This window comes from Hyperolius riggenbachi, chromosome 2 (assembly GCF_040937935.1).
Source record: "Hyperolius riggenbachi isolate aHypRig1 chromosome 2, aHypRig1.pri, whole genome shotgun sequence".
Taxonomy (NCBI): domain Eukaryota; kingdom Metazoa; phylum Chordata; class Amphibia; order Anura; family Hyperoliidae; genus Hyperolius; species Hyperolius riggenbachi.
The window spans coordinates 121432542-121576720 of NC_090647.1; the positions used below are offsets into that span (position 1 = coordinate 121432542).

Sequence of the window (144179 nt, forward strand, 5' to 3'; positions counted from 1 at the left end):
CTTGAAACTTTTAAGGAAGGAAGCACTGATTACAGAGCAGCTAATTAGGAAATGAATGAACGCAGGGAAGTTGGTCTATGTTTATGCTTTAACCATTAGTCAATGTTAACCCCTTCACTGCTGAAGAATATGCGTGCATTGTATTACATCTAATTATTTTTTCTCCAGCTTAGCCCTTCAAGAAGAATTAACAAGAATGGCATGGTTATTTAGCTGAGTGTTGCTCAAGTATGTACCAGTTTATAAATTATACTTGATAGTTCATTTGGTTTTTGACACACAAATGACAGATTTGCCTTAAAGGAAACCAGAGACAAAATATATTCAAAATGTTAAACATACCTGGGGCTTCCTCCAGCCCCATCCGTACGCATCGCTCTCACGCCGCCGTCCTCAGTCTTCTCTGTCTTCTGTACCGGGTCCCGTAAGTTCAGCCAGCCGTGGCCAGTCTATGCATGCACAGTGTGCTCTCTCTGTCTTTCTCCAGTGGTGAATAGTAATGTGCCTGCGCAGTACTATTCTCAAAACGTAGAGAGATAGAGGGAGCACACTGCGCTTTCTCAGACTAGCCGCGACTGGCCAAAGTTGCGGGACCCGGTACAGAAGATGGAGAAGGCTGAGGACGGTGGCGTGGGAGCGATTCATGCGGATGGGGCTGGAGGAAGCCCCAGGTATGTATAACATTTTGAATATAGTTTGTCTCTGGTACACTTTACCGTCTCTATAGGTTGCTAATACTCCCTAGCCTTAATAAAAATTCTTCCAACAATCCTTTGGATGTTTAAAATATTTAAAAATCATTGATCAGATATACTTTTTGCTTTATAACGTTGATTTGCAAGAAGAATCTGTTCCAGAAACCTGCTTGCAATCCAAAGCACTCTTCCCACCCATCAGGCTCGCCTCTTCCTTCAACACCTTTAAACGAGCCCTCAAAACGCACCTCTTCAAGATCACCCTCCCCCCCATAATTTCCATTCTGGGCACATCCAGGAGCAGAACTATGAATCATGCCCCCCCCCCCCCAGCAAACCTTTGATGGGGCCCCCAAATATTCACACCCTTTGCCTTGCTAACCCCTTGTGACCCTCATAGTCTGGGGGCCCATATTGCAAGGGTCATACAACAAGTGTAGACATCGTAATTTCCACACACATAACAAGTGTAGCCACAAAAAAAACCAGATCTGAAGAATGGAAAACTTTATCAGAGGGAATGAAGTAGTAGTTGGGCCCCCTTACAGCTCTGCCCCCCCCTGCAGTTGCAGGGGCTACTCCCCTGTAGTTACACCCCTATATACACCCCATACCTATTGTGTCCCTACCACATCCCTTTAGATTGCAAGCCTCTGACAGGGTCCTTCCGGCAGTGTGTCCAGCTTGGTCATGCAACACCATCATCGGATACCCCTCCTGCAGACTGACTCGGACTTGAACTATGTGGTCTCTAAGACTTAAACTGTGAAATATGTTGGCGCTTTATAAATACAATAAATAATAATAATTAAATCAGAGTGAATTTCCCCACAAGAAATAAGGGAAACTCAGATGATTCATACCACAATCCAAAGACATTTACAGGGAAAAAAATATTTAATACAAAGTGCTGTACTGTATACAGTAAACATGCATACAGTAAAACAAATGAACCTGCACTTTCCTTTAGAAAAGAATTGTGGCTGGTGTGAAGGAGACAAGAGGATGAGGGTTAATATTTAGGAGGACTTTTACTATTAATCTCTGTGGCGGTATAATTATTTCTGGATTTAAGAGTCTAAAAGCGGTGGCCAGGGGTGTAACTAGGATCCACCAGGCCCCCCTGCAGAAATTCTGACGGGCCCCCTATCCTCCCGGGTGCCCGCTTAGGACCGTTTTGGGGGTCTGAAGGGGTCGCAGTATGAGGGGAAAGCCTTGGTCACACATCGGCGGGGAGGGGGGGCGGCACATCGGCGGGGAGGGGGGGCGGCCCCCCTCCCCTCGGCTCTCCCCTCTGCGCTCCCCTCCAGCATCAATAAGTGACTGTGCAGGCGGCTGGCAGCGAGCAGGAACACACCTTCCTGCATTCCACCGCGGATGTTCCTCACTCTAGTGTCTGACGCTACTTCCTGTACTTCCAGGAAGTACCGTCAGACACTAGAGTGAGGTACATCCACGGTGGAATGCAGGAAGGTATGTGTATCTGCCGCTGCCTGCCGCCTGCACAGTCATTTATTGATGCTGGAGAGGAGCGCAGAGGGTAGAGCCCGAGGTGAGGGAGGGGCGGGGAAGTTACGCCCCTGAGCGGTACAATTTTTTCAAAAGCTTTTAGAACCTAAAAACAGGAAAAAGTCATACCGCAGTGAGATCTGTGGAAGCCCTGCAAGTTACTCACCTCCCATGGATCCAGTGCTTTAATTCTCCCTCCACTCTCTGGGTGGTGCGTCTACGCCTAGGTGAGATCACCTTCTGTCATCATGTGACAAACGACGATCTCACCCAAGGGATCACGAGCCTTCAAACCGGAAGAAGAATGGCTGCCAGCACCTGGGTCCCGGGAGAGGTGAGTTAGAAATGCCACCACACTGCAATGTATCTCCATACCTCCTGGTAGCTACCCTGAGTCAGGCTCGGGATTACCAGGGCCGGATTTCTGCAAAGGCCACAAAGGTCACGACCTAGGGCGGAAAAAAATCAGAAGGATAAAAGGACGGCAGGACCTGAGAGAGATAAGAGGCTGCATGTCAAAATAAATCATTTCTCCTGCTCCAAAGCGCCCCGGCTTTGCTGCACACACACAGTCAGAATTCCAGAGCTCCGTGTATTTTCCTTACTTCGTGGTGTGCGATGAGACAGTGCTATCTACTGAACATACACGCTTCAGTTTATTGCCAGGGGTGAGAGAAACATGGATCACAATGTAGACAATTTCTGATCCAGTAAAAGTAAACATTTTAACAGAATTATTTCCACTTTACAACTCAAGCTGGGCTAAACAATGTATTGCTGGTCAGATTCTGTTAATGACTTGAGCCATTTCTTCTCCTCTCTCCCCCTGGATTGTAAATCTTAAACAGATAAGGGTTTTTTTTTCCTTAGAGAGATTTATGGCAGCCCCTTCTAAGCTAAATCTTAACCCCTTGCTGGCTCATTTTAAAGGCAGCAGTAGTCTAGTATGAGATAGACAACTTCTCTATAATTATAATTACAAATGTACTGTTGTATACTTTTGTATTGTTACATTCTGTTTTGTATACCAAAAGTAATAACATACACTAAAAATTAAAAAAAAATATATTTGTACCGTGTTGGCAAACAGTAAAAAAACACCTGTGAAAGAATCAGTACAATAAATACTATAAAATAAATGCAACAGATCTGTGATTACAGAAGAGCAGAGAGGGAGATGAATGCCGCTCTGCTACTTCATGCTTGGTACACACCATGCAATTTGCCATCAGATAGATGGGTTCAAATTGATTATTTCTGACAGGTCTAATCTGATTTCTGATCATTTTTCTAATCGACTTTGTATAAGTGATCGGAAAATCGATTCAACCCATCTATCTGGTGCGTACCAGGCATTAGGGACTCACTGCTCTAACAGGAAAAACAATCATTCATCATTTTTCAGAGAGAAAACATTCATAGGTATCCTGCAAACAAGTGATTGTTAAGGCTCATACACATATCAGACTATAGTCTTTGGAAAAAGAAAGATCACAGTCCAATCTTACCACCCTTCATGTAGTATGAGAGCCATACCTTCACAGTCTTTTCTATGGAGCTGAACTCCCCATCACAAAAAATCTTTGCAAGATTCTGCACACACAGATGCTGTACAGACACAAAAGATCAGTATCTGCAAAAGATCTGTTCCTGCCACAGATCCGTTCCTGCAAATTGCATTCATAGTCTATGAGATCTGCAGATCATCATACACACCTTGTTTAACTGACATTCATCTGCAGATCAGACAATCATCTGCAGATCTGAAAATCCATCCTGGTGGATCGGATCTGCAGATGAATGTCTGTTAAACAAGGTGTGTATGATGATCTGCAGATATCATAGACTATGAATGCATTTTGCAGGAACAGATCTTTTGCAGATACTGATCTTTTGAATGTGTACAGCATCTTTGTGTGCAGCATCTTGCAAAGATTTCTGTCTGATGGGGAGTTCAGCTCCATAGAATAGACTGTGTAGGTATGGCTCTCATACTACATGGAAGGGGGTAAAATTGGTCTGTGATCTTTCATTTTCCTAAAGGCTCATACACACATCAGACCACAGTCTTTGGAAAATGAAAGATCACAGACCAATTTTACCCCCTTCCATGGAGTCCGAGAGCCATACCTACACAGTCTATTCTATGGAGCTGAACTCCCCATCAGATAAAAATCTTTGCAAGATGCTGAACACGTTCAAAAGATCAATATCTGCAAAAGATCTGTTCCTGCAAAAGATCCGTTCCTGCAAAATGCATTCATAGTCTATGATATCTGCAGATCCTCATACACACCTTGTTTAACAGACAATTATCTGCAGATCAGACAATCATCTGCAGATCTGAAGATCCATCCTGGTGGCTCTGATCTGCAGATGAATGTCTGTTAAACAAGGTGTGTATGATGATCTGCATATATCATAGACTATGAATGCATTTTGCAGGAACGGATCTTTTGCAGGAACAGATCTTTTGCAGATACTGATCTGTTGCATGTGTACAGCATCTTTGTGTGCAGCATCTTGCAAAGATTTCTGTCTGATGAGGAATTCAGCTCCATAGAATAGACTGTGTAGGTATGGCTCTCATACTACATGGAAGGGGGTAAAATTGGTCTGTGATCCTTCATTTTCCAAAGACTATGGTCTGATGTGTGTATGCACCCTGAGTGTGTGTGTGTGTGGGGGGGGGGGGGGGGGCGGTTGGTGATACCGGGCCTAGGGCACTGGGAAGTCCAAATCCGGCCCTGGGGATTACCACTCCTGGCTTCTTTATTGCACCTGAAGCCTGACTCGGGGTTAGGCCTAGAAGGTTAAAGACAGAATCATTATTGCTCTCTGCTGGCTAAGATTTGTTGCCTGAATCTTTTTCTTTTTATGTGGCTTTAATAAGGAACTTATCCAATGACAGTTGCTTTTGCCTCCTTTTGAGGATTTCACAGAAATGTGACATTGAATAGTCACTGCACTTATATTAAGTACAAATAATAGGTACAATCCTGCAGCATCAAAGAAGAGAAGACCCATCAACTTAGTTGTGATGACGTGACGCACATATACCGTATGCTCTGTGCTTGTATATCAAGACATTGCTTGCTTATCAAGTCAACATTTCAGAAACATTTGTTTTTCTTGCAAAGCGCTTGCAAACCAAGTTACTTGCAATCAAAGGTTTTACTGTGTATGAATTTGTATTTGATAACATTCTAAACCGGGGCAGAAATGCTTTATATGTGAGATTGTTTTTGCTGAAACGCCACCCCAGTATGGTTACTTCATTAATCAAACAGTACTGAAGCCTGTTAGCAGCAGCCCTTGGGGAGAATGTTCCGCTGGTGGAGAATCTGTGGTGTAGATCTCTAAATGCATCCCATTAACTATTCCATCTTCTCTCTGCATCTGGAAGAACTGAGATGTGCTCATGGGTTTGCAGCCGTAGCGATGTGCTGTCTAAGCCCAGCCTACTATAACATCATTAAGGCTAAGTGGCAGCCACAATTTGTAAATTAAAACACAGGCTTTGAAACTGTGAATCACTTAATACACATGTTGCTTGTATTTGCTTTGCTATTTGCTTTGCATTAAAATATACTGTAAGCTCTTGGAGGCAGGGTGCTAGATTTCTTAGTGTGTTGTTATTGGTGAATACACAGTGATGTAGCAATAGGAGGTGCAGAGGTCGCGACTGCATCGGGCCCTTGGGCCAGAGGGGACGAAGGGGCCCTCCCTCAAGCACAATATTAGCTCTTTATTGGTCCTGTGCTGGTAATAACCACTTCTATAGATGGTTTAAAAGTAGTAACCTTGGCAGGTTTTGGTGCACCATATCAGTTGTTATGTATAGAGTGCTTAGGGGACGCATGTAAAACTTGCATCAGGGCCCATGGCTCCATAGCTACACCACCAGGGCCAGTTTAAGCAACAATGGGGCCCCAGGGCAAAATAAAACCTGCCCCCCCACCCCCCGACATATACCCCGGAACAAAAATCGGCATTAGGGGACCTTTTTTGCAGCTGGTATAGTCAGGGTGTGAAGTCCCAATCGGTCGGAGCTCCACATTCTGGCTATCCCAGCCTGCATGGGGGACAAGGGGTTAAAAAGTTTCAGGAGGGGGGACCCACATAATTTAAAAAAAAAAAATTCCCACACTCTAAACATAAAAAAAAATTGGGAAAATAGAAAAAAATGCCAGGGATCTTCATACAGACATATTGCGGCTGTATAGCGATCCCTGGCCAAAGTGCTGCGGCTGCGTATAGACCCCCTGGAAACCTAGTCAGGAAATTTATTGCGCTTTCGTTTGATGCATGTAAAATTACACTACTGTTAGGTTTGCTACTAAAAGTGACATTTACCGCATTTAAAAGTATACTTTTTTCCTTCGAAACTTTAAAATCGATTTTCTCAAAGACTATAAGGTCTTTTTGAAAAATTGTTTTTTCCTCTTATTCCTAATGATCCCCTTAACATATCCTCCAAATTTAGGGTTTCTAGCATTTAAGGTGGATTTGCTATCAACCATTTTTTAAGGTTTTTAAATGTGTATTTTTTTTGCTTTGAAACTTTAACCCTTTCTGGACCAGCACCCTCTGCCCCCTTAAGGACCAGAGGGTGCTGGTCCCGTAAATCGCCGCTTCCCGACGAATCGCCGCAATAATCCGCCGCTCCCGACGAACACGCCGCTCTGTCCCCGCCGCAGGCTGCTCTCTCTGCCGTCGCTATGATCGCGCTGTGCTTTCATTGGCTCCTGACCCTGTCACTCCATGTAAGCCAATGAGAGCGGCTTACATGAATGACAGGGCCAGGAGCCAATGAAAACTGCTCCTGCCCGGCTCACAGTGCTCTGCCGTCATAGAGGCGGCAGGGCAGCAACGAGCGGCGGGGGCAGAGCGGACCGAGCGGCGGAGACGGGCAGGGGCGCGCGGTCAATGAAACGTAGAGTTTACGTCCGGTCAGGACCGCAGCGCCCCCTGCCCGACGTAGATTCGCACTCACTCGGTCCGCAGGTAGTTAAAATCGATTTTCTCAAAAACTATAAGGCCGATTTGAATTTTTGTTTTCCTCTTGTAGCCACTGGGGGCCCCTACAAGCTATGGGGCCCTGGGGCAGCTGCCTCCTCTGCCTCTATGGTAGCGCCGGCCCTGTACACCACTGTGAATACTGTACATCTCGCTATCTCACCTATGTTCACAACTGTGTGTTTTCTACACATTTGCTGTTTCTTTATAAACTTTATATTGTTATTGCATGTGTCATATTTGGTTGTGCATGGCCATTGAACACGACAGCTCTATACGACTAATAACATTCCACACAAGATGATTACATTAGGTTTTTAGAATAATTTCTAAGGTTTTTGGTTTTAGATATTTTCAGCATAGCCATCTCATATCCTTGCATGTTTATGCATTTCCCTGGAGGAGAAAGCATTTGCGGAGCAAGACACACACAAGCAGGTACCGTAATTGAGCTATTTTGCTTTTGCACGTATTTGGTCAGTTTTACACAGATTATTCATATTTAGCAATGGACAAGCTATTAGCAGATCTCAACCAGGTGTTCCTACTGCTCATTTATTTATTCATATGTCAGTTGTTTCTTGGTGCTTATCAGGGCTGACATAACTGTATGTGGTTTTGCTGTGACTGTGAGACTTATTGATTGTATTCATTATACACCAGAATATATTGTTACCCTTACCCCCATGTGCTGATTGCTTTTAACTGTTTTTATGCATTTTCCCCAATAAAGTATATATTATTTTGAATTACATTTCAGTATTAGGTTATACTTATTGCTGTTGTCCGATATGGATGTCTTTTTCTCATGATATCTCTTATCTCCACATGCAGCGTGTCGCAGCGGGCTGTGTTTACCTATGTAGTGTCAGTCTCGCCGCTCCCTCCACCTCCTGCATAGCTCCGGTCCCCGCCCGCGTCCCTTCCCTCCCCGCTGATTGGAGGGAAGGGACGCGGGCGGGGACCGGAGCTATGCAGGAGGCGGGGGGAGCGGCAAGAGTGACTTTACATAGGTAAATACAGCTCGCTGCATGTGGACAGCGCGGCTGTGATTTATGGGGGCTTAGCAGAGCGCAGGGGTAACTTAGGGGGGATTGAGATAGCAACAGAGGCTGTATCTATCAGTAGCACATGTGGGTGTACTGACACTGTGTGTTAAGGAGGATCACGGAGGTTAATACAGTTGGTGGAGGAAATCGACTGAAGTTGTGTATACCAGATTACGCTATGTACCCTCCTGTCTTTTGTGTTTGAGCTGCATACAGGTAGAAGCACAAGCCTTGGGCCAAACTTTGTGCTGTTGAACGCATTTTTGCTGATATTTAATTCTATCAGCCACTCAACATCGGTGAGAGTATAATTTACCACTATCGCTGACCAGGCGTCCACTTTTGCCCGGACAGGTCCACTTTTTCAGACCTGTCCGGGCCGTCCTACTGGGTTTTTTAAATGTCCGGGGCCGGGGTTCACCCCATTTTTTCCCCCCTCATCCCCGGGGCCCAACTCCGATCCCCCCTCCCTCACCTCGGGGGTCCCCTCCTATTATGAGCGGCGGGAGAACGGCATATACAGCAGGCTCCGGTGGGATAATCAGACGCTAGATGTCCAGCTGCCTCCCGGGCTACGCTGTCTCCTCTGTATGCTGCTCGCAATGCTTCCGGATTTATTGCGAGCAGCATACAGAGGAGACAGCGTAGCCCGGGAGGCAGCTGGACATCTAGCATCTGATTACCCCGCCGGAGCCTGCTGTATATGCCGCACCTCCGCCGCTCATAAAAGGAGGGGGGACACCCAGGTAGGCAGGGAGGATAGGAGTCAGGCCCCTACCCCACTAAACTACCCGTCTACCTACCCTCCCACCCGGCTACCTAACTGTCTACCCTCCCACCCGGCTGCCTAACTGCCTACCCTCCCACCCGGCTGCCTAACTGCCTACCCTCCCACCCGGATACCTAACTGCCTACCCTGCCACCCAGCTACCTAACTGCCTACCCTGCCACCCAGCTACCTATCTGCCTACCCTGCCACCCAGCTACCTATCTGCCTACCCTGCTACCTAACTGCCTACCCGTCTACCTATCTGCCTACCCTGCCACCCAGCTACCTATCAGCCTACGCTGCTACCTAACTGCCTACCCGGCTACCTATCATCCTACCCTCCCAGCCGTCTGCCTACCCTGCCACCCAGCTACCTAACTGCCCACCTGGCTACCTAAATGCCTACCCTCTTACCCGTCTACCTATCTGCCTACCCTGCCACCCAGCTACCTATCTGCCTACCCTGCTACCTAACTGCCTACCCGTCTACCTATCTGCCTACCCTGCCACCCAGCTACCTATCTGCTTACCCTGCTACCTAACTGCCTACCTGGCTACCTATCGTCCTACCCTCCCACCCGTCTACCTATCTGCCTACCCTGCCACCCAGCTACCTAACTGCCCACCTGGCTACCTATCTGCCTACCCTCCCACCTGTTTACCTATCTGCCTACCCTCCCACCCGTCTACCTATCTGCCTACCCTCCCACCTGTCTACCAACTGCCCACCCGGCTTCCTATCTGCCTACCCTCCCACCCGGCTACCTAACTGCCTACCCAGTGCAGTGCCTGCCCTGCAAATAGCGTGCCAGCCTGCCCAACCACCCTCCCTCCAGGTAATTAATGTTAGCCCACTATAGACCTGGCTACATATACTGCATTTTGTGGGGAAATCTGGTGACAATCTGATTGCATTGTGTGGGGAAATCTGGCGACAATCTGATTGCATTTTGTGGGGAAATCTGGCAACAATCTAATTGCATTTTGTGGGGAAATCTGCCGACAATCTAATTGCATTTTGTGGGGAAATCTGCTGCCAATAAGATTGTATTTGGGGGGAAATGTGCTGCCAATAAGATTGCATTTGTGGGGAAATGTGCTGCCAATCTCATTGCATTTGTGGGGGAATCTTCTGCCAATATTTGTGGGGGAATCTGCTGCCAATAAGATTGTATTTGGGGGGAAATCTGCTTCCAATCTCATAGCATTTGTGGGGAAATCTGCTGCCAATCTCATAGCATTTGTGAGGAAATCTGCTGCCAATCTCATAGCATTTGTGGGGAAATCTGCTGCCAATCTCATTGCATTTGTGGGGAAATCTGCTGCCAATCTCTTTGCATTTGTGGGGAAATATGCCAATCTGATTGCATTTTTGGGGAAATATGCTGCCAATCTGATTCCATTTGTGGGGAAATATGCTGCCAATCTCATTGCATTTGTAGAGAAATATGCTGTCAATCTGATTCCATTTGTGGGGAAAACTGTTGCCAATCTCATTGCATTTTGTGAGGAAATCTTCTGCGAATCTGATTGCATTTTGTGGCCGGCCCTCCACCATGTGGTCTGGAAAAAAAACGGCCCTCCATGCCCGCGAAGTTGGACAGCACCCTGCTAAGGTCTTGTATATTTCGCCCCACCCATGACCAAGCTTACATGCTGTTGTGATCGTCCTCTTTTCTGGAAATCAAAATATGGTCACCCTAGCCTAGGAGTTATCTATTATTATCATTGCTCCACTGCACCTTTAGGTCCAGCTTTCATTCCACAAAAAAAGTTCAGTTTAGCGGAATGAAATGGAATGGATCCCAATGGATCCTATGCAAAGCAATAGGATATGTTCACATCAGTCCGTTCATAACATCTGGTCGATCCGTTCCAGAAAATGGAATGGAATGTATAGGCGTCTGCAATAATTACGGATTGACAGATCCATTCCGGTAACAGAAAACATGGGTGAAAACTGATGCCCAATGTTAGAAATGGATCTGTTTGAAACTGAAAAAGGATTTTTACTGGATCAGATTTTTATCTATGCAACGTGTACCCAGCCTTAAAGAGGAACTCCAGTGAAAATAATATAATAAAAAAATGCTTCAATTTTTCAGTAATTATGTAAAAATGATTTAGTCAGTGTTTGGCCATTGAAAAATCTTTCCTCTCCCTGATTTACATTCTGACATTTATCACATGGGGACATTTTTACTGCTGGCAGGTGATGTCAGTGGAAGGAGATGCTACTTGCTTTTTTTTGGCAGTTGGAAACAGCTGTAAACCGCTGTTATTTCCCACAATGCAACAAGGCTCAATTGGTCCTGACATCACACTGTGGGAGGGGTTTCACCACAATATCAGCCATACAGAGCCCCCTGATGATCTGCTTGAGAAAAGGAAGAGATTTCTCGTGGGAAAAGGGGTATCAGCTACTGATTGGGATGAAGTTCATTTCTTGGTTACGGTTTCTCTTTAAGGCCTATACACACACACTCAACTAATGTATTTTTAAACATCTGACAAACAAGTTACAGATTTTGCCGGAACGTTCAAGCGACGAGTCGTTCGCAAAAATCCGACGTGTGTATGGGCCTTTAGATTACTTGTGCAAAAATGCAGCCAAACGACATGATGAGTGACTGGTATCAGGCCACGTGTGTACAATGTCATTTGAATTACATTGTTCTACTGAATGTGGACATGTCACGCGTACTGTTGTTTCCTCTGGCACACACAGTATTTAGACGGTGAGATACCCTAACTCAGTGATGGTTAACCTTGGCACTCCAGCTGTGGTGGAACTACAAGTCCCATGACGCATTGCAATACTCTGACAGCTCTAAGCATAGCTCAGGGAGGCAGAGGCATGATGGGATTTGTAGTATTGTCACAGCTGCAGTGCCAAGGTTAGCCATCACTGCCCTAACTCTTATTTTAAACGTGAGTATTACATGATTTTTTTTCATAGAGACTGTGGGCACCATTATCGGAACACCATTTAATTTTTAGTAGAGGCATGGATATATTCATGGTGCTATTTTTTTTTTTGCCAGGAATTGTATCTTCGGTATTGTTTGTGGTTTTAGAGTCTGTTAATCATTTTTTTTAAGTATAGGTTTTTTTTTTCTATTATCTTGCTATTTTGTGGCAGTGCAACCATTTAAACAGAACTTAGTTTGTTTTTGTTGACACTATGAATTTATGGTTCCGGTCAGTGCTCTAGAAGTTGGTGCTGTTTTTTGTAATGTATAACTAATATAGCTGCAGCTGCTCACAGAGGGCCTGATTTCGGAACATTTAGGCTACTTACACACCAAGATGTTGCATTTTAGGGGACGTTATGGTCGCATAACGTGCCCCTAACGCAACGTATGGTGGTGTTGAAGTTGGACGTCAGATTGAGGTGCGTTATGCAGCTCTCAAAGCAGCCGCTCCAGGTTAGTGATAGGAAGTCCGGATCTTTTTAAGGATTCGGATCATTTGAATCGGATCATTGAAAAGATCCGAATCATTTAAATCATTTTACTAGGGAAGCAGACTGGGTGAAATGATTAGCAGGACAGGACTTTCCCTGCACTGTACATTCTGTATGTTCCTGTTTCTTCCAGACAGACATCCACTGTGAACCGAAACTTTCATTGTGATGATCCGGATGATTCCACTCACAAAAAAGATCCGGGTCAAATGAACGATTCGTTCATGATCCGGACAACACTACAGTCCTACCATGAGTCTCTGCAGTGCAGTGAATATTAATTAGCCATGTGGCTGGCGCGGAGGAGGAGGAGGGGAGACCTCCTCCTCCAACATTACTGAGCATGTGCAAGCAGTCTAACGCTGCTTAGCCCAGTATAACGTGCAGCATGCAGCACTTTACTATGTAACGCAACGTGGGCACTGTGAACAGCACATTGATTTTACAGTGCTGTGAGTTAGGCTGCGTTACTGGCTGCTGTAACGTGGGACTTTAACGTCCCACTGTGAAACCAGCCTTATAGTGCGCTGATAATGCACATAAGTCCCCTTCCACACTATAAACCGTCCATTGTAGTGCAATTCTTCTGCAACTGCACAGCTCGCGAAAAGTCGTTAGCGATGAGTTACAACCATACAGTGAGTTACAACCATACAAGATGGGACCCACCGCACTGCATTCAATGTGATAGCCTCATAGGACTATCACTACTTCTGCGATGGGACGCAGCATTTTTGTGTCATTGTGAGCAGTTTGAAAGGGCCCTTAACCCATCAGCAGCTTCAATAGAGTTATCTCATTTGAGATACATGCACTGCTTTTGATCTCAGTCGAATTTGTTGTGCTGTAAATTCTTGGAATGCTTTGATGTCTCTTTGCTAGCAGAAATTATAGAAACTGAAAGTCCTTGTTATTTTCTCACACTGCCCCCTCGTGGCAAGTGGCCAAAAATACACATTACAGCTGTACTAATTAGAAACAAGGAAATGTAACAAGTAAGAAAAAAAAACATGCAAAAATAAATTGGCCTGGAACACTTGCAAACCTCTATATAAATTGGCTGCCAAAGGGTTAATATTAGTGCTATTTACAGAAATTGCGTAATGCGCAATTTGCAAATAGCTTTAGTATATTTTACAAACAACATATGAATTGACTATATTACGTGTGGCATTGATTGGCTTTATGTAGTTACTATGGGTGACAAAACATTCCTTACATAAACCACTTATGCTGGTTGCGCAATCCATATAACACGTACATGTTCGTGAATCAGGCCAAGTGAGAGTGTATTAAGTTAAAGGGTATATGGGGTATGTGACTCCATCAGAAGGATCTCTACATGTATAACATCATAGTCAAGCTAACTGTGAAGGTGTCACTTGCAGATGTTGAGCAGCCTGTGCATGTTCCCCTTCATACGTTCCTTGGTGTTTCTATACTTGTTACCTTCTTGAGTGATGTTAGGCAGATATTATGCAAGGCAGCGTGGGTTAACAGCCTGGTATTTCCTGGCCCAAATGCTTGTCTGTCTTCCCTTTCACAAGTCGCTCTCTACAGGAGAGGCCTGCAAATTGAGCAACCAAAGTTAACAGCAAACCGCCAGCAATTGCTTCCTTCCTGAGATGAAACGCAGAGCAGCCCCTATTATTAACTTTTTCTCCTTCCAAACCTGGTTGTGTTTATTTAAAGTGGTTTGAAAAGCCTCCAGCAAATCAGATGGGGGTGGGGGACAAGTATGAATACGTACCAGTGGGGTTATTCATGAAGCCGCCACGGTCATGGCACAAATGCGTCCCAATTAAGGGGGTTTTTTTTCCAGTGATGTGAGTAACCCCTTGTGTCCTTCACCTCACACAACGTTGGCTACACACATAGATGTGTACGCATTGAGTATGCTTTTTAAAACCTTCCTCTTTATGATCCAGGGTGGCTTTAAAAGGAAGCAGTAATTGATGTGAATTTGTAATGTGTACCTTCTGTATGGGAAACTTTATCAGTCTAGGCCTACTTTGTCTCTTGTTGTTTAATTGTACTGTACTTTCTGACTTAGGTACAAGAGTCTGACAAGAAAAGGTAAAGTTTAAATATAAGGCAAATGTCCGTTGTTATGGTTTGTTGCACAATTGTAAAAAATTAAACTAATGAGATCAACAATATATATTCATACTTCTAAATAAGTTTTTCCTAGAATCCCACAGTTTTATTTTGTGTTTAAAACCTAGAAACATACGTTTAATTTTCTTATTGTCTCAGCTGAATGATACAATCTTTTAATATTCCACTTCTCCCATCTTGAACATTTTTTTATCTATGCCCTTCACTCAGAAGTCTTTCTCTGCCATGCAAGGGTTTTATGGCTTTTAATTAGTTATCAGTGAGCGTTATGCTAAATGTTTTTCCAGTAAGGAAATAGTTACTTACATTCATGAGTTCTTACTCCATTCAGTGACAAAATAGGAAAAAGGAACACAGCCTAATTCTGTATAGGTTTGAGACTGTACATACATCATGTCACATGTCAGCTCAGGTATCCTTTAAAATGTGATCTGATATGGTTGTCAAAGCCATGTTTGCCTGCTGGTCCCAGATTACAGCTCTAGCATCCTTTTGAGTCAATTCTTCCACCCTCCAGCAGGTAGATGTCACTGTTAGATACAGGCTAATGATTTAAAATAACAGAAAGCTTATTTCTCAACAGCAACCACTAGTGGTCAAAACTTTCTAATCCTTCTTTACGATCACCCACATCCTCCTAGTACTTACCATTTTCCGCTGTACGTGGGGTCATGATTGATCGCTGTGTGCTGGGCAGCGGGCATCTGGTAGGGTCTCTATAAGGAGACAACCTGGCATCAGTAGGAAGAGAGGAGCACCCCTATTGAACACGTGGCAGTGTAATCACATTATTATGTGGCAAAGCGAAATAGCCTCACACCATGTCAGATCCAACCAGTGGTGGTGCAGGCAGCCATAAGCCCAACGCACCCTCACAATGTTTATATTATGTGGTGCAGTGCCATGGTGTTGTTGGTGATCAAAGTGTTGGATTTAGTCAGATACTTTGATCTTAAGGGGCTGACGCCCTACCGGAGTAGATTCAGCAATGGCGCCCCTTAGAGGCTGCCCTGTTTTCCTGTGTCCGACATTGGAGAGGAATTGAGAAATGCCATTGTCAGTCATAGACAGTCTGACACAGGGTTGGAAAGGGTTAATACCACTGCCAGCAGCTGTAGGCCTTGGAGCTTCAAAGTTCCAGATGCAGTTGAATAACTTTTGGATCTTCACTGAGTTCAGTGAAGCAGCTGGGAGTGCCGCATCCAACTTGGGCTGTGCTAAGTGCTGCCAGGAGCAGATGGTTCTCAGAAGCTTTCAGATGCCCAGGCACATGTCTCTTTAAACATTGCTTAGAAGCAGTCTGCTTTCATACTGAATGTAATACCGCACTAATGAATCATTCTCTCTAAACTACATTTCTTCTGATGTTAATGACAGCATAGTAATCAATGCAATCTCTGGGGCAAACCACTCAGCATATGAGGAAAAAGTGCATATTTAGAGGCTGCCTTTAGTAAAATGTGCATGTGGAAATGATGAGCAGTTTCGGGGATAGAGACAGCTAAAATCGAGTGAATGTAAAGCAAGTTAAAGGACAACTGAAGTGAGAGGGACATGGAGGCTGTCATATTTATTTCGTTTCAAGCAATCCCAGTTGCCTGGCAGCCCTGCTGACCCTCTGTCTCTAATACTATCAGCCATAGATCCTGAACAAGTATAATGCAGATTAGTTGTTTGTGACATTATTGTCAGATCTGCCAAGATTAGCTGCATGCTTGTTTCTGGGGTTATTCACATACTGCTGCAGCGAAATAGATCAGCAGGGCTGCTAGGCAACAGGTATTATTTAAAAGGAAATAGATATGGCAGCATCCATATACCTCTCACTTCAGTTGTCCTTTAAGGCTATTTTTTATGGGTAAGTGAGAAATCCCATCATAATAAAGAGAAGAGGGTGAAATGAGAAGAGTTAGCTGCTATAGAAGTCAGAATATGCATATTAATCCAGCAGCCTATACAGAGAGTCCCCGGTTTATATAGGACTCGAGATACAACGTTTCAGAGATACAAACAAAGTTGTCTTCATGTACAGATTATAAAATACTGCTTTTTTTGTGCAGCTCTGTATCCCTGTGATGTAGATTCTATGCTGTGGCTTTCCGTGGTCGATCCCTACTCGCATGAGACAGCCAAGCTTCCTCCTCTGGGTAAGGAGGCAGTGTCAATGTCTCCTTACCAGGTAATCACTGTGAGCTAATCAAAGTGATCATGGATAGCAAAATGAAAAAAAGGGGGCCAGAGCCTGCCATCCTTAGTGGCAATTAGTTAAAGAGGACCTTCAGAGTAAATAAGAAAAATTCGGCAACATGCAAGTAAAAGAAAGTTATATTTACTTGAGAAGCCGTCCCGAAGTCCCTGCATCACCCAACTTCCGGCACCTGGCTCCGCCTCCTCTCTCTCCCTGGAGACAACCGCTAAGCTGTAAATAGCTTGGCGTTTTTCTCCGGCGAGAGAGAGGAGGCGGGGCCAGGCGCCAGAAGTCAGGTGATTCAGAGACCTTGGGACAGCATCGCCGGGACAAGGTTTCTCGGGTAAATATAACTTTCTTTTACTTGCAGGGTGCCGGATTTGCTTATTTACTCTGGAAGTCCTCTTTAAACTTAATCCTATAATCACTTGGCAACATTACTACACCATCTGCAGCATTTTATACTAAGGGCAGTGAAGTGAATATGTCTCATGTACACTGCTCACAATTCACCTGTACAAATAGCGCGCAATGTGACAGGAGAAATGGATGAGCTGAGTAATAAAATCTTCTTAGGTTAATTTGACTTTTATGAATCAGCTCCTTCGTTAACTCCACATTCAGCCCCTGCTCAGCAGTTTTGCTGGCTGTCACCTCTGTATATTTGCCTTTCATGAGTTAAGAAGAAAATGACTGTACAGCCCCCGCGTGGAAATAAACAGTGTGGTGAATGCAGTGCTTTCAGTCAGGCATACACAGTGTCATTTTTCTAGAGAATATGAGTTGCATAAGTTCAGGAAATGCATGCACTACAAGGCAATCTCTGATAAAATACCTGACAATCTACAAACACAGTGTGTTTATTTGTATTGTATTTCTAGTACAATACTGCAGTTGATATGCTCCCCCAGCTGGAGCAGCCTGCAGTGTGTTGCCAGAGAGCCTGTCAGCAGCACATCCAAGCAAAACAAACTATGTGAGATAGATGTATCAAGCTTCGGAACTACGCTTTTCTTCATACACTGTGTATTATAGCCTCAATTTACTGCATTCTTCATACTGTGTCCTGTCAGGATAATACAACTCCCTTTCCAGCCTCTCAGTCTATCAGACAACAGTCACAGCCAGGCAGCTGTTCTTATGTAGACAGCAGGAAACAAAGCAAGCGCTCACCAATATGGGCCGCATCTGAATGACTCACCACCTCATATGCACCGCTTAAATAGCTCAAATACACACTCAGCAATCAGACAGATGCAAAACATATGCAAAACTAAACTAAATACTTACCATGCAAAACAGGATAGCACAATGGGTGCTGCTAGCCTGGTAGTTACAGAACTGTGGATACAAAATATAGGTAAAAGGCTGCGCATCCCTGACCCAATACTGTACAATTGAATGGTTAATCGCTGTGGCGCACACCGCCCCCCCTGGACTAAAATGTACGCCCGCATCCAAACAATGCAATACTGGTCTATGGAGAAATTTTAGCTTCCATCATAGTTTTGCATGCAAAAATATAGATATACTGGACATCTGCACCAACGTTGAGGTAAATCTCCAGAGCAGATGTCCTAACACTAAACTGACCTAAGTTAAAAGCAAATGTCTTTACCCTGGCAGCTGCTATGCTAAAATGTGTAACTTACATTCAATACAGACAGCAGGAAACAAAGCAAGCGCTCACCAATATGGGCCGCATCTGAATGACTCACCACCTCATATGCACCGCTTAAATAGCTCAAATACACACTCAGCAATCAGACAGATGCAAAACATATGCAAAACTAAACTAAATACTTACCATGCAAAACAGGATAGCACAATGGGTGCTGCTAGCCTGGTAGTTACAGAACTGTGGATACAAAATATAGGTAAAAGGCTGCGCATCCCTGACCCAATACTGTACAATTGAATGCTAAAATTTCTCCATAGACCAGTATTGCATTGTTTGGATGCGGGCGTACATTTTAGTCCAGGGGGGGCGGTGTGCGCCACAGCGATTAACCATTCAATTGTACAGTATTGGGTCAGGGATGCGCAGCCTTTTACCTATATTTTGTTCTTATGTAGACACCAGGGCCTGAGCACACTGCACTTCATACAGCAATGCAGGTGGTCATGTGATATACACAGACACATGGCACCTGCATTGCTCTCCTCTGCAGTGCTGTTCCCTTTAGGCAGGGAACACACTTGACTGTTTTCGTACGCGTTTTCTGCACAGAAAAACTGAGAACTCATGTTAATCAATGTGCTAGTACACACTTAGGGCCTGATTCACAAAGCGGTGCTAACAGTTAGCACCCTGGTGAAAAGCCCTTTATCATGCCTAAACTCAGTTTAGGCATGATAAGTTTAGGGGCCTGATTCACAAAGCGGTGCTAACAGTTAGCACCGTGGTGAAAAGCCCTTTATCACGCCTAAACTCTGTTTAGGCATGATAAGTTTAGGTGTGATAAGTTTAGGTGTGATAAGTTTAGGCATGATAAGTTTAGGTGTGATAAGTTTTTAGGCGTGATAAGTTTAAGCACCAAGTGGGTTAGCACCGCAGTGCACAGCTGATCAAAAGTTTTGCGCTAGCAAAGTCTGGTGCACTTCGCATAGAGTTTAATGGCGCTGCTTTGCGTGCGGGACTTTGCGCGCGTAATAAACTTATCTAAACTTAGCATGCCTAAACTTATCACACCTAAACTTATCATGCCTAAACTTATCATGCCTAAACTTATCATGCCTAAACTGAGTTTAGGCATGATAAAAATGGTTATCACGCCTAAAGTCTTTAACTGGGTTATCACCGCTTTGTGAATCGAGCCCTTAGTGTGCAGAAAAAGTATGCAGAAAAACGCGCGCGGAAAACTGAAAGTCAAGTGTGTTCCCTGCCTCATGCTAAATGAGACAGTCCGGGCACTGGTCTTCTCTCCTACAGAGCCCAGCAGCTTTGCAGCATCCTCGTACAGCTTCCCAGCGTGTCACCTGACCTGCTGACCTGCATCTGACATGTCGGAGCTGTGCACGGAGGACGCCGCAAAGCTGCTGGGAGCTATAGGAGAGAAGAACGGCACCCGGATGGTTCATAAGTGCTCTTTCACACCAGAGCCCTTTTTCAGCGCTTCAACGCAAAGTCGAAACTTTGCGTTGACCAAGGTAAAATGAAAGTCCATAGACTTTAATTTTACCTTTCACACCCGACGCTGCGTTTCGATGCACCCAGGAGCATTTTATCATCGGGAATTGGCGTTTTCCCCTTGGGTTAATTAATTACTACCGCCGCTATTCAGCGTCGCACCACAGATTCCCAACAACACGCTGCAGCCTATTGAACGCGTGCAGGAGACTATTCAACGTGTGCAAGAACCGTCTCCTGCACGCGTTGTCTAATGTGAAAGAGCCCTAAGTGCTTTGCACACTCCCTGCCTGTCATCCGGGGGTAGGTTAGTGTTATATTTAATGCCGGTTGCTTGACTTCTCAAGGCACGGCAAAAACACATATCCAGTATCAAGCAATCCCTGCCTGTGCCAGATAAATGAGACTCTACTGTACATGGCAACTAGCCAATTGACTATCATTAGCATGTTTTCTAAAGCACATTTTCTTACGGAAAAAACGCAGAGAAAACACATATGGCCTTGCTGAAATCCAGCCAAGCAAGCAGCAGTATGTTTAAGCACTTACCACCTGTCATTGTTCTTGAACACGTTACAGCTCAATTTCAGTGAAACCGTGAAAATGTACACAACAATTTATTCCAATTTATTTTATGTGACTTACCGTAATAATGTTGGTGTCACTTATGCATATTAAAGGAACAGTACACTGAGCAATAATGTACATGAACCCATAGCAACCAATCACAAATCAGCTTTCTTTATTGGAGTAAAATAAGTTGATATAAAATGATTTTGGATTACAGTGCACCACTTGTACTGCGTTATACAGGTATTTTAAAAGTATATTTCTTTTTACAATTTATACACTGCTCTGCAGTGTAGTTCAGCTCATTTACACTAGGGTCCTTTACTCTTCAACTGAGGAATGGAGAAGTTTGCTTATCATTCAGATGAGATGACTGTCTGAGGCCTCTTATTCACAGACGTGGTACTTTTGTTGCAGTTTTAATTGTACATTTGCAATAGTGGGGTCATGGAAAGCTTCCCTCTAGTGTGCTCAGTGATTCCCACAGACATAAGCTCTCAGCTCTGCTGAGCATTGTGTAGCATCCTTTGGGGAGGAATGGTGAGAAAGGAGCAGGAGGCTCCCCTCTGCAGGGAATAGGACAAATTGCCTAAAATCCAATACAGCTGATTACCATGCCTCTGAGCAGGGATGACTGCAGAGGATGGAGGCGCCTGTATAGAGATCAGACTGTTTGGTGACTGAAGTCTGTACAAGACTTAAACTGGAATGCCGGAATTACAGTATTTGCATTAACAGGTCCTTTACTCCCTTTAATATTTATATACTGTTAATACTGTTGTAGGGATAAAATACAAAATGTTTTTTCCATGGGGTCTGAAACGAAATCATGGCTCAACTTCACCTGCTCCAAACCCTTTGGCCACGTTCACAGTGGTACGTTGCAGTGCGGTGTCAACAGCCGCTTTGTAACACAGTACACCGCACTGCACCACGGTGCAGTGGGAGCGTTGCTGTGTAATGTGTTGCGGCATCGCAATGCACAGCATGCAGTGCCTTACTACTAAGTGTGTGCTTTAGCAGTGAAAGCGAAGCATACGTTTGTCGCTGTCCCGATCCATCACAGGGAACGCAACGCAATGGCCACTGCGAATGTGGCCTGGGAGAAAACGAAACACATTGTACTAGAACATGGACACTGCATAATATATTAACAAGGAATAAAATAAATGGAATGCGTATGAATGATTCAGCAGGCAGTCACAGGTCATAACTGGTTAGTATTTTACTATCAGTATTGTTCAACAGCACATAAGTATGGGTTGGTTAGGGATTAAGCCTCATACATTGGTATGCTAGACAGGGAAGGATTAGCGTGAAGCAAGACAAAAAATGTAGCTTTCCCTACCCGCCATGTGGCTTCTTTGGTAAGGTAAAATTGGGAATGGGGTAAGAAAAAGTGTCATCCAGACCCCAGAACACCCACCAGGATCTAGGCATCTGCTTAAGCTGCCTTAGTTGATACTGATAATGACCACCTCTGCAGAGAATCTGCAAGGTGTATAGTGGCCCCCAATGTGCCCAGATTGGTGGATCGGTTTAGCTGTGCACCGGCTAAGAGCATCGTTCTCCCTACTCACACCACCCCCCGTGTGATGTCACTCCCACGCCACTCCGGTGGCCCTCCCTCCCTTTCCCTGCATAGCAACAGAATGCGTTGCTAGCCTGCAAGCGTTGACTCTGCAATAGCCTCCGAGGGAGCGGGTCTCAGTCCCAGATGGGCAACATGGCTCCTACATGTGTATGAGGCTTCAGAGTTTGTATTGGATTATTTATCTAGGCATTCTCATTAAATACTTTTCACAAATGCCAATAAATTCTCTCAGGGTTTTATGCCTATGTATCTTCTCACTGCTGATGGCCTTGCCTGAGAACTCCACAAGATTCAGGTTTATATAACGTTCCTTTTAACATTGACAAGTTTAGCATGAATAGGTGAGAAGTAGAAAGAAAAGGATTAAGATGAAATGGGGCTAGCACCAGGCCCCTAGACCAGGCATGGGCAAACTTGACCCTCCAGCTGTTGAGGAACTGTCAGAAGTCTGACAGCCACAGTCATTAATCATAAAGGCAAATGCATTGTGGGATTTGTAGTTCCTTAACAGCTGGAGGGCCAAGTTTGCCCATGGCTGCCCTAGACTCTCTCCAGGCCCTAGGCAACTGCCTAGATTTGCTTTGTGGATGATCCGAATAGTTTATTCATTTTTATAGCTTTGAAAGACACTTAGATAAAAAACATTCTTAAACTTTAATGATCCATGCACTTACAGGTTCTTATTCACTGTGCTACTCACCACAAACATAATTACAGTTTATTGTCCATTAACAATTAGCTGGTTCACTGTAAAAAGCAAATGAAGCAGAGAAGAGCAATAATATTAATTTCCAATATCTTATTCCTATCTCATTCATCATCTTTTTTGTTTGTTTGTTTTTTTAAGTAGATATTGCAGTAAGAAACATGCAATGAAATCTATATTTAATATTGTGTTTTGTACCATTATACATACATAGTACCCCCAGACCCCTATATCCTTGATGAGACCTGGACTGATGAAGGGTTTCATTTCTTTGGCGCAGGGTAAGTGGTCAGATTTTCAGAAAACACTGAAGCTTGGCTTAAAATGTACATTCTTCAATTCATAAAGTAACATATGCAGGGAAGCTAAGGATACATGATAAGCAAAGACCATGACATCTGCAAAGCTTGGAGAAGAGTAGGAAAGCAGTTGTTTTTCCTCCGATGCTGTAGGATTATCGTTATTTTCACTTTCCAGGTTAACTTTGAAGAGAAGGGCCATCATTTATTTGGTTTCCCAATTTTCCTGAATAAATAATTTCCACAGGGTTTCTTTACAAGTGGTTTAGCGTCCCCAGTTGATTTTTACATTCTCAGGGTGAAATGCTGCTCAGCTGTGTCATTTTACCAGCCGAAGATCCAAGGATGTAACGTAATGCAATTCATAGGTCCTTAGGAGAAGCATTATCCGGTTTCCATGACAGCAGCATCCTGTCAAAGAATTATTATAAAATCCTCTACCTGTTAGAGAAGTCGACAAGTTTGAGCCATCAAAGAGAGCAGCTGACCATTTCATCTTCCTTTTTATGGCTGTTCTTGACATACCTGTTTGGAAAAAAAAAAAAAAAAGATGAACATACCCATTCCTGGAATTACTTTGTTTTTTCTTAATAAAAGATCCTAACATATGGATCACAGAGATCACATTCAGTCATTTTTTATTTATTTAGTTAATAAAAACCAATATTTGTATACCTACTCAATAAAAAAATTAAATATCACAAACAAAAATGCACTTTTACTTTAGAGCTCCCCCTACTGCACTAACTGGCAAATCTTGTAAATACAAGGAAGACCTCCATAGGATGGGCTCACAGAGAACAGGGCATACAAACATACAGCCTGGAAATTTTGATTTTGTAGTATTAGTAATAGACATTTATGGCCTCTCTGCCTGTGTTCATCACAGCAGGTAACAAGCAGTGCACTAACCAGAGTGTAATACCCTGGAGTATGATCTCTCCGATCCCCAGAGCCCTCAGCAACTCCCTGCTCCCCACAGCAAAGTTCAGCAGCTAGAAGCGTGGATGGGTAAGTATGACTTGCCCCTCTTTCCTATGGTGATCAGCTCTCTCCTCTTCTCACTTGTACTGCCGGCCTCTTGTGTCGGCATTTATCGGGTCCTGGCTTGATTTCATCAGCACACAGATCCGGTAAATACTGACACTAGAGGCTGGCGGTACTAGTGTGAGAAGGAGTGGACCTCAGCAACAGGGAGTAGTAGGAATGTCTCAGCACCCTAGAGAAAAAGACAAAGAAGTCAAAAAAGGCTCCTTTTGCTAATTGGCTATTTGCAATTGGCACTGTTATTGGTCTGAGGAAGTGGGCTTAGACCCGTGAAACGCATTGCCTGTGCTAAATAAATATTTCTTTGTCTATACAAAGGTCTCGTCATTGTGGTAAGCCACCTAATTTTTTTTTGTTTTTATCTTGTTTTGAATCCAATTTTATTCACACTGCTCAGCAACAAAAAGTTGGGGGTGACTATTAGACTACCAATGATGGGGGGGGGGGGGTAAAACTAGACTACCAGGGAATTATAAAAGGGTAAAGGGCTACCACTAGACTACCAGGAAATGCTTAAAAGGGATGGGGATCACTAGAGTACCAGGGACTACCTTAAAGTAGAATGGGTGGACCACTAGACCCTTCAAAAAATATATGAAGGGTGGGAACCACTAGACCCTAGAAAATATAAGAGTAAGGGGGGGAACCACTAGTTCACCAGGACAAGCTGTAACAAAAGGAGGTGAATCATTACTTTAGCAATACCATTAAGCCACATCTTAATATTATTTATTTATTGTATTTATAAAGAGCCAACATATTACGCAGCGCTGGACATTAGTTTAGGTTACAGACAATATTTAGGGGTGACATACAGCAATAAGACAATACAGGAATACAAAAAAAAACAGATCACACAGCACAGTATGAGTATGAGGTAATGCTTAGTCAGTCACTGGATGGAGCATGGAGATTAGGCAAGTTAGGTTCACTCAGATGCATAGCATGGGTGCACAGTAATGGAGGTGCATGATCAGGTAGGACACAAAAGGAGGAGGACCCTGCCCAAAGGCTTACAATCTAGAGGGAGAGGTAGGGACACGAAAAGTAGGGGGCCAGAGTTCAGCTGTGGGTTTAGAGCACTTGTGAGGGATGGTAGGCTACAGTGAAAAGGTGAGTTTTGAGGGCCTTCTTGAAGATGTTGAAGGAGGGGGCTGCCCTAATGGGTGGAGGTAGGAAGTTCCATAGTGTTGGAGCAGCTCTTGAGGAGTCCTGGAAGCGTGCATGGGACTGGTTGATGAGGGGGGCTGTCAGGCAAAGTTCATTCGAGGAGCGAAGTGAGCGGCTAGGTGTGTACCTCTGAGTAAGATCGGAAATGTAGGTTGGACAGGTTTTGTGGACAGATTTGTAGGTCAGACACAGTATCTTGAATCTGATTCTGGACTGGATAGGAAGCCAGTGGAGGGATTCATGGAGGGGAGCCGCCCTGGTGGAGCGATGGGAGGAGTGGATAATTCTGGCTGCCGCATTCATGATGGACTGCAGTGGGGCTGTCCGGGTCACAGAGAGACCAGACAGAAGGGCATTGTAGTAGTCAAGGCGGGAAATTATGAGGGCATGGATGAGGAGTTTGGTGGTGGCAGAGGTCAGGAAAGCTTATAGCCCACCCACTTTTGAAACCACACCCACATAAAGCAACCAATTACGCTATCTATAGATTTTTCATTCCCTTTGTTTACTTTTAGACATGATTTGATTTTCATAGCAGTACTAGGAAGAAAAATCTACATAATGCAGGAAAATATACTGTACCTTTACATTGTAGCAGCAACTAAATGTAAGTTATATGTTAAAGTGGATGAATAGCCAAATTAAATTAATGTTTAATTTCTTCAGTGGCACTTTTTATTTGAAAATAATAATGGGTGAAAAAAAGAGAAATTGTATATTTTGTAAATTTTTTATTCTTTAAAATGCATAGGAAATGAAATAATCCCTGGGATGAAAAAGCACCCATTGAAAGTCAAGTTAGTCATGAAAAGAAAACTGATTTATCTCAAGTTTGACTGGATTTACTGCATGTTAGTTTCAGGTGGTCGATTCAGACACTACTGATACATAAAAGATCAACAGGAAGCCATGCAACTGGTATTGTTTAACCACCCTGGCGTTCTGATTAAATCGCCAGGGTGGCTGCGGGAGGGTTTTTTTTAAATAAAAAAAAAACTATTTCATGCAGCCAACTGAAAGTTGGCTGCATGAAAGCCCACTAGAGGGCGCTCCGGAGGCGTTCTTCCGATCGCCTCCGGCGCCTAGAATAAACAAGGAAGGCCGCAATGAGCGGCCTTCCTTGTTTTGCTTACATCGTCGCCATAGCGACGAGCGGAGTGACGTCATCGACGTCAGCCGACGTCCTGACGTCAGCCGCCTCCGATCCAGCCCTTAGCGCTGGCCGGAACTTTTTGTTCCGGCTACGCTGGGCTCAGGCGGCTGGGGGGACCCTCTTTCGCCGCTGCTCGCGGCGGATCGCCGCAGAGCGGCGGCGATCAGGCAGCACACGCGGCTGGCAAAGTGCCGGCTGCGTGTGCTGCTTTTTATTTGATGAAAATCGGCCCAGCAGGGCCTGAGCGGCAGCCTCCGGCGGTGTTGGACGAGCTGAGCTCGTCCAGACCGCTCAGGTGGTTAAGAGGATATAAATATGGCAGCCTCCATATCCGTCTACCTTCAGCTGTCCTTTAAATAAGGGTATATCTTAAACGTCTAAACTGCCCTAGTCGACAAGGGAAAAACAGATCTAGGTGTGAAGTGGTTACGTTTGTAATAAAACTATAATTTTTATATATTTTTCTTTGGAGCTGAATGCAATAACTAATAAAACAAATATGGTGGAAAACACCAAACATTCTAGTCAAGGGAAACTTGGATTCCTTCATAGAAAAAGCTCATTTTTTAATGAAATTATTCTTATGTACTGCAATTTTCATGTCTCTATAGTAAAACAAAGGTCATGTTTATCCTGCTTTCAGTATCACCCCATTTTGGCAGAAGCTATAATATATGCAGGGTGTCTAACACACAGAGAAGATTTGGCTTGTTTTGCTGTTGAGAAGGAAGATAAATAACCTTTAATAAAAGTATCCTGGATGGATAGCAGAGGAGGCCAAGAAACAATAGTGGTGTTGCTTACAAGTAGTATTTATTTTTTGTATACTTTTATGGCAGCTGTGCAGATGATTAGTGGACCAGGAGACTGGATGTTTCTGTAATTATCTGTATTTGTACTACTTTAGTCTTAACCTGCTGAGCGGTCTGGACGAGCTCAGCTCGTCCAACACCGCCAGAGGCTGCCGCTCAGGCCCTGCTGGGCCGATTTTTGTCAAATAAAAAGCAGCACACGCAGCCGGCACTTTGCCAGCCGCGTGTGCTGCCTGATCGCCGCCGCTCTGCGGCGATCCGCCGCGAGCAGCGGCGAAAGAGGGTCCCCCCAGCCGCCTGAGCCCAGCGTAGCCGGAACAAAAAGTTCCGGCCAGCGCTAAGGGCTGGATCGGAGGCGGCTGACGTCAGGACGTCGGCTGACGTCGATGACGTCACTCCACTCGTCGCTATGGCGACGATGTAAGCAAAACAAGGAAGGCCGCTCATTGCGGCCTTCCTTGTTTATTCTGGGCGCCGGAGGCGATCGGAAGAACGCCTCCGGAGCGCCCTCTAGTGGGCTTTCATGCAGCCAACTTTCAGTTGGCTGCATGAAATAGTTTTTTTTTAATTTAAAAAAAACCCTCCCGCAGCCACCCTGGCGATTTAATCAGAACGCCAGGGTGGTTAACATCAATGGCAATTTCTGCTTAAAGTCCAGGGTTTCAGTTTCCAGAATAATTAGCACATCTGTTCTGCTTTCCCCACACAGGCTAAATAATGCACACCTGGCATAATTACTTAAATCCAAATACCTTTTCACCTCAGGTTTTCAAAAACAGTGTAAACTAATGTTATGAGGATGCCCTTGTTGTTTTAGCATTGGACAGCTGAGAATGTGACCCCTTTCCTCCTCCGTCACTCCACTGACTTTTTCCTGTGTGGTGTAAGACTCTTTTACCTTTAGCTGCTATAAGGTTACATGCTTGCAAGTCTGTCCACATTCAACCTTGCAGGGATTTTCGAATTAGTGACCAATTGGTTAAGCCTCCTACACACACCTGAATTTAGTCGGCCAGGCGGCGGATAACGACCGCCTTAACCACTTGATGACTCAGCCTTTACCCCCCCCCCCCTTCCTTAAGGACCAGCGTGTTTTTTTATGATCTGTGCTAGGTGGGCTCTGCAGCCCCCAGCACAGATCAGGTTGCAGGCAGAGCGATCAAATCGCCCCCCCTTTTTCCCCCCTATGGGGATGATGTGCAGGGGGGTCTGATCGCTCCTGCTTGCCTGGGTGTTGCGGGGGGGGGGGCACCTCAAAGCCCCCCTCCATGGCAAAATTCCCCCCTCCCTCTCTTCCCTCTCACCCCTGGTGATCGGGGCTGCACAGGATGCTATCCGTCCTGTGCAGTCTGTGACAGGCTGTCATCTGTCACATGGCGGCGATCCCCGGCCGCTGATTGGCCGGGGATCGCCGATCTGCCTTACGGCGCTGCTGTGGCAGCAGCGCCATTCAATGTAAACAAAGGAGGCAAACGTCTCCTGCATTTACATTTAGTCTGCGAGCCGCGATCAGCGGCTCGCAGGATATTCACGGAAACCCGTTCCGTGATCTAACAGGAAACGGCCGCTTGCGCGAGCGGCCTTTCCTGATTAATTAGGGAGGCACCTGGCGACGCAGATGTGCGTCACTGGTCCTCCAGCTACCACTTTGCCGCCGCACGGTATGAGTGTGCGGTCGGCAAGTGGTTAAAAGGCAATCAGGTGTGTATATAGTACCTGTCGACCCCTGACACCCAACCCGCAAGTGATCCGCCAGATGGATCTGCTCAACCTCAGTGACGCCGAGCCCCACACCGATCTATTGTTTTCTGTCGCTCCCCTGCCCGCTGCATTACACCATGCATGCGCCGCTTGTTGCCTCCCCCCCCCCCGCATAGCAACACAATGCGTCGTCAACTACACAGCTGACATGCGTTTGTGCAGTCCAGCCCAGCGACGTCACCCAAGGAATTAGGTGCTGATCCCCAATGGGTGACATGCGTTGGCAGTGTGTACGAGCCCTAAGTGGAAAAAAGACACTGTACACACACATACAATCACTTTTTCAACTGATCCTTCATTGTCAAAAACAGTGGCATAGCTAAGGAGTTTTTGGGCACCTGTGCAAGTTTTACATTGGGCCCCACAAGCATTCTATGCATAACAATTTACAGTATATGGCGCAACAAAATCTGCCAAGGACAAACACAGTATGATAGAGCTGTAAGCAGAGAACGGGGCAGTTATTCATGATTAACATTACCAGCATAGCACTATTGAAGAGCTAATACTGTGGTTGAGGCCTAGTGGGCCACTCTGGTCCAAGGGCCCTGGTGTGTAACCTCTGCATCCCCTATTGCTATGCCACTGGTCAGCAAGTTATAGGCTCTTGTATATATCAATCAGTCAGCTGTGCATGAATATGGTGCAAGATCTGCAAAACTGTCCCAAACTACAAATACTGTACGCATAGTTAAAAGAACTCTATCTAGTAGTATATAGCTGCCTAACATCATTTAGCCAACAGGCATGCCGGATCGCTAAACAACAGCCAAGGACAATCACTTCTGCTCAGTTGATGATCTGTTCATTTCGACTTATTTGTTGATCAGGAGCATATATTGCCTGTGTTCCAGGCCTAAATCCACCAATAAAGCTATTCATGTGCAGGCCAGGATAGTTCAGCCCTATTTCTAAGGATATTGTTACAGACAAATTAGATAAGGGGGGAGGAGTTTTCTTTGGCCTGCTTATATTAAAAGCTATAGAAAAACTAATTAGTGTCAGAGATACATTTCTACAGTCAGTTTCAGATCAGTTTGCAGGCTGATCAACCTTCAGTTTTGATAAATAAATATAATTTTATTGAACCGGAGGAAAATTGGTGCAACATGTCCACCCGACTGATGCTATGACCGATTTCTGGCCAAAATCATTTGAAACGATGGATCAGACATGTTGGAAAATCTTGGTCTCAAGTGCTTGATCAGGTTGGGTGCGTTATGATAACAACATTTGATATTGCGATGACCGGCGTACCCGACGGACCCTCGGCCAGTGTACCTCCAAGTTTATAGTGTCCCCCGGTTCCTGTGTGCAGTGTTTTAAAGTCTTACCACTCCGCTGGCACGATTCCTGGCCTCCTCTGCCATCACTGCTACGTCTGCCTTTGCTGCGACCGCCTGTACCATGTGGCATCACTTCTGGTGCCACATAGTACAGGCCCACGTGGTAAAGGCGGACACAGGTGGTGACGGCGGTGGGGAGGCCAGGAATTGAGGTGAGAATTGAGCATCAGGGGGTCATTTTTATACTTGGGGGCCTGCCAGGCAGTGCAGTGGATGTCAGGCAACAGATCCCTCTCTGATCAGATTAAATCAGTGAGAGATCTGTCTCATATTCTGTATGGGCACTTTTAAAGACAACAACACATTGCATGATTCACAAAGCTTTTCTCCTGTTTTCATGTTTTCACCTTATCTATGTTACATTTTAAGCTCCCAAAGAGCAAATATAATATAATATAATTAACCTTTTGGGGATCGCATAATGTAAATCCTACGCTGCACTTGTGGCTGCCTAAGGCTCAACACACACCATACAATCTTGGTTGTTCAATCTTACCACTTTCATGTAGTATAAGAGCTTATCCAATAATTAATTCAAAGTATTTTCAATCTGTTGGCCCTTATACTACATAGATTTGGTAAATCTGTACAACCAAGATTGTATGGTGTGTGTTGAGCTTTAGCCTGATGCGGCGTAGGATTTACGTCACCTGCCATTTCCGCTCCAGGCGCGATCGTGCGCACCCGAAAGGGAAGATTAAGCTGTCATATGACAGATGACATCTCCCCTCAGTGATCAGGAGCCATTGGCGGATCGTAGTGATCACTGTTGGCAGCGACGGTCTGAGGGGAAGAAGAGGACAGGGACTCACCCTCCTGACGTTCCCCCGGCGATCGTCTCTCCCCTCCGCTCTGGCCAGCATCCCCACCCACTCTGCGTTAAGTGTCGGGTCCCAGCTTAATGACGTCATCAAGCCGCGACTTGGAACTTAGCGACAGAGCGGAGGGGGCTAGAGCTGATCATCGCTGGAGCCTGGGAAGTGAGTAAAGGCTGCTGGCAATACTGGGGACACCTGGCCACACTGGGGACACCATTCTCAGCTAGCCATGCTAGGGATCCAGCTGACTTCCTCTCATAGTGACTGTATAAGTAGGGGTTAACAGTCACTTCTAAACATATGTGGGTGGGAAGCAAGGCTTGTAAACAGAGAAGATTCATCAAAAAGAAATGTCTGTTTATTACAAAGTTCCCAAAGCAATGTCAATGACCCTTTCAACATTTTGGCAAGCTTTGAGAGTATTGTAATAGTGCTTGGAAACATGTGCTGCAAAGGCTCACTCACCAACAATAAGAATTTAACAAGAAGAGTCAGATAAATTGTGACCTGTCGAAATAAGGGAGGGGGTCATTCCATGCAGAGAAGAAAACTGCATCCTGCACCAACAACAATGAGATCTTCATGCATACATTTGCATTGCTAAGTTAAGACCCTCTCTAACTGTTCAGTTTGGCAACTTTACTAGCATGATGTCATATGGCCTGTAAAACTACATAAATGCATCAAGATTGATCATGGTGTTAGGTTATCGATATAAAGATACGTAATTACGATAACATTGGCTGCAGGATGAAGGCATTCCTATCAGCCCTGGGGTATGATCCGTCTAGCTTCGATCAATAGCAGCTCCCTACAACTATATACTGTAGAATACCACAAAAATATCCATCGCTTTGTTATGGCAATGCAATCTTCCTCTTGCCTTTGATGGTCAGCAGTTTAAAGGACAACTATGGAGACTGCCATATTTATTTCCTTTTAAACAATACCAGTTGCATGGCAGCCCTGCTGATCTACTTGACTGCAGTAGTGTCTGAATAACACCAGAAACCAGCATGCAGCTAATTTTATGAGGTCTGACAATAATGTCAGAAACACCTGATCTGCTGCATGCTTGTTCAGGGATTATGGCTATAAGTATTATAGGCAGAGGATCAGCAGGGCTTTTAGGCAACTGGTATTGCTTAAAATGAAATAAATATGCCAGCCTCCATATCCCTCTTGCTTCAGTTGTCCTTTAAAGGATACCCGAACTGAAATGTGACATAATGAGATAGACATGTATATGTACAGTGCCTAGCACACAAATAACTATGCTGTGTTCCTTTTTTTCTTTCTCTGCCTGAAAGAGTTAAATATAAGGTATGCAAGTGGCTGACTCAGTCCTGACTCAAACAGGAAATGACTACAGTGTGACCCTCACTGATAAGAAATTCCAACTATAAAACACTTTCCTAGCAGAAAATGGCTTCTGAGAGCAAGAAAGAGGTAAAAAAGGGGAATTTCTTATCAGTGAGGGTCACACTGTAGTCACTTCCTGTCTGAGTCAGGACTGAGTCAGCCACTTAAATACCTGATATTTAACTCTTTCAGGCAGAGAAAGAAAAAAAGGAACACAGCATAGTTATTTGTGTGCTAGGCACTGTACATATACATGTATATCTCATTATGTCACATTTCAGTTCGGGTATCCTTTAAGTTAAAGTGAAATTACAGTCATGCATAAAATACAATAAACATTTGTTCCCTGTTGTTATCCTGTTTATTCAAGAAGGGAAAAAATCAGAACCAGGAAACTATAGACCTGTATGCTTAACATCATTTTTTCATCTGTTTGAAGGTATCCTAAGGGATGCTTTACAAAATTGTGTAGCGCAAAATAATTGTATTTCTGTTCGACAGCAAGATTTTACTAAAGACGGATCCTGTCTCACAAACATGCTCAGCTTTTATGAAGTTATGAATGAAAATTTAGATCTTGGGAAAGCAATAGATGTAGTATACTTGGACTTTGCATAGGCTTTTGACACTGTTCCCCACAATAGCCTGGTGCAGAAGCTGAGGATACAGGGACTAGGAGAAAATGTATGTGTGTGGAGAGAGAACTGGCTAAGGGATAGAAGGTGAAGAGTGGTGGTAAACAGAACATACTTAAAATGTGACACTGTTAGCAGTGGGGTACCACAACAGTCAGTATTTGGTCCAATTCTTTTCAATGTATTTATGTGTGTGGATAGAGAACTGGTTAAGGGATAGAAGGTAAAGAGAGGTGGTAAACAGAACATACTTAAAATGTGACAGTGGGGTACCACAAGGATCAGTATTTGGTCCAATTCTTTTCAATGTATTTATTAATTATTAGTAGTAATTATTATTATTAGTAGACAGAATACAGAGTAATGTAACCATCCTTGCAGATAATACAAAATTATGCAGAATTATCAACACTAAGACAGAAAGTGACATATTACAATTATGCTAAAAATGCGGGAAAGGAGAGGTGTTGTGGTCACACACAATGGCACTTACTCTTACAATTTCTCCTAGGAGATAATTTTTATCTTCTATATAAAACGACTTTTCCGCACTCTGCAATTGGAAATGTACCCAAAAAAAGTATTCTCGAAATGATAGGCTAGGCAGTGATGGGTGTTATGTTGAAATGGGACTTGCGTATCATTCAGTGCCAAGTTGCAGCGTATTCTAAGTTGGTAGTGACCAAAAGATTCTAGTGACAGTCAGGTAGCGATTGTGAGCAAGTTGGCGCTGGGCCTCTTGAATGACACAGTCGTGTGTATCTCCAATACTGATTGCCTGATGAAGCGGGCTCTTGACCCGTGTAACGCATTGCATGCCTGGAGAGTTTATAATAAATTTTATTATTATTAATGTATAACGACTCATTGGCTGGTCATTATACACCTGAGGGTGGTAACCACCGACCCCCCTCCTTTTAAACGGATTTTAACCACTTCAGGACCACAGTCTTTTCGCCCCTTAAGGACCAGAGCCTTTTTCTCCATTCAGACCACTGCAGCTTTCACGGTTTAATGCTCGGTCATACAACCTACCACCTAAATGAATTTTACCTCCTTTTCTTGTCACTAATACAGCTTTCTTTTGATGCTATTTGATTGCTCCTGCGAGTTTTACTTTTTATTATATTCATCAAAAAAGACATGAATTTTGGCAAAAAAATGATTTTTTTAACTTTCTGTGCTGACATTTTTCAAATAAAGTAAAATTTCTGTATACATGCAGCGCGAAAAATGTGGACAAACATGTTTTTGATAAAAAAAAAACCATTCAGTGTATATTTATTGGTTTAGGTAAAAGTTATAGCGTTTACAAACTATGGTGCCAAAAGTGAATTTTCCCATTTTCAAGCATCTCTGACTTTTCTGCGCACCTGTCAGGTTTCATGAGGGGCTAAAATTCCAGGATAGTACAAATACCCCCCAAATGACCCCATTTTGGAAAGAAGACATCCCAAAGTATTCAGTGAGAGGCATGGTGAGTTCATAGAAGATTTTATTTTTTGTCACAAGTTAGCGGAAAATGACACTTTCTGACAAAAAAAAGAAAAAAAAAAAGTTTCCATTTCTTCTAACTTGCAACAAAAAAAAATGAAATCTGCCACGGACTCACTATGCTCCTCTCTGAATACCTTGAAGTGTCTACTTTCCAAAATGGGGTCATTTGTGGGGTGTGTTCACTGTCCTGGCATTTTGGGGGGTGCCTAATTGTAAGCACCCCTGTAAAGCCTAAAGATGCTCATTGGACTTTTGGCCCCTTAGCGCAGTTAGGCTGCAAAAAAGTGCCACACATGTGGTATTGCCGTACTCAGGAGAAGTAGTATAATGTGTTTTGGGGTGTATTTTTACACATACCCATGCTGGGTGGGAGAAATATCTCCATAAATGACAATTGTTTTATTTTTTTTACACACAATTGTCTATTTATAGAGATATTTCTGCCACTCAGCATGGGTATGTGGAAAAATACACCCCAAAACACATTATACTACTTCTCCTGAGTACGGCGATACCACATGTGTGGCACTTTTTTGCACCCTAACTGCGCTAAGGGGCCCAAAGTTCAATGAGTACCTTTAGGATTTCACAGGTCATTTTGAGAAATTTCGTTTCAAGACTACTCCTCGCGGTTTAGGGCCCCTAAAATGCCAGGACAGTATAGGAACCCCACAAATTACCCCATTTTAGAAAGAAGACACCCCAAGGTATTCCGTTAGGAGGATGGTGAGTTCATAGAAGATTTTTTTTTTTTGTCACAAGTTAGCGGAAATTGATTTTAATTGTTTTTTTTCACAAAGTGTCATTTTCCGCTAACTTATGACAAAAAATAAAATCTTCTATGAACTCACCATACTCCTAACGGAATACCTTGGGGTGTCTTCTTTCTAAAATGGGGTCATTTGTGGGGTTCCTATACTGCCCTGGCATTTTAGGGGCCCTAAACCGTGAGGAGTAGTCTTGAAACCAAATGTCGCAAAATGACCTGTGAAATCCTAAAGGTACTCATTGGACTTTGGGCCTCTTAGCGCACTTAGGGTGCAAAAAAGTGCCACACATGTGGTACCGCCGTACTCAGGAGAAGTAGTATAATGTGTTTTGGGGTGTATTTTTACACATACCCATGCTGGGTGGGAGAAATATCTCTGTAAATGACAATTGTTTGATTTTTTTTTACACACAATTGTCCTTTTACAGAGAGATTTCTCCCACCCAGCATGGGTATGTGTAAAAATACACCCCAAAACACAATATACTACTTCTTCTGAGTACGGCGATACCACATGTGTGACACTTTTTTGCAACCTAGGTGCGCTAAGGGGCCTAACGTCCTATTCACAGGTCATTTTGAGGCCTTTGGATTCTAGACTACTGCTCACGGTTTAGGGCCCCTTAAATGCCAGGGCAGTATAGGAACCCCACAAGTGACCCCATTTTAGAAAGAAGACACCCCAAGGTATTCTGTTTGGAGTATGGTGAGTTCATAGAAGATTTTTTTTTTGTCACAAGTTAGCGGAAAATGACACTTTGTGAAAAAAAAAACAATACATATCAATTTCCGCTAACTTGTGACAAAAAATAAAATCTTCTATGAACTCATCATACACCTAACAGAATACCTTGGGGTGTCTTCTTTCTAAAATGGGGTCACTTGTGGGGTTCCTATACTGCCCTGGCATTTTACGGGCCCAAAACTGTGAGTAGTCTGGAAACCAAATTTCTCAAAATGACTGATCAGGGGTATAAGCATCTGCAAATTTTGATGACAGGTGGTCTATGAGGGGGCAAATTTTGTGGAACCGGTCATAAGCAGGGTGGCCTCTTAGATGACAGGATGTTTTGGGCCTGATCTGATGGATAGGAGTGCTAGGGGGTGACAGGAGGTGATTGATGGGTGTCTCAGGGGGCGGTTAGAGGGGAAAATAGATGCAATCAATGCACTGGGGAGGTGATCGGAAGGGGGTCTGAGGGGGACCTGAGGGTTTGGCCGAGTGATCAGGAGCCCACACGGGGCAAATTAGGGCCTGATCTGATGGGTAGGTGTGCTAGGGGGTGACAGGAGGTGATTGATGGGTGTCTCAAGGTGTGATTAGAGGGGGGAAATAGATGCAAGCAATGCACTAGCGAGGTGATCAGGGCTGGGGTCTGAGGACGTTCTGAGGTGTGGGCGGGTGATTGGGTGCCCGCAAGGGGCAGATTAGGGTCTAATCTGATGGGTAACCGTGACAGGTGGTGATAGGGGGTGATTGATGGGTAATTAGTGGGTGTTTAGAGGAGAGAAGAGATGTAAACACTGCACTTGGGAGGTGATCTGATGTCGGATCTGCGGGCGATCTATTGGTGTGGGTGGGTGATCAGATTGCCCGCAAGGGGCAGGTTAGGGGTTGATTGATGGGTGGCAGTGACAGGGGGTGATTGATGGGTGGCAGTGACAGGGGGTGATTGATAGGTGATTGACAGGTGATCAGTGGGTTATTACAGGGAATAACAGATGTAAATATTGCACTGGCGAATTGATAAAGGGGGGTCTGAGGGCAATCTGAGCGTGTGGGCGGGTGATTGGGTGCCCGCAAGGGGTAGATTAGGGTCTAATCTGATGGGTAACAGTGACAGGTGGTGATAGGGGGTGATTGATAGGTGATTGATGGGTAATTAGTGGGTGTTTAGAGGAGAGAATAGATGTAAACAATGGATTTGGGAGGTGATCTGATGTCGGATCTGCGGGCGATCTATTGGTGTGGGTGGGTGATCAGATTGCCCGCAAGGGGCAGGTTAGGGGCTGATTGATGGGTAGCAGAGACAGGGGGTGATTGACTGGTGATTGACGGGTGATTGACGGGTGATTGACAGGTGATCAGGGGGGATAGATGCATACAGTACACGGGGGGAGGGGTCTGGGGGGGGGGTCTGGGGAGAATCTCAGGGGTGGGGGGGTGATCAGGAGGGGGCAGTGGGCAGGGGGGGGATAAAAAAAAAATAGCGTTGACAGATAGTGACAGGGAGTGATTGATGGGTGATTAGGGGGGTGACTGGGTGCAAACAGTGGTCTGGGGGGTGGGCAGGGGGGGGTCTGAGGGGTGCTGTGGGCGATCAGGGGGCAGGGGGGGGAAATCAGTGTGCTTGGGTGCAGACTAGGGTGGCTGCAGCCTGCCCTGGTGGTCCCTCGGACACTGGGACCACCAGGGCAGGAGGCAGCCAGTATAATAGGCTTTGTATACATTACAAAGCCTATTATACTATTTCCATGCGGCGATCCGGGTGCTAGTAACCCGCCGGCGCTTCCGAACGGCCGGCGGGTTACTACGAGCGGTGGGCGGAGCCAGTCCCCGGCGGCTGATCGCGTCACGAATGACGCGATCGCCGCATAGCCACCCACGCAGCCGCCCCCGCCGATGGGCGTATTGCGGTCGTTTGGGCCCGGACTTTGCCGCCGCCCATCGGCTGGGGGCGGTCCTCAAGTGGTTAAATCATTTTATTCTAAATTGGCGCCTCTGTTACTATCGGTTATCTAGTAATACATAGTGAGTGAAGGGTAGTAAGCAGTGCGTAACAAACAAGTAAAAGGTGCTAAGTTTTAGTCAATGCCAGATAGTAGTAGGTGCCAAGTATCTCTGGCTGCCAAGTTGCAGTAGGTGCTTAGTACTAGTGGGTGTCAAGTTTCACTCAATGTCAAGTTCCAATGGGATCTAAGTTTCACTGGAAGCATAGCTGCAGCAGGGTCCAATGAGCATTAGGTGCTAAAAAAATAGTGGGCCCCAAGTAGCACTGTGTATTAAGCTGCAGTGGGTGCAAAGTTGCAATGGGTGACAAGTTGCAGTGAGTGGCAAGTTGCAATTGGTGTAAAGTTTTATTGGGTGTCAAATTGCAGTGGGTGTCAAGTTGCAGTGGCTTTTATGTTACAGGGGTTGCCAAGCTGCAGTTAAGAAAAACAAAAATTTGCTTTCCTAAAACAGAAAGAATTTGCGATAATTCAGGTTGGAGTGAGCTCGAGATGTCTCCCAGAGCACCACTGCTGAATATATGCAAATTAACCATTGTACCCTTAGAAGCTAAACACACCTCCAGAACCGCTGGAATGCAATGATGTGTCAGCTTGTTAAATTGTACAGAGCCATAATAATCCAACATGCATACAGACTGTTTCAGATTGTTTGATCCTCATCAGTGCATGGCATGGCTTGCTGGATAGTCTGTACCTCTCGGTTTACAAGCCCTACTCCATAGAGCCAAATTAATCCATGCCATGCACTGATGAGGATCAAACAATCCGAAACAGTCTGTATGCATGTTGGATTATTATGGCTCTGTACAATTTAACAAGCTGACACATCATTGCATTCCAGCGGTTCTGGAGGTGTGTTTAGCTTCTAAGGGTACAATGGTTAATTTGCATATATTCAGCAGTGGTGCTCTGAGAGACATCTCGAGCTCACTCCAACCTGAATTATCGCAAATTCTTTCTGTTTTAGGAAAGCAAATTTTTGTTTTTCTTAACATCTTAGTAAGGGGGCTTTTAGGACCATTGTAGTCCCTTACACACTCCAATGAGTTCTGGGTCACCATGAGCTTGCTGGTTAGTCTGTACCTCTCGGTTTACAAGCCCTACTCCATAGAGCCAAATTAATCCATGCCATGCACTGATGAGGATCAAACAATCCGAAACAGTCTGTATGCATGTTGGATTATTATGGCTCTGTACAATTTAACAAGCTGACACATCCTTGCATTCCAGCGGTTCTGGAGGTGTGTTTAGCTTCTAAGGGTACAATGGTTAATTTGCATATATTCAGCAGTGGTGCTCTGGGAGACATCTCGAGCTCACTCCAACCTGAATTATCGCAAATTCTTTCTGTTTTAGGAAAGCAAATTTTTCTTTTTCTTAACATCTTAGTAAGGGGGCTTTTAGGACCATTGTAGTCCCTTACACACTCCAATGAGTTCTGGGTCACCATGAGCTTGCTGGTTAGTCTGTACCTCTCGGTTTACAAGCCCTACTCCATAGAGCCAAATTAATCCATGCCATGCACTGATGAGGATCAAACAACCCGAAACAGTCTGTATGCATGTTGGATTATTATGGCTCTGTACAATTTAACAAGCTGACACATCATTGCATTCCAGCGGTTCTAGAGGTGTGTTTAGCTTCTAAGGGTACAATGGTTAATTTGCATATATTCAGCAGTGGTGCTCTGGGAGACATCTCGAGCTCACTCCAACCTGAATTATCGCAAATTCTTTCTGTTTTAGGAAAGCAAATTTTTGTTTTTCTTAACATCTTAGTAAGGGGGCTTTTAGGACCATTGTAGTCCCTTACACACTCCAATGAGTTCTGGGTCACCATGAGCTTGCTGGTTAGTCTGTACCAAGCTGCAGTTGGGGCACAGTTGTAGTGGGTACTAAGCTGCAGTGGGTGCTAAGTTGCAGTGGATGCAGCAGTGCTGATGGGTTAACAGTCCTAGATGCAGATGCAGAGGAGAGCAAAAGAGGGCAAGTTCTCTTCTTCAGCTCCTCCTTCCACCTGTTGGTCTACTCCTTTTAATGGCAACCTGCTTCTGATTGCAAGGAGTGAGGCTTCTTCACAGAGCCATGTCACACCCTCCTCTCTGCTGCAAACCAATCACATAGCCTGTTTACAGTGCACTGTAGTGCAGCAGGAAACTTGGCCTGGAGAGCCCTGGTCTCCTGCATCTCAAAGGGTACAAGACACAAGAGGAGGGGAACCAAATCACACCTCTTACATCTGGTGGAGCCTCAGGCAAGGGCCTGTTTATAACTCACTGTAAACAGCCCATGCAGCCACACCCACACCCATTACTTCTCATATTCACGTGTCCAGGTGTCTGAATTACAATTTTTATTTGTCTTTATACAATAAATCTTTAGATAGCAGTCAGGAAACTATCCTGCTGTACCGAGCTACCTCCAGTCTTGGGTGGTAATCTTTTGTATATGCTATAAAGTATATGAAGTAAATCAAATGTCAAATTCTGTGTATAGAAAAGACGTGAAAGAACTGTTGCCAAAAATTACAATTCAACCATCAAGCATTGCTTCTGTTACATCATGCATGAGGCGGGACCTCAAAACCATTGTAATTTAAATGAAAAACAGATACAATGACTTTACATGCAGTAGGTCATTTGCAGTTTTAAATTTCAAATTAATGAAAATCAACGTTTGAAATGTTTTCTTTTGCCCTTAAATAATGTATGAGAAATGAAACAACTGGTGGACTGTTATGTAATGATTAAAGGAAACCTATAATGAGAGGGGTATGGAGGCTGCCATCTTCATTCATTTTGTTTGTTTATTTGTTTTCTAAAATAAATGTGAAGGCAAAAAAAAGTTACATACTTACCTACGGACAGGGAAGGTGCTGGATCCTATAGAGCTTTCCCTGTCTTTTCTTGCTCAACTTGTTCCAGCGTTGGTCACCCCTGTTTTGTGTACTTGACTAATTGGCATGCCCAGTACAAAGCCACCAATGTTTAGAAACGCTCGGGTACACCATTGCTTCGGATGCCTCCCGAGGTGGCAAATTAAACGGGGGTGATGGCTCTGAAACGAGGGGTACAAGTGAAGACAGGGAAGGTGCTATAGGATTCAGAGCCTTCCCTGACCCTAGGTAAGTATCTAACTTTTTTTTTTGCCTTTACATTTACTTTTATGCAATTTGCCTGGTTGTCAGAATGATCCCCTTCCCATGCAGCTTCTGAAACTTGGGATAAGTATGCAGATGTGGTGTTCTGACATCACTCATTATATATCTGTCTGTCTGCATGCTTGTTCCAGTTTATGGGCATAGCAATCACCGCTGCAACTTCTGCTATCACATGGGGGCCCAAAGTGCAGCCAATTAGCAAAAAAAAACAAAAAACTCCCTGTTTATTTACAAAAACCGTGTGCAGGAGTATGTGTATTTTTTTCCTGCTTTCAGATGCTGCTTACAAGTAGAACACTCTCTGCTGCCACTTACCAGCTCCCGATTATGTGACCTGCATGGGGACCAAGGGGACCCCATGCTACAATTTTTTCAGGGGAGCCCTATCAAGTCTAGTTACTCCCCTGTTCCAGTTAATCAGATACTGCTGAAACACACTGAAGCCAAGAGTTATGCATGACAGCTAAGTAACTGGCATGTGTTAAAATGAACTAAAGATGATGGCCTCTATATTTTATTACAGAAAATCCCATTTGGAAAATTTTGCAACATAGTGCTATTGTCTACTATCCAGTTATAACAGATTAACAGACTATTTAGATGTCAGGAAAGGGATTTAACTTAAAAAAAATCCCACAGTGACTCACCTTGCCAGCAGTGAAGATACCGGCATCTCTGATAAACTTAAAGTGGATCCGAGATGAAAAACTAACTATAAGAAATAACTTGTCTATATAGCTGATCTAAAGTTTAGATACTGTAAATACTCGAATACAAGTCGACCTCGTGTATAAGTCGACTCCAATATTTAATCCTCTTAAGCTGGAATTGTTTATTGACTCAAGTATAAGTCTACCCAGCAAAGTTAATGGCTGCACTTGGGGCTCAGGAGGGGCTAATTACTGCACTGCATACAGTATTGCAGCCATTAACCCCACCTGTCCCTTAAAGGACTTACGAGCTGAAATTAAAAAAAAAAGTTAATTACCTTAGTGCACTATTAGAGCTCTGTGTAGACGATCTGTGCCTCCCTTGTAGTTTCCAGACCCTCTGTTATCTTAATCCTTTTATCATTACAGGCCCCGACCCAGCCCAGGGTCGCCTTATCTCTGGGCTCTACAATCGCCGCTTTAAAATCCCTCTGCCTGCTTAGCTCAAAGAGACGGCTGGCTTGACGTGAAATCAGTCATGTGGGCGGTCATGTGGTGACGCCCACATGATTTATGACTCAGTGTACGGAGTGACGATGGGCTGCGATCCTACGCAGCAACGTCTCTTTGAGCTAAGCAGGCAGAGGGATTTTAAAGCAGCGATTGTAGTGCACAGAGATAAGGCGACCCTGGGCTGGGTCGGGGCCTGTAATGATAAGAGGATTAAGATAACAGAGGGTCTGGAAACTACAAGGGAGGCACAGATCGTCTACACAGAGCTCTAATAGTGCACTAAGGTAATTAACTTTTTTTTTTTATTTTAGCTCGTAAGTCCTTTAAGTGCAGCCAATACCTTCCTCCAGGGCCCCAAGTGCTGAAATGATTCCCTTTTATGCTGCCCAGTATTTCCCCCCTGCCCCTTTCCTTGATAATTGTTGTGGCCAGTAGCCAGGACTTTCAGATCAATTTTTTCTTGGCATTTCTTTTCCTGGGTAAATTGCTGCAAATGGGAGTGTCACTATTAGTACACACATTAGTCTGTGATCAGTGTCGACCCCTATACTTTTATGAAGCGAATCAGACCTAAATTTCTAGACTTATACTTGAGTATATACAGTAGTTTACACAGCAAATCTAGCTGCAAACAGCTTCAACATTTTATAATTATTTATTCCTGTGATACAATAAGAGCAGCCATTTTATGTTTGTCCCATTACACACAAGCAAGCATCTCCAGCCCTCAGCCTGTGAAAACTTAACTCCCCTCCTTCCCTCTGCCTCTTAAATTTCTGGCTAGTAACACCTCCTCCTCCTGTCCAGACTGAGCTCCCATAAGCCCTTGCTACATGGATCTCAAAGTGCCAAGGCACTGGAGAAGCTGTGGTCGAGGCTTGTTTAGTTTATAGGGAATTATAGTATTAACAAAAACAAAAAAAGTATTTGGCTTGAGGAATGCCCAATAAACTATATGAAAGGAACACAATTATGCAATGAGTAAAAGTTTATCTTGGATCCTCTTTAATGTAAATCAGGGTGACGTAAGATTTTTCAATGGTCAAACACAAAACAAAGACTTTATAAATTAGTACAAAATAGACAATTTTATTAATTGTTACATACAGTAAAGTTCCTCTTTAAAGTGTACCTGTTGGGAAAAAAGTGCTAAAAATTAGATACCTCTGTATAATCCTGAGGCATCCCCCATCCCCTTTGAACTCACTGTTTCAGGCGTTTCAAAATTACGTGTTTGCTTCACGGTTAGGCAAAACCAGCCTTGCACAACCAAAGCAGCAGGGTCACGGGAATGCTATTCCTCATGCAGTGCGCATATCTCCAGTCTATGACATCCTTACCAAACATGCCCATGACTGTGCATTGCTCATCAACTATCTGCTCACATTAATGGTTACTGCAGGGAATACTCTTTTATAACTATGTACTGTATTTAATATGAAACATCTTTCTTTACACAGCGCTGCAGGCACTGTGACTCCTTTTAATAAAGCTCAATTGTACAGTGACCACTGAATGTAATGTCACCATGGGACAGTCTTTGGCACACTCAGCACTGTATACACTCCGAAGCTCCACCCAGCAGTGGCGGCGCTGCCCCGGGGCACACTGGGGCACTGCCCTCCCCTCCCCCGGGAATCATTGGGCCCCTAACTCAGTAACATACAGTTAACTGTTTCCAGGCTCCAGCTGCATACAGTGAACAGGATAGGGTCTGTAAAAAAACTCTCCATGTCAACATGAGTCTATGTAGGCATTAAGTAAACCAAGGGTCTTATCTATTTGCCACAAATGCCTCACAATCCTTGAATTATCCTTTGTAATCATTGTAACTGGATGACACTTAAATTTGTAAAAAAAAAAAAAAAAAAAAAAAAAAAAATCTCTTTACTACCTTCTAATTGTATACTCTAACATTGTCAGTCAACAGGAGTCTGAAGAAGGGTCACTGTTTTTCTTTTAAATTAGCCAATAAATGGTATTATCCTTATTCCAAAATTCCTGCCTGTACCATATAAGCTCTAGTCTGCAGCAATGCTTAGCTACTAAGATAAGGAATTACACACACAGTGTATCCCTCCTGCTTCTTCCCTCTCCCCTGAGTCAACAGATACAGGATAGGGTCTGGAATGATTTGTCTGTGATCTTTCTACACAGGAGCAGCTTATTAGAAAGTAAGGCTTAAAGCATGCCAACTAGTCAAGTATATCTGTAGGTAATGTTTCTTCAATAATAGCACCATCATTTGGGCAATCTGCTCTGTTCAGCCTTTGTGCCCCCCAAAAAAATTTGAAGCTGGAGCTGACACTGCCACCCAGTATATAATAAAGAGAGGACCAGCACCGCTCAGATGTATTTCTCCGCTACATCTGAGCGGTGCCGGTCCACTCTTTGTTTTTGGACTTGGTACTCCCCAGGAGGCACTGGGGTTTTTGGACCAGGGCACGCTCCAACAGTTGGCCAATCGGTGCTGCCTTCCATTTGCAATACCCAGTATATAATAGACATTACCACTACAGAGTGTAAACAAATGGACAGAGCCAGCAGCAAAGGACAGAACACAAACTGCTGTTGTAACATAGAGCAGCAGCTATTCATACAAAGACAAACGCACATGAATTCATAGCAAATATTTATAAAAGGAGAACACAGTGAATTTTACAGTACACATAGCTCACATTCACACAAATGATGACACGCAATAATATAATTATTAGCTCACAAAGCTCTCATTAGCACAATCTCCAACACACACTGATACACACACTGTAGCTGTACACTGATACACACACTGTAGCTGTTATTCTCATACATATTAAAATAGCCAGTTCATATAACACAGCAGCACACAACAACAGAGTACTTGAAAATTAAACTAACAAAAAAGCATAGACACGTAATTGATTAATCATTCCAATCTCCAGCAATAACACTGCAGTGTGTTAATAATACTACCAAGTTTTTAGCATACGCTTTCAACAAGCAAACAGCACCAGAGCAAGCAACAGTGGCTACTAATTAATAAATAAAGGGAAAAATAATCAATAAACATGCATTTTCTCCATATAACTTATTTACAGTTTACATGCACACGCACTGTGCACAAACACAGGAAATCAGAACTTGATCACCGACATCATCGCACTTCTGTTTTTCACAGTTTACTGTACTTCTGCCACCATCTGGAATCATCATAAGTTCCTATTCACACTATATGTAATCCAGCCACGTGCATTGCTATGGTAACACGATATACCCTGTGCGTTACCACAGCAATGCGAGTTAAACCAGTAACGCACGTGGCATTAATGGGTTATTGGCCGGTGTGCCCCCTGTGCTAGTAACGATAAAATTGCCATGCACTTCCTGCGCATGGTAAGTCCCCTTACCGGACTTTGAGGCATCAGGCCCTTTATGTGCTATTTAAAAGTCATTAAAAAAATTTGGGAGACTTAGATAGGCAAGAGTGGAGTGAGGTTCCTTTACCCATAACAGATGTCAGCCAAGGCAGAGCAGCAGGATGTACATCACACCACTCGCATTGCAGCATCTTCCAACCATTAAGAGGGAAGTGCTAATTCTTTCATTTAAAAAAAAAATTGTGAATGGACTTCAGCAAAACTGGGGTCATTTTCAATAAGATGCCCAGAGTTTTAATTTGTAATGTATAAAACTTTGCAAGGAAGGAGGAAACTTATCTCCCAGAGAGAGAAAGTAATGGATTAGGCAAAAATATGTGCTGCCTGTCTAGCAGGGCCAAGCCTGCTTCATCAAGTACCGTATACAAAATACATAGCCTATAAATCTGTGATAGGAAACATTTTGGGAATGGAATTTTCCTAGAATGGGACTGAGAATCAAGAGACAAGCCTAGAAAATTCCCTCCTTGATCCTGTAGACTGGTTGTCTTCCTACTCACAAACAGAATCTTGTGAGTAGATTCACATATTGGCCCTTATTCAACTCACAACTCAAAACGTATCAATAAAATGCCTTTTAAGCCAGTGGCAAGCAATAAAATATTAATTTTGTACATTTCACCTACTTTTTGGTACTTTTTAAATTGCAGAGTGCTGAAAAGTTATTGTAAACAAAACATGAAAAAATATTTCCTAGGAGAAAACTTAGTAGAAAAATTAAACTGAATTAGGGCCAATATATCTACATCCCAACAAACTCAGAGGCCCGTACGCAATTCACGTTTTCTCTTTATTCTTTCTTTCTTTCTTCTTGAGTTTTCTCCAAGTGATATTTTCACACCTTAGAAATCAAATACCCTTTAAGCCACTAGCAAGCAAAAAATACTCAAAATAATTTTGACAGTAATTTTCACCTGCTTTTTTTCATATGGCCCTGAATGTCTTACACTTGGACCGGCTTTCCTATTTGTCTTCCCCTCAGACCCTTTTTATCTCTCTTCAGCTTCCATCCAGACACAGCCATATACTAAAAGTGCAGTATATGTATTAGGAAATCAGTCACGCTACACCTATACATTGATGTCTGTGCAGTGCTGACTCGGTAGAAATGATGGAGCAAATGCTGCGCCTGAAGCAAAGGAGAAAATCAAAAAAGACATCTTCAAGGGGTCATCAAAGGTAAGATGCCTCTTCTACGATTTCAAAGGGAACAAAAGCTTCTCTGCCACAATGCATTATTAAGATCTTGCCAGCAACGTCTGCCCAGCAGTTCATCCAGGTATTTAAGTTACGCTGGACCTATAAATTGCCACGGGAGATCTGAGCACTGTTTACTGTAATTGCGAGCTTGCTCTCACCTCCACTTTGTAGGATTCTGCCCAGCTGAATTTGCTTAAAATGTTAGAGTTTGATCACATTATATTTTAGTTCAAAACAGATGGCATGAAAAGGAATCCATCCAAGAGGAGGGAGAAATATAAACCCCCACCGCCCCATTCTTAAAAGGGATTCTGCTCATAAAGAGAGAGAAGTATGGAAGTAATTGAGGACCCAGATTAGCTCGCCTTTCATCTTCCAAAACATCCTGTCCCTAGAGATGAAATAGTGAGTGAGGATGATGGGAGCTTCACACACTGGAAATAGCGCCGTGGCACCATTTTACGGCAGTGATTCCTTGGACAGTGCAGTGGGATCCCAACTGTACTGCCAGAACATAGCATGAGGTATGTTTATTATCATTATTATTTTTTTAATCCTGGTAACATTTATCACAATGAATACGATGTGACGGGTCCAAAAACAAAAATGTAGCAGTTGCGTGAAATAAGGTTCAAGGAAAAAAAAACAGCTGCTAGCTAGTGCTGAATACCAACCTTGTAGTCCGTAAAATGATGTCAGCTCTGGATCCGCTTTACTTAGATTAACCAGTTTTGTGGTTATTAAAGCTGGACTCCAGGGTTGCAGTTCAAAATCCCTGGCTGGATATTGTACTGATAAAGGGCTCCGCCTCTGACATTGGAGACCAGGCCCTTCTTATTCAGTAAACCATTACCCATTCAGTAAGGAGTCCTTAGGCAAGACTCCCTAACTCTGCAGGGTGGCCTATTGAACACACACGCTGTTAGTGGCTGCAGCTCTCAAACGCTTTGAGTTCTAAAGGACAAAAGCGCTATACAAATGTTAGAATTATTAACCACTTGAGGACTATAGGCTCCCCCCCCCCCCCCCCCTATTAACCAGCTTATTTCTTTACAATTTAGGCCACTGCAGCTTTAAGGGCTCGCTGCAGGGCCATACAACCAAGCACACAAATGATTCACCCCCCTTTTCTGCCGACCAACAGAGCTTTCTGTTGGTGGGCTCTGATCCCTGCCGGCATGTTTGATTGTTTTTTTGTTAATTTATTTATTTTATAATACATTTTACTATCTTTTAATTATTTTTATATCCCTCCCCCCGCCAGCCAATCACAGCGATCAGCTCTCATAGGTATCAGCCTATGACAGCCGATCGCTTCTGTGCCTCCCAGGGGGACATCCATGTCACACGGCTGTCCCCAGATCGCAGCACTGTACAGTGTAAAACAGACGGTTTCGCCGTCTAACAGTCTCCAAGCAGCGATCGCCGCTCCGTCATTCAAGCAGACATGCGTGCGCATCTCCTGCAAAACCCGCCCCAGGACTTCACGCCAATTGGTGTTGAGCGGTCCTGGGGCTGCCGCTGCATTTACGCCAATCAGCATGGATCGGTCGGCAAGTAGTTAAAAATATATGTAACATGCACATCAGAGAGTGTGCCTTTTCCAGAAGGTTTAGGTATGTGGTTATAGGGTGACATCCCAGTCTGAAAACACATTACTAAACTAAGTGTAGACCACCATATCCAGAAGCCCCTGTATTACACAAAACCTTCTGCCTCTATGCAACATATACTGTACCGGAAACACTGGTTCTTTCATTACCATCTTTATTTATTAAAAACAAATTAGGATTAGCCTTTAATGCAATAGAACTGAAAAGGCGAGCACTGGGCCTGAATTAGTAACCCATTGGCAAGTGTGTGGACATCATCAGTGATCAGCTAAGACAGTGGAAACATGAGGTTCACAAGGTTTATTAGAAAGGATACTACAGGCTGCGGTTACCATTCATCACCATTAGGACGGTCCTCTTAATTGCAATCAGGGATTCTTCTTAGACTGGGTTCACAGTGGGACATTGCATTGCGTTCCCTGTATAACAGGAACACAATGCAGTGCAATACCATACCTCAACCCGTTATACCGCATTGCTACCTCCGCACTGTGAAGGGGTGCATTGCAGTGTGGTAAGCCGCATTACAAAGCAGGCGTTACAACGCAACGCAATGCACCACTGTGAAGAGGGACTTCATATTTTCATCATCATCAACAGGATTTTTTTCTTTTCTGTAAACAGCCTAACTTTTTGCACCTTTTTGAAACTTTTTTTTACAGTTTTATATAAAATTGATCATAAAGAGTTTTTCCATTTCTTATGAAGCATTAAATAATTACTTTTTTTATATATTTCTTTAAACAATTTTCAAAATTTGTAATAATAATCATCATCATTATCTCAAACTTTTGTTATGAAATAAAAATTACATGTATTATTATATATTATATATTTCTTTAAAAATAATAAAAAGCTGCTACACTTTCAAACACAAAAAAGAGTAAATGTAATTACTTTTGTGTAAAATTATTTCTAGTGCATTCTTGTGAACCAGAATAAATAAGGCAAAATGAAAATGTAATTAATTATGTGACATGATTTTGCCCCTCTAACGGCATATTAGGCCCTTTAGATTGAAAACAGGAGGAAAGATTGACATAAATATTAACATTAAAAAAATGCATGCATAGAACTAACTGTGGTGACACGGGGCCCTTATTCAATAAAAAATTCTCCCAAGTTTTCTCACAAGTGCCCTGAGTTTTCTCCAAGGAGACAGTTTTGCATTTTATGTAAAAAAATACTTTTTTTTGTAGATTAGAAGCAAAAACACATCATAAGACATCATGCTTACGTTAGCTAGTAGGCATTTTATTTTTAGGAAAAATGGGGAAGAAAATTAGTCTGGACAAGCATAGTGCTTGACATTGCTTGAAAAAGTGCATATGTATTGTTTACTTCTATGTATAGTACATTTTATATTTACATACATAATTGAATAAATAGATTTTTTTTATTTACATATTCAAACATGTGAGAACTAAGGAAAAAAATAACATTTTACTGACAAAATTTTTTTTAAACCGTAAACAAAAAAATCTGTTGTGTAATTTTGTAATCGATTTATAAAAAAGGAAAAATACATATGTATGGTCTAAAAAATAAAAAGTAATAATACATTTTGGGAAGCATTTCTCCTTCCTTTAGGCTGGTTTCACATTTGTGTAGAGTGCGGTTGTCCTGTGGCAGGAGAGCCTGGAGCAGGACGATCGCACAGCACAATTGCCCCATGCATATTACCCTGCTGCTGTGCCTACAGGGTAATATGTATAGCACCACCCCCACAGTGATGTTCCCTTTTGATGCTGGGTACACACTATGAGATTTTCTGGCCGATTTACTGTCAGATCGATTATTTCCAACATGTCCGATTTGCTTTCTGATCGATTTCCGAGCATTTTCCAATCGATTTTCGCTAACTTTAATAGGAAATCGGTAGGAAAATGCTCGGAAATCGATTAGAAAAAAAAATCAGACATGTTGGAAATAATCGATCTGACAGTAAATCGGCCAGAAAATCTCATAGTGTGTACCCAGCATAAGGCTAATTGTCCCAGGCCTTGTAAGGTTTTTTGCCTTCCCCTGGATCAACTGGGATATGTGCGGGTTCAGGATGGTGGGCTATTTTTTTCCACTTCTGATTGACCTTGATGGACTATGTAGATTTGTGGGTTTTTTAACCAAACTAACTGTTACTATGGTACTCCCTGCTGAACAGCAATTACGTTGCTGGATTACCGTCGCTCGGTGCATGCACGTAGATGCCCAAAACTTTGCATTTACTGCCCATTTGAACCAGCCTTAAAGAGAATCTAAAGCGAGAATAAATCTTGCTGCTTCTCTTATATATAGCAGGGGCATGTTTGCCCCTGCTAAAACGCCACTATACCGCCGCTGAACGGGGGTCCCTTACCCCCCAAATCCCCCCCTGCAAAATCCACAACCAACTTGGTCGTGGATTTTGCTGCTGCTGGAGGCAGAGCTAATGGCTGTAGCTCTGCCTCTCAGCGCGTCTATCAGGCGGCGGATCTCTGCCTCTCCCCGCCCCTCTCAATGAAGGAAGACTAAGAGGAGAGGGGCGGGGAGAGGCGGCGATCAGCGCTGACAGACGCGCTGAGAGGCAGGGCTATAGCCGTTAGCCCTGCCTCACCAGGAAGTGATCCCCACGCTGCACGGAGGGGATTTGGGGGGTAAGGAACCCCCGTTCAGCGGCGGTATAGCAGCGTTTTAGCAGGGGCAAACATGCCCCTGCTATATATAAGAGAATCAGCGAGATTTATTCTCGTTTCAGATTATCTTTAAATGAAGGTGAACAGGTCTGGAGGGGTGGGGAGGGGGAGTTAAGACAAAGGAAGGTATGAATAACTGTATAGTAAGTAATGAATTGGGAGAGTTTTTGCTTTTCACACAGCCAGCCATATTCTATACAATATTTTCATATTAAATATTACAATATGTCTAATTAACCACTTGACCAGTACAGGTGGTATTCCCTTATGGATCAGAGCAATTTTCACATTTTAGCACTCCTCCCATTCATTCACAAATAACTTTATCACTGTTTATCACACCAAAATGATCTATATATATATTTTTTTTTTGCTTCCTTTGTGTGGTACTTTTTGATAAGAATTATTTTATTCTGTATGCATTTTAACAGGAGTAATAACATAAAAATTTATAAAAATTATTATATCTCCGTTTTCAGCCATTATAGTTTTAAATTAAATAAGCTCCTGTGGATAAAACCCACACATTTTATTTACCCATTTGTGCCAGCTATTACAATGTTTAATTTATGTACCTAGTATAATGTATGGCGATAATATTTTATTTGGAAATCAAGGTGTATTTTTCTCAGTTTTGTTCATTTGCACTATATCACTAATTACAAGCCCTTATTTGCAAAAATTACAGTAATATACCCTTATGACATACATAATTAAAAAAGTTAAATCCCTAAGGTAACTATTTAAACTATTTACGTATTTTTTTAAAGGTCACTTTTTTAACAAATGATCTATTTTGCTAACTATGGAGAGGGGGTGAAGTAAGGGGTTAATCAGTATACTAACGGCTGTGACGAGAATGCACGCGGGAGCGCACACAAGCACGGGTGGCTAGCGATTGTGGCAAGGCACCTATATGTACAGTATGCCCTTGGAGCTAAGGTGAAGTCTCAAGGGGTGTAGATATATTGACGCCGGCACAAGAAGAGGTTAAAATCTATGGAAAAATTAAAGTCTTTTCGATAGATTTATGTGATTATTTTACTTATTGAACAATGATTAGGAAAAGCCATGTTTGCCTTGTTTGAATGAGGCAGGAACCTAGGGGTCAGATCTTGCAGATGATATCACTATGTAGATTTGTACTGCATTGAACAGCACATGCATGTAGTGATAGTGGTCATTCCACATATGCCTATTGTATTGTTTTGTTTGCTTTTCCAATTCCCCTTCTAAAAAGAAATTGTGAGTTCTCCATAGGCATCATGAGTGCATGCAACTAATGGGAACTGAGCAGGTGCTCTAATTTGCTCTACCAACCAGCCTCCCCCATACATTACCTGGGCCTAGATTTCATAAGATCTGCCAAGCTGCTGGAAAGAACTTGGAACAAGCATGCATTTATATTGACTTATACGTTGCCTTAAAAAGATCCAACAAGAATTTTACCAGCATGGAAATGATTGTTCTATTAGTATTAGAGGTACATTTTTTTTCCTAACCTCTACGTCTGTTGGGCTGGAAGTTCCAACTTAAAGAGAAACCGTAACTAACCAAGAATTGATCTTCATCCAAATAAGTAGCAGTAGGGTATTGTACCGTCTTAGCCATCAGTAAAAGCAAGAAGTTTTAAATCAGGATGATACCATCCAAATAAGTATTTGACACCCCCTTTCCCATGAGAAATCTATTCCTTTTCTTAAACGGATCATCAGGGGGCTCTGTATGGCTGATATTGTGGTGAAACCCCTCCCACAGTGTGATGCCAGTGCCTTACAGCAGTGAGGTACTGACATCACACTGTGGGAGCCTTGTTGCATTGTGGGAAATAACAGCTGTTTCCACCTGCCAAAAAAGCAAGCAGCATCTCCTTCCAGTGACATCGCCTACCAGCAGTAAAAATTTCACCATGTAATAAATGTCAGAATGTAAATCAGGGAGAAGAAAACTTTCACAATGGACAAACACTAGACTAAATCATTGATACATAATTATTGTAAAAAATAAGCACTTTTTTAATACATTTTTTCACTGGAGTTCCTCTTTAAGTTTGTCTATTGTGCCATCTGCATGAAAGTGATCAAATTCTTCTTTATAATTTTCTCCTTAGTCTAAGACTATGGTTGAGCTCATGTAATTGTATGTCACTTTTGCTTCCTGTTCTCACTAAGACAGAAACCTGCTATCATATATGTTCATGACAAGCCAATCAAAGACTTAATTATCCGTCACATGCTCTTCCATGTCCATTACCACAGGTGTTTGCATTGATGGACAGCATGGTGGCGTAGTGGTTAGCTCTCTAACCTGGCATCACTGGGTCCCTGGATTGAATCCCAGTCAGGGCACTATCTGCATGGCGCTTGTTCTCCCCTGTATCTGTGTGGGTTTCCTGTGGGCACTCTGGTTTCCTCCCACATCCCAAAAACATACAGGTAAGTTAATTGGTTCCCCTCCAAAAGAAATTGGCCCTAGACGACATACATACACTACATGATACATACGTAGACAAATGACTATGGTAGGGATTAGATCGTGAGCCCCTCTGAGGGACAGCTTAATGCGCAGCAGAGGGTGATGTGTATACAGTTGATCCTCTGGGCATCGGAAGTGTCAGACACGTCTTCAGCTTCTCTTGGGTTTCAGCAACATCAGCAATTTCCCAAAGACCCAGACAGGAAAAATACCGACTAACAGCTTGTACAATTAGCTAGCTGACTTGGGGGTTGATTCACTTTGTTGGACAATATCCCCGCACTTTGGCCCAATAGGCTGCCTGTCAAGTGACAGGCAGCCTATTGGGCCAATCAGGATCTCATCCTACAAAGTAACTGGACCTGACAGGATCCATGGTGAAACAATTGGAGCGGCCATTAGTTTTGGGGGAAGCGTGAGTAAGTTAGTAGTGCATGATACAGAAGTAGCGTACCTACCTTGAAAATTTTACTTGCGCTGCTATGCTAAGCTGTGCTGCTTGAGCAGTGTAGCTTAGTGAATCAACCCCTACTGATTTGTATGTGAGCCAGATGTAGCCATCAAAAGAGCCACATCTGGCTCCCAAGCCATAGGTTCCCTACCCCTGGCCTAGAGGTTCCATAATGTCCTACGTGCGCTCATCTTCCCTGTAGCAAAAGATATTTTGTTGACATCATCATCAGGGTCATGTGAATTTGCCTTATAAGCATCCTTTTGTAATACATGAAGCTTAGACATGCAGTATATTATTATGTACTGTAATACAACACTGCAGCAGACACAATACAGGCAAACCACCTTGCAAATTGCCTTTGCTTCTCTGTTTTTGAATCCTTATCCAATAATCTGCTGCATAATCCTAACAGTAAAATCTTTGTTTCTATTGTGGTTTCTGTAAATGCTGCTTTATGATTCACGATGATTACTAAATTGTTGCAGTGATTGATGTGTTCCTTCCTCTGTTTTAAGCCTAGAACCAAATCCGGGCAGTTTATATCCTGTGTAACTTGCACAACTGGAGCTAGATCTGCGTGGGACATTAACCATGACCTATGAAGAATGCATAAGGATGAAACAGGAAATATAGAGCCTTCAGAAATGGCATTTCAGGCGTCCGACACAATCTGTGTAGAAGATTGTACGGTCCGTCTTCTACTTACAAAAACAGGTTTTGTTTCGGAAGATTGTTTGTAAGTTGAATTTTTGTTTGTAAGTTGAGTCCTTTGTTAAACATGGTGAAGTGTGGATTAATGATTTACTTTCGAACAACACTGGATTTGGACTTATAGTATAAACTGTGTTTTTGTGTTGTTTTTCAACATGTTTTAAACTACTTATAGAAGTTCATAGAATACTATAACATTTAACAACAAAAAATATGTACCAGTAATAAAAAAAACAGTATTGTATATTTTGTATATAAAGACAACTTTGTTTGTATCTCTGAAACGTTGTAACTCTAGTGGTTTGTAAGTAAAGAACTTTCTCATGAATTCAATAAATTACAAAAAAAAATTAATGTAATGAATGATCTTTTCATTTGAAGTCTACATTTGGTAAAGGTTTGCTCTGACCTAATCCCTTCCTGCATTAACTACTAGAAACTTTCTCTGATATCAACTGCAATCATTCAGGTTCAACCTACCATAAATAAATATTTGAAAGTAAGACACATCCCTGTCAGTTTGAGTTTATTTATTCTCCTGACCTAGAGAACAGTTGAGCACCCAGGTGATTCAGCAAGTTATGGCTCAAGTGGGCAATATTACCGAATCAGCTAAAAATAGCACTAATAGATTTGGGCGCGGCTATATTTCTAATGTTAATTATCGTTTTTGTAAATTTACACTCAATTTTGCATATGTTTGGGCGCAAGTGCCTAAAATCGATATTTTGCGTACATCGATAAAGTAAACTCGGTAATATTCGTAATTTTGTTGTGGAATCGATAATAACGGTAATTTAAAGTTTATGATGATATATCAGAACGAATATCATAACGCTAAATAAAGAAAAACGATGTGAGTCATAACGATAACTTAAAAAGTCTATTGGTGTTATAACGGTATAACGGGGGTGGTTAGGGTTAGGCACCACCAGGGGGTGGTTAGGGTTAGACACTACCAGGGGAGTTTTAAGGTTAGGCACCACCAGGGGGGTGGTTAGGGTTAGGCACCACTAGGGGGGTCTAGGGGTTAGGGATAGGTACAGGGAGGGTTCTGTGTCAGAGTAGGGTTAGGTATACTTAGGGTTAGCCAACACCATGGGGAGTTAGGGTTAGGCACCACCATAGGGGAGGTTAGGGTTAGGCACCACCAAGGGAGGGTTCTGTGTGAGAGTAGGGTTAGGTTAAGCTGTGTTGTTGAATTACATTACGATATTTATTAACATTATTATGTTTTCATTTTCAACTCACATCTGTTTTAAAACTGTAATAATAATAATCAGAATTATCGATTTTACATTACAAATACCGTTAAATTACCGTTATTTTAAAATTACGATATTTTTCTTTTCCCGATATATCGCGCCTAAATTTGACCACGACTTTTTTAAATGTGAGCAATATTACAGTTCAACAGTGTGCTGACCAGGAAGCTGTCATGGGGTCATTACCATTTTTAAAATGGAGGACGAGAATTCCATTGATCACAGTGGACAAACAGGACACAGGAGAGGAGAAAGAGATCGATGAGTAAACAATGTGGGAGGTAAGTATGACCTGTTTATGTTTATTTTCATTTTCAGTTCAGGTTTACTTTAAATGTTTTGTATGATCAGTATACTGTTGAGAAAATGCTTTTTTTTTTTTTTTTTTTTAAGTATAGCCGTGGTTGAGAATAGAACCAGACCATCATGTATACAAACTCACAAGTTTTGTTTTATTTTTTAGTTTCTTCCTGTTTTATGAGCAGACCACTATGTAAAGCAGGCAGACTGATAATAAAAATAACCATAATTTTGGCTACAGCTTTGTAAGACCTTGGTGAAACGAATGGCGTAGGTATGTAACAGTCAGACTGCATCAACTCTGATCGCCTGCATTTTCTGGTTGTCAAAAATTTTCAAGACTTTTTTTGGTATAAAAGGCCTCATGCCTCTATAGATATGGCAGATATGTTGTTTTGTATAATTGCCAAGATAAGGAACCTCTGGAAGTTCTTTGTAAACTGTTCTTTTTATACTTAGCCAGCCTCACATGTGTTTCTTTTTCAAAGCAATTGGAGCTGAAAACAGAAGCAGATAAAAACGGAACAATAGCTGAGCTGTTGCCCATGGCAACCAATCAGACTGCTTGTACCACTGAAAGATGAAACCTGATGAGTTGCTATCACTCGACTGTTTCAATTTTGTAACTCTAATTTCTACTAATATATATTAAAGTGCTAAGCCTCATGCACAAGCTTATTAAATCTGTTTTGTTTCATGCATAGATCTCATACTACATCATAGTATTGTCCTTTATACGAGCCTAGAGATAAAAAGCTCAAGCCAACCTGTTGTATTGCTCTCTGTTGTATTTGCTGTATACATGTTCATCAGATCACCACTCAGTTGTCTCTTTCCAAGCTAAATACTGTAAGTCCAGTTTGCCCAACCTTTCTTGGTAAGTAATCCCATCCCTTTATAGCCAAGGATGCCTTTCTATGCAAGGAAAGCATCCAAGCCCTCTTAAATTAAAATGCAGATACAGTAAAACCTTGGATTGAGAATAATTTGGTTTAAGTGTGCTTTGGCAATACAAGCAAACATTTTTGTGAAATTTTGACTTGCTATACAAGCAATGTCTTGATATACAAACAAAAAAAAAGTATACACGTCATCACAGCTGAGCTGATAGTTCTTCTCTGTTTGGCGCTACAGGATTGTACTTAATTGAACTTAATCTGAGTGTAGAGACTATATAGTTACATAGTTATTTGGGTTGAAAAAAAGACAAACGTCCATCAATTTCAACCAGAAAGTAAAGTACACCACCAGCCTGCTCCCTCACATATCCCTGTTGATCCAGAGGAAGGCGAAAAACCCTTACAAGGCATTGTCCAATTAGCCCCAAAAGGGAAAATAATTCCTTCCTGACTCCAGGTGACAATCAGATAATATCCCTGGATCAACACCACCAGACATTACCTAGTAAGTATAGCCATGGATGTGTTTCAATGCAAGGAAAGCATCTAAGCCCCCTTTAAACGCAGATATAGAATTTGCCATAACTACTTCCTGTGGCAATGCATTCCACATTTTAATCACTCTGACTGTTTGGGATAGCAACAGAGGCTGGGCTGTATAGGCAGATCCAGCCTCTGTATGCAGATAACATTCTTTAAACACACCTTGTGTTCTCTTTAAGAACCCTTTCCTAAATAAATGGCTAAAACGTTTTTCCTCCATGAGCAGATCATGTCCCCTAGTACTTTGCAAAAGCCTAGGGGCAAAAAGCTCATCTGCCAAGCTTTTATATTGCCCTGAAAACGTATTTATACATGTTAATTAGATCTCCTCTAAGGCGTCTTTTCTCCAGACTAAATAAACCCAGTTTATCTAACCTCTCTTGGTAAGTGAAACCTTCCATCCCTCGTATCAATTGTGTTACTTGTCTCTGCATCTGCTCTAAAACTGCACTATCTTTCCTTTAATGTGGTGTCCGGAACTGAATTCCATATTCCAGATTTGGCCTTACTAGAGAGTTAAACATGGGTAATATTATGCTAGAATCCCGAGTTTTTATTTCCCTTTTAATGCATCCCAAAATTGTATTTGCTTTAGCTGCAGCGGCTTGGCATTGAATACGATTATTTAACTTGTTGTCGATGAGTACTCCTAAGTCCTTCTCCAAGTTTGATGTCCCCATCTGTATCATGTTTATTTTGTATGGTGCTAGACCATTGGTATGACCAAAATGCATGACTTTACATTTTTCAACATTTAATTTTATCTGCCATTTATGTGCCCATATAGCCATCCTATCCAGATCCTGTTGCAATATGTCACTATCCTCCTGAGAGTTGATGATTCTGATTTTGCATCATCTGCAAAAATAGCAACATTGCTTTCTACCTCATCTACTAGGTCATTAATGAATACATTTAAGAGCACTGTATCCAGCACTGACCCCTGTGGGACCCCACTGCTAACAGTCACCCATTTTGAATAAGATCCATTGACCACAACTCTTTGTTTTCTGTCCATTACCCATGCACACAGACTCTTCCCCAGTCCTTGCATCCTCAACTTTTGCATCAGACTTTTGTGGGGAACAGTGTGCATAGTCCAAGTATATCACAGCTACAGCATTCCCAATATCCACATTAGCGTTCACTACCTCATAAAACCTGAGCATGTTAGTCAAACAGAACCTGTCCTTAGTACACCTATACTGATGCTGAGAAATAAGTTTATTTTCTGCTATGAAGCCTTGTATAGTATCTCTTAGTAACTCCTCAAATAGTTTGCACACAACTGACATTAAGCCTTCAGGTCTATAATTTCCCGGATCTGATTTTTTGCCCTTCTTAAATAATGGGAAAACGTGGGCTGTATGCCAATCTATTGGAACTCTGCCAGTTGAAAGAGAGTCACAAGGGCAAAAAATCTGATCCAGGAAATTATAGACCTGTAAGTTTAACATCAGTTGTATGCAAACTATTTGAGGGGTTACAAAGAGATACTATACATGACTTCATAGTAGAAAATAATCTTATTTCTCAGCATCAACATGGGTTTACTAAAGACAGGTCCTGTTTGACTAACATGCTCAGCTTTTATGAGGTAGTGAATGCTAATATGGATATTGGGAATGCTGTAGATGTGATATACTTGGACTTTGCAAAGGCCTTCGACACTGTTCCCCACAAAAGTCTGGTGCAAAAGTTGAGGATGCAAGGACTGGGGAAGAGTCTGTGTTCATGGATAGGGAACTGGCTAATGGACAGAAAACAAAGAGTTGTGGTCAATGGATCGTACTCAAAATGGGAGACTGTTAGCAGTGGGGTCCCACAGGGGTCTGTTCTGGGTCCAGTGCTTTTCAATTTATTTATTAATGACCTAGTAGATGCAGTAGTGAGCAATGTTGCTATTTTTGCAGATGATACAAAATTGTGCAGAATCATCAACTCTCAGGAAGATAGTGTCATATTGCAACAGGATCTGGATAGGATGGCTATATGGGCACATACATGGCAGATGAAATTCAATGTTGACAAATGTAAGGTCATGCATTTTGGACGTACTAATGGTCTAGCACCATACAAAATAAATGGGATACAGTTGGGGACATCAAACTTGGAGAAGGACTTAGGAGTACTCATTGACAACAAGTTAAATAATCGTACTCAATGCCAAGCAGCTGCAGCTAAAGCTAACAAAATTTTGGGATGCATTAAAAGGGAAATAAAAACTCGAGATGCTAGCATAATATTGCCCCTGTTTAACTCTCTAGTAAGGCCACATCTGGAATATGGAATTCAGTTCTGGGCACCACATTACAAAAAAGATATTGCAGTTTTAGAGCAGGTGCAGAGACGAGCAACAAAATTGATGCGTGGGATGGAAGGTCTCACTTATCGAGAAAGGTTAGATAAACTGGGTTTATTTAGTCTAGAGAAAAGACGCCTTAGAGGGGATCTAATTAACATGTATAAATACATCAGAGGGCAATATAATACCTTGGCGGATGAGCTTTTTGTCCCTAGGCCTTCTCAAAGGACTAGAGGACATGATCTGCGCATGGAGGAAAAACGTTTTAGCCATTTATTTAGGAAAGGGTTCTTTACAGTTAGAGTGATTAAGATGTGGAATGCATTGCCACAGGAAGTCGTTATGGCAAACTCTATACCTGCATTTAAAGGGGGCTTAGATGCTTTCCTTGCGTTGAAAGACATCCATGGCTACAATTGCTAGGTAATGCCTAATGATGTTGATCCAGGGATTTTATCTGATTGCCATCTGGAGTCGGGAAGGAATTTTTCCCTTTAGGGGCTAATTGGACCATGCCTTGTAAGGGTTTTTTTCGCCTTCCTCTGGATCAACAGGGATATGTGAGGGAGCGGGCTGGTGTTGTACTTTATACTGGTTGAACTCGATGGACGTATGTCTTTTTTCAACCAAAATAACTATGTAACTATGTAACAAAAGAAAAAATAAAGGGGTTTATTGATAACTGAGCTTAATTCCCTTAGGACCCGAGGATGTATGCCATCCGGGCCAGGTGTCTTGTCTATTTTTAGTTTATTTAGTCTTGCCTTCACTTCATCCGGCGTTAAGTATTTAATATTACAATTGGTAGATTGAGACCCATGCACAGTCACATTTCCATGAAATCCTCAAAAGTAACTGTCAATGGATACGTTCCTTGTTAAAGCCTTACAAAAAAAAAAGGTTGGTGCGAGCCAACAGATGGCAATGATTCTGTTAGTTACAGTAAACGTCTTGTTTACATTTTTATTTTATACTATTTTACTATAACTGTTTTTGGATTGTGGAACAAATCAACTGGGTTTCCATTAATCCTTATGGGGAAATTCGCTTTGATATACTGTAAGAGTGCTTTGGATTACAAGCATGTTTCCGGAACAAATTATGCTCACAAACCAAGGTTCCACTGTACATAATTTGCTATAAGCTACTTCCTGAGGTAAGACATTTTTAGATTTTAACCACTCTTACTGTGAAGGACCTCTCTCTAAATATATGGCAAAAACGAGTTCCTCCATACTCAGATCATGTCTCCCTGTCAGTTACTCTAGGGCAGGGGTCTCAAACTCAATTTACCTGGGGGCCGCAGGAGGCAAAGTCAGGATGAGGCTGGGCTGCATAAGGAATTTCACAATCGCGGCACATCGCCGCCTCTGCCCGCCCCTCTCACTCTTCACAGAGAGGGGCGGGGAGAGGCGGCGATCCGTGCTGCGATTGACATCAGGAGGGGCAGAGCTGAAGCTGAAAGCTCTGCCCCTTCCAGGAAATTCCGGCAAATTGCCCCCCGGGTGATTTGGGGGCTCTGCAGCCCTCGTTTAGTGGCGGGGATGCGGTGGATTACTTGGGAGCACTGAAGCGAACTATAAGGAAGCTTTTGCCGGCGAGGGCCACAAAATATTGTATCGAGGGCCGCAAATGGCCCGCGGGCCGCGAGTTTGAGACCCCTGCTCTAGGGACAAAACACGAATCTGCCAAGTTTTTGTATTGCCCTGTGATGCATTTATACATGTTAATCAGTTCCCCTCTCAGTTGCCTTTTTACCAAGCTAAATAAGCCCAGTCTTCCAACCTTTCTTGGTGAAGGCCTGAACCCATCACACTATTTTTTTAGTGATAAGCAATCGTTTCCACAATCTCACGATGTGGGTACAAACGCCGCAATCACACAAACGCTGTTTAGCAACATGCTGTGATAACGATCATCACAACAGATCGGATCATTAAGATCCTTGACTACTCTGCGCAATCTGCAATCGCTTGACTTCCCGTTCGTGCCCATCGTGTGCCATCGTGTGACGTTGCGTGTACCCACTGGCTGGAAGATGGACCATGGAGCGTTCGTCATCAGGGGGACATCCCTGGATCCATCTTCTTTTATGTGGTGGTGAGTATTTAGCTTAAGTGAGATCTTCCATCCATCTGATTAATTTACTTGCCTGTCTTTGTATCTGTTCTAGTACGCCAATGCCCTTCTTATAGTGCAGTGCCCAAAACTGTATCCCATACTCCAGATGTGGCCTCACATGTGATTTATACAGAGGGAGTAGTATACTAGCATATCATGATTTTCCTTCTAATTACTTTATACGCACCCCAGGATTGTACTTACTGCTTGGCATTACATACGGTTGCTTAACTTGCTACCAGCCATTTTTCTCAAGTCCTTCTCCAAGTCTGATGTTTCCAGCTGTATGCCATTTACAACAGATCCTGTTGTAAAATATCACTTTCCTGCTTAGTTTTGATCATTCTGCATAATTTTGTATCATCTTCAAGCAGCAGATAATTATATGAGACAGTGTAAAAAGCTTTTGCAAAGTCCAAGTGTACTACATTTATTGCTGTCCCAAAATCTAAATTGACATTCACCACTTCATAAAGACTGAGCATATTTGTCAGATAAGACCTGTCTTTACTAAACCCATGAAAATTCTGCAAGACTTTGTAGAACCTTTTGCAGCTATTGGAACATTTTGTGGAAACAATGTAGAGAGAAAAGCTGAAACACCTGACCTCGAAGTAAACATGGAGATAACATAATTTCTACCTCCTGGGGAAAAAACTATGATTGAGCAACCAGGAAGACACTGACCTGACTGAGACAAGGAGTCAGCAAGTGCAGATACAGCATGCAAATGTAGCACTTGCCAGAAGATCACCAAAATGTCAGTGTGGTGAGTTGCAGACCATGGATACGCTACAGGTGTTTTTGTGGCTACACATGTTAAAGGTGTGAAGATCATTATGTCCTCATTTGTTTTAAGATGGTCTCCCATGCTGTGAGGGTTACCAAGGAGAGCAAGAGTACGGTTGTGAGCAGTAAGGGGGCCCAATCAAAATTTTGCTGGAGTCCCTGTGATATGTAGTTACGCCACTGGCTGTGGCAAATAAAATTGCAGCTGATAGATGGTGGTATAACATGACAGAAGAAGAATGTGTAAAAGCTCTTTGCATTACCTTTACCTATTTGGCTAATAATTTACCTTTATTTCTGGTCCTAGTGGATAAAATACATATTTAAATAGTATAGAGAGAAGAATCAGGAGAAATAGCAATTTTTCGGCAATACATACTAGGCCCAAGTCAGAACCTTGGCTTTTTATTCCAACACATTCTTTTAAGCACAATAAAAATCTTGTTTCTTTACAAGAGAAGAGTAATCTGTTCTATAACACTCACTTGCCATCTACCTAGACTGCACCGTACAAGCTTTGGCTCAGTGCTATATGGAGTCTGGCTCTGAAAGGGTCTCCACACCCCCAATTTCCTAAAATTCTTTGTGTCCTGGCTGTCTTTTTTTATAACGGAAAATGTTGGATCTAATTGACAAGCCTTTAAAAAAAGTAAAAAAAAAATCTGGCAGAGTATTTTAAGGGAAAATAACTAAGCTTAACATCAAAAAGAAGTACCCGGGGATTTAACATGAATACGAGGGTGTGGGGGGCGGGAGAGCAGAAGGATGATGACAAGCATACCACTATTTCAGCCATTCAGTTTAGTGATGGGAAATTCTTTTTCATATCTTTGAAGTGAGTAAAGTGATAGAGCTACAGGAGTAACTGATTCCTATGGTCTCATTTTATCTTGCAAATGACCACCTATTGATTGTACAGTAGAATCCCGGTTACCTGAAACTAATCTAACCCAACTAACCAGCAGTCTCAACCAACCAGCACAAATTGCCAGCAGTACCCACAGAGGTGAAGGGCAACTTCTTGGGCTGTTTGTGAGCTCTGATGTGTTTAACCTTCCTGGCGGTAAGCCCGAGCTGAGCTCGGGCTATGCCGCCAGAAGGCACCGCTCAGGCCCCGCTGGGCCGATTTGCATAATTTTTATTTTGCTACACGCAGCTAGCACTTTGCTCGCTGCGTGTGCAATCCGATCGCCGACGCTACCCGCCGTTCCGCCGCTATCCGTCGCGACGCAGCCGCCCCCCCCCCCCCCAGACCCCGTGCGCTGCCTGGCCAATCAGTGCCAGGCAGCACTGAGGGGTGGATCGGAGTCCCCTTTGACGTCACGTCGTCGAGGACGTCGGAGACGTCATCCCGCCCGTCGCCATGGCGACGGGGGAAGCCCTCCAGGAGATCCTGTTCTTTAAGGGGCTATCATGTAGCGAGACCTTGTCTCGCTACATGAAAAAAAAAATGGCTGTGCTGCCCCCTGGCGGATTTTAATAAACCGCCAGGAGGGTTAAAGACTGGTTTCCACGGTTCCTCCAAGGTTAATATACGTTCAATTACTGTATTTTAACATTAATACAGAGTTCATGGGGTATGTATATAGAATGGAATACAGCGCTCTATTAGCTCTGCCTTTTTTTTTAACACTGAGGCCCAATATGCAATTCACTTTTTCTCCTGAGTTTTCTACTAGGAGATATTTTTTCATCTTCAGTTTAAAAAAAAAACTATTTAGCACTTTGCCATGGAAAAAGTACTAAAAAGAAAGTGAAAAAGTACTGTCCAAATTATTTTGAGTTTTCGTTTGCTTGCTGGTGGTTTAAAAGGCATTTTATTTAGAAGTTGTGAAAATATCACCTGGGAGAAAACTCAGGTGAAAAAGTCGATTGCATATGGCCCTGAGTCTCAAGCAACCAGAAATCAAAGTTATCTGGCATCATCCAATCCCCATTGGTGCTCGATGACCCAAACTCTACTGTATTTGTTTCCCAAAAGCAGTGTTGCCCCAAAATTTTAACTTTGAAAATGGCATTTTTGATTTTGAGAAAGATTTTGTGAAAATGCATTGTATTTTCACAAAAATTTGCAAAAAAGCAAAAAAATTAAATAAAAATAAAAATCATTTTTAACTGCAAAATTGTGAAACCCCGTTTACTTTAGAGCAAAAAACATGAAAAATCATTCATTTTTAGCACGAAAATTCACGCAAAAATGGGAAAAAATGTACAAAATTATTTTCTATTACATTTTTGCTCAAAAATTCTACATTAGCAGGAAAATCTCCTGATCTCCCAGAGTCCTCTGTGGCAGAAGACTGTATGACATCATAGCCTAGGCTAAACATCACTAGTAGGGCCGGCGGAGTTACATATCAAAACCTGGGTATCCTGAATCATTTATTTACATCCTGATAGAGATAATGATTGAAGGGGGTGAATAGATGCAGTGACCAATAATTTATTATAAAGCATGGACTTATATCATTAATAATCATCTACAGTTCCAGACCTTTGTTCTGAAGAGCACAGTGGAAAACTCAAGATCAATATTTGTGTATTTGATAGATTGAACCAAAATAATAAAAGTCTGCCTGAAATCAACTCATACCATTGACACGTGTACGGCCTTTAGATTGAGGGAGTGGGAATGTTTTATAATTATATTAAAAATAAGTCTGTTTGTTGCTACATTAGGCTTTGGTGTAGACATCTTGGTAGAAATGAGCATAGAGATGCTGGTGTCATTATATAAAGCTGGCCTAATGTATGTATGATCCCAAAACAAAGGCTAGTGTTATTTCTGCCCTCACCATACACCATACAAGATTTTATATTTCTTTTCAATTCAAAAATTACAATCAACTTTTCTGATTGATTGTAACATTTGAAAAATCTCACCAATACCAATATAACACACGTTTAACATTTTTCCCAATAATGAAAAAAATTATTGAATACTAAATGAAGAAATTGGCAATCTACCCTACACTATTACATTTTCACAAAAAAATGATCAGAAAAATGCACCACTCTCAATCTACTTTTATAAAAAAAAGTGGGAATTCATTCAGTCTTCTTGAACGAATAATAAAAAAAAAGCTTTTGATTTTTAGGTACAACCAATTGCTTTTTTTTTTTCAAATTGCTGTACAATAGAATCATTTTATTGTATCACTAGTCTCCCTAAGCCCGTTTAAAAACGGGCTCTAGGTAGATTGATTACCACCGCCACTCAGCGCGCGCACCCGCCTGCCACGCGCACACCCGGCCGCCCTGCTCCCTGGCCCGACGGCTGTCTCTACTGCGCACATGCGCAGTACAAAAAGCTTTGGACGGACAGACAGGGAAAGTGGATGACGCAGGGACAGTTAGGTTTTATTATATAGGATGTGTAGCCACCTTAAAGTGAACCTAAAGCCGGGGGAAAAAAATGATATTAACTCACCTGGGGCTTCCCTCAGCCGATCGGTGCCCTCGCAGCCCTGCTCTGACACTCCAGGACCCGCCGGCGAGCACTTCCGGTTTGGCCGTCACCGGCCGACAGGCATGGGAACGCGAGTGATTGTTCGCGTTCCCAGCCTGTATATCGCCCCCTATGCTGCTATTGCGGCCTCCTGGCCAGGAGGCGCTGGGTCCCTGGTTCAAATTCCCAGCCAGGTCAACATCTGCAAGGAGTTTGTATGTTCTCACCATGTCTTTGTGGGATTTCTCTGGGCACTCCAGTTTCCTCCCACATCCCAAAAACATTCAGTTAATTGGCTTCCCCCTAAAAATTGGGCCTAGACTACGATACATACACTATACAATACACACATAGACATATGACTATGGGAGGGATTAGATTGTGAGCTTCACTGAGGGACAGTTAGTGATAAGGCTATATTCTCTGTACTGCGCTGCGTAAGATGTCGGCGCAATATAAATATTAAATAATAATAATATCATAACAATCAATAGTACATTTTACTTTACTGTCGGCAGGTCAGTTTAGATATGAATTCTGAGTGATTATTAGGGGCATGGTAACTAAGCGGATATCTCTCTCTGCGCACAGCTAACATCCCAAGTTTGAGTCTGGACCAGAACACTATCTGCATGGAGCTTGTATGTTCTCCTTGTGTCTGCACTCGTTTTCTCAGATGATGTTGGTTTCTTCCACATGCCAAAAACATACAGGTAAGTTAAAGAGGCACTCTAGTGACATATAATAGAATTCAGTAAATTATTCACGATACACACTTTTACAGTAATTTTCCTGGTTTCAGCATCAGCAACCACTCCTTTATCTACATAGTATTGCTGTATATTGGTATGTAACCGCATCCTCTCAGGCCTGGTGCACACCAAAAACCGCTAGCAGATCCGCAAAATGCTAGCAGATTTTGAAACGCTTTTTCTTATTTTTATGCAGTGTTTCAGCTAGCATTTTGCGGTTTTGGCTAGCGGTTTTTGTGTAGCAGAATTTAAATATTGTTACAGTAAAGCTGTTACTGAACAGCTTCTGTAACAAAAACGCCTGCAAAACCGCTCTGCACTGCCGTTTTTCAGAGCGGTTTGCATTTTTCCTATACTTTACATTGGAGGCAGAAACGCCTCCGCAATCCAAAATCTGCAGCAGCCCCGGAGTATGCGTTTCTGCAAAACGCCTCCTGCTCTGGTGTGCACCACCCCATTGAAATACATTACCCTAGCGTTTCCACGTCCGCAATCGGATCTGAAAGCGCGACCGAACTGCTCTGGTGTGCACTAGGCCTTAGTGATGCTTAGCATAAGTTGTTTAACTATGCATAATTTTTCTTTTATTATTATTATTATTATTCAGTATTTATATAGCGCCGACATCTTCCGCACGGCTGTACAGAGTATATAGTCTAGTCACTAACTGTCCCTCAGAGGAGCTTACAATCTAATCCCTACCATAGTCCTATGTCTATGTATGTATCATGTAGTGTATGTATTGTAGTCTAGGGCCAAATTAGGAGGAAGCCAAAAAACGTAGCTGTATGTTTTTGGAATGTGGAAGGAAACCAGAGTGCCTGGAGGAAACCCACGTAGACACGGGGAGAACATACAAACTCCTTGCAGATGTTGACCTGGCTAGGATTCAAACCAGCGACCCAGCGCTGCAAGGAAAGAGCGTTAACCACTACGCCACCATGCTGCTCCTTTCAGAGCATTCTGGGAGACCAGGCATTATTTTTACTGGCTTCAGAATTCTCAGAAACAGACATTCCTCAGAGCTGCATCTGACAGGACTAAGGATGTTGCCACCTCTGATATATTTTTAGAATGTACAGTAAATCAGGGAGAGAAAATATTTTACAATGGGCTAACACTGACTAAAACATTTATAAATGAATCCTTGTTATAAAGGGGTTAATGAGCTTTGCACATCCTCCTTGCAGTCTGTACTGTCTGAATATCCAGAATCGTGTGACTTTTGTCCTGAAAGCACGGGAAATCAGGAAGTGAGATTAAAAGAAAATTTGCCGTATTTTTGGCTACATAACTCCGCATAGGAAATAAGTTTTCTTTGTATGCAGACTGGCCTTAATCAAAGGAAAACTGTCCAGGCTGCATTATGTTTGCATGTTTCATTTAAAGGGCCATGGTAACATGACACCGGTACTGAAAACTGAGTCTGAAATTGTTCTGCTATCAAGAAACCCATTGTATTAAAGTTAATTTTCACTTTACCATCCTTAAAGAGAACCCAAGGCGGGTATTTGAAATCTTAAGAGACCACAGAAGCATGTCCTGTGCATAATGACATGCCTCTGGGTCTCGCCTAGCGATAGTCTCCTTGTAACTAGCCATCTATTTACCTTCCGTATGTCATTCAATGCGCGCTCCCCCGCCTCTGTCCCCGCCGCTGCCCGCCTCCTGTGAGCTTCCTCCAATCAGAAACTAAGCCGCCACCTGTGAGATACATCCTGGGTCGTGGCTTAGCTTCCGATTGAAGGAAGTTCACAGGAGGCGGGCAGCAACAGGGACAGAGGCGGGGGAGCACGCTTTGATTGACATACAGAAGGTAAATAGACGGCTAGCGACAAGCAGATTGTCGCTAGCTAGGCGCTTTTTACAGGGGGGCACAAGAGATCCGAGGGGGGGGGGAGGCGACAATAGCGAGACACAGAGGCATGTCATTATGCACAGGACATGCCTCTGTGGTCTCTTAAGATTTCAAATACCAGCCTCGGGTTCTCTTTAAGTGTAAGAAAAAAAAATCATCCATTTATAAAACATAACAATGAAAAGGTCTTCAGACTGCCCTGTTTGCAGTACTTCTCTCCAGAGGCTGTTGTGAACTGCGCTGTGCATGAATTACCATTACCATCAACTTAGTATAATTTAAAGCAGACTTTTAATAATGGGATGAATCATTTTTGGTAATTTTTTCATTGTGTTTTAACCAAAATGGTTTGATCTTCTCCATATACCTTTGTTCTCCCTTCTTCCTGTACTTATTTGTTATTAAATTATAGACAGCAAAGGTTAACATTCAACATTAAACACAGATATATTTAGTATGTCTCTGATGTATGAGGACAAAAAAAACCCCAACTTAATAATGATAATTTTGATTAACTCAATTTTCTTTTCCTTAAAGTGGTCTGAAACTCTGACATAACATTCAATAAAAGTGTGTTTTTCTACTTTGTATTATTCATACAGTTATCATATTTGCTTTTGTGCACAAGTAATATTGTCTGTCTACAAATTACAAGTTTCCAAAGTGTAGTTTTTCTTGCCCTGAAAGCTGCCATTGCATTTTATTCCAACTGCATTTTATTATATATTAAAATCTTCTAATGAGTTGTTCTGAACTGTGTGTGCCTGAAGCAGAGACAGCTTCTCAGAAAGTGTTTTTTACTTGTTACAGACAAATGTATCAACATTGGAATGTAAACAAAGATACTGTTATCTCCAGTTTGGATGCAAATTTGAAGCTAAATAGCAGGACAAAGTGCTTTGTTTAACCATTTAAGTGATGTTCTGCTAACAAAAGAAAATTCTGGGATACTAGCTTTGAAGCTGTGAGGAATCTTTTAGAGCAAAGTAGAAATGTTGACTTTCAGACCACTTTAAAGTGGGACTAAACTTAGAACTTCCTCTCTGCTCTAAAAGATTAGCCACAGCATGATAACGTTTGGGGAAAACAATTTCTTTGTTACAACTTATGGAAATCCTAAAAAAAACCCTGAAGTTTTACTTAGTTTCATTTTTGCAGAAGGCACTGAAAGGGAGCTTCAGTATTTCCTATATGGAAAACTGCCAAGACAGAGCCCTCCTGTAGGCTATTCACAGTTGCTGATAAGGGATAGTTAGACACATTGATCTGCCTAAACAAACACAGAACAGAGAGACCTGAATTTCTTCAGCAACTCTATGTGGAATGAAGACTTTTCATTGTGTGCTGTGCAAGAATTTAAGTCTGCTATAATGTCTGGTAAAGAAGGAGATTCAATAAGTAAGAGTCTCATATAGATGAAACTGAAAAAAACCCATTGATTCACTGCACACTCACAAGAAAAGTACCTACCTATTTATTAGGGACATAGAAGCCCAATATTAGTCAACAAATTCACACCTTACACAGATACTCACTATAGGCTGGTTTTTTGCCTATGTTCAATACTGCATTCAGTGAAGCCCCCATTAAAACAAGTAAACAAGTGTTGCTGTGTTGTGTTTGCTAATTCATTTATTAGAACACAATTTGAAGATTACTATATTATATGGTAGTACAGAGGTTGGCTGGTGCTGATCTCCTTGCCGTATATGTCTAGAAAAACCAGCCATTTGGAAGTTGTTAGTCAGCTGGGAGTTGCGGTTTCAGTGGGGAGAGTAAGCAAACCCTCTTCTTGCTACGTATGTGTCACTGCAGTGTCCATGGGGGTCATGGGACTTAGGGGGTCAAGGTAGGGGTAAGAAGTGAACAGAGCCCCAAAAAACTGTACCAGAGACATCAGCATCAGTGATCCACTGCACCAAGTATATTATTATTAAAATGTATTTTGTGTGTGAGAGTGGGGAGAGGGGAGTTTAAACACACCCCAGCATCAGTGCACCCAGCCCTATTTAATATAAGGCTACTTTCACACTAGACCTTTTGCAGTGGGCATCCACAGAAATAGTATCGCACCACAGCGATGATAAAGATTTGCATTATCAATGCAATGTGAAATGTGCAGTGCAGCATACAGTCCATAGACCTATGCTTGCACCACACCCTGATCCGAGTGCCTGGTAATGCACTTCAGACATTGCATTGTTACACCCTGACTCATCACACCACAAAACTACCAGTGTGAAAGTCCCCATTGAATAGAATTGCATCATATTCTGATTCGATTACATTGTCAGTTGAGCCGCGATGCAACAGGCATAGTGTGAAAGGAGCCTAAAATGTATTTGCATTCAAATTTTGTAGTTATGGGAGGTCACCTAGACAGTTATCAACAAAAAGCACACCATACCTCCATCCAATCAAATTCCAGAAGACCTGAGAACGTTACTGAAACGTATAGGTAGGGAAAGTGTTACAAAGCAATCTCTAAAACCCTGGAACTGCAGCGAATCATCATCATCAACATCCAACCCTAATGAAGAATCGGGGTAAATCTGCAGTGCCCAGGAGTGGCCTTCTTAGCAAATATACTACTGTATTCCGCTGGAAAGTAACAGAAGAACACACACAAAACATTAGGAATACACTAGACAAAAGTGATATCCTTGAAAGTTGGAAGGGGAAAACCACTGCTGATCTAGAAAACATAAGCAAATAAACATGGCAGCCTCCATTCTCTTCTTACTGCAGGGTCACTCTAATCCATACATGTGGCCCAAATCTGACATGCAGAGCCATCAAATTTGGCCCTCAGGTGGTTTCTCCACTTCACATTGTGTTTGGCCCAATCTAGACCACCAGGGAAACAATACTGAAGGCAATGCCCTAGTTTACCAGGGAAACCATATGGAGAGGGAGTGGGAAAGCACAAGATAGCAGAAAACTGTATAGTGGAGGATGGGGGCCACTAGACAGTATGGAACAGTATAGGGGAGAGAGGCGGCCACCAGGAAACTGTACAGGGGAGGGAGTGAGGACCAATTAACACCAGGGAACTGTATTTGGGAGCGAGGGCCACTAGACATCAGGGGACTGTATAGGGAAAGGAGGAGGACCACTAGACATCAGGGAATTGTATAGGGGAGAGAGGTGGCCACCAGACACCAGGGAACTGTATAGGGGAGGGAGTGAGGACCAATAAACACCTGGAAACTGTATAGGGGAGGGAGGGTCACTAGACATAAGGGAACTCTCTAGAGGAAGGGGCCTACTAGACACTAGGAAACTGAGTGGGGAGGCAGGGCATGAGAAACCAAGGAACTTTATCAGAGAGGGAGGTGGCTTCTAGACATTGAGGTAGGCTCAAGACTTGGTCCCAGTGTCCATTTTGGCTCACTTTGTATTGGAATTCAACATCTCTGCTCTAATCACTTGAATTTGTTGATAACAGCAACAGTGTATTTAAAATAATCTCATGTTTTTAAATCAAAAGCAGTAGCTTGAAAGGCCCTCCTCGACATTCAGCAAGCAGATTATCAAGGGAAATAGAGTTTTCCACTTTCTTTATGAAAACGGAAAACCCTGTAATGTTTTAAACCACAAAAGAGTATAAGATTATTTCTTAAAACTTTAACTTCAATTTCAAACCAAGGAGGTAGGAAGAAAGAATCTAAAATGTAGGGCAGACTTCCCAGTTAAAATTGCATTAGCCTTATATTACAGAGTAAGCCCATGCAATATATTTCTTTCTACTGATGGGTGCAGGATGTATCATGTAACCCATATGAGCCAAACATATTACCAAGCAGCCACCTACACATCGAAACAACCTGACTATTATGGATAAAGAGCAATGTAACTAAACTCTAAACTGCTTGAGTGGTTTCACTGTCATTATCGGTTGTCTGAGTCAAAACGAACAGCTGTCTTGTGAGCAGAAACAAGTCAATGGGATGATATGCAGATCATGAGAGCACATTACCAACTGTATGGTGGTTCTGGAAATGTAACCCGCTCTACAGTATTCAAAGCTAACATCTGATTGGGTCATAGGCTCCACAGAGGTGTGTCTTAAATGGGATTGACAGACACAAAATCAAATTCCATTTACCCACTGCTCTGTGTTTATTATGTAATCTACATGCAATCTGCATTGCAAGCATTCCAATATAATCATAAATGTTTCTGCTGTAATTAATCTTATCTTTCCTCCCACATTCCTGCTTCTCACTGATTGGCTAAGGGCAGTTCAGTGTGACAGGAGGCTGTGAAGGGAAATACACCTTACCCCTCTGCAGAAGTTGCTCAAATACGATATATGCTTTGATCACATGTTTGCAAAGCAAAATAGATATGACAGTGCAGTTTCCAGGAGAAAATAGAGTAAGGGCGGAAATTACATCAGGTTTGGCTTCAGTCAGAGGCAATGAAGATGGAAAATGCCTGGAACAATTTTCTTTTTATTTACTATATAAAATTTGCTAAAATCAAAATGTGCACAGCACAATAGATATGTTATGTAAGTAGAACAAGTATTTATCTACTAATATGCATTTTTTTCTGGGGTAGTATGGCTGCCCCTGTTACTATAAAATGCTCACTAACGGTACAATTTTCAATATGGAGAATCTCCCGGCCATTCAGATAAATTAGATCAGATTGAAAGAGAAAATAAACCTCATTGATGTTCCAAATTGACTGTGAACGATTCTAATGGTGATTGTTCAGCATCAATTTAGTCGATCAGAAAAGTGTTTAATAATCATTTGAGATGGATAGGACGTACAGATTGATTCGTGGATGATGAAATAATTTATATATTAAGATTTTATATTTCTGATTGCTTAGATGATTCTTTCCTGCAAATAGTCCTGTTAATGGGCACCTTTAAGAACATGCCCATCAATGATACAATCTTGATTGTATAATCTTACCAAATTTTTTATAGGTAAAAAAAAAATGAAATAAAAAAAAATCATACCAAATTTATTTAGTAGAAGGGTACACTGAGAGTGAATATACTTTATTTTGATACTTTCGGTAGTTACTCGTATGACGCTAGGTGACGCCACTTCCTCAGGCGGTGTCATGCGTCAGGCAGCATACCGCCCACCTCCCTCCCTCCTCCTTGCATGCCTGCTTGTAGACATTAGATCAGCAAGACTAACAGCTCCTCAGGGAGAAAGGAGAGTGGTTCCCATAGCACAGCGTATACCGGAAATAAAAAGGAAAGTCCTTCTATTGCCTCAGAATGGCTTTATTACTGCCAGGTTAAAGAATACGTGTTTAAAAAGCCTCAGTGTGTATCAGGAGCATAGCCTCTCAATCACACACTTGTAATTGCCTTCTTCAGAGTGATGACATCATTGCCGAGCATCTCACACAGTGACATGGGGGTTTCCTGCTCTGTAAATTGATGCAGCTGTTGTCAAACAATAATTGCAACCGTAAAGCAGCAATCATATGAGAATATTAGCCGATGTATATTCTTATACAAAAAGGGCAGTGCCACCCATCAAAAATGTAAGGTTCCTTTTTGGCATTTTACCATTATTTTATAAAGATATGCATAAGACTGCACAGTGACATCATCACTCCCTCGTAGTGCACAATTTAAGATGTCTATTTCACAGATACTGAGGCAGCTAAAGCTAAATACAGCTAAGTACCCACATCCGATTAACGTCTCCTGTTGGGAATCAGGAAACAATTCCTCGGGCAACAATTTGGGGCCCTATGCATATAGAGACATATCACCGGAGTGGCTCCCCGTGATCAATGAGAAGAATGAAATCAGGGCTGCTCAGGGGTTTTTAAAGATCCATCATGCTGGATCTTTAGATGACAGCGGCGGCCACTGTACCGTCACTAGATGAACAAGCAAACGTTGACCGAAGTGGTTGTTATCAGCCGCTTGGGGGACTCTTATCTAGTGTGTGTATGTAGCTTGGGCTGGAGGAGTGGACTATTGGAAGGATGTGAATGTATGATGATCCTCATTGACTGTCCAGGCAGGTGACACCAAATAGATGAAAAAAGAACAGTGGTGTAAAAAAAGAACAGTGGTGTTACCTTACAGTGTTGCTAGGATATGGGAATAACAAGAAAGAAAGAAGAAAAAGAAAACAGTTCACATACACAATTTATACATACACACTATGAGTAGCTACGAGTATGTAGGTACTTATAATCGAAATTTAATTTAGTGCTGCCCGCGACGGGGGAGGGGGGGGTTTACATACCTACGCCACTGCCTTTAGCTAATGCGTTCCACTCACTGTCCACATAACTCCACTACTTCTCCTTTCGGGTTTGAAGAAGGAGTTATGTAAACTGCAAGTGCAACATATCAGCTATCGGCGGTGGCATAGGTGAGTTAAACCACCTATACCCGACAGTTCCCTCCATGTTAGACGTGCATGACGAATTATCTTTTCTATTTAAAATGGAAAGACTGGATGCAACTTTAAATGTGGAAAAGGGGACAAAAAGGTTCTTTAAGAGATGGAAAGCATATATGCTTCTGATGAACTCTGATACACAAGTTAGACAGCTTATGGAACCATTCAAGTACTCTTCTTGGTATGCCTACCAGCAATTAGCAGGTACCTTAGGACGTTTAGAAATTCACACTAGTTAATTTTTGTTTGATCCCTTATATCTATAGATACTAAACAAAGTGTATTAAAACTTAAAGAGAGAGAGCAGAAGGGAGGGAGGGTAGAGGGGGGGGGGGGGGTGGAGGAAAGGGGGGGAGTTTCAGGGTGGGAGTTTGGGAAGTCAATTTTATATGTGAATGAGATTGATGTTCCATGTCACTAAAATATAATATCCTGATATTAACAAACAGCAGCTGCGTCTGCATACTGTCAAGATGTGAGATGGTAGACATATTTTTGTAACCAGGGTGAAAATTTGAAAACCAAATAAAATTTATTGAAAAAAAAAAAACCACCCCCTGCCGTGGGCAGCGATATCTGCTTTAAATTTCAATTACGGGTAGCTCTGTACTCGTAGCTACTCGTAGTGCGTACCACTATTGACAACTGTTTCTCTAGAGATTGCTTTAACACATTGGCCTTAAGATCTCTTTATGAGTAGACAATTTTATTTTATCTAAAATATAATACATACTTACTGAACATTTGGCTTCCTGTAAAACACCACATTACTATTTAATTAGCATTATGCCTGCAGCTTCTGACGTGTTTCTAAGTACTTTAGTCACACACACATGATGCTGAGGTGAGTCATTTTTGACCTATCCCTGCCCGGAGCTCAGGAAGAAGCTGAGCTCTTTGGATGGACTTGGATCTGCGTTCTTAGCATTCTCCTGGAGTTCCCATGTGTGCACTTGGCATATCTGTTTGCACGCTAAATTATTTTGGGCAAAACTTCAGATATTTCTGGCAAAACCACTCTTTAAAGTGAATTTAAGAAACAATAATGATCTGAGAAAATACTGAGCGTATTTTTGTCCTCCCTTTGAAAGCCCGATCCCATGGGACAGGATGAATTTATGAGCAAGTGTGCATAAATCAAAGCTTAGCTTTGCTAGCGTCAGTACGATTTAGCAGTGCTGTTAACCCTGTTGTATACAGCTATCAATGCTGCATGTTTTCTTTTCACCACAGCATTAGTTATAGAAAAAAATCCATAATGTATTTCCCAGGAGAGCAAGATCGCTTTCAAAGCCCCCTTTACTTTGATGGTAAAACGGAAATGTATTTCTTACTTGAGGCTGATTTAGTAAAGGTGAGCTCAATAGTGCCAGCAGTGAGAAGTTTTCCCTCTGCTTAACCAGATTGACCATGCTTGTGGATCTGTGCATTGTCTGTTGTGCATTCACAGGGGTAGCAGGCTTGTACATACATGACTATATATTATTTTTTATTATTATTATATATTTATATTGGCTTACATTTTCTTAGATGCAGAGAGGAGGGGAGGGGAACTTAAGAGGTACCTGAAATCACATGTGTTTCCCACCAAAGGTAACCTTACTTTGTCACAGTGGTGGGTATTGCATGAACAAGTCAACCTGAAATCTATGCCGGCAGTAGCCTAGCTACTGGTAGGGTGTTCTAGCCGGACAGGTCAAAGGCGATCTTCCAGACTAAATAGGATACACTGGTCCTCCAAGTCTGGGAGTTGGACAAAAGGCTAACAACCTGTTCCCGCGATAACCTAATTGTTAAGAAACCTTCAGAGAAGCCTCAGAAATCAAAACGGATGAGATAGATGGGGCAGGAAACGGAAGGCTAAGAATCCAGGGCTGTAAACCCAAGGCATACACCCCATTTGAAAGCCTGTGCTCCCCAAGTACCACCTGGTATGATGAAGATTCTCTCACTCATGTACTCCTTGATGCCTCTTGAAATATACAGTAGTAATACACGGTAATTGTTTCTAAACTGTTTGCAATCATTTACTTTTGCTTTTAATTAGCTAAAATACTTTTTTGGTGTAGTTTATATATGAGTTATCATTTTCTAAATTCTCAGAATTTGTTATACTTAAATAGCTATATCAAACCCAAGTACCTCCTAAACCTAACTGACCCCCTGGACACATCAGACCCCCTGGACCCATCAAACCCCCTGGAGCCATCAGACCCCCTGGACACATCAGACCCCCTGGACCCATCAGACCCCCTGGACACATCAGACCCCCTGGACACATCAGACCCTGTGAACCCATCAGATCCCCTGGACACATCAGACCCCCTGGACACATCAGACCCCCTGGACACATCAGATCCCCTGGACACATCAGACCCCCTGGACATATCAGACCCTGTGAACCCATCAGATCCCCTGGACACATCAGACCCCCTGGATACATCAGACCCCCTGGACACATCAGATCCCCTGGACACATCAGACCCCCTGGACATATCAGACCCTGTGAACCCATCAGATCCCCTGGACACATCAGACCCCCTGGATACATCAGACCCCCTGGACACATCAGATCCCCTGGACACATCAGACCCCCTGGACATATCAGACCCTGTGAACCCATCAGATCCCCTGGACACATCAGACCCCCTGGACACATCAGACCCCCTGGCCCCTCAGACCCTGGGAACCCTGGGGGTACACACGTAGCACAAGTTGAGAACCTAGCCTCTAAATAGTGACAATATTTGCGAAAATATATGCATATGACGAAACACATTTTTGCACACATGCACTGAGGTCTATGTGCACAAGAAGAACACATTTTCAAGAAAATTATATTTCCCCCAAATTCCAAGTTATTGCAAAATTTCTTATCATAATTACAATTATGTGCAAAATTAATTACGAATTGTGCTGCAATTACTCTAATAGGATATTCAAGCTCATCACTAGTGTCCAGCCCTTTCTCCACCTGTAAATACCAATACAAGCTCCGCTCCCCTCTATCAACACCGCTCCATGGGCAACACTGACAGCTCCCTTCACACTTCTTATCAATGGTTTTTCCACTCCATGGGCACCACTGAAAGATCCTTCAACATCTCTCATCACTCATTTACCACTTGGTGGGCAACACTGACAGCTCCAATCATCACTGATTTCCTACCACGGGCACCACTGAAAGCTCCCTTCATACCTCTCATCACTGATTTCCTACCACGGGCACCACTGAAAGCTCCCTTCATACCTCTCATTACTGATTTCCTACCACGGGCACCACTGAAAGCTCCCTTCATACCTCTCATCACTGATTTCCTACCACGGGCACCACTGAAAGCTCCCTTCATACCTCTCATTACTGATTTCTCACTCCATGGGCACTACTGACAGCTCCAATCATCACTGATTTCTCACTCCATGGGCACTACTGACAGCTCCAATCATCACTGATTTCCTACCACGGGCACCACTGACAGCTCCCTTCACACGTCTCATTGTTGATTTCTCACTCCATGGGCACCACTGACAGCTCCCTTCATACCTCTCATCACTGATATCTCACTCCATGGGCACCACTGACAGCTCCCTTCATTCCTCTCATCACTGATTTCTCACTCCATGGGCACCACTGACAGCTCCCTTCATACCTCTCATCACATATATCTCACTCCATGGGCACCACTGACAGCTCCCTTCATACCTCTCATCACTGATTTCTCACTCCATGGGCACCACTGACAGCTCCCTTCATACCTCTCATCACTGATATCTCACTCCATGGGCACCACTGACAGCTCCCTTCATACCTCTCATCACATATATCTCACTCCATGGGCACCACTGACAGCTCCCTTCATACCTCTCATCACTGATTTCTCACTCCATGGGCACCACTGACAGCTCCCTTCATACCTCTCATCACTGATTTCTCACTCCATGGGCACCACTGACAGCTCCCTTCATACCTCTCATCACTGATATCTCACTCCATGGGCACCACTGACAGCTCCCTTCACACGTCTCATTGCTGATTTCTCACTCCTTGGGCACCACTGACAGCTCCCTTCATACCTCTCATCACTGATATCTCACTCCATGGGCACCACTGACAGCTCCCTTCACACGTCTCATTGCTGATTTCTCACTCCATGGGCACCACTGACAGCTCCCTTCATACCTCTCATCACTGATATCTCACTCCATGGGCACCACTGACAGCTCCCTTCATACCTCTCATCACTGATATCTCACTCCATGGGCACCACTGACAGCTCCCTTCATACCTCTCATCACTGATATCTCACTCCATGGGCACCACTGACAGCTCCCTTCATACCTCTCATCACTGATATCTCACTCCATGGGCACCACTGACAGCTCCCTTCACACGTCTCATTGCTGATTTCTCACTCCTTGGGCACCACTGACAGCTCCCTTCATACCTCTCATCACTGATTTCTCACTCCATGGGCACCACTGACAGCTCCCTTCATACCTCTCATCACTGATATCTCACTCCATGGGCACCACTGACAGCTCCCTTCATACCTCTCATCACTGATATCTCACTCCATGGGCACCACTGACAGCTCCCTTCATACCTCTCATCACTGATTTCTCACTCCTTGGGCACCACTGACAGCTCCCTTCATACCTCTCATCACTGATATCTCACTCCATGGGCACCACTGACAGCTCCCTTCATACCTCTCATCACTGATATCTCACTCCATGGGCACCACTGACAGCTCCCTTCACACGTCTCATCACTGATATCTCACTCCATGGGCACCACTGACAGCTCCCTTCACACGTCTCATTGCTGATTTCTCACTCCATGGGCACCACTGACAGCTCCCTTCATACCTCTCATCACTGATATCTCACTCCATGGGCACCACTGACAGCTCCCTTCACACGTCTCATTGCTGATTTCTCACTCCATGGGCACCACTGACAGCTCCCTTCATACCTCTCATCACTGATATCTCACTCCATGGGCACCACTGACAGCTCCCTTCACACGTCTCATTGCTGATTTCTCACTCCATGGGCACCACTGACAGCTCCCTTCATACCTCTCATCACTGATATCTCACTCCATGGGCACCACTGACAGCTCCCTTCATACCTCTCATCACTGATATCTCACTCCATGGGCACCACTGACAGCTCCCTTCATACCTCTCATCACTGATATCTCACTCCATGGGCACCACTGACAGCTCCCTTCATACCTCTCATCACTGATATCTCACTCCATGGGCACCACTGACAGCTCCCTTCACACGTCTCATTGCTGATTTCTCACTCCTTGGGCACCACTGACAGCTCCCTTCATACCTCTCATCACTGATTTCTCACTCCATGGGCACCACTGACAGCTCCCTTCATACCTCTCATCACTGATATCTCACTCCATGGGCACCACTGACAGCTCCCTTCATACCTCTCATCACTGATATCTCACTCCATGGGCACCACTGACAGCTCCCTTCATACCTCTCATCACTGATTTCTCACTCCTTGGGCACCACTGACAGCTCCCTTCATACCTCTCATCACTGATATCTCACTCCATGGGCACCACTGACAGCTCCCTTCATACCTCTCATCACTGATATCTCACTCCATGGGCACCACTGACAGCTCCCTTCACACGTCTCATCACTGATATCTCACTCCATGGGCACCACTGACAGCTCCCTTCACACGTCTCATTGCTGATTTCTCACTCCATGGGCACCACTGACAGCTCCCTTCATACCTCTCATCACTGATATCTCACTCCATGGGCACCACTGACAGCTCCCTTCACACGTCTCATTGCTGATTTCTCACTCCATGGGCACCACTGACAGCTCCCTTCATACCTCTCATCACTGATTTCTCACTCTATGGGCACCACTGACAGCTCCCTTCATTATTTACATAGATTTCTCTCCTTACAATCTACACATGTGCCTCTCATCTACACTGATTTTGCTTTTAGACTGTTTAGAAAGCCTGCCCACATTATATATTTCAAGGTAACCTACTCAGTACTCCCTCTTTTCTGGCCTTTGCAGGAGACTTCAAGCAGCAGGGAGCACCATACTATCCCAGAAAAAAAAACCCACATATATAAGTAGAAAAATACTTGTTCTACTTACATACAGTAACACATGTATTGTACTGTCCACGTTTTGATTTCAGTGAATTTCCTCCCATACTCCTTTTTCCTCCTAGACACTGCACTGTCATATCTAGCTTGTTTTGTAAACACAGGTGATCACAACACATAGATCAGACTTCAGCAGCTTCACACTGAACTGCCCTCAGCCAATTAGTGAGGAGCAGGGATGTGAGAGGGGTGATGACAAGCTTCCCTCTTATCGGCAATGTACCAAATAGAGCCAGGCTGACTGAGATTACATTTATTAAAGCAGAAGCATTTAAGATTAGATTGGAATGCTTGCAATGCAAGGTTAGGTTGCAGGCCGCATAATAAACACAGAGCAGTAGGTAAATGTAATTTGATACTGTGGCTGACAATCATGCTTTAAGCCTTGTATAGATGTATGAGGCATGTTACCCGGTGGGGATCAAGAATTCATCCCTCGTGTGACATTGCAGTGGCACTACAATTGGCCTGAGGAAGTGGGCTTAGACCTGCTAAATGCGTTGCAAGTGTAATACATTTAATTACTATATTCAGTTGTCATTATTGAGGCAGGCTACCTCTTATTATTTTTATTTTAGTAGTTTTTAAGTATATTTTATATACATGAAGATTGTGAATAACATGCCATTAATAGTGTGGAGAAGATGCTATAAACTTTATCAGGATTTACTGTTGCTGCTTGTGTAATTCCTGAGAAGATTCCATCAAGTCCTGTTCATAAACAGAAATCTCCTCAGGCTAAACGTAGACCAAAGAAAAAAAATAGTTTTTAACTCTTTTTCACTCTAAAACTAGTGTATTTTTCCGGTATGACATCCTTGTAATAAATAAAATTATATAATGTAATAAAATATAAACCTCTGCAGTGTTTTAATAAATACATTTCACCAGTAAGGCCCCGTTCACACTTGCGGTTTTGTCAAAACCGCACCGGATGTCCGGACCGCACCGTATCCGGACCGGACCTGATCCGTACAGTTCCTATCCGGATCCGGTCCGGATCCGGTCCGTTTGCATCCGGTTTCCGTGCGGTGTGAACACGGTTGCGGTCCGGATCCGGTTTCTTAAGGAGATAACAACCTGTAAATACCTGGGGTCTGGGAGGTCAGCAGAAGGGTCTGGGGTCATTGTTGGAGACAGGTGGACGTGTGGAGACCATCCGTGGATACAGAGACTGCAGTTGGGACCATGGATCCAGGCATTTTTCGTATACCTGGGATTTCTCTGTTGTTCGCCTCCTCGTTATCAGACTTATATCAGACATGTTGCTGCCAAAACGAGCTCCAGCATGAAATCGCTGCTGCCCCACTCTGTGAACTCCATGTGGTCCCCATCCAAAATGCATAGGAAGTGGGGTAGAACGTCCGGTTTTTGTAGCCAGTGTGTTGTGCGCTCTCCGGTTCTCATTACTTTGTATTGGCCGGATGGTGCAGTCCGGCTCCGCCCCGGATACGGCTGCCGGAGGAGCCGGACCAAAAAATAGCGCATGTTGGAACGGACGCCGGAGTCCGGATCCGGTCCGGATCCGGTCCGGCTCCGGTCCGGCAGAACGGACGCATGTGAACGGACGCATAGGCTTTCATTGCTATTGCCGTGCGTCCGTTCCGTCCGTTCTGCAAGCGGTCCGGCTCCGGCACGGCGATTCCGGACGGGCACCGCTAATGTGAACCGGGCCTTAATTACAAGACGTTTTAAAGGGAATCTGAAGTGAAAATTAACTTATGATATAATGAATTTTATGTGTAGTACAGCAAAGAAATAAAACATATAGCACAGGCACCAGTCTCATATTGTTTCCATTACAGAAAAAGTTAAGAAACTTCACTTGTTATCTATGTAAAAGAGGTTCTCTGAGCTATCCGACCAGTTTAGTCGGCTACAGTGCTGTTTTCTGAGGCACATATACTTCAAAGAAACAGTGACAGGCAGTTTCAGATAAGAATTTTACTGCAAAGACGTTCAAAGGCTCATTAGCCCTGCTCTGCTTTATAGTTTAAAATACACTTTGATTTGTAAATTGCAAATACCGTGTTTCCCTGAATAGAAGATACCTTTTGGGGAGAAAAATAAGGACTGGGGGGGGGCTTATATTTCAGGAGGGGTGGACGCTATGTGTATGGGGAGGTGTGCAGTCTCTTACTGCACCTCCCTTGTAGCTGCATCTCCCTTCTGTTCGCATATAATTGTTACGGTATCATAGCATTTCAGTGCTGTGACCTCCGCAAAGGAACATGACCGCTCTCCCCTGTGATAATCAATGTGCGCACGCGCTGATGCGTCCCCGGCCCACATTGTTTGTGACATAGGGGAGCACGGTTACATTCCTGTGGGGAGGTCACAGCACTGACATACTGTGAGCAATTATATGCGAACATAGTGGGGGGGGGGCGCAGCCACAAGGGAGGTGCGGTAAGAGACTGCACACCTCCACACATACATAGCATCCTTAGCTAGGTTCTATTTTTGGGGGAGGGCTTATATTTCAAGCCTGCTTGAAATATAAGCTAGGGCTTAATTTCAGAGAGGTCTTACTTTAGGGGAAACACGGTACTGTATAATAGAATGATGCAATGCTATAAAAAATATCTATACAGCACATACAATTCATATCATAAGTTGTTATTTTTTTCACTTCAGTGTCACTTTAAGTCAGGATGGTGTTTCCCCTCTGAATGTCCAGTGTATGTAAACTGTGTGTTTCAATCTCTTGTTAATATACAGGAACAAAGTCTGAAGAAGGCTTATTAGCCAAAAGCTTACTTTTTATTTACATCTAAGTTAGCCAGAAAATGGTATCTTTCTGATTCAAAACCTCTTGCTTTTACTGATGGCTAACACGGTACAACACTCTACTGCTTCTACCAGTTAATTACCAAATCCAGAATATTGCTAGCCACACCATAGTGACAGTTTATTGTTCAGAATGCTCAGTTCGGCTCAGCACTATTTTCTTTCGAATGGATCACATGTTTAATGTTATTCTCTCAGTTCTCTCCAAGTGACAACCGAAAATTACAATCTACAATTACAATAAGTCTTTGATCTTTATTGTAGTTTCTAACACCAAAAACAATGTGAAATGAGTGCAAATTTTCCAAGCCGTTCAATTACTTCAAGCTGAAAAAAATGATCAAAAGCAATCAAAAGCCTGTGTGTGCATGCCTATGCGTGTGCATGTCCACCTTAATATACAGAAATATCAATCCACTAAAGATCTTACACAGAAAACGAGAGAAAGATGAATGAAGAATTGTATAGCAAAACAAGCTGTGTCATAAGTATTTAATAACCATGGTGCTGTATATAGAAGTGTGATATATACCAGAGGTGATTTCTTTTTTGTCTCCAAACAGTGTCTGCAGTTAGTTTTAGTCTCCCTTTATGTTTTTTATTCTGAATTGTTCTACTGGGACCTACATGGTTAGTGCCTAAGAATATTACATAACTGATGGTTGTATTTGTAGAAAGAAAGAGACTCTTGGCAACCTAACTTTAGAGAAATTGGAATTTAGTTTGGCTAGTTTTGGCTTAATCTAAATTGTGTGTCTATTCTCTTTTCTTTTTCTTACTTTAGTTTGGGATAATATGGAGAGAGGTTAGTACTAGTGGTGAGAAGACAACCCTCCACTCATCTAGAAAGAGAACAAAATTTAGCCTATGAAAGTCATTACCTGCTTATTCATTTTTAGCTACTGGAGAATTTAAGAGGGACTTCACTGAAGTAACTTAATGAATAAAATTGCTTATATTTTACAATATTCCTTTATAAATTATTTAGCCATTGTTTGCCCATTGTAAAATGTTTCCTTTCCCTGATTTACATTCCTATCACATGTGGAGACATCTTTACTAGTGGCAAGGAGCATCACTGAAGAATGTTTGGTTTTTTTTGGGGGGCAGGGTCAGAAGTGAGCAGAAACAACACCTGGTTTTCCAGAGTGCACTGGAAGGAGACAGCTACATAACCAAACCGCCTTAGCTAAGCATCACTGGGAGGGTGGGGTTACAGTATACATGAATATATAGATATAGAAAGTGTTTCTGGTGCTGAAAACAGGACAGTTAAGGTGAAACTGGGCAGCCAGAATAATGTATTACATTCTACTACATGTTTTGCCTCTTTAAGTAGACAATGTATGTGCAGAGGGCACTGAGTAACACTATGTAATTGTCGTACTGACAACTAACCTTGGCTGTGGAGGATAGATGCACATATGGGCCTATATACTAAAGGTGGCCACACAATGTTCAATTCATGAATTGCAATCAATTTTTCTGACTGACTGTAACATTTCAAAAATATGACCAATGTACCCCACACGTATGTTATATTTTCCCCCAATTATGATAAAAATGATTGGAAAGTCTGAGGAAAATTGCTATGGTGTGTATATTAATATGATGACAATCTAACACACACCGTACAATCTTTAGAACAATTCCCAGCATTCCGGATCAAGAAAAAAAATGGGAAATCCAGTCAGATTTTTCAGTCAAATGGAAAAAAAAAGCTTTTGATTATTTTGGGGGGATCCGGTCATATTTATCAAATTACCGTAAAATAGGATAATTTTACTGTGTCGTATGTGGCCACCTTTAGATCTGCCCAGCTCTTATGTGTGTTTGTGTGCTACACCTTGCCTCTGTGGATGGCAGCGTGAGAGCATGATAATGGTGCTACTTTATACAGAGAGCAATTTAGGAATAACAGACCTCCACCTGTAGTGGTTGGTATATGGGATTTGCTTACATATATTTTTAGTGACAATTCTATAAAGTTTCTTCCAAAAGTACCCTCAGCACGTCTTGTACATACTATTCTTGGTAATATATAGTTGATATGTAGATGAGCACTCATATTGAGGTGTAGGCCCACTATATTGGTCAGCATTCACCACTTTTCATTAATTTATTTTATTGGTTAATTAGCTGTCTGCCAGAGACTTTGACTAAATGTCTACCCTTTTCTAGTTCAGTGGAGATTTGTATGTTAGAGAAATTAGTTAGAGGCTTTTTTGTTTTTATTGCTGTCTTTGCTACCATGGGGGAGAACTGGATTCACGTCTGGTCTTGATTACATGCCTCCATCAACAACAAAGACAGCAAGACTTGAAACATTTTTTGTGAAATTGAAAAAGTTAGAACATTGTCAAGTTTTGATTTTCTCCCACCTTATTTTCTGTCTCCAGGACCTCCAGAAAGGTGGAGGAAAGTAACCCTGTAGTGGGCTTCACCGCTGGCTATTCTCACTAAATGTATGACAACTTGAGGGCTCATTCACACGGCCAGTTCACAGCAATGAGCCCACCTCCTTTGAACAGCTCTACTGGAGCCATGCACTTGCAGGCAGGTGCAAGCATTCAGCACTGGTGATGGTATGACACGAGCACCCTGCTTGTACATCCAAATGGGTAACAGCTACCCTCTAGATCAGGGGTGCCAAACTCAAACTCAAAGGGGGCCAAAATTGTACACTGGGACCAAGTCGTTGGCCAACCTCAATGTCTACTGGCCACCTTCCTGCCTTATAAAATTCTCAGGTGTCTAGTAGTCCTCCCTCCCCTATACAGTTCCCTGGTGTCTAGAGACCCCCTCCCTCCCCTATACAGTTCCCTGGTGTTTAGTGCTTTCCCCCTTCCTCCCCAATATGGTTTCCCAGGTGTTCTAGGGCTTCACCTCCAATATAGCTTCCCTGGTTGTCTAGAGTGGGCCAAACATAATGCAAAGTGGGGAAACCGCTTGAAGGACGAATTTAATGGCACTGAGGGCCAGATTTGGCCCCCAAAGGCCAGAGTTTGACATGTATGCTCTAGATATTATACTCTGTTGTTTTCTACAAAGCAATAAGTGCACCTTGTGTCAGTCGCTGACACACGTGGTTACAAATGCTGCAGTTTGGTTGCATTACTCGATCTGTGTGAATTAGCCCTCAATAATTTACAAATACCTTTCACAGTTATAGCAAACCTCAGCTGTTTAAAGATAATTTTTTTAGTAACTTACCTAAGAAGGGAGGAGCCTCTGGGTGGTCTACAGGCCTCTTGTACCCTCCTTGACCCCACTACTGATGGTAGCTTTGGTTTGGTGCAGGCATGGCCATGCTTGTCCACACACAGTATGGCCATACATGTCATGCAGGGACACTCTAAATATATTTGACAAGAGCTTGCTGGATATATAGCCACGCTCCCTTCGTTTAGAAAAACACGAAGGGAGCGTGGCCATATCCAGCAAGCTCTTGTTAAATATATTTAGAGGGTCCCTGCATGACATGGCAATGGTGGGTCCAAGAAGAAGATGGGAAGCCTTTTGACTATCCGGAGGCATCCTTCTACTTAGGTAAGTATTTTTTTTCCAAAAAACAAGCTTTATTGAAGCAGGTAAAAGAGCATGGAAGTGTATGCAATCTTAAAACGGTAGTGATATAGAGACTTGGTTTACAATAACATTATGTTATTTGAACTATACAAACAACAATACTACTATATCGAACTATACAAACAACAATATTGCTATAACTATTATGGTTACGTTATAAAACCAGGGTTCATTTACTCAGAAGTATAAATGAGGATACAATAAAAAACAGAGAGAGAGAAAGGAAACCCACCGTCAACAGGGTTACATCAGTGGATGGATCCACTATCTTTATGTGTAGACTTCATTTTTGGAAAAGAGAACAAAACTGCCCAGATCCTATCACATTTTGCAAGGGATCCTCTACATTGGTAGACCACCTTTCTTAGAGGGAGGTGTATTAATGTAAGTATTTCAGTTTTTTGTTTTTTAATTTAAATAGCTCAAGTTTACTTTAGCATTACTAGATAGCTTCAATAAGCATTGTTCTTGTACCTATTTTCTAGCTGAATTGTTATTCGTGTAATACTTTATACTTATTGTAATGGAAAGGCACAACACCTTTCATGTGTGCCAAGTTTTCTTCTGCACTTTGGTTTACCTTTCTCCATAAATGTTGGAAGCCCCCTATCCTTCTGCCCGAGGGTTCTCTCTACCTCCTCTTTTCTGCCTCTATCAAACAACTTCAAAGACATTGGAAGGCATGCAGACCTTCTACTTTCTGAAGACTATTAAAATCCAAAGAGTAAGTGAAATGTGCAAGTTGAAAGCTAAGCCGGGTTTATGTCTCGTAAAAGCATAGAAACTGTAAACATCTGCTGTGAAGTGGCACCTGGGTATGTCTTAAGATATTTCTCTGGATAGGTCAAGTTGGAGATGGCTGGATTTTGGAACATATATAATCCAGATGCTGGAAACTTTATTAGCATAAACATGTTTATGACACAAATGTGCATTACTATAAATTAAAAAGTGCACCTTGATATTTGTGCCATCCTCCCATATCAGTAACATATTAATTAAATAAATAATAGTACTCAAAACTTGACTGAAATAAATAGTCATGATCTACAAACATGCCATAATAAATATGAATGAAAAGTATGCCATGTTAAAAGGAACATATAATACAGTACAATATAGTAGTTCTGGGAAAAGGATAGGGGGGGGGGGGGGGTGAGTGTGTGTGTGTGTGTACATGTGTGTTTTCTTCAACCACTTCTGAACAAATAGCACTTACGATGTAATGCTGAAGGATGGAATCTACTGGAGCCTCTCTCTCAGCTTATGAGTGTGCCACTGGAACCATGAACCATTTTGACCTTCAACTTCTACATCCTGTCTAGTTCTTCTAGTTCTTGATCATCTGAATGGTCTTCATGTCTGCTACATTTTGTTAGCCACCAATGCTTTGCCTTTTCTAAGAACTGCAATGTAACATATTTGGAGGTATTATTTATTTTATTTTATTTATTTAAGTATTTATATAGCGCCAACATATTACGCAGCGCTGTACAGAATATATATTGTCTCTTCACTAACTGTCCCTCAGAGGAGCTCACAATCTAGTTCCTACCATAGTCATATGTCTATGCATGTTTCGTGTAGTGCATGTATCATAGTCTAGAGCCAATTTAGGGGGAAGCCAATGAACTTATCTGTATGTTGTTGGAATGTGGGAGGTATAAGTATTCCACATTGAGATATACAGTATATTCCATTTCATGGCATTATTTCTAATATATACTAAGATATACATATTCAAGACCTACAGCTAGTAAATTTTATGGTACAGCTGATGCTTGCAAGCCATGGGAAAGGTGTAAGCGGATAGATGCCTTACGGGAGGTACGTGTGGAGCGATCATATGTGGAGCGCTGTCTTGCTACCCTGACCCAGTGGTGCTCCTTTGTATGTTTGTCATCGACATACATTTAAAAAGTGTAAGTTAAAACGCTTTTGTCTTTATCTGAGAACACATTTTTAAGAGGTTATTGCACTATTGCAAGTCTATTTACATTACATGCTTTGAACGCTTGGAGAAATAGACCTATTAACAGCACAACGACGAGAGCCCAATTGAGACCAGATGGGCATAGGATTGATCTCATATTTATATGAACATGTTTGTATGGCCTAGGAATCTGGTGAGTAACCACAAGTTGGGGTGAGGTGAGTCTGTGGAGGAATTGTGGAAGATTGACATTGTAGCGCCAAATATTGAGACTTTTGTTTTTGTGGACTTGTGTTTGAGCAGCTTTATTGTTGGCAGCCAAAAAGTGTTTTTTTTAATTTTATTTTTAATTTGATTTCATTTTGATTTTATATTTTTTTGTGTGTTCCTACTGCACACTGATTTACATTTTTTTTTCTAAACCTTTATGTTGTCAGGCATTGGTCTATGTTCTTTCATTTCTATTTAATGGATTCTGAGCTAGAGTAGGTCTTGAGCTGAAAGCTTCATGTTGTTGAATGTTTGTCCTTAAAGTAATAACATCATAGTGTTAAGGTGGCCATACACTCGTTAGATTGGCAGCAGATAGATCATCAAATAGATTTCTGATCTATCTGATGTGTTTAGGAAAATTTTTTACTAGGAACAGATTTCCAATAGATTTCAGTTTGAAATCTATTGAAAATCGATCTGATGGCATTTTTTTGCCATCAGATTTCCATTAGGGCCAATGCAAAATGATAAGCAATCTCAACAGATTGACCTAGATTTTCCAGCCTGCCAGCCTGAAATCGATCGAAATCGGCCGCAAATCGGCCGATTGGTCAATCGATTTGCAATCGATCAATCGATTTTGAAATCGGCTGAGTGTATGGGCCCCTTTAGATTAACAGACAGGAGCAGCATCATGGCCTACATAGGCTGGATTTCCTTCTCCAGACACGGTATTTTATGATCATTATGGCCTTATTTATGCATTGATTGAAATCTTGTTCTCCAGTTTTTTACAGCACCGTTTTAAAAGAGATTTTTCAGCGATTGCTAAGGCTTAAAAAGTGTATAAAATAACTACTATATAGCCGAAATGTAAAAGGAATCCTTGTCTATGTGCAGTTAAGACCAAGATGAATAAGTGGCTAACAAGTAGAATAAAAATGAACAGAAGCCCCCTCAAACTTGCACCCAAAGTTACCAAAAACTGGAGATAATTGTCAAAAGTGAATAGCAAGAGTTTGAAAATTGCACTTCTGCTCTCCACTGTGTACATGGTGACCACACAGGCAATATGTGGACCTTATTGTGTCTTTTATAAATGTGGTGAACAAAACAGGTGATATTTTTCACCGAAAAAGCAAAACCACCTGTTTGCAGTTTTATTAAAAAAAAAAGGCCCTTATGTTTCAAAACAGTGCCTACTCAAGCAAGCAGGTAATTCAGTTCTCCCTTTATATACTTATAAATGTTATGTCTTTCCTGCAGTTTCCTCTTAAATAACTTTCTAAAATCAGTGCCATGTGTCACTTAGCACACCTTGGGCCTTTATGTGTTGTATAATCCACACAGTAACGAAAGAAACCTCATAGCCATACCCTGGAATTTTTGATGAAGAATAGATAGAGCTCAAATAAAGTTCAGAATAGAGCTAATTATATTTACTGTCTGTTTTATATTGGTACATGTTATATCCTTACTACTTTGTCTATCAAATGATCTCTACAGTCAAAAACCGAAAAGAACCATTATGATTTGCAAAAGTCAAAGGTGGCTATAAAACTATAGATGGCCACCAGATCGACCATTGGATAGATCCCTCTCTGACTGAATCTGATCAGAGAAGGATCTATTGGCTGCTCATACACTGCACACAGATTTTGAATCAATTTCAGCATGATGAGCACAATCTAGTGGTTTAACTTCATGTGGCAGGTCTCCTCCTCCCGTGTCCTCTTCTGTTCTGTGTCATGTGACATAAGCAAAAGTTCAAACACTAGGGCCCATATGCAATTTTCTTTTTCTCCTGAGTTTTCTCCCAGGTGATATTTTCACAACCTGTCATGAAATGCAATTTAAGCCACCAGCCAACAAGAAAATACTCACAATAATCGGATAGCACTTTTTCTAAAACTTTTGCGTACTTTTTCAAATGTAAAATGCCGCAAAGTTAGTTTAAAGAGAAGATGAAAATTATCTCCTAGGATATAACTCAGGTGAAAACGTTAATTGCATATGGGCCTAGAGCTCTGCTTTTGTCACATAACCAGGAAGAGGACACAGGGAGGAGAAGACCCGACGCAGGAAGTTAAACCACTGGACCCAGGAGAACATGTGCCAGTGATACAGGTAAGAGTACTGTCATTATTCTGCATTGGTAGTCACCTAATCGGATGCCTGAGCGACCAAATCGATCAATTTCAGATGGAAATTGGTAGATTAGGTGACATTTGCAACACCTATTTCAAGCAGATGCGATCACAGTGATCAAATCTGCTGTATATCGATGGTACATATTGACAAATCAATAGGTACATCAATATGACATTGACCACTTGTACCATTTGCCGAACACCAGGAAGCCCTGCTAAACTAGCTCACTAGCAGAAAAGCATTTGAGTGAGATGATGGGCTGCTGGTTTAGATGCCCACCTGAACCAGCCCTTACTCAAATAGTATGCAGCCAACCTTGCCTGAAAACCTTCAATATCAAACAGCTATCATGTCAGTAGGCCCCTTTCCATAATTTAATGGAGATCATCACCTGGTCTATTATAAATTCTGTACCACTAATCATCAGAACTAAACATAGTTTTAAATGTCCCCTAGAGTAGCATTCTCATCTCTTTTGGAAATACCAGTATCATAAGATAATCAAGGAAGCAAGATGTGATTTCTGTGTTTCCTAGTTGCAACCATACATTTCAGCTTTTGCAATTCTGCGCACAGCAGCACACACAACATAACTACGGTAATTTAATTTGTGTATTTTACTTAAAATGTTTGGATTTGTGAAAGTGATACCACTAAATTTGAAAACTGAAATATATAAAATGCAATATATACTGTAGTTCTGTTAGAGAAAGATCTTCCTCCCTTGTTCAACTCTGCGATGTATGTTTCCTAGATGTCTGACCAGAGTCTTAACTAAAATTCATGGGGTCCCCCAGATAAACTTTGATGGTGCCCCTCCCCCCATGTTCACACCACTTCCCTTGCCTTGGCGCCCTTTACGGCCTTGGGGCCCATCTTACGAGGCTCATAAACCAAGTGTTGCCATCATGATCTTCACACCCATAACAAGTGTAGCCAAAAAAACACCTGATCTGAAGTACAGTTCTCTGCATCGGAGGAAGGGAAGGTTAGTAGTCGGGGGCCTCTCACAGCTCTGGGCCCCCCTACAATCGTAGGGGCTTCTCCCCTCTAGTTGCACCCTGATGCTGACAACAGATTGCACTTGTACAAAATATCACCTAAGAGTAAACTTAGTAACCACAGCATCATCTCAGATTCATATTGTAATCAGCTGAGTGTGCTGGCTGTCAGTGCATTGCGATGATGATCCAGCCTTGCATTGAATGTCATGTGATATTGTTTCTCTGCAGGCTTCCATACTGTGAAGGGTTAGGGGTTGTTTGCTTTGTAAACGTGCATGTTGTGAATGTATATAAAACACAAGCTGACAATTGTTGTAGCAAAGTACTCAGCCTTGTCCTGCAGAGTGCGTCTGGGGAACTATTCTTTTCTGTGTGTGACATCAATTATTAATGCAAATGTGAGATTCTGACATTGATAACACACACTTGGAATCTGTAAACATGCCAAGCTAGTTTGGCTACGGTGCCCATCAATAATACAATTAATTGTACAATCTTACCAAATTTACGTAGTAGAAGGGTAAAATGCATCAATATACAGCAGAGTCCCTGGTATCCGGCACCTAGCGGGCTCCTATTGGCTTTGCAGCTTCCTCCGTGCACAGAAGCCGGCATGTCACCTGACCTGCATCGGGTATCGTGACACGCCGACTTGCATGCACGGACGCCAGAAGCCGCTAGGAGCCCGCTAGCTGCAAGAGGAAGGTTGCCGGACGCTGCTGGAGGCTCAGTAAGTACTTTAAAGGCTGCAAACACCCCACAAACTCCCAGAGAGAAAGTCCCCGTTATCCATCAGGCGTGTCGGGTAGTTGAGACTTCCGGTTGCCTGAGTTCGGATAATGGGTACTGCTGTACTTTGAATGGATACTATAGGTAGTCGCTCATATTACATAGAAGTTGTAGGATTGTTGTACAATTAAAAATATACAATTAATGGGCACCTTAAAACAGATTGAAATCACAAAACATTCAAAAAAGGTCCGCACACTCCAGTGTGGTTCAATCCACGTTTATTCCATAAAGCGTGACATTATGCCATTCAGCCCTAACGAGTTGTTTAGGGGCCACGGAGGGTCCGCTTTGTCAAGGTAACAAGCAGAATGGTAACGATCGTGGTGTGCGACTCTTTGTACGCAATAAAACAGATTGAAGCTGTTTAAATATCTCTTTTGCTGTTTACTAATGTAAATCTTTGGTAAAATAAAAAGCAAAAGTCCAGATACATTTCGGTGACTAATCCCCTACTGGTGGGTATGAATACTTTCACATGGGGTTTTAAATGACTGTACATATTCAGACTTTGTAAGAAAATTGGGAAAGCCTATGGCAGCAGCCAGCAATAATGGAGCTATAAGGCATGCTCACCACTTCTAATTCAATCTGTAGATTACATGCAATGGAATACTTACAGCAGTATACACTTCTACTCCTTTATATGTATAAAAGTACATATTTGGGTAATTTTGTAAACCTCTGTCACAGGTTATGGTGTGTTAAAGCCCTACCTAGATCGCACACTAGGATATTTCATTGTTAGTAATGGTGAGTTGGTGGTTGTGACACTATATTCATATTTGGAATTCCCTCACATGACCCAGAGATCTGTGGACAAATAATGGAGCTGCTGTGAGACTTACTTCCTCTATACAACACCACCTAACTCCTCTCACTCCTGTACACAGGCTAGTGTTAGGAATTCACCTGGAGGTTCCCGCAATGCGACCGCTCCTGACGAGAGTTGCGTCGGGTCCTCCACTTCCGCATGTCAACGGCCATCCTCCGCTGGTGATGCGTGCACTGGGGATCACTCTGCGCATACTGGTGGGTGGAAGTCTCGCTCCTCTCGGCCACAGTATGGTCTGAGGCGGCGACAGAGGTAGTGTCAGCTGACAGGGGTTTATTTAATTATTGGCAGGCTCCTGCCGGGGCGGGGTTTTTCTTTTAATTAAATAAACCCCTGTCAGCTGACTACCCTGTCAGCTGACATTACCTCTGCCGCCGCCTCAGACCATACTATGGCCGAGAGGAGCGAGACTTCCGCCCACCAGTATGCGCAGAGTTATCCCCAGTGCACGCATCACCAGCAGGGGATGACCGTTGACATGCGGAAGTGGAGGACCCGACGCAACTCTCGTCAGGAGCGGTCGCATTGCGGGAACCTCCAGGTGAATTCCTAACAGCTAGATTACCATTTCAACTCCATTTCAACTTCATCCTTACTACTTCCTGTGGATGATGATGGGGGGGGGGGGGGGGGTTAGACAACTTACAGACTACTGTTAGGTCCAGCTAAGGGTGGCCACTAACAATCCAATCTTTTTCATCCAATCTTACCATTTCATGACAAAAAGCTTCCTACAGGTCTTTTGCAGTCCTATGATCAGGGTTTGCTTTTGCCTTTCTGGCCATCACATTGACAGTTCACTCTAATGCCTGGTGCACACCAATTGTTTTTCTGAATGATTTTGTAAAAGAAGTGATCGAAAATCGATCATAAAAACAGGAATCCGATTGGACCTGTCAGAAGTAATCAACTAGGACCCATCTATCTGACAGTAAATTACCAGGCTTTGTCTTCCAGATCTTGCCTTAACTTCCACGGGCAATTAGGTAAGTTAGCGAAAGAGAGACGGCACACAATTGGCTGCAAAATCTGTTGCTGTGTATTATAGAGCAAAGCACTGCAGTACATGTTATGGACCTCCGTCCTTCATCAGATGCACAACGTTATGCATCTGATGAAGGACGGAAGTCCGTAACATGTAATGCAGTGCTTTGCTCCATACTACACAGCAACAGATTTTGCAGCCAATTGTGTGCCATCTCTCTTTTGTCTGTTTATGGTGAACCAGCGACCGCTTGGGCAATTCGGTCGAGACTGAGCACCGGCAAAGTGTACAGGTCATATACACCTGGTGTACTGCTTCCAAGGTGTCCCTTCTACTTACTAGTTAGGTAAGTTAGCACTTTTTTCTTATTTTTTAGTGCCTTCCCTGCTTTGTAGGCATCCACTAGCCTAATTTTCAGATAAGCAGCTTACAAGGTCCCATGGCTTTTGGGTGACCAATGTTTGGAAAGTCAAATAATTTATGAAGCTCTGCAATTGTTAACAGGTGATGGCTTTTGCTGGCTAAGGCCTAATGCTGGGTACACACTATGGGATTTTGTGGCAGATTTACTGTCAGGTCGATTTTTTCCAACATGTCTGATCTGATTTCCGATCATTTTCCGATCGATTTATGACCGTTTTCCGTTCACTACAATAAGAAATTGATCGGAAAATGCTAGGAAATCAATCGAAAATCAGATCGGACATGTTGGAAATAATCGATCTGACAGTAAATCTGCCGCAAAATCTCATAGTGTGTACCAGGCATAATGCTGTATTTAGGGATTAGGACCTTCTAGAAAAAAACTAAAAAATGGAAAAAGTGTAACGGTGTCCATATGATTTCTTTTAAGTTTTAATTTCTATGAAAAAAAGAAACGGAACATTAACATTTGCAAATAATTTAGTGTTAACTGTTTCCTGCAGTTGCTGCTCCCTACTAGCAAAGTCATCCAAACATATCATTTATCGTTTCGATTTAGAACATCAGAAAGCCAAGGTATGTATGACATGGAAAGCATTAGATAATATCTGGCCGAGAGATTGTGTATGTTGGAAGCATGCGTGTACTCCGGGGAGTGTTTCTGATGTGTTTAAGGCTAAGTTCACACTATCGGCGCTGCTTAGCTCCCACGCTATAATGCAGGCATAACACAACGCGCATTCTGCACGTTATTTCAGCATGGAGATTGCTATGGCAACATGCTAGTTAATGCATGCATTTTCCACAAACGCACTGTAGAAAGTGCATTCGGATAACGTGGTCCGCTAGAGGGCTCCTTTCACACTGCATATGTTGTTTTCTCCAGCAACAGAAAATATAATCCCATCACAACACAAGGCAATTATATTTCTATGGTACGTGTACATTGGGGCATCAGCTGTGTGACTTAGCTGTTTCCATCAGTATAGTGCGCAGCATGATGTCCATTTATTGAACAATGTGCATGTTTACAGGTGCAATGAAGCATACTTCTATGCACTGTATGCTTCACTGTATGCATCGCTTTGCACGTCTAACACACACTGCAATTTTTTCACCACCTTTGCATTGTGATCCCATCGCAGTGCAACGTGCATAGTGTGAAAGCTGCCTTAAGCTAAGATTAGAGTTGCTAAACCATCACATTAAATGTGGATAAATCTAAGTTATGCAGGTTCTGGGGCTAATTACACATAATCAGTACCTAAACTGCATCTAACAAACCACAAGAAAGAAAGCAGAAATGCTGGGGGATATCTGTCAATGTCTTAGGCAGGGCTTTACATTGAAGCGCAAATGCTCCCAAAACGCACCATGTCCTGCGATTGCGATTTTGCTAATCGCAATCGCTGCTGTGGAATTTTTTACATTTATTTACATTGGCAGAGCGTTTAGGGAAAGCGCTAGTCTAGTGGGTTCCAGCCCTAAACATGCTGTACACATGCAAAAGATCGGTTCATGCAAAATACCAGAGAAATGCTTTTGTAGTCCATTTACTTCCTTCTTTTTCACGTATGCGACACAAAAAATATTTGCCGATCTTGTACAGATCCACCAGGTTGGATTTGAAAGATCAAGAGACGAATATTTTTCGTCTCTATCTTATAAGGTTTTTTGCAAACTTTTTTTTACAAAGATTATCCGCAGATCAATCTCTGATCTTTCATTTTCATTCAAGACTTTTATCTGACGTCTGTACTCAGCTTAACAGACGATCGCTGGCAGCCCATATCCGCCAAGATGGATTTAAAAGATTGAGAGACAAATATTTTTTGTCGCTACCTTTGGACTATTTATGCAAACTATTTTTAAAAAGTTAATCGCGGAAAAATCACTCCCACAAATCGCCGGCGTTTTGCGGTTATAGGTGTGAACGGACCCAAGAAGTGAATTGCATATCGTGTCTATTTTATCCCCAGGGACTATGTCTCTATGCTTGCCTTCCTGGTAGAATGCCACTGGGAAGGGACTGAGATCTAAAGGTGCCCATACATTACTTAATTTTCACGGTCGAATTGATCTTTCCGATTTTAACAAATCGGAAGAGAATCAAGTGTGTTCCATCGTGCTCAATCAATGCCAATTGCCCAATATCTGGCCGAAACAACTAAATGTAATGATCGAGCAGGGTAGAAAATATTGTTTGATTGTAAAGGAATTGACTAATGTTCACATGATTTCAATCAACACAGAATCAATTTTTTTCGGACATGAAGGCACAACATTATTCAGATCGATTAGTAAAGGAGAACTGCCAGGATCTTGTTTGCAGTGTGTGAGCCACTAGTCGATTTACTTTAGATTGACCACACTGTTTTCAATCGGAAGTCGATTGCTTCATTTTCTAATGGAAAATCGAGTGATGTATGAGTCTTTTCAGGGATTGAGAAGCAGGACCTGTGGTAGAGACGAGGGATGATCTTTGAGATGGAATATTTCCAAGTTCATGCAGATTATGTATATGTTTATGCAAATATATGCAGCTTGTAAATGGACTAATCAATTTAGACCTGGGTGGGACTTGATTGGTCCATTTTCAAGCTGCATATATTTGCATAAAAATGTACATAATCCTGCATGAACTTGGAAATAGTTGCATCTCACTGATCATCCCTAGTAAAGACGTATTGCAGATATAGTCTTCCAGAGTTATTAACAGCCAATGGTTTGTCCAGTTTCAGGTGGAGCAACTCTTTAATGTTTTACAATAATCACTGCTAGGTTAGGAAGAGCTCTACAACTGAACATTGGTCTTGTAATCAATGTATTATTTTTTAAATACAATCACAGCATAGTCTGGTTAAATGGCAAAAATGTATGTGGCAAACATAATAAACTAGGCAGCTGTACACAAAGTCCTCGTCACCAGAAGCACCTTTACCGCCATAAGTCACCCCTGCTATTAACTCCTTCAGATCTGCACACGATAACGTCCTTTCCGAATGGTTTTGATGAGCAATGACTTATCGATTACACTACAAAGAAAAGCTTCTGGATTTTTATAGATTCCATGTGAGATGATGAAGATAAACGGCCCTAAGAACAGCATGAGCGCTCCCCAGGCCATTAGGGAAAAAATAAGGATTTTTTTACAGGCAAACAAAAACGTTTGTTTCAGTTTAAACCCTTTTACGTAGCGTGCGGGAATAGCAAGAGGTGACTCACAAACTTTAACAAGAGCGGCAAAAAAGCTGCCATATATTTAAAGAGCGATTCAAAGGCAGAAGATGGGAGAGTCCAGGCCAGCCTTCGGATTATAGGAAAATTCATCACACACAGATTGTATCCCTCTGTGTATATCAGAGCCGAGGTACTCTAATCCTAACAGCAGACTGTAATTCACGCTTCACTTTCCTGTCTATGGCCAAGAGGCTGGAGATAGTGCCGCAGTCCACACGTCTGAAAGCTCTGCCAAGCTTTATACAACTTCCCCGGGAAAACAGTATCAATAATATCCCTATTGTAAGAAAGGACCTTATTTACTCAAGATGCAGCCTACATAGGAAGGGAAACTTGTGCTCCCTTTATACAGACTTTAAGGGCCACTATCGCCAACAATTCTAAAAGTTCAAATACATACATATAAATGGTACATTTCTCCCAGAATAAAATGCACTATAAATTCATGTTCTACTATGTTGTCATGACTTACGGTAGGTAGCAAAAAGCTGACAGATCTGAAAGATTTTTGACTCGTCCATCGCTTCATGGGGGATTCTGAGTATTAGCTTTCTTTAAAAAAAGCATTCCCTGGAAAGGATCTAAGCAAAGATGTTGGCCAGCTTCCCTACTTATTTGCACACTATTTTGGCAGTTGGACTGAGTAACTGCAATTCAGTAAGTGCATTTGTAAATAAGCGCATAATTGAGAATCCCCCATGATAAGGTGGAGTAGTTCACAATCCAACAGATCTGTCAGATTTTCTCCACTTCCTGTAAATGACAGCAGCATAGGAAAAAAAGGTAATTTATAATACATTTTAGTCTGGGAGAAATGTACATTTCTATGTATGTATTTTATATTTTGCAATTTTTTGCGATAGTCGTCCTTTAAAGCAAAGTTTTCTTTTTAAAGTTCAGAATTATTCAATGAGTCAAAATACTTATTGAAATCGCAAGCCACTGATCTAGCTCCTGGGGTTAAGAATCTGATTGGTTAAGCTGAGTATCACAATAAAGGTGTCCACTCATGATACAATTTGAATTGCCAATGTACTAAATCTATGTAGGAGAAGAGTAGACTGAGGGAATGTACTTTGAATGAATAATTTCGATAGTCCCTCATCATATATTCATGTGGCAAGATTGTACAACTATGCTTGCATTATTAGTGGGCACCTTAAATTGAACCCGAGGTGAAAATAACCTGATGAGATAAACAATTAAATTTGTCCTCCTACTCCTAAAAATGACTTTTTAGACATCTCGTGGTTTTATTTTACGTATAAACATTTACAAAGTATTTACAAAAGATGTAATGTTTTATTGTCTCTGCTCAATTGCAGTGTCTAAAGCACCCCAGAGTGAAAATACTATTGTCCTTTTTACTGTATCTATCCCTTGCAGTCAGAAGCCCGGTTATCTGCTTAGGAAAGCGTTGTATAGCTGTAATTTGCTATAATTGAGGAACTATAGCCGAGAAAAACTGTCAGATGCATAGCTGGATATTAACTCTTTCAGGCAGGTAAAAAAGAAAAGGAGCACAACATAGGTTGTATATACACATGTCTATCTTATCACGTCATCTTTAATGCTAGGCATAGATAGGTTGATTACAGCCCAATATGCCAAGCTGATTGAGCTCTCCCCCATTGGAATTTGATTGAGAAGTGATTGATTCCTACAGCACACTGCTAACTCAATTTAGATTAACGCTTAATAAACTCTTGCTTAGCTGAGCTTCAGGCATGGATGAATGATAACTGGTTGAAACTGAATGCTGACAAAACTGAGGTCCTGTTTGTCCAAAGCCAGTGCTCGCCATCAAAACAGCTCTATCCTAAAGCAACACCAATCAGGATTGGGAATTCAGACATAAACAGCTCCAACCTTGTGCGCAGCCTTGGCGTACTAATCGATGGGGAATTGAGTTTCAGAAACCAAATTTCATCTGTAGTTAAATCTCCCTTCTTTCATCTGAAGAACATTGCAAAGATTAAACATCTGATTCCCCCAGAGGATCTTCCAACCCTAGTCCACGCCTTCATCACATCACGGCTGGACTACTGCAATGCCCTTTATGCTGGCCTCCCCAAAAAGGACCTGCGTCGCCTGCAATTAGTGCAGAATGCTGCTGCCAGATTGCTAACAAACCAGCCTCGCCACTGTCACATTACACCGATCCTTCACTCACTGCACTGGCTACCAGTAGAATGGAGAATACTCTTCAAGATTGGACTGCTGACATTCAAATCCCTGCACAATCTGGGCCCTGGATACATGAAGGACCTGCTGAAGCTGCACCACACCTCTCACAACCTCAGATCAGCAAGTTCTATAAACTTGGTCACTCCCAGAGTGCACCTCAAAAAATCTGGAGACAGAGCCTTCTGTCATGCTGCCCCTACTCTTTGGAACTCCCTACCACACCCAGTAAAGACAGCACCATCCCTGGAGCTATTCAAATCCAGACTGAAAAGCCACCTGTTTAGCCTGGCATTTCCAGATTTATAAAATTCTTCCTCTGTACCACGATGGTCGGAGCCATGCTTATGCGCTTTGACTCCCACGGGAGAAAAGCGCTTTACAAATGTTATTTGTTGTTGTTGTTGTTGTTGTTGTTGTAGATTGATTTCAGCAGAAATCGATTGTGTGTTGATTGAACTGCAAGCGTTCTACTGCTTGATGCAGTGCAGCACTATGTGATACCCCATCGCTCCTGTCCTGCCTATACACAGTGAGATTTTCCAGAATGTTAAATCCAACTGAATATGTTCAATCGGACATGATGGGGGTGATCGATGTACAGTCAATCACGGTGATCAAATCAGCCAGAAAAACAAAAATTGATATGTGTATGGCCAGCTTTAATGCAATCAATGACTGGATAATCTTGATTGCATGTGTCGCTATGACTATGATCCCTATTCAAAGTCAGGCTTGCATTGACCACACTCGTTTACGTCTACACCAGCTTATCTTAGTTATCTACACACTGAGGGATCGGCTTACAAAAGATGCAATTTTCACTCTGGATAATGGGAAGCTGTGTTCACTTCCATCGCCCAGCCATGTGCAGCACTAAAGGGAAAAGAAACCTGGCTGAGCAAAGCAAACACAGGTTCATGTCACCCACAGTGGGTGCACTCGGTAAGCCATCCCTGTAGAATAAATTTATTTTATTCATTCTATCGGATAACCATTCATACAAGTACTTTATCACGTAAGGACACATCCCAGAAATGTGTGGCACTATCGCTATTGGTTTTCCCCTTCTTTTAACTTCTGTAACAAAGCTTTAAATGAATCTGATGAGCTGCAGGCATGTCCCTATCGATTGCGTTTTTGCACATTCATTCAAGCTGAATTGCGCCAATAAAATACTATGTGCGGCACTTTTGTGATCTTAACTAAATCACAACATTGCTGTGGGAACACTCTCATAGGGGGACACAGCAGTAGCGGTTTGCCAATCACCAGCGATTGGCAAACACATCGAAGTTACCTCCGGTGTAAACTGGTCCGTATGACTACTGCTAGTGATATGAAAAGCTCTTGCTAATGCAATGCTATGAGGGATTTTTTTATAAAATCACATCACTCCGGTGAGATCACACCCATAGCGTTACATTAGTAAGAGCTTTTCAAATCACAAATACTTAGAAAAAGCTCTTGTAATGTGAACCAGCCCTTATAGACTTTATTTTATCAATTCTATCGGATAATCAATCATACAATTTATTTTATTCATTCTATCGGATAACCATTCATACAAGTACTTTATTACTAATATCTGTGCTGTATCTACACTGCAGAAAAGGGGGGGGGGGTTATAATAGTGGCATTCTAGTGTGATCCCTTCAAGTATCCAATCATGTGCTTGGAATATTCTATCTACCATACTTCAGTATTCCTGAATCCGATTGGATGTTTGAAGATATCTTGCTGCCGACTGCACATTTACCTTAACAAATCACAGCCATTCGCTGTCATGTTGTACTCTACCAAATTAAACAGTTGTCTTTTAACTGTTGTGTAGTCTTATTGATTAATATCTGAAAAGATTTTGCATCACAGACTTTCTAGTTAACGTGTATCAAGTATGGTTGCAGACACAAAAGTAAACCGGTTGAGGTGGTTTGTGCTTGGAATGTGATTTTTTCCCCTGCTGTGTCTCTGAAAGTGGCTAAGCTTCACAATGAAACGCAGCTTATCTGAATTACGTTTACGTTTTTTAACCTGATATTTTTAATAGTGTAAAATGGCTATATTGAGATACGTTAATAAATCATGAATTGATATGTTGAATTAATAGGGTCATTTTAATGACAAGTTTACGTTAAAGTGATATCATTTCAAAGGCAAAATAGTGCATGTAATTCACGTCAGATAATATGCCCCAGGGGATTGTGGTGGGACGGTATTCTCCAAGAAAATATCATGTGTAATTTGATTAGCCTCACATTTACCTGAAAACTCCTTGGAACCAAATCCATTGCTCAGTGTGGTTAAGGGGAAAATGAGCTAAATACAGATTTATCTAGAATAATTAATTTTGTCCTGGGATAAAAGAAAACCTGAACCAAAAAACACCTTAAGATATAATGAACTGTATGTGTAATACAGATAATGACTAGAACATTAGTAGCAAAGAAAAGCGTCTCATCTTTTTATTTTTAATTATATGGCTTTAAAAAAAATAATAATAACATTGCATCACACTGTCACAGTTTTAAAACCACACTCTCTTTTAAGCTATAAACCAAAGCAGAAATAATGACCCTTTGAACTGTCCTGCAGTAAAACCTTATCTAAAGCTGTCTCTAACTGTTTCTTAACTGTTGAAGTGCTTCAGAAAACAGGACTGTATTAAACCCAGTGGGTCAAATAACTCAGAGAAGCTCTTTTGCATAGATAACTGAAGTGTTTTAACTCTTCCTGTACTAGAATACAATATGAAGCTCTTCTCCTTGCTACTAATGTTTTAATTCTTAGCTGTGCTACATATAAAATACATTATATCATAAGTTTATTTTTGCTTCGAGTTTGCTTTAAATGTATTTTTAGCTTTTATTAAATGTCGCAAGACATAAAGAGGACCTCCAAAGAATGGCATTGGACATTTATTATTTATACATTTTTAGACTTTTTTTGGCATTTAAAATGATCAGCTGCGGAAGTATTTTAATATTCCCCAAACTGCCTTTTTGCCAGAGGAGTAGCCTGATGTTAGACTAACACATTCTAATTAGTTGACTGAAAGCCCCAGATGCAATAGTGATCTCCATACATGATATCATTGGTGGGTTCTAACTGGGAGATATTTGTTTCCATTGGTGACACAGATCAGGGGGCCACGTTAAGCCTTTTTATGAATCCATTCAGACTAAAGGTGCAACTCTGCCTTTAAGAGAAATGTTCTACTATGAAGGATGACAATGAAATCATGTCTAGATAGTATTCATTATCTAATTTATTTTTGTTAAGCCTTTTTGACATTTTAAATGGACCATCGTACCCTCTTAGGAAAGAGCAACATGTTCTTGATGGATGATATGGTTTAACAACTCTAAGCTGTTATTATGGCAAATTCATACAGATACTATCTTGTATCACTTGGAAAAAAATTGATTTTGACAACATTAATAACTTGGGTGGTAATCTATTGTACATCGTGATATTTTTTAATATCCTGCACAAGGGAGATAGAGAAAAACACATAAGGTATGCTGCACACCAAAAAAATGAAATGGGGAGAGGTAAGATTAACTTCTAAAGAAGTTCTATCATTTTGTATTTTACCCTAATCAACCTAAAGACACGTCACCTAATAGGATTAGGGTTACCCTGAACTTGGTTGTGACTTTGAAGTGATCAGATATTGTATAAAGTGAAAATGACTCCTTAATTAGCATCTGCCGCAAATTGTAACAGTTCAGTCCATTTGCTGTTCTATCTGCCTGTTGTGAATATTTTTCATTTATAAAGTTAGGCTTAGGATCTGATCTAGACGTTGTAAACATTTTTCTCACTCTTCCCCTGAACAAGAAGGTTTTATGTCTCCCCTCTGTTTCTTGACTAGGAAATGCAGCTTGTAGCTATTGCTCCTCGATTTGTTAAAGGTCTCGACAGGAGCAGAAAGGTCAAGTGTTAATTAAACAAACATGATTTTGACATTTGTGTCTGTAAAAGGATGTGTCTAATAAAGTTCTTTCCCAGTGGTGAACCCTGAATAATATATCACCTTAATTAAGTCGTACAACCGTCACTTGATAAGCTTTGGCAGTTACAATCACAGAATCATGACAGTAAGATGCCTAATTTTTTTTGTTTTACCTTTTTTAATAAATAAATAAATATATGAATAATTTGAATGGAATAATTTAAGTTGTTATTTTGTAGAGTTTACGATGAGTATGTAAACTAAAAATATCTTCTGGAACATGGGCACAAAAAAAGCGATATTCCTTATTTTATGTAAGATGTACTCGCAGAGCATTTAACTTTTATTTTATTTAAATCTTTACAATGCTTGACTCCAGAACCTTACAGAACTTCTCATAACGCCTACCGTATGTATTTTAAAATATGTGTAAAAAAAACACCCTTCTTATTTATTTATTTTTCTGCAAATAAAAAGTAACAAAAAGGGAACGAGCAGACACAATGAGTAAAAATTAGCATCATAAAATAATAGGCAACAAGACTCATCTTAAAAAAATCCACTCAACATAAATAGACCCTAAAAATAAGGGTGGGGGGGGGGGGGGGGGGGGGCAAATTTAAAATTAGCAACATGATCAAATCATTTGTCGTGGTCAACAAATCTGCAGAAAGTGTCGATGATGACAGAACATATCATTTGGTAAATCACAGAGAATGGAAATAGCTAACTCTGTATTAGTAGTTTTTAATGGAAAATAATATATATATATATATATATATATATATATATATATATAATATAAAATACAACATAGAGATTACACTATGTTTAAATGAATGATTCTAAATCAGCGAGCCATTATTAATCACAATAATAGCATCCTTATTTGGTTTGTCGTGGAACACATTGAACCTAATCCCATTCAATTTTTCTCTTATGTTTTCTCCTAAGTGATATTTTCACATTTTAGCAATAAAATACCTTTTCCGCCACCAGCAAGCAAGAAAATACTCAGACTAATTTTGACAGCACCTTTTCACCTACTTTTAGGTACTTTTTCAATAGCAGAGTGCTGAAAAGTTACTTTAAACAGAAGATAAAATATTACCTCCTAGGAGAAAACGTTGGAGAAAGAGTGAATGGATCGGGCCCATTGACTTTTTAACTTGGCAGGGCCGGTGCCAAAGAGAATGTGTCTATTGTACCAGCTTATAGCACCCAATCAATTTCAGTTTACTCAGCTGAAGTGCAGTTTGTGGTTTGTTGCTATTGGTTACTGGCTTAAGCATCTTATCTAGGCTAAAAAGGTTTTTGAAATAAAAATCCAACCTGCTTGAGAATATGAAATGTGATACCCAGAAATAAAAGGATGTTTCTACTTGCTAAGTGTATATTGTGTGTAACTAACTGTGAGCTGCAGGCTCAGAGAATGGATTTTATCCAGATTGCTGGTACACACTCAGTGCAAAATACATCCTTGTCATAAACATCGCCCCCTGTGCGTTCTCCGCACAGGAATGCTTAAACGTTTGTTTACGTTACAACATCCAAAGGCAAAATGTATGAAAACAAGCCCATACCATGAAACAGACAAACCAAACGACTTTGATTATTGAAGAAAGATGATAGCAAGGCAGCTGAAAAGTCTGAGATGAAACACTGGGACTGTTCATATGAATGTAACATAAATAAACCTTATGACACAGCAATGTATAGAAATAAACATTGCACGTAGTTGCACAGATATGTTCTGCTGCTCTGCAGATCCAAGTCATCTGGGAAAGGTGGAATTTATACCATATAAGCTGCAAGTTGTTTCTGCTTTATACTTTGCACCAATGTTTCTACCTTCTTGGTTTATCAGGAATATTTATTTCTGAATAAAAAATATTTATTGTTTGACAAACAAGTGAAAGGCGGATTAATGTTCTCCAATATGACACGGTCAGTAATATTCTTCTAGGGCGCTGGTACAGTCACACTACATTACATTATATTATAAAACAAAAAAATAACTAAGACATTTTCAAAATGTTTGATCCAAGCCACTTATTGGTGCACTGCTTATTATTAGTAGTGTGCTCAGTAAAAACATACAAACATACAGACACACACACCTGCACACATACACACAAACATACAGACACACACACCTGCACACATACACACAAACATACAGACACACACACCTGCACACATACACACAAACATACAGACACACACACCTGCACACATACACACAAACATACAGACACACACACCTGCACACATACACACAAACATACAGACACACACACCTGCACACATACACACAAACATACAGACACACACACCTGCACACATACACACAAACATACAGACACACACACCTGCACACATACACACAAACATACAGACACACACACCTGCACACATACACACAAACATACAGACACAAACACCTGCACACATACACACAAACATACAGACACACACACCTGCACACATACACACAAACATACAGACACACACACCTGCACACATACACACAAACATACAGACACACACTTATTTTACCTATTTTGTTTCTGCTATGCAGTACACCCATTTATTCGTTGCAGATATGATGATATTGTCATCTCATGCATAACGCAATAACAAGTTTATATATCTTTCTCTTCCCCCGGTCTATCTGTTTATAAAATAGTAACATATGACACAGAGCTATACATGACATAAGTATTTTAGATTACTAACTCTAGAAGAATAAATGTGATAAAAGATAACCCTGTTCAAAAAATCCTACAGTCTAAATTTGATCAGATACCTGCTGCTGCTGATGAAATCTGATTTAAATTGAGTGGCATAAGGCAGTAAAACAATCAACATTGCCTGATTGCTTTTCAAATGGAAAAATGTAATAGTTTGAAGGTTGCAGCAATCTATCTATCTGTCTATCTATTAATCTATATCTATCTATCTATCTATCTATCTATCTATCTATCTATCTATCTATCTATCTATCTATCTATCTATCTATCTATCTATCTATCTCTCTCTCTCTCTCTCTCTCTCTCTTTCTCTCTCTCTCTCTCTCTCTCTCTCTCTCTCTCTTTCTTTCTTTCTTTCTTTCTTTCTTTCTTTCTTTCTTTCTTTCTTTCTTTCTTTCTTTCTTTCTTTCTTTCTCTCTTTCTCTCTTTCTTTCTTCTCTCTCTTCTGTCTTCTCTCTCTCTCTCTCTCTCTCTCTCTCTCTCTCTCTCTCTCTCTCTCTCTCTCTCTCTCTCTCTCTATCTATGTATCACATTTCTAGCAGCCTTTAACCAGGTTTTTGCTTCTATTATATTAAATTGAAGCAGCATTTGTGTAGCTGGACTGGTTGCTATGGACAACACTCCCTCTTTTCTTTCTTATGGACTTTCTCAGTTACCTTTTTATCTGGATATCGTTTGACGTGACAAGTCCCCTGATCGGGCTACACACATTACAGAGTGATCCGTGCTAGGCATCTTGTGGTGTATAAGTGTGGCTGAGGCTTTTCCGGCTGTACAATGTAATCAGTCTGGATAATGTAATGAAGGAAACACTTGCACCTCATTCCCACCCAGAGACATGATTAGGCATGAAGAGTGATAATATGGTCGAGGTCAGCTACGCTTTTTTGCTGTCTAATTTATACCAGGAGTGGATGACATCCTTTCCTGTTTAGCAGCGTGCCTGACAGGGATACAATTGACACGTGCGCTGACTGGTGCAGGACTTACAGCGCACGCTGGTGAGATAATACCACTCTGTGTGAAGCTGTATTGGTCACAAGTCTCCAATAACAGAGTTGAAAGGGGGTGTTAGATGTCTGCAGCCAGTATATTCAAGTACTGCCACACGTGTTTCAGATGCAGCTGCTTGAAGAAATACTGATAACAATAACGTAAAAGGAGATTTAACCCACTTCCTAAAATATCTTGTTCTATGATGACTGTGATGTCACACATGAGGTTTAGAGAAGACAAGACAAATAACCTTTATATCACGCTTTTCTCCTGATGGACTCAAAGCACTTGAGCTGCAGCCACTAGGGCACGCTCAGTAGGCAGTAGCAGTGTTAGGGAGTCTAGCCTAAGGACTCCTTACTGAATAGGTCCAGGCTTACTGAACAAGAAGAGCCAAGATTCAAACCCACAGGATATTTACTCCAGATCCTCTGTTATTCCACAACACACACTTTTTTGATTGGAGATGCAATGTGATAATTCGACTATAAAACATTAGACATTTTAAAGTGTTTGGCTAACCTGAAACCCTCAGTCTCTGAATATTATATGATTTAGGGGATATGTATCTCATTCAAGGCCCGTATATCAGATATAGAAGTGTGATGCTTCCGCACTTACCCTCTAGAACAGCAGGCTCAAGGGGCATCAGCCATTGGCTCAGTGGGATGCTGACATGGACCAGGCACCCTCCATCCTCCACACAGAGAAGGCATAGCTGAGTCTCTCGTGGGCCAGGTAGTTACAGCTCGCAATCTTGTGGTCCAACTCATCGCTCTGCAAGACTTGGTACAGGAAATCAATATAGCGTGAAGCCAGCTTCAGGGTCTGTATCTTGCTGAGTTTATCAGATGGCAAGGTAGGGATGATCTTTCGTAGCTCTGCAAAAGCATCGTTTAAGGACTGCGTGCGTTGCCGCTCTCTGACATTGGCGATGATTCTCTGTGTGTGTACATCCTCAAATGTTTCTAATTGGGGACTCCTTTTGTTGCGCTTGCATGGAGGTGATATGGATAACCTCCCTTCGGCAGGTTTGCCCACCAGCACCGTGCGCTTCCGTATGGCCTTCCCCTGTTGGTGCTCAGCCTCTTCCTCGCTGGTTACCAGGCTCCCTTCAGGGGAGCCAGGGCATGCTCCTTCTTCTTTCATGTTGTATGAAGTGGTCCCTGATGCCTGGACTCCACTTGTGATCCTCCCCCAGGATCCCGCGAGGGGATGCACTCTTATCGTTGCCAGGGCCTTTTAAAGTGTTGGAAGCAGCAGGCTGTACCAAGTATGGTGAAAGAGTTGAACAGGGTAGCCTGTCTGTGCCAGAACAATTGGTAGTTTGCACCTCCCAGCAGATTCAGGCAGAGTGTGTGCTCCTCTGCTTAACAGGCTTCTCGAATAATGCTCCAATCCTTGCTTCTTTTCTTTCACTCCTCATTTTTAGATGTTAAGGAGGGATTTCACAAGAAATTGGCCTTGTGCTTCTTCTGATTGGATCGCCCAAGCCGATGAAATGGGGGGGAGGAGGGTTCCATAAGTTTTCTCTTCCTTCTTGATTCCAAATAGCCCTTCATCCCCCTCCTCCTCTCTTTTCCTTCAGTCAAAACCAATCCATCATGGAAAGGTAGTATAAACGTTGCTGGACATTATGGGTTCCAGATTTAAGCCCTGCAGGCACAGATGCACAGTGAACGGAAGGCTGAAGCAGACTGCCCATCAAGCAAGAAGTAACAAAGAGGCGGCATCAGTCCCCTTAGGCGCCACTGAGGGGGTACAGGGGCCTTTACCAGTGAATCACTGTTACCCCTTAAATCTTTCAGACACTTCATCATTTACATAGAAAAGCTGCACTGTGCAGTCTCTTTATTCAGAAAGCATCATTTCTGTATCAACGAACGCTGCCAGGCAGAAGAAACCCGTTATATAGGATGAGGTTGTCTCTCAGGGACAGTATATAGTATGCATGGTAAATAGACACAGTTGTGACAGATCCTACCACTGCAAATTCTAACCAGATGACGGGATGACCCTTTCTTTCCCAGCGAGTTTCACAGACATGCATTGTTGTTTGTGTCCCAGAATCCCCTGATCAGTACAGGCTGCCAGTGGTGTTCTGAGGTTGCGCTGGACCAGTCACTAACATTTTGGGAAATGGACATGCTGTGATGCTGCTGCCAACTGTAAACTCTGTAGCTATACATAAATACACACACGGCTACAAAGATGCACGACCATCTCACACAAAATCAAGATGAATCATCTTGTCTAAACAGGATAGCAAACAGAAAGTTGTTGGTCCAAAAAAAACAGGCAATGGGAAAAACTAACAATAACACTTTATTTTTATGCTTGGCAGTCCTTCCTGAGCATGGACCGATATTGGAAGAACGTCATTGATTTACAATAAAAATAGGTGTTTGAGAAAGTGGAGGATTTTTGGTGTCACAAACCTGACGGTTCTATATAAGTGCCCTACATTTTATGATTTGTTTTCTTCTCTGAGCTCAGCTAAAAGTTCTCCAACTACTCATATTTTAATAATGAAATTGTGGCCAGGTGACCACATATTTAAAGCAGATTCAGGTGTATGCATCTTTATTCAAGTTTCCTTTAAAGCGATCATATAGTGCATGCAGTTCATGCATGCAGTCCATGCATAAGAATTTACTAAGAATTCACTTTTACAGTGAGGAAAATAATTATTTGATCCCCTGTTGATTTTGCTTGTTTGCCCTCTGACCAAGAAATAAACCATCTATACGCGTAATGGTAGTTTTATTATAGCTGTGAGAGGCAGAATAACAACATAATGAACACTCACAAACACAATACCCCAAACAAAGAGCTTGATGTGCATTTTAATGAGTGAAATAAGTATTTGATCCCTTATTAAAAGATGAACTTGTGGTAAAACCCTTGTTGGCAATCACAGAGGTCAGTCAGTCATCTTGGAGTTGGTCACCAGGTTGGCACATGTCTCAGGAGGGATTTTGACCCACTCCTCTCTGCAAATCCTTTACATGTCATTAATGTTTTGAGGCTGATGTTTGGCAACTTGAACCTTAAGCTCCCTCCATAGATTTACTATTGGATTAAGGTCTGGAGACAGGCAAGGCCACACATGGACTTCCATGTGCTTTTCCTTGAGCCACTCCTTTATTGCCTTGGCTACGTGTTTTGGGTAATTGACCTTCTGGAATAGCCATCCATGACCCACTTTTACTGCACTGGCTTAGGGAAAGAGGTGCTCACCCAAGATTTGAAGGTACATGGTCCCTTCGAAGCAATGAAGGTGTCCTGTCCTCAAAGCATAATGTGTTTGATGGAAAGGATAGCGTTCTTGGATCATAGGCAGCATTCCTCCTCCTTCAGTTGATGCAAAAGAGCTAAATTTTGGCCTCATCTTACCACACCCCAGGTTCTACTTTGGTTCATTTATATGTGCATTGGAGACTATACCTATGATCATTACTGTTCACATGTGGGATATAGCTGGTAAATTCCTATTGCAAGAGGGACAATGGCCTCCCTTCACCACACTATGGAATAACATAAAACTCAAATAATTCTTGACTATCCCCGACCCTTGTATTTAGGCAGAAAAAAGTATTGTGAAACTTAAAGATATTACTGAAGGATGGGAAATTATGCAGTTCAATACCCTCAAAGCTCAATACTCTACACCCAATTCCATGTATTTCTCCTACCTCCACCATGCACAGTTTGTACTCATAATCTACTTATGAAATCTTACCCTTATACTGAGCCACTTGGGCCATATGCCGATCATCTCCCTACTCAATGATATATAAATAAATGCTGACAAGGGAAGTATTCAGAAACATCTACTTGTCTAGAGGCAAGATATCCTTAATCGGACAAAGGAAGAGTGGCTGGAGGTAATCTTGTGCATCTTTAAAACCCCCATAGTGGCTCGGCATAAGCTATCAGCTCTTAAATATCTCTACACAACATATGCCACAGCTTATAGGTTTTCAAAAATAGGAGATACCAGCCAAGATAGCTGCTGGAAATGGTACACCAAATGCAAAGTTCTTTCACATGTTCTGGGCCTGCCCCAAAATCCAGATGCTCTGGAATGATGTGCAAGACTACTTACCAACCTTATTAGTACCTCCATACCTTCTACTCACAAATCCATGCTGCTCAATATCTTTGGAGACATTCCCATTGCAAAACAAAAGTTGCTCCTTGCTAGACTTCTTTTGTTTTATGCTAGGAGGCAGATAACCTTAAAATGGAAAAATGTCTTGGCGCCAAATATCACAGAGTTTATGGCTTCCATTCATGCAGACCTACCTGTCTATAAGAATATATATGAGAACAAAGGTTCTAAGAAGAAATTTTACAAGTTGGTTAACCATGTTTAAAAGTGAAACCGTGTTGGGTGCAAATGTATTCAGTATTGGACCTGTACGAACATTATACTACTGGAAATTTGAGTAAATTTTTGACGGGAGGGGGAGGGACCGGCTGAACGGAGGCGATTGATAGGATATTGTTTGTATGTTGTTTTATTGTATAAAAATCAATAAATAAAACATTTTCTCACAGAAAAAGATGTGCATTGGAAAACTGCAGATGGACCTGTACATGTGCTATCTTGTGCAGGGGAACCTTTCAAGCTCTGCAAAATGAGTCCTTTGTAGTCTGATACCAATTGTTTTCTTGGCGACGCCGACTATGGTCCCAGCTGCTTTGACATCATTGACAAGCTCCCCTCATCTAGGTCTGGGCTGCTTTATCACTGTTCTCATGATCATTCTAATTTCAGGAGGTGAAACCTTGCATGGAGGCCGAGACCAAGGGAGAATGACAGTTATTTTGTGTTTCTTCCATTATCGCTGTGTTGTCACTTTCGTACCAAACTGCTTGCCGATAGTCTTGTAGCCCAGAGCCGCCTTGTGCAGGTCTACAATTTTGTCCCTGACATGGTTGGACAGTCCTTTGGCCTGTTGGTGGCAATAGCTGATTTGGTGATAATGTACGGGGGCTTTGCTATTCACCGCCAGTCAGTACCAAATTATGCGAAAATGATGCAAAAATGTATTCAAAATTACGGATGAGTATACAAAATTAATTGACTTAAGCTGGCCACTAACGGTCCAATTTCTAGGGAAAAATCGTTAGAGCGATCAGAAATTCTGATCGGATTGGTTGTAAATAATCTCTATTGGTGGACACAATCGATTATGAACGAGTTTAAAAAATGTCGCCCGAATTAATTTTCGTCGAACGAAAATTTGGATTTTCTTGGTGGTCGTGATAGATGGGAAGCAATGATTGGTTAGTTGATGGTGTAGTGAACGATTTTTCATCCGATCAGAATTTCCGATCGCTCGAACAATTTTTCGCTAGAAATTGGACCGTTAGTGGCCAGCTTTAACAATTTAACAATAATTACGTAAAGGCGTATCTGAGAAAATGTACGCGGAATTTTACATAATCGTAATTAGCTGATTACAATGATCAGTGCTGCAGATCCCCGATCATCACCTCAACTCCTCTGTGCTCCCCGGGGGCCCTGCATGATGGCAGCATTGTATCTTACCTGTCCCGGAGGCCAGCACACTGCTCCCCATATTCTTCCCGCTGCCCAGGGCATGTTATGTGTAAGTATAATGACATACGCCTGGTCACAAGATGCAGGCAGCAGGACGAAGACGGGGAGTACAAACTAATGTAAAACGCACCGGGAGAGGAAAGATACAATACTGCTATAGTACAGGGGCCCCAGAGAGCACATAAGAGTTGAGGGAGAGGTCGGGGGTCCAGCAGCGTTTGGGGGACCTGCTGCAATTGACCCCTTGCCTTAATGGGTGCGCCGGCTCTACATTTGCTGTCACAGCAGGAGAGCGAATCGCTCTCATTTATTATTTTTCTTACTGAAATGTATTTGTAATGCTGTTTTCTAGTTTGCACACTGCACCCTAGCACTTGGCACTTTTCCCTGATGACAGCCCCAATTAAGGGGTTGAAACATGTTGGATGGTGGTTTTTTTTTTGATTATGTTATGAAAAAGCATTTGTTAGTCAAGTGAATAGGGAATGGGGGTCTTGAGGGTCTGCTGAGTGACAGATGTACACGACCCAATATTACGATATCACCCGACCTCGAATTGTGTACATTTCTCTATATTTTAATGATCAATTGAAAGTTTTAAATTATCACGTTAAGGGGGCTTAAAAATTGTGATGAATCTAATAATCAGGAATTTGTGAATGCTTTTTCAAAACAAGAAACAGCTTTTATAGGTTCTTACCCATAACATGATCACTTTCACAACACAATGCAAGTAAGAACCAAATATAGCACAATCCAATATTGTAAGAGTTCTTGCTTAAAATATCTAGTCTTCCAGGCCATTTTGTTCATCAGTTTCAATCCCTTTGACCAAGTCTGCTATGTAAATGGTAAAAGTTTAGTAGACACAGTTGCTGGGATGATGGCAGACTGGATAAATTTGCACTGCAGTGGATAATACAAGGCAGAAATGCAATCAAAAATTAGTCAGATATCTGCTTATTTCCTATCAGGATGTGTTGCAATGAGAAGCATGTAACTGCTAATTCCAGCCAATTTTTAATCTGATTGTAATCCTAATTGGATTGCTTTTGATCCATGTATGGCTATCTTTACCATACTTAACTGTAAAGCTGGCCATACACTGGCCCGATTTGCCGCCGTTTCGACAGCAGATTCGATCACTGGGATCGAATCTGCTGCCAATCGTTCGCGCTACACGCCGAATTTCGATCCATTCCGTCCGATCCCGTCGATCGCGCCGTGCGGAAAATAACCGTCGATGGCCCGCGGGTAAAGAGCGCATCACTAGCGGCGTTCGAGTGCCCGACGACCGACGCAATAGAGCTGCAATACATTACCTGCTCCGCCGGCGCGACTCCCGGGTCTCCGCTCTTCTTCTCCGCTCTGGTCTGGTCTGGTCTCCGGCATGCTTCCCTTCTTCCTGTCCCGGCAGGAAGTTTAAACAGTAGAAGACGCTCTACTGTTTAAACTTCCCCCAGACAGGAAGAAGGGAAGCATGCCGGAGACCAGACCAGACCAGAGCGGAGAAGAAGAGCGGAGACCCGGAAGTCACGCCGGCGGAGCAGGTAATGTATGCGGGATGGGGGGAAGCGGCGGCAGCACCACCACCACCACAGATTGTGAACGGTTTCAGGCTGAAATCGGTTCACAATCTGTTTGCAGTAAAGGTAGCCATACAATCCCTCTCTGATCAGATTCGATCAGATAGGGATCTGTCTGTTGGTCGAATCTGATGGCAAATCGAACAGTGTATGGCTACCTTAAATCTCTGACACATGCTTGAATACAGTCATTAGTAAATGAGTAATCCCTGACTGTTAGTGACAAGCGCTTGACGGTCATTGCGAAAGCACGCATGGGTACTCTGAATAAATCAATTGTTTGATATAATTTGGTGTGAATGACTAACATCGATTGTTGTCCCAACTAGTGTTGGGCGAACAGTGTTCGCCACTGTTCGGGTTCTGCAGAACATCACCCTGTTCGGGTGATGTTCAAGTTCGGCCGAACACCTCATGGTGTTCGGCCTTTTTAGTTCGGGTTCGCCCGAGCAGCTTAATGCCCAGCCGAACAGGCCGAACAGGGCCCCCCTATGGGGTCGCAGGCATAAGGGGGGAGCATGCCCCGGTCGCGGGGGGGGGGGGGTTTGGAAATTCCCCCCACCCCCTCCGCTAGCGCTCCCCCCTCTGCCCGCTTCCCCATAAAAAAGTTTGATGAAAGTACCGGTGGCTGGCCTGGCAGTAGAGTGAGTGAGGAGGAGGAGTCCGGAGAGTGATGCGTTGAGGCCGGGCAGCGGGCGGTTCAGCGGTAGTACCCTTGTGGTACTTCCGCCCTTTCTCTGACCTCACGTCAGCCCGGCCTCAACGCGTCACTCTCCGGACTCCTCCTCCTCACTCACTCTACTGCCAGGCCAGCCACCGGTACTTTCATCAAACTTTTTTATGGGGAAGCGGGCAGAGGGGGGAGCGCTAGCGGAGGGGGTGGGGGGAATTTCCGCCCCCCCAGGGCATGCTCCCCCCTTATGCCTGCGACCCAATAGGGCCCTCAAAAGTGGGATGTTCGGGGAGTTCGGGGTTCGGGCCGAACATGCCGAACATCTGGCCCATGTTCGGCGAACGGACCCGAACCCGAACATCCAGGTGTTCGCCCAACACTAGTCCCAACTGATCTGCCAGAACATGGACGATACTCTTGTCTATAATCTTGATAAACTGTCTTTTACCATTGTTAGGGCATCTTTTCAAAAATGATTGGCCGACAAGTCATTCACTGTTCGTTTCAGATGACCATGGTCTAGTGTGCATACAGAGCTTGATGTGTGTGGTATGCTCATACAACTGGATCTGTGCTTATGTTATATAATTTATCTTTGACTGTGTATCGGGCATATATATATATAAATATTTTATAAATCATACAACAATGGAAAAAAGAAGGGGGGGGGGCTTTATTTATGTGGATGTGATAGAACGCGGAAAAGCCGCCGCGTGTACTGGCGGCAAGGCGGCTGATTCCGCGTCCAGCACGGCGGTTTGCACGCGGCAGCGTGCGTCTGGTGTGGCTGGGTCTGTTAGTTCACACAGGTTGAGGAATACGCGCGCGCGCGCTGAGAGGCAGAACCTTTATGACAAACAAGGAGGGATCAGCTGACCAGGTTGGTCAGCTGACCTCAAAGCAAGTGGCTATTGGTTGATCGCTGATGGGTGGCGCCGGAGAGCTGCTGGTCAGTCTCAGGTTGTCTGCCGTTGCGAACACTTACGTGGAAGCACTCAGACCTTAGTCAGATCCTACAGTGTGTTAGAACCAGGAGGACTTGGGAATTCACACTGAGCCAGATTACTTCTGTGCATTATTGTGTTATACTTCAGACTAGTTCCAGGGTGTTGAGACCACGGACCTCACACCCACGATTAGGGACTCTGTGTTATCATTCTGTTATACTTCAGACTAGTTCCAGGGTGTTGAGACCACGGACCTCACACCCAAGATTAGGGACTCTGTGTTATCATTCTGTTATACTTCAGACTAGTTCCAGGGTGTCGAGGCCACGGACCTCACACCCAAGTCTAGGGATACTCTGTACCATCATATTATACTCCAGACTAGTTCCAGGGTGTAGAGACCACGGACCTCACACCCAAGACTAGGCATTGTTTTGATATCTGTTATGACCTATTGCATTCCTGACTATCCCTCTGCTTTCTGATTCGGTACCTACGCATATCTGATTATCTGTTGCCAAACCCTGCCTGCCTTTGGATACCAAATCAGCCTTCTGTCTCTGTACCTTGTCTGTCTGTGTGTTGCCGACCTGGCTTGCCCGACCTTGAGAGCTATCTCTCTCCATAAGAGATAGTCTCCAGACCTGCTAGTGACATCCACCTTTCGGGTGTCACTCACTCACAGGTCCTTCCTACTTTCAGCCTGGGACTCCACCCCTTTGGAGGTCTCAGGCTGCTGGAAGGTTTTTGCACTTCCCAAAAGGCGGTATCGTCCATACTGCCAAAGACCACCTGCTCCTCGGGTGGTCTTCCTCAAAGTCATTACTGTTGCACCAAACACTCACACTATGAAGGTGTCCAGAGGTTAGTTAAACTTGGATTATCGGTGATCCTGCAGATCATCAATAATCAGATTCTCTCCGTGTGCTGACACCGATCGTTACAGTGGAGCAATGAGAATCCTCAGATGCAAATTCAAATAACTCCCAACAAACCCAAATGTGTATTTTCCTCTAGGGTTATTTGACTTTTCCAGAGAAGAAAGATTTCCATTAGTCAGCTGGCCAGGGCAGGAAGTTCAGACATGCTCTTCCTGGTACTGCTGGTCAGGTGCCACAAGAATTTCGAGTACAGAGGGTGAATTAGAGGGAATTCCTCAATTACATAAGAATATGATATAAACACAGAACAGATGAACACAGATGAGGAAAGGAAATGAAGGATATTTTGAAATAATGTCAGGGTGCTAGATTTTATTATAATAGTGAAATAGTCAGTATCGTTTTTTGTGGTTTATGTCATTGCATTTTTAACAGTGTGGGTGTAATTTTTTTTCTTTTTATACCCTTTGTGGTAAGCATGCAAAGGTCTAAAATGACTGATTTACTGAGTCACCTAGCTAATGTTGCAAGTACAGCACTGCCTTAGTAACTCTTACTTACTAACTCTCAAACAAAACTATTTTCCATAGAGTAGTGGGTGTGGTCTGATCCCCTCCCTGGCACCTGCTTTATACTTCACAGCTCTAACTGCCACTCTGCTTCAGCTGCCACCTAGTCAGAGCTTCCCGTAGACTAACACTACTGTATGGCACTTGAAGTTCTGACCAGCTGGCAGGTGACACACACACCTCAGTCAGAGCCTGGATGTAAGAGGAAGACATCAGAGAGGGAAGCAGATTGTACACCCATTTCACTATATAAATTAGTAATCTAGGCGTCAATTCACCAAAGGCTGTTCGATAAGAAAAAACAAGTCAGGAAAATACTGCATTAGGTATTTAAGACTTTTGTGTGCTAATTCACCAATATTTTCACAGGTTCGGTAGAAGTTCGATAATTTCCCGAAGCCCATTGTCGGTAACATCAGAAGAGTGTGAGTTGTCTGTGTTGTAACATCTGTTCTCTGTGCACAGACAGCTTTACAATAGTAAGAGGAATCCCGACATCCCTTTAGATCACAGGTGTCAAACTCCAGTCCTGGAGGGCCAGATCCATGCCAGTGTTTAGAATGGACTGAGAAAGAGAGGAATGTGTTCTACCTGATGGACCAGGATTACTCCTTTCCTGATTTAGACCCATCAATTAATTTGAGATGTGTCAAAAATGTGTGAGGACCTTGGCTCTCGTAGGACCAGTTTGACATCCCTGCGTTAGATGTGCATGGTTTGTTATACTGCCTCTGCTTGCTCCGAATCTAGTCTTCATTAGTCTTTCTTAACATTTTATTTACCGTATATACTCGCATACAAGCCGAATTTTTGACCCCCAAAAAGTGGGTCAAAAGTTGGGGGGCCGGCTTGTATGCGAGTCATGTGGTCCGCGCCCACACCCTCTCCCCGGCCGCTGTTGCTTTTACCTTAGCCAGCGCCGCTTCTTCTATTCCCCTCCTCTCTGGCTCCGTAATTCACAGCAGCGCTCTTCACGGCGGCTGCAGTAGAGAGAGAGCGATTCCCATAGTAACGGCGATACACATCGCCGCTACAGGAAGCCGCGCTCTCTACTGCTTCCTGCCTCATCACAGCAGCCGCCGTGAAGAGCGTTGCTGTGAATTACAGAGCCGGAGAGGAGGGGAATAGAAGTATGCAGGCAGAGAGAAGTATGAGAAATGCCGGCACTGCTGTAAACTGCTTGTTTATTCATAACACGTGGTGCAACATCGTGGATTCAAATTTATGCATATTGAGACATAACATACCGGTTTGCTGGTAAAGCTGTGCGGTAGGTGCTGGGGGATGAGAGCCTAGGCTGCAGTGCCAGCACCTTTCTATCTTACCTTCCTTTGGGGAATAGAAGTAGCGGCGCCGGCTAAGGTAAAAGCAGGGGGGGGGTTGTGCACTACCTACCTATACTGGGCACTATACTAGCTATACTGGGCACTATACTAGCTATACTGGGTACTATGCTAGCTATACTGGGCACTATGCTAGCCATACTTGGGCTCTATACTAGCTATACTGGGGCATGTTACTAGCTATATTGGGCACTATACTAGCTATACTGGGCACTATACTAGCTACACTGTGACACTACCTACCTATACTGGGCACTATACTGGGGCTCTATACTAGCTATACTGGGCACTATACTAGCTATACTGGGTACTATACTAGCTATACTGGGCACTGTACTAGCTATACTGGGCACTATACTAGCTATACTGGTGCACTTTACTAGCTATACTAGGCATTATACTAGCTATACTGGGGCACTACCTACCCATACTGGGCACTATACTAGCCATACTGGGCACTACAGGGAGTGCAGAATTATTAGGCAAGTTGTATTTTTGAGGAATAATTTTATTATTGAACAACAACCATGTTCTCAATGAACCCAAATAAACTCATTAATATCAAAGCTGAATATTTTTGAAAGTAGTTTTTAGTTTGTTTTTAGTTTTAGCAATTTTAGGGGGATATCTGTGTGTGCAGGTGACTATTACTGTGCATAATTATTAGGAAACTTAACAAAAAACAAATATATACCCATTTCAATTATTTATTTTTACCAGTGAAACCAATATAACATCTCAACATTCACAAATATACATTTCTGACATTCAAAAACAAAACAAAAGTAAATCAGTGACCAATATAGCCACCTTTCTTTGCAAGGACACTCAAAAGCCTGCCATCCATGGATTCTGTCAGTGTTTTGATCTGTTCACCATCAACATTGCGTGCAGCAGCAACCACAGCCTCCCAGACACTGTTCAGAGAGGTGTACTGTTGTCCCTCCTTGTAAATCTCACATTTTATGATGGACCACAGGTTCTCAATGGGGTTCAGATCAAGTGAACAAGGAGGCCAAGTCATTAGTTTTTCTTCTTTTATACCCTTTCTTGCCAGCCACGCTGTGGAGTACTTGGACGCGTGTGATGGAGCATTGTCCTGCATGAAAATCATGTTTTTCTTGAAGGATGCAGACTTCTTCCTGTACCACTGCTTGAAGAAGGTGTCTTCCAGAAACTGGCAGTAGGACAGGGAGTTGAGCTTGACTCCATCCTCAACCCGAAAAGGCCCCACAAGCTCATCTTTGATGATACCAGCCCAAACCAGTACTCCACCTCCACCTTGCTGGCGTCTGAGTCGGACTGGAGCTCTCTGCCCTTTACCAATCCAGCCACGGGCCCATCCATCTGGCCCATCAAGACTCACTCTCATTTCATCAGTCCATAAAACCTTAGAAAAATCAATCTTGAGATAATTCTTGGCCCAGTCTTGACGTTTCAGCTTGTGTGTCTTGTTCAGTGGTGGTCGTCTTTCAGCCTTTCTTACCTTGGCCATGTCTCTGAGTATTGCACACCTTGTGCTTTTGGGCACTCCAGTGATGTTGCAGCTCTGAAATATGGCCAAACTGGTGGCAAGTGGCATCTTGGCAGCTGCACGCTTGACTTTTCTCAGTTCATGGGCAGTTATTTTGCGCCTTGGTTTTTCCACACGCTTCTTGCGGCCCTGTTGACTATTTTGAATGAAACGCTTGATGGTTCGATGATCACGCTTCAGAAGCTTTGCAATTTTAAGATTGCTGCATCCCTCTGCAAGATATCTCACTATTTTTGACTTTTCTGAGCCTGTCAAGTCCTTCTTTTGACCCATTTTGCCAAAGGAAAGGAAACTGCCTAATAATTATGCACACCTGATATAGGGTGTTGATGTCATTAGACCACACCCCTTCTCATTACAGAGATGCACATCACCTAATATGCTTAATTGGTAGTAGGCTTTCGAGCCTATAGAGCTTGGAGTAAGACAACATGCATAAAGAGGATGATGTGGTCAAAATACTCATTTGCCTAATAATTCTGCACTCCCTGTATACTACCTATACTGGGCACTTTACTAGCTATACTGGGACACACTAGGGGAATAAGGCGGCCAGCATTTCCTACGCCCCCCCCCCCCCCCCCCCCCCCCCCGCCGGCTTATATGGGGGTCAATTATTTTTTACAGTTTTCAGGTAAAAGTGTGTGTGTGTGGGGGGGGGGGGGGGGTCGGCTTATAAGCGGGTCAGCTTATATGCAAGTATTTACAGTATTTGACACAACTTAGATGAACTCCGGGAGACTTTACACATGCCCTGCTTAGGTTATTTCTACACTAGCTCCTCCGCATTTTCAAACGGTAACTTAGGAGGTTAAACTGCCGAAGGGAGGCAGGGGAAGCCTGTTTTGTTCCGTAATCTCTCTGTTCACCGTGTGGGGGGTAGAAATGCTGGACCCACCGGAGAAGCCTTTGGGTCCAATCAGATACAATCACAGGGTTCTTACAGGAGACAGGGGATATTTTTATTGGCTTCTGCTCCTGTCAGTCACATGCAATAGTCTCTGCTTCTGAGTTCTGTGAGTCTCGCGCTGATACCGACAGAAGAGAATGTCGGCAATGGAACTGTGTTTTACCGCATGCTCATGCAAATTCCATTCAGAACTCAACCCTTTGCAGATACCTATCCAATGCTTGCTTTTTATTTCATCCCAAACAGCACTGGTGTGTTGGTTTTACTGCATGCTGTAACCTTGATGAATTAACATTCAGGCCTCATTCACACTAGAGCGTTTTGCCGGCGATTTCGTCAAAATGCTCAAATGCCAGTGCTTTTGAAAGTGCTAGTGTAATAAAACCCTATGGGCCTGTTCTTACTTGTGCAATTTGCGCTAATGGCCGCAAATCGCCCAACATCACAAAATGCAAATGCGTACCCTGCACCATTTTCAGGCGATTTCCCGGCTATCGCATTTTAGTGCTATAGAAGCGCTAAACGTGTTCACAGAGAAATCGCTGCACTGTCCAGTGATTTTTCCTTGTGAAATCGCAGAAACATCACTCCTGCAAAACACCAGCAAAAATCACCAGCGTTTTGAGCTTCTAAGTGTGAATGGGGCCTTACTGACATTTGTTGAGGTATTTACCACACAAGTCGGTAATTTACCTCACTGCTCTATAATGTCAGCTTGTCATGCAGTAACAGCCTTGGTGAATTGACATTTTCCTAAGTGCTCAGTAAAATCAGCTGTTTTCAGCATTACAGAATGTGGTAATGCTTGGTGAATTGACGTCACAGTGGCTGTGGCAGGTAAGGCAAGCAGGGGAATGTTGTACTCACAGCACTAGCCCTGCTGTTTTTGATTTGGCCTTTGCATGGGGTTCCACACTGCTAGCTCCGGGGCTCTGTCTGCAATCCGGATAAACGCTCTCCACCTGGTGGCCAGAGTAACGTGGGTGCGTGTGACACCACACAGGCAACCAAGTGGGGCACGTGCATGCGAATTGTGGACAGTGCACAGAGCCAGCGGCGGACACGGACAGGTAAGGTATACTGCAGCGGGCCATGGAGGGGGTGCATTTTACATTGGGGGGGCAGCATTGGGCCGGCGAGGTGGCGGATGCAGTGTCACAAGGCCAATTCACGATCATTTTCAGCATGGAATCAATCAGGAATCGGCCTGCGGTGTATGGGCAGGAAACAGATCTCTCTCCGATCAGATTTGATCAGAGAGAGATCTGTCTCTTGGTCGATCTGCCAATACATCGTCTGATGTATGGGCACCTTTAATCACCTTAGCGGTAATCCCAAGTCAGGCCGCAGATCTATCTAGTGGTATGATTTTTAGGGTCTAAAAGCGTGTGAAAAAAATTGGACAGCTTTCAGAACCTAAAATCCAGAAATAATCATAACACCAGGGAGGTTTAGGGCCCTTTTACATTTAATCAGTTGCTCTCAGTTATAACTGAAAGAAAACTGATTTTCAAAGTAAGTCCCATGTTTTCCTATGGCACCTTTCACACTTAACGCGTTTTAAATGAAATATTTTTCACAATTCACTGCTATGGAAAAAAAACGCGTACCAACGCACACTAACGCATACCAACTGAATAAGTGTAAATGAGCTATCTGCTTGCTCTGTTATCAACAGGAGGGGTTTACTTCACAATACATGTAGACAAATGCAACAGTCATTTGATTTGCATAAATATGCAGCACAATGTTCCATCAATTATCTGCAACACAATAGCGAGGGTCTTTGCTGATCCGCCCCCAACAATTTCTTATGGGGTGTAGCTATCTCGCATATGTTTGCATCAGAAATGTCCTGATGGGCAGTGTGCTTGACCAAAAGAAGCCGTTTTTCTTGACTGTTTACATATATAGAACACCTGCCCACTAGGGGAGATATACCATGTGGGTAAAGTATGCAACTGATACTATTAGATCAATTATAAACCCCATAGGGGTCAGGTATTAATACAGTGGATTGCAAAAGTATTCGGTCCCTTTGAAGTTTTCCACATTTTGTCACATTACTGCCACAAACATGCATCAATTTTATTGGAATTCCACATGAAAGACCAATACAAAGTGGTGTACACGTGAGAAGTGGATCGAAAATCATACATCATTCCAAACATTTTTTTACAAATCAATAACTGCAAAGTGGGGTGTGCGTAATTATTCGACCCCCTGAGTCAATACTTTGTAGAACCACCTTTTGCTGCAATTACAGCTGCCAGTCTTTTAGAGTATGTCTCTACCAGCTTTGCACACCTAGAGACTGAAATCCTTGCCCATTCTTCTTTGCAAAACAGCTCCAGCTCAGTCAGATTAGATGGACAGCATTTGTGAACAGCAGTTTTCAGATCTTGCCACAGAGTCTCGATTGGATTTAGATCTGGACTTTGACTGGGCCATTCTAACACATATTTAAACCATTCCAAAATGCCCTGGCTTTATGTTTAGGGTCATTGTCCTGCTGGAAGGTGAACCTCCGTCCCAGTCTCAAGTCTTTTGCAGTCTCCAAGAGGTTTTCTTCCAAGTTTGCCCTGTATTTGGCTCCATCCATCTTCCCATTAACTCTGACCAGCTTCCCTGTCCCTGCTGAAGAGATGCACCCCCGAGCATGATGCTGCCAGCACCATATTTGACAGTGGGGATGGTGTGTTCAGAGTGATGTGCAGTGTTAGTTTTCTGCCACACATAGCGTTTTGCATTTTGGCCAAAAAGTTCAATTTTGGTCTCATCTGACCAGAGCACCTTCTTCCACATGGTTGCTGTGTCCCCCACATGGCTTGTGGCAAACTGCAAACGGGACTTCTTATGCTTTCTGTTAACAATGCCTTTCTTCTTGCCACTCTTCCATAAAGGCCAACTTTGTACAGTGCATGACTAATAGTTGTCCTATGGACAGAGTCTCCCACCTTAGCTGTAGATCTCTGCAGCTCGTCCAGAGTCACCATGGGCCTCTTGACTGCATTTCTGATCAGTGCTCTCCTTGTTCGGCCTGTGAGTTTAGGTGGATGGCCTTGTCTTGGAAGGTTTACAGTTGTGCCATACTCCTTCCATTTCTGAATGATCACTTGAACAGTGCTCCGTGGGATGTTCAAGGCTTTGGAAATCTTTTTGTAGCCTAAGCCTGCTTTAAATTTCTCAATAACTTGATCCCTGACCTGTCTTGTGTGTTCTTTGGACTTCATGGTGTTGTTGCTCCCAAAATTCTCTTAGACAACCCCTGAGGCCCTCAGAGCAGCTGTATTTGTACTGACATTAGATCACACACAGGTGCACTCTAATTAGTCATTAGCACTCATCAGGCAATGTCTATAGGCAACTGACTGCACTCAGATCAAAGGGGGCCAAATAATTATGCACACACCACTTTGCAGTTATTTATTTGTAAAAAATGTTTGGAATCAAGGTATGATTTTCGTTCCACTTCTCATGTGTGCACCACTTTGTGTTGGTCTTTCATGTGGATTTCCAATAAAATTGATTCATGTTTGTGGCAGTCATATGACAAAATGTGGAAAACTTCAAAGGGGCCGAATACTTTTGCAACCCACTGTACATCTTCATAGAAGGTAGCTGGGTATTATCATGAACCGAGAGTGTGTAGGTGAGACATAGGAGTACAAATAGGATGCCACTCAACTATCGTTTCGCCCCTGAAGCGGAGCGTCATCATGAGTACATATAGTGCACAAATTATTTACAATATATTGTATATATACAATTTATTCGGTAGTGTGATATCTTAAAGAGAACCTGATGTACCAGGTAATGTCCATGTTTCCCTATGGCTCAAGTGGGCGATGTTACAGTTTAACTGTGTGCTGACCAGAAAGCTGTTATGGGTAATGGCCATTTTCAAAATGGAGGACGGAAAATTCCCTTGATCACAGTGAACAAACAGAACGCAGGAGAGGAGAAAGACACTGAGGAGTAGACTACATGGAAGGTAAGTATGACTTGTGTCTGCTTTTTTGACTTTTAATTTTCAGTTCAGGTTTTCTTTAAGTGTAAATCAGGCTCTATGTGTAGCAGTTTTGCAGACCATATTGAAGTGAATCAGGCGTGATATGTTTAACTGGCACTATATAGCATTGTTCTGTTTTTAAAATAATCTGTGATTTCATTCTGTATGTTCCCACACTTTATGTTAGCACTATGGTCCTATATGCCACATCTCTGGATCTCTAATTCCATTACACAGTGTGTCAGTGAGGGCATCAGAGCTGGATAGACCAGAATTACAACTATAAAAGATGGAACTGTGTATATTGTATGAATTAGCAGGGGCGTAGCAATAGGGGGTGCAGAGGTAGCGACCGCATCGGGGCCCTTGGGCCAGAGGGGCCCCGAAGGGCCCTCCCTTAACTACAGAATTAGCTCTCTATTGGTCCTATGCTCATAATAATGACTTCTGTAGATACTTTGAATAGTGGTAATCATTAACAAACTGTTCCCCATCCCCTTCTTGCACCTCTGACACTGTAGTTGCCATTGGCAGATTTTGGTGCGCCGTATAAATTGTTATGTATAGAGTGCTTGGGGGGCCCCATTGTAAAACTTGCATCGGGGCCCACAGCTCCTTAGCTACGCCACTGTGAATTAGTGTTGTACTTTCGTACAGAAGGAAGGATGTTTCAGGCTGCAGAGACTATAAGAGAGCGGTGGAATTCTATAATCCATACCATACAGCTCTCCGGAGGGTCAGTGCCATCTTCCCACCTGCTGACACAACTGGCCCATGAAAGATTAATATCTCCACTGCCTAGAAAGGTAAAAATACACAGAGAATTCTAAAACTCACGCAACATAAACACAGTGTTGTTCCTGAAGTACATATTATTATAATGCAGGACTGCTGACTACATATTTCAGTACAACTGCATAGTTATAGCAAAGCTGAAAAATGTCACAAGATTCTGTACTGTCTTATTTACTCCCCCAAAGTATAAAATGAAATGCAGGCTTAGGCAGGGCCGGTTGTAGACTTTTTGTTACCTGAGGCAAACTTGTCAGGATGCACCCCCCAAATTGGAATGATCGCTCCAGCACCAATTTGCACTGCATTTTATAGCTGCAGTGAGCCCCCCAAAAAACACCCTCAGTATAGATAGGCAGTTATAGGTGCCCCCAGTGTTGGTAGCTAGGTACAGTTGCCCCCAGTATAGGTTGGCCAGGCACTCTCTTCACTTCCTGTTTCTGCCTGGTGCTGTCCCCAGACTTCTGCCGCCTGAGGAAGTCACCTCACTTGGCATAATGGGCAGACCAGGCCTGGGCTTAGGGCTTGAACTCACTAGAGCACATTTGGTGGTGTTTTGGATCCCAGTCAATTGACGATTCCATAAAACATTCTGTCAATGAAAGTCAATGGAGGGGAAAACTCTAGAGCAATTGCAATTATAGCTAATCACAATTGCAGGTCATGCAGCATTTTAGGAGTGATTGCGCTGGAGCACTGCAAAATCGCCCCTGAAGTAATTTGTGAGGGATTTTGCAACCTTTGTACTACTCAGACTCACCTGTTTTTTCCAGAATACTTTGTAAATCAAAAAAGCGCAATCGCTGTAAAATAAAAACGCTTTTAAAATCATCTGAGGCCTGGAACCCACTAGAAAATGCAAAATGCTATTGCTATCGCTAGCGATTTGTGCGTTTTGCAAGCGATTTTGGGAGTGATTTCCCTGCTCCTATATAATTTATTAGCATGGAAACCCTCCCAAAATGCTGCAGCGATTGCGATTTCCTTAATCGCAATCGATGTAGTAGAATCTGTCCCATCCATTTACATTGGCAGAGCGTTTAGGGAAATCGCTAGCGACTGAAATCGCTCCCTAAACGCTAAAAAAAATGCTCTGGTGGGTTCCAGGCCTGAAATTGATTGCAACACACATGCAAAAAACACTAGCGATTGCTATTTGCGATTGCAAGTGGGTGCCAGGCCTTAAAGTGGATCCGAGATGAACTTTTACTCATTACATAATTGTGTTCCTTTTTTATTGTTTATAAAGCATTCTTCAAGCCAAATACTTTTTTGTTTTTGCTTTAATACTCTAATTCCCTATAAACTAAACAAGCCTCGCCCACAGGTCTTCAGAGAGCCAATGCATTTTTAAACAGTAGCAAGGGCTCATGGGAGCTCAGCCTGGGCAGGAAAAGGGGGAGGTATTACTAGCCAGAGATGTCAGAGGCAGAGGGGAGGAGGGAGGAGGAGGGGATTAGGTTTCTTTCACAGGCTGAGTGCTCAAGATGCAGATAAGCCTGCCTCTGTGTAATGTTTACAAACAATGTGGCTGCTGTCATTGTATCACAGGAAGAAATATTCATATTCTATTGAAGCTGTTTGCAGCTAGATTTGCTGTGTAAACTATCTAAACTTTAGATAAGATATATAGACAAGTTACTTGTTATAGTTGGTTTTTCATCTGGGATCCGCTTTAAAGTGTACCTGAGACAATGGGGATAGAAGATTATGCCAGCCCCATGAACTTCACACCCATCCTCCTGGGCGGTGCCGTAAACCTTCCCGTTAGTAAGGTTTCAGTCTCATCAGTTGGGTTGTGCATGAGCAGAATGCTCCCAGCAATGGGCTTGCACTCATAACTGTAAGTAACCTATTTGACTGTGGCAAGTCACATAGGTAAAGTGGGACCCAGCACTGGGATGGAGGGCTGCAGAAGAATCTGGAAAACCTCTTAATTAACCAGAAGCTTTTCACTACTGAAGGTACTAGGTAAGTATGTAACTTTTTTATTTTCAACTCTGGTGTACTGTAACCACTAAACAACCGCTCCACGCCAAATGGCATGGACGTGGCGGCAGCCCCAGAACCACCTAACGCCAATCGACGTGCAGTCCTGGGGGCGGAGCGCATCCCCACTTGAATGACATAGCTCCGCTCTGCCATCAGTCTCCAAGCAGCGATCGCTGTCTATTTACTAGGTACAGCGCTGCGATTTATGGCAGCTTGGAACTGGGGACAGCCGTGTGACACAGCTGTCCCCCTGGGACACAGGAGAGTGATCGGCTGTCATAGGCTGAAGCCTATGACAGCCGATCGCCACTATTGGCTGGCTGGGGGAGGGAGGGTGTTTGGGGGAAAAAAATATTAAATAAATAAGGAAATATATTTGTAAAATGATAAAAAAAATATTTCTAAAAAAATAAATAAACATCCTGGCAGGAATCAGACCCAACCAACAGAAGGCTCGGTTGGTGGGGAGAAAAGGGGGGAAGAATCACTTGTGTGCTGAGTTGTGTTGCCTTGCAGCGAGGCCTTAAAGCTGCAGTGGCCTATTTCCTTAAAAATTGCCTGATCTTTGGGGGGGGGGGGGGGGGGACGTTTAACACTGCAGTCCTCAAGTGATGGAAATAAACCTTAAGTGAAAATAAACTGATGAGATAAACTAGATTGTAGCTATCATCCTACTCCTAAAAAGACTTTTAGATATCCCACAGTTTTATGTTATGTTTAAAAACTTAAAAAGTGGATTTATTGTTTTGTCTCAGTTCAATGACACAGTCTGCCCTGCTTCTCAGAGAGCTAGAATATATAAACTATTGCTCTTTTGTATCTATCCCCTGCTCTCAGAAGCCCAGTTCTTTGCCATGAAAGTCTTTTATGGCTGTAGTTCCTTATCAATGAGAGCCAATAGTCCAGGTGGGTCTTGACTGAAGAGAAATTCTTTCAGGCAGAGAAATAAGAAAAGAAACACAGCATATTTATTGATGTGCTTGACACTGTATATACACATTTACATGTCACGTCACTAAAGGTTCCCCTTAAGGCTTGGTTCACACTGGACCAGTATGCCAATAGTAAGGATATGCTGTACTGTACATTAGGTCAGTTGCAGTGTCCACTGCTCTTGGGAGTGAATGTGTGCTATTTTATAAAATGAGTAGACATTTTTTACTTTTGAAGAGACAGCAAACAATTGTCAGCGCTCCTAGGCTGCAAATGAAATTAAACTAACTGAGACATGCAGTTCTCCCAGGAGCTAAAATACACACCTTGAATACAAATTATATGCAAATTATGCACTAATCTGTAATCTAAAAATTTGAATGCAAACTGAAGCACATGGATACAGCTAGCCATGAGTATACTTGGTGGTTATATGAGTATATGTGTTTAGGTCTCTTCCGTGAGGGCCCGTCATCGCCGTGGAAGAGTCTGGTAGGGAATCATTTGTACACATATCATTTATGTTGCAGCTAATGCCCTCCTTTGCTGTACCTGTTTTGAATGCAAGTTGTGTAATTTACCAATTTTTCGAGCTCTGCGCATCTATGCAGGTAGTTAATTCAAATGCAATGTCTGTCTGGAAGCACTGCCAATCTCTCCTGCTGTATAAAATGAATAGCAACTCACTGTCATCCGCAGTCTAAATATTGGTCAGGTTTGTTTATTGCTGAACTGCAATGGACAAAACCAGCCATTGTGACAACAGACATGTGTGAAAGGACCCATAGAAAAGAAAAGAAACATTCTCCATGCCAGTTGGTCCTCTGTGAGTAAGACTTGGATAACAAATGTCAAACGTGATGTGGGACTTCTTTTATATTATTAAGTGTGCAGTACCAAAGTTCTGTCTCATATCATCCTGCCTCGTGTGAATACACTGCTTACGCAGGGATGGCTAGCTGGTTGGGACTTGTATCCCAGATGACCGTGTTTGAGAGCACATCCTCTATGCTGAGCTGGCATGTAGCAAAAGAAGCACTAAGCATTCTCATCTGTAACTCAGGAATCTTTCCTAGCAAGATATGAGGGCTCTGGGTATTGCAGGCAGCTTCTCCTCTAGTGATCACCATGTGAGACCAAGAATGCTATTCCAGCAGGTCTGGAGCAGAGTTGATAGAGTGCCATTAACATGGCTTCCAACTGTCCCTTTTTAAGAGAGACAGTCCCTTGTTTTAAACCAAATCTCCTCTTTCTTCCTTATTTGTTCCTCTTTCAGGGCTGATGATTAGATCTAAAGAAATATATGCAGCCAGACATAAACACCGCACTCCCTTTATGATATATACTGAAAGTCTACTCAAATAGATAAAGTCCACTTGTCCCATATAGACAATCATCCCCGCATGTATGTAGGAAAGAAAGACAGATCCGCAGGATTTTAAAAGGGACCAATTGGATCTTCTCTACTATTTAATATATTTAAAAGAGAAACCGAGAGCCCAATAGTGTAATATGTTACAACAATTGGAGTTGTATGAAGAGTATAAATTTATACTCACAAACCAGGGTTACCTCCAGGCAACCACTGTATAGGCAGGTGAGGAGAATGTCCTGTCCTCACTCAGGATTAAGAAGTCGCTCTCTGTGGATAATAGAAGAAAGGGGTATCCCCCTCCACCAAGGGTGGATATATATGACCAAGCAATAGACCAGAGGCGCCAGAAGTGTAAAATCAAGTTATAAAAACTTTAAAATAGGCTTAGGAGGCAGTGGTGGACTTACCTCCTGCAAGCAGACCCAAGAGGCTGTATCTATTCAACAAAGTATTTATTAGGTACACTCCAGGGGGATTTCGCAACGCGTTTCACAGGCTTTGTACCCGCTTCCTCAGGCAATAGACATTAGGAGCATACGTCAGCAATTGGTCAGGGACACGCTCGAGCGTGTCCCTGACCAATTGCTGACGTATGCTCCTAATGTCAATTGCCTGAGGAAGCGGGTACAAAGCCTGTGAAACGCGTTGCGAAATCCCCCTGGAGTGTACCTAATAAATACTTTGTTGAATAGATACAGCCTCTTGGGTCTGCTTGCAGGAGGTAAGTCCACCACTGCCTCCTAAGCCTATTTTAAAGTTTTTATAACTTGATTTTACACTTCTGGCGCCTCTGGTCTATTGCTTGGTTATTTAATATATTGTCCTAGTGATCCGTCTTTTTTCCTTTTGATGCAGAAATGCCAGATATCACCACTGCCTTCATAACTATAAACAAACCCTGTCCCATCCATTTTATAGGCACTGGCAAACAAGGCAGAAACCTAGGACACCACTTACTGGAGAGGTCAGCAAAGTACAATGGCAAACATAATGTATTGAATGTGAAGACAAAAAGAAATAATAGGACAAAAAACTCACAAAATGAGCTGGGACATGTAGTCCACCTTGTAATTTGCACTCAAGTTCACTCTAAAGTTTTGCCTTTTAACCCATCAATATCAGAACATCCAATTATATACATTAGGTTGACCTATATCATATGTATACATGAAGACAATAAAATGATTATAGTTTGGCGTTTATATTTGGCACCAGGGGCTTTGCTGGGGTCCTAAGAGATCCGGGGCACTTTTGGGCACTTCAGCTGAAAAATAGGTGTTGCCACACACCAGAATGTGGGTGTGGTCATAGGTGGAGTCAAATTTACACAAACTTAACAGCGGTCTAAGTAGGCCTGCCCAGCAAAATGTTGAATGAAGCCCCCCTCACCGATGCTGGCTGGTCTGGCTTTCTGCTGGGAGGGCTGGCCTGCTGCCAGGTTGTCTGGCATCCCCCTATAGCATCCCTTGACCTGCCACAGCTCCCTGTGTGACCCTATAAAGGAATCACAGCACCCAGCATGCCCCCCTATCGATGTACCACCACTCCCAGCCTCCCAGCTGCTGCCAGCTCCCTGACTCTGCCTGGGGGACATCCAGGGCACCCCAGAATAGATCCGTGGCATGTGCCACTGATCTTTGGGGCTAGCAACACCCCAGTTTGGCACACGCATCTTTTCCCCATATCGTAATGCATAAGCTGGTAATTAGAGACTAATATAGAAACCTATTACATATTTCTCATATGGTAATTCTTTCTTTTGCAGAAACCATGAGTAAATGTAGAATATAAATATTTGATGTGTAATTTTAATGGCCAGAACACAGCCGGGAATTTGACACAAAACTTTAGCAAGGTGTTCACAGAAACGTTAGGTCAGCTTGGTTTAAAAGGGTGAAGAAACGGAAACGGAGTTAATTAATGTAGGCGTTAAATTACACCGTGGTGGTTCTCAGCCATGAGCAGATGTTGACCTCTCACATAGCACAAACAGTGATAGATACGCCAGCTACAATATACAGTACATGTGGCACAATGTCAATGTGGAAGATCAGGAAGGATACACTTTTAACTTAAAAATAAACAATGAATGTTTGTACTGAATATATACTGAGCCTCTTACAAATTACAGCAGGCGGATATCTGTAAACAACAACGTGAAGTCTGCATGAGACTTTTTTTTAAAGTGAATCCTTCTTCCCTTTTGCATTTTAGACACTTTTATACTATTGTTTATGGATAAAACTATAAAGTTGTGCCTCAGTGCTGGCATATAGGCCCTTATTCAATGAACTTTTTCTCCAGGGTTTTCTCCTAGACCTAGGAGATAATGTTTCATTTTCTCTTTCAAAAAACTTTTTTTGCACTTTGCAGCTGAAAAACTACCAAAGAGGAAGCGAAAAAGTACTACCAAAGTTATTTTGAGTATTTTCTTGCTTGCTGGTGGCTTAAAAGGCATTTTATTGGCAAGTTGTGAAAACGTTTTCCAGGAGAAAACTCAGGAGGAAAAGTAACTTCAGTAGGGGCCATAGTTGGTTACTTACCATTGTTATGTGATATTAGTGTGTTCTGGAGAACTTATATTCCTGCACCAAAGGGAGTGTAAATTAACTCAAATTATCTCACATTACTATTTTTTTACCTTTACTATAAGTAGAACTAATTCATAAGATACACACATAAGAAGAACTGATTTATAAGATAAATACATAACAATACCCCATTTATGAGATAAACAGTTAAGGAGAGATCAATCTGTTAAAAAGTGGCCATTAATAGTACAATTTTTCCTTCAGATTCAATCTTTCAATGTGATTTGAACGATTGTAACTAATCGGAAGGCAATTATTGATTGTTCCCATAAACAGAACGCTTTAAGAAGTTTTTACATTCTGATTCGATCATAAAATCCAACTTTCAGATTGATATTTTTCCTTTTCCAATTGACCAAACAATTGTTTCTCATCAATTTGTGCCACACACACTGCAGTTTTCTATACAATTCGATCATAAAAATTACGTTGAACGAATCTGAAGGAAAATGTGTAAAGTTAATGGGCACCAATAGAAGAACCTTAACCCAGGATTGAACTTCATCCTAATTGGTAGTCAATTCCCTTTTCCCATGGGAAATCTTTACCTTTTCTCAAAAAAAAAAAAAAAAAGTCATCAGAGAGGTCTGGGTGGCTGATATTGTGGTGAAAACCCTCCCACACTGGGGTGTGTCATAATAGTTTCCTTTCTGTTAACCTTCTTGTTTCCAGCTGCCAAGCAACTAGTATCTACCTCTGTGCATATCTATGGGAAAAAAACAACCTTTTAGCTTATTGCATTGTTAGTAGGTGTGGTTATAGATCATGGCAGTTGGTGCTGTCTACTTTTTTTCTTGTCTGCCAGTAGTAAAAATGATGATGTATGGGGTCATTGTGGATCAAACAACATGAATGAATTTCATGACAAATGTCAATCATTTCTGGATCTCTCTTCTGTTTTTTAACTTCTCACTTGCGATGTGTTGATTGTTTTTTTTCCACCTGCTACTATTTTTCGGTAATGTTCCTCTTTAAAAAAAACAAAAATAAAAACAAAAATTTGCTTTCCTAAAACAGAAAGAATTTGCGATAATTCAGGTTGAAGTGAGCTCGAGATGTCTCCCAGAGCACCACTGCTGAATGTATGCAAATTAACCATTGTACCCTTAGAAGCTAAACACACCTCCAGAACCGCTGGAATGCAATGATGTGTCAGCTTGTTAAATTGTACAGAGCCATAATAATCCAACATGCATACAGACTGTTTCGGATTGTTTGATCCTCATCAGTGCATGGCATGGATTACTTTGGCTCTATGGAGTAGGGCTCCATAGGGCTCCTCTTTAAAGGGACACTAAAGTCAAACAAAAAAAAAATGAGTTTTACTCTCCTAGGGTTTCCAGTAGCCCCCTGCAGCTGTCCGGTGCCCTCGCCGTCTCCCTCCGATCCATCTGAACCTGCCGGTGGCTACTTCCGGTTTCGGCGACAAGAGCCGACAGGCTGGGAACGCGAGTGATTCTTTGCGTTCCCAGACACATTAGCACCCTCTATGCTGCTATATGGTATATGATATATGCTATAGGAGCATAGAGGGAGCTACTGTGGCCGGGAACGCGAAGAATCACTTGCGTCCCCAGCCTGTCAGCTCCTGTCACCGAATCAGGAAGTGGCTGCCGGCAGGGCCAGGAGGATCGGAGGGAGACGGCGAGGGCACCGGACAGCTGCAGGGGGCTATTGGAAGCCCCAGGTGAGTAAAACTCAATTTTTTTGTTTGACTTAAGTGTCCCTTTAAGTCAGTCAGTCAGTCCAGTATACAGACAGCACATGTAAATTGTACTGGCATTTATGCAAGCGACATAACAGTTGCTAGCACAACATGCACTATTATAAAAACAACATGCACATCGCCCATAAAGTAAGTGCCCATAACACTGTTTGTGCACATCAATTTTACTGGATGTACGAATCAGACCCAAGGGCCCATATGTAAGGAAGTTTTTCTCCTGAGTTTTCTCTTTGGAGATCATTTTTCATCTTCTGTTTAAAATAACTTTTCAGCATTTTGCAATTGAAAAAGTACCAAACAGTAGTTAAAGTACTATAAAAAAAAATATTTTGAACATTTTCTTGCTTGCTGGTGGTTTTAAAGGCATGCTATTGACAAGTATTAAAATATTACCTAGGAGAAAACTAAGGAAAAAACGTTAATTGCATTTGGCCCCATGAGAGATAAAGCAGGAATTACGTTGGATAAAGTGTGATAACTCCTAGGTTAAGGAGAATAAGAACAAACAAATCTGGAGTTAAGTCAGATAAGGGGACATACATCATGAGTTACAATCGATAAGGAGAGATAAATTGTGAGATAATTCATAAGATAAGTTTCGTGAATTAGACCGATTATTTCATATTTCTTACCTTTTTGTACATGTACACAGCCATTGAAATGGTTTTTAACAGAAAATGCTCGGTGGCTGTATCACAGCTTGCTACGGTAACTATTTAATTAATGTTGAAACCTTAAATAAAAAGATAATTTTTAATACTGCTACATTATGATACACTTATGTAGCACAGATATATGTTTATAGGAATTTTTTACATGGTATTTCATTTTAAACGTTAAATTGAACAGGTGTAGTAATTAATCGCCCTGCAATTTTTTACAATAAAAATACAAAAAAAAAGGGCTAATGCTATAAAAAAGAATTTATTTTTCTATTTTTATTGCTAGAACCAATCAGATTCATATTTTTTTTCCAATTCTCTTGAACCTGATTTAAAGTGATTTTTTTAATTACCCTCACACCCTTCATGTATTGGGGATCTTTCTTAAAATCAGGAACGGAAATGGATAATTTTTTGTATTACTAAAAAATTATTAATTTTAAATGATGAACCTCATAAATTGCCCCAAAAGCGCACAAGTGTGCTATAAATATGCACTTAAACATACAGGCACTCAATAAAATTATAGTGTTTGCCCGGTTTGTATTATTTGTGAGTCTTAAAATCTTCCAGTGAATGTTTTTTTTTTTTTATTATAAATTTAACGATGTAAAAAATAGTGCAGATTCCACACCTGCTCGGGGAACCTGCGTTCCTTTCACCACCAGGAAGTCGTGTTTAAAAAAAGCCCTTTTTCTTCTCACTTAATTGATTCCTGATTCATTTTTCTGGCATAGCCATTATGCAAAAGAACAGGTGAGTCAGTAATAACCAATGTTTCATTATTTATGATTTCATAAATTGTAAGTCACTAAACTACAATGCATTAATATTTAATATTTCCATAAAGACACATTAGGTTGGCTTTGTTGTTTTTGAGCAACGCTGATAATTGTCATTTAACATTCACCACTCATGATGCTGGTTGTACCTCGATGGGGGTGGTTAGTTAACAGTTCTCATAATACAATGCAGTTTATTGTTCAAATGTGAGAAGGTGAATGCTGGGTGTTCCATAACAGTCCCACTTGTTAGAAGGTAGTCAGTCCAGAAGGACAGAAGGTGAATGCTGGGTGTTCCATAACAGTCCCACTTGTTAGAAGGTAGTCAGTCCAGAAGGACAGAAGGTGAATGCTGGGTGTTCCATAACAGTCCCACTTGTTAGAAGGTACGTTCTGATAAATGTGGACCTGAACTCAGAACTTCCTCTCTGCTCTAAAAGATATGCAACAGCATAATAATCTTTAAAGAAAAACATTTCTTTGTTATAGCTATAGAAGTACAAATAATACAAATAATAATAATAAAATATTTCAAATAATACAATAAATCTCCCGTTTTCATGGAAGCAGTGTGCTTTCAAATGAACTTTTCTGCCTAATCTGCTGTGGCAGTCAGGTGACACAGGGGAGAGATCAAATTACAACTTGTGATTAGACACAGATGAGGGGGAATTAGACAGGCTAAACTCTCTAAATACATACAGGGTGCATTTCTCTCTGTTTTCCTTCTGTGCAAAAGTTCAGGTCCACTTTAATAATGCACCTTGCACAGACATGTATTCACTGAGGCAGGGAGCACACTTATTTGAATTGCATACCTTTTGCCGCATAGTAGAAAATGCATGCAAAATTGCATGCGTCCATCGAGTTCTGGTTGAACTCCAAGGATGTCTGTATTTTTTCAACCCAAAAAACTATCTATGCAAGTCTGTGGGCTGCACAAAAATTGCATTGGTGTGCGAGTTCCAATTTGATTTTATGTGCATTTTAAAATCACACACCAAGTTGTTTTTTTCCACATACTAGTCTATATGTAAATCACCTGCGATTTGCTTACACAGCTTTCCTATGGAGCCGCAAAGGTATGCATTTTTGCATGCATTTGTAAAAAAAACAAAAATAGATCTGTTCATGTGTTTTTCTCTTGTTGAAAAGGTAGAAGGTAGATGATTAACCCCCCCCCCCCAAAAAAAAAAAACACATGAAAAATGCTAATGCAAAACACAACTGCAAACACATATGCATAAAAAAGGGAATCCAAAAGTGCAAAGGCAGAGAAAAAGGCAGAAACGCACATGCCATAAAGTGGAGATGTCAGCCATACTATTTTAGAAAAAAAAACACCTATATAAGTAGATAATACTTGCTCTACTTACATAACACATTTATTGCACTGTCCACATTTTGATTTTAGTGATTTTAGTGTCTATCTTGAAGCCAATCCTGACATCATTTCCTCCCGTACTCTGTCTGTATTATTGCCTGCCCCCCTCCCAGTCTTCAGACACTCCCACCCAGCTTTGCGGTAGGAAGTGCATTAAGAAATGCTTTGTCCAATCAAGGGGGAACAGAGGTGTGAGAGGGGAAAACAGGAGGGAAAGAGGCTTCAGCCAATCAGGCTTCATTTAGTTAAGTCTGAGGGGAAGTATAGAAGCAAAAAAAAGAAAACCCAGCATGCCCTGCTACTTACTTTGTGTGGCAGATGTACCAAATAAGACCAGGGAAACTGGGAATGATGTTTTATGGAGAAGAAAAATAAGAGTGATTTTTAACTTTTGGATTGCCTGGTTAGCATCCCTATTACTGTTTACCAGATAAAAAAAAACGATTTATGAGTTTATTCCCGACAGTTACTCTTTAAACCTTCTGAAAAGACAAGTGTGCTTCCAGCCGGAATCAATTTCATGACCTGGAGATAAAAGTGCAGATTACCAGGAACAAGGGAATTATTTAACCAGGAATAAGTGAACTTGGAATGAAAATAAATTGATGAGATAAACAATGATATCTCCAAGCCTGATCCTAAATAAGACTTTGCCGAAAAATTTTAGTGGGGCCATCATATCTAGGCACTCTTTATCTATGCCACCTCCCCCTACCCTATGGATATGAGTTGATTGGTCAATTCCCATTCTCTCTATGACAGGCTTTGTCAGCCAGGGTTCCCTGGAACCCCAGGGATCCTTGGGTACTCTGCAGAGGTTCCTTGGCATTTTCCCCCATTGTGGGAAAAGTATAATACAGCGCATTATAATAGGGGGTACTGGAAAAATAAGCAGTAAATTGTACTAAAAGAGAGGAGATGTAATAGTGGGTAGTAAAATAAACAGTCTCACCTACTTTTAAAGACCATGCCTCCAGGAAAATAAATGCAGGAGTTCCTCGAGATCAAAAGATTATTTGCAGGGGTTCCTTGAGATCCAAAAGTTATTTGCAGGGTTCCTCCTGGGTACAAAGGTTGAGAAAGGCTGGTCTATGAGCACTGAGACAACGTCAGTGGGTGGAACAACAAAGTAAAGTTAATAGTGAACACATCAAGAAGCATCTGGGCCTCCTTCTTCTCTAGGGCCCCATAGGAATTGCTATGGCTGCTATGGCTATTGCTACGCCCCTGATGCTGCTGCTCTTTTTTCTTTATTCAATTTCATACACAGTAATAATGATTTATTTAAACTCTTAATCTCTTCATTAGTATCAGGGATGTTTGTTTCTTATGCACACCACACACACACACACACACACACACACACGCACGCACACACACGCACGCACACACACCCACACACACACACCCACACACACACACACACACACACACACACACACACACCACACACACCACACACGCGCGCGCGCACGCACGCACGCACACACACACCACACACACACACACACACACACACACACACCACACACACCACACACGCGCGCACGCACACACACACCACACACACACACACACACACACCGCACGCACGCACACACACACACACACACACATACACACGCACACACACCACACACACACACACCACACGCACGCACACACACACCACACACACACACACACACACACCGCACGCACGCACGCACACACACACACACACACACATACACACGCACACACACCACACACACACACACACACACACACCACACGCACGCACGCACGCACACACACACGCACGCACGCACGCACACACACACACACACCACACACACACCACACGCACGCACGCACGCACGCACGCACGCACACACACACACACACACACACACACACACCACACACACACACACACCACACGCACGCACGCACACACACACACACACCACACACACATACACACACACCACACGCACGCACGCGCACGCACACACACACACACACACGTTTTGTGATCCCGGATAGTTATCAGGGAGAGTTCTTGAGACCAACTTCATTCAACTGTAAAAAAAACTGTGATTGCTTGCCCTAAGTTATTAACCCTAACGGTGAAAAATAAAAGAGAACAGGACTGGTATTATGTATACATGTCTTTATCTTATCAGGTCACATGTCACTTCTAATACATTGTAAAGCTGAACTCCAGTTAAAAAAAAAAAAAAAAAAAAAAAAATATATATATATATATATATATATATATATATATATATATATATATTTAAGTGTGTTAAAGAGGTTACAAATAGACGTAATCAATAAGATGTTAATAATTTTGGCTTGCGTACAAATTTAATGTGATGCGTGCGGAATAGAATTAGGCAGATCAGATGTACGGCCTAATTATTTTGATTGGCGCAATTCAAAGCTGCTTACAGTTTATGTTAAAGGACCACTATCGCAAAAAAATGTAAAAAGAAAAATTGTAATAAGACATTTCTCCCAGAGTAAAATGCACCATAAATTACTTTTCTCCTGTGTTGCTGTTGCTTACAGTAAGCACTAAAAATCTGGTAGATCTGACAGATTTTGGACTAGTCCATCTCCTCACAAAGGATTCTCAGTGTTTCTTTTATTCTTTAGAAAAGCACTCCATGGAAAGGATCTATATAGGGATGTCAGCTGGCCCGCCTACTCGCTTGCATGTTATTTTGGTGGTTGGACTGAGTAATTGTTGTTTAGTAAGGGTTTTTTGGAAATAAAGAAAACCCTGAGAATCCCCCATGAGGATACGGACTAGTCCAAAACCTGGCAGATCTCTCAGACTTTTACTGCCTTCAGGCTTGTTCACACTACAAGAGCTTTTTAAGCATTCGTGATTTGTAAAGCTCTTGTGAATGCAATGCTATGGGGGATTTTTACAAAATCACATCGCTCCAGTGTGAACCCACGCATAGGATAACATTAGCAGGAGCTTTTACATTTCCAAAGCGCTCAGAAAATAAATCTCTTGTAGTGTGAACAAGCCCTTACTGTAAGTGACAGCAAATTAGAAAACAAGTAATTTATAATGCATTTCATTCTGGAAGAATTGTACATTTTATACATATGGATACATATGCATTGTAAAATGGTCCTTTCAATTTCAATAGAAGATGAGCACTTCATTGACTATCTCAAGTTAGAACCGTGGGTTTATTGCTGTCTGTATCATTACGGTATATGGGAGGATTTCCCCCAATTGCTGCAGATAAATCCCTACAACAGAATCAGGCAAAACAACCAATAAAACCTTTTTAGCAGAGTGGGAAGACATTAAAGCATGTCATATTTCTATTGCTGTCCCTTGTGTCCTTTCACCAAGATTACCAGGGTTCCTATTACAGCCCTTGAAGTCCATGGACATCACAGAGGCAGAAAGTGAGGGAAACTCTGCAATGGGGAAACAAACAGCAATAAAGACTGTTTTGTGTCCCCATTACTCCAGTCTTTAACTATCACTCTTTCAAAAACTAACATATTTTCTCAGGGAAAAATATTTCCCTTAAATTAAATGAAGAGAGCTATCCATGATACATTGCTTGTTTAATACACAGGGACTATGCTGCAGGATACAATAATGACCAGATCACATGATCTTTGGACAACCAACCTGTCTCTGCACATCCCAACCCGATTACTTTTGCTGGACACTATAGATAATATTTACGAAAGCAAAGGCAGAACTATAAATTAGGGCATTATAGGATAGTTGTAAAAGTAGAGAAGCCGGCACCATCCAACATATTTTTCATGCTCTTTTATTTTTCAATTCATCACAGCAAATACATAGCGACGTTTCGAGGATAACCTCTTTCTCAAGCTCTTGCTGCAAATGATATACATTCAAACAAACACTAGACCTCCTTCTCTACTTTTACAATTTGAATCGTCTGGAGTACTGCTGGACTGAGCCTTGGCACATCCCTTTGGCAACTGAAGGTGTGCATCACAATCACCTACAATTACCAGGGCATTATAGGATAGGAAACACTGCAGCTATCCATACAATAAGATCTGCGTAAATCTACTGCAAGCAGAATAAGCTATGGTAGGTGGAAAGTTTTAAACCATTTTTAATAGTAAAATTTGTAAAGAATGGAGAGATC

At 42.3% G+C, this 144179-nt stretch overlaps 2 protein-coding genes and 1 long non-coding RNA gene across 3 annotated transcripts; 2 read left to right on the forward strand and 1 right to left on the reverse strand.

Moving 5' to 3' along the window:
- Positions 1-22747: 22747 nt before the first annotated feature.
- Positions 22748-111154, reverse strand: LOC137545741 (twist-related protein 2-like). The gene is made up of 2 exons (XM_068267310.1): positions 110389-111154; positions 22748-23637 (listed from the first exon to the last, which is right to left on the reverse strand). Exon 1 carries the CDS (start codon positions 110914-110916, stop codon positions 110428-110430), a length of 489 nt encoding a protein of 162 aa, XP_068123411.1. The 5' UTR covers positions 110917-111154; the 3' UTR covers positions 22748-23637; positions 110389-110427.
- On the forward strand, positions 47411-55125 carry LOC137545742 (uncharacterized). Its single transcript, XR_011026086.1, has 3 exons — positions 47411-47680; positions 53700-53876; positions 54886-55125. It is a non-coding gene; the product is annotated as an uncharacterized lncRNA (long non-coding RNA).
- LOC137544848 (sporozoite surface protein 2-like) lies at positions 77836-78468 on the forward strand. Its single transcript, XM_068265939.1, has one exon. It carries the CDS (start codon positions 77836-77838, stop codon positions 78466-78468), a length of 633 nt encoding a protein of 210 aa, XP_068122040.1.
- Positions 111155-144179: the final 33025 nt, after the last annotated feature.

Excerpts from the sequence above, each read along its gene's own strand:
- LOC137545741 (XM_068267310.1), bottom strand. The coding sequence starts at position 110,916 with ATGAAAGAAGAAGGAGCATGCCCTGGCTCCCCTGAAGGGAGCCTGGTA.
- LOC137544848 (XM_068265939.1), top strand. The coding sequence starts at position 77,836 with ATGAGTTATCATTTTCTAAATTCTCAGAATTTGTTATACTTAAATAGC.